The 144179-nt window shown below is 37.7% G+C and overlaps 8 protein-coding genes across 11 annotated transcripts; 5 read left to right on the top strand and 3 right to left on the bottom strand.

The window, feature by feature from the left end:
- Window positions 1-10444: 10444 nt before the first annotated feature.
- Window positions 10445-17559, bottom strand: LOC121329860 (dihydropteridine reductase-like). The gene is made up of 7 exons (XM_041275816.1): window positions 17369-17559; window positions 16691-16783; window positions 16055-16151; window positions 15747-15887; window positions 13876-13984; window positions 13544-13627; window positions 10445-12154 (listed from the first exon to the last, which is right to left on the bottom strand). The coding sequence occupies exons 1-7, from the start codon at window positions 17459-17461 to the stop codon at window positions 12049-12051; spliced, it is 723 nt and encodes a 240-aa protein (XP_041131750.1). The 5' UTR covers window positions 17462-17559; the 3' UTR covers window positions 10445-12048.
- Window positions 17560-21059: 3500 nt separating this feature from the next.
- On the top strand, window positions 21060-24181 carry clrn2 (clarin 2). The gene is made up of 3 exons (XM_041271589.1): window positions 21060-21428; window positions 22182-22361; window positions 23781-24181. The coding sequence occupies exons 1-3, from the start codon at window positions 21176-21178 to the stop codon at window positions 24047-24049; spliced, it is 702 nt and encodes a 233-aa protein (XP_041127523.1). The 5' UTR covers window positions 21060-21175; the 3' UTR covers window positions 24050-24181.
- Window positions 24182-28762: 4581 nt separating this feature from the next.
- Window positions 28763-35858, top strand: lap3 (leucine aminopeptidase 3). 2 transcript variants are annotated; one of them, XM_041275790.1, is made up of 13 exons: window positions 28763-28987; window positions 30373-30488; window positions 30919-30973; window positions 31360-31465; window positions 32428-32587; window positions 32817-32981; window positions 33299-33457; window positions 33737-33861; window positions 34187-34275; window positions 34585-34687; window positions 35032-35111; window positions 35238-35350; window positions 35583-35858. In XM_041275790.1, exons 1-13 carry the CDS (start codon window positions 28889-28891, stop codon window positions 35767-35769), a joined length of 1557 nt encoding a protein of 518 aa, XP_041131724.1. In that variant the 5' UTR covers window positions 28763-28888; the 3' UTR covers window positions 35770-35858. The 2 variants fall into 2 exon arrangements, with proteins under 2 accessions (XP_041131724.1, XP_041131735.1); XM_041275801.1 differs by lacking the exon at window positions 35238-35350.
- Window positions 35859-37423: 1565 nt separating this feature from the next.
- On the top strand, window positions 37424-41080 carry med28 (mediator complex subunit 28). The gene is made up of 4 exons (XM_041271579.1): window positions 37424-37612; window positions 38051-38117; window positions 38220-38332; window positions 40786-41080. Exons 1-4 carry the CDS (start codon window positions 37451-37453, stop codon window positions 40981-40983), a joined length of 540 nt encoding a protein of 179 aa, XP_041127513.1. The 5' UTR covers window positions 37424-37450; the 3' UTR covers window positions 40984-41080.
- Window positions 41081-45702: 4622 nt separating this feature from the next.
- Window positions 45703-62981, top strand: LOC121329819. 2 transcript variants are annotated; one of them, XM_041275696.1, is made up of 19 exons: window positions 45703-45824; window positions 47142-47364; window positions 48009-48164; window positions 48493-48672; window positions 48942-49133; window positions 49561-49749; window positions 50630-50747; window positions 50990-52912; window positions 53020-53194; window positions 53952-54067; window positions 54187-54375; window positions 55449-55534; window positions 55880-55942; window positions 56130-56221; window positions 57168-57247; window positions 57598-57686; window positions 59971-60113; window positions 60647-60749; window positions 61169-62981. In XM_041275696.1, the coding sequence occupies exons 2-19, from the start codon at window positions 47177-47179 to the stop codon at window positions 61371-61373; spliced, it is 4287 nt and encodes a 1428-aa protein (XP_041131630.1). In that variant the 5' UTR covers window positions 45703-45824; window positions 47142-47176; the 3' UTR covers window positions 61374-62981. The 2 variants fall into 2 exon arrangements, with proteins under 2 accessions (XP_041131630.1, XP_041131639.1); XM_041275705.1 differs by lacking the exon at window positions 49561-49749.
- An 85-nt stretch (window positions 62982-63066) lies between these two features.
- On the bottom strand, window positions 63067-90635 carry LOC121329830 (protein FAM184B-like). 2 transcript variants are annotated; one of them, XM_041275718.1, is made up of 18 exons: window positions 90359-90635; window positions 79960-80772; window positions 77140-77275; window positions 76248-76399; window positions 74416-74622; window positions 74125-74235; window positions 72845-72973; window positions 72540-72661; window positions 72204-72354; window positions 71633-71836; window positions 71141-71294; window positions 68125-68258; window positions 67512-67696; window positions 66653-66799; window positions 65575-65692; window positions 64671-64775; window positions 64189-64388; window positions 63067-63438 (listed from the first exon to the last, which is right to left on the bottom strand). In XM_041275718.1, the coding sequence occupies exons 1-18, from the start codon at window positions 90500-90502 to the stop codon at window positions 63348-63350; spliced, it is 3303 nt and encodes a 1100-aa protein (XP_041131652.1). In that variant the 5' UTR covers window positions 90503-90635; the 3' UTR covers window positions 63067-63347. The 2 variants fall into 2 exon arrangements, with proteins under 2 accessions (XP_041131652.1, XP_041131660.1); XM_041275726.1 differs by lacking the exons at window positions 63067-63438; window positions 64189-64388; window positions 64671-64775 and having other exon boundaries at window positions 65599-65692; window positions 66583-66799.
- A 1227-nt stretch (window positions 90636-91862) lies between these two features.
- On the top strand, window positions 91863-124582 carry LOC121329855 (condensin complex subunit 3-like). Its single transcript, XM_041275775.1, has 22 exons — window positions 91863-91917; window positions 93920-94038; window positions 97218-97433; window positions 97667-97895; window positions 101400-101545; window positions 103014-103098; window positions 103447-103639; window positions 103821-103970; window positions 104117-104257; window positions 105360-105483; window positions 106923-107012; window positions 107123-107302; window positions 107606-107716; window positions 108009-108128; window positions 108247-108465; window positions 115863-116044; window positions 116335-116509; window positions 116733-116903; window positions 117171-117300; window positions 118805-118858; window positions 119267-119348; window positions 120151-124582. The coding sequence occupies exons 2-22, from the start codon at window positions 93928-93930 to the stop codon at window positions 120275-120277; spliced, it is 3036 nt and encodes a 1011-aa protein (XP_041131709.1). The 5' UTR covers window positions 91863-91917; window positions 93920-93927; the 3' UTR covers window positions 120278-124582.
- A 5780-nt stretch (window positions 124583-130362) lies between these two features.
- LOC121329812 lies at window positions 130363-140368 on the bottom strand. Its single transcript, XM_041275685.1, has 2 exons — window positions 135593-140368; window positions 130363-131193 (listed from the first exon to the last, which is right to left on the bottom strand). The coding sequence occupies exons 1-2, from the start codon at window positions 140361-140363 to the stop codon at window positions 131093-131095; spliced, it is 4872 nt and encodes a 1623-aa protein (XP_041131619.1). The 5' UTR covers window positions 140364-140368; the 3' UTR covers window positions 130363-131092.
- Window positions 140369-144179: the final 3811 nt, after the last annotated feature.

Raw genomic sequence — 144179 nt, 5'->3', positions numbered from 1 at the left:
TAATAAATGGACTGAGCGCAGCTATAGCGCTTCAGTTTCACTCCCCGTAGAACCTGTGTTTGGTGTCATTTCCCAGGTCTGACGTCACCCCTGCAACCCTCACTGCCACATATGGCTGTCCTACATGGGATAAACCACAGCCTCCACTAGTCAGACCAGGGAAGGACTGCATTTTTTTTTTGTTTTTTTAAGTTTTTTTTTTTAACAAAAGAACAAAAATAAAAAAAAGAATGGGAATGCACTGCAGAAGGTAGGAGCAACGACAGCAGCAGCATGAGCATCCAGCGCCCAGCAGGGGTCGCTGGGACAAATACTTCCACCTGGTAGAGGCCTCGAGTTGGTGCCATGTCTGCGAGGAGAGGGACCATTCCATCCTCAGAAGGCGGGACGACTGGAGGGCAGCTGGAGGCCTACCTCAGCTCTATCGAGTCTGAGAACCTATGCCCTTCCTGCAGTGAACAAGGCCACTTTGTGGTCAGCTGACCTCCAGAAGAGGGAGCACTGCGCCCGTGTGGGAGGAGCTACGACCACCTGCACCTTCCTATGGCTGAAGGAGGATTGCCTGCCACTCCTATCTTCACCGCCATGGGAGGGCTGCCTGTTGCTCCCGCCTCCATCACCAGGGGGAGAAGTGAAGGTCCCGCTCCTGCTGCCGCTTGCTTGGCCAAGGGCTCCCCTCCCACCATCACTTCCCGAGGTTCCGCTGCTGCCTGTGGAGGGACCGCTCTTGCCCTGTCCCGCACCACCTGGGGTTGCCTGTCCCGCATCGCCTAGGGCTACCGAGCCACCATCGCCATTACCCAGGGAGGCCAGCTCACCACCACCCAGGGATGCCTGTTCACCACTGCCCAGAAAGGCCGGCTTACCACTGCCCGGGAATGCCTCCACCACACCGCCCGGGGAGGCTTCCATGACATCGCCCAAGGTGGTGTTAAATCCAGTAGCAGCCTTTGTGCTGCTGGAAAGTCTGGGGCCGGAGCCCCAGAAAAGGAAGCCACCAGCTACAGAGCACGAGGGAGGAGTGGAGCTCCCGCTGCTGCCTTCATGGCCAGGGACTCCCCTCCTGAGTTCACCACCGGAGGGTCTGGAGCTGTCTCTGTCAGAGGGTCCGGAGCTGTCATGGGTTTGGGGTCCGGAACTTTCGTTGCTTGGGATCGCTGGCTCTGCCTCGCCCGGGGTCGCCGGCTCTGCACGCCCGGGGTCACCGGCTCTGCCTTGGGACGTCTGCATGCCACTGCTGGGAATGCCACCCGAGTACCATTATCCAGGTTGCCATTTGTGGGCCTTTGGAAGCCTCTGTTCTCACCCCAGAATGTGGACTTTTGGGATTTTAAGGGGGGAGGTAGCCATTGAGGCCATCTGTGCTGAGCACAAGGGGGGGGGGGGGGGCAAGTGTGAAGGGGTGCCCTCCCCTTGTGGATATTTATTTATGTGTGGATTTATTTGTATTAAGAACATAAGAAAGTTTACAAACGAGAGGAGGCCATTCGGCCCATCTTGCTCGTTTGGTTGTTAATAGCTTATTGATCCCAGAATTTCATCAATTGTTGTTGTTTTTGTTATAATTATTATTGTATTATTGCAATTGGATTGATTTGCAATTTGATTGGTTTACACACAGATTTTATCCATCTAGTTAGTATAATATGCAGCTAGCCTATTTTTGCACGAGCACCCCTTGCTGGTGTCTTTTCAGGTTCCCAGTACCGTATCGCTCCAACCGAGCCTGCTGGGTTCGTCCTGGTAAGTAGTCCACCACCACCGCACAATACTATGCCACTGTCTCTCTCCTTCCTCCTCCCAGGTGGCAGCCCCATCCTACAAATCTCAGGAGGGCAAGATGAAGAGGGAACACACAAAACAAGAAGCCACACACACAAAAAGAAAATACAGGAGCTACCGCAATAGCGTTGCGCGGCCTCCAAATAGTTTCGCTTTTAGTTCGCTTGTAACCAAATCAATAAAAATTCTGTTAAAAACAACCCTTTTTCATAAAACCATCAGTCTTCCTTCTTTATATAATAATAGTTATGGGCCAGGTAGAGTCAAATAAGGTGCAGTATACAGACTAGGAGGGAGGTAATACAGCCAAAAATAAGAAACCAAAAAACAAAGAAACAATTGTGGCAAAAGACAAACAAAACACAGTCCCAATCCAACCACAAAGAAAATAAAGTCACAAAACAAATGGCTGTATTACCTGTGCTCCGATAAAGTCTAGAAATCCAAAAGAATGATCCAAAAGATTACAAAGCTCCCGTTCATATTCCACACCGCCATTCTTAGATTCTTCTTCTTCTTCCAAATACCATTTACTCCGCAAACCGTCCTTCCAAAACTCTCCCCGATGCTTCCCCTTTCTGGTTCTCTAGCCACCCCCTTTATACAACCCCTTCCCCATGCTCACCCAATCACCGATCATGCAGTATGTTTAAGGCGGGACCTACTCAACAGTGCTGGTGAAAGTGCAGTGGCGTAACACAGATAGTGCAGTCAAAAATAAAAGCAAAGGTTTCAGTGCAGCAGATTCAACAAAACAGTCCACAGTGCACACAGTGAGAAACAAGAAATTAATAAAACACTAACACCGCGGTTCATCACCTGTGACACACACTGTATTTGCAGTGATTATTGAAATTTAAAAAAAATCTAAAGAAAACTTTTACACATCAGTCTCAATGTGAATACCATCATTGGGCTCTTCCTTGCTCTTTTTCTGTTGAAACGGGATTGGCTGAGAGTAACAATAATAACTCTCTAGAGGTTTGACTATTAATGCATTAAAATGATAACAATTATGTTTCAATAAATATTGTGCTATAATCACTATCATCTCTTATCATATGTTGCTTGTCAATCTCAATAGCTTCCACATGCCAGGCTATGATCTCAGACTTAGCCCAGACAGTGGCCTTACACAGGTCTACCTTAAACACTGGATTTGTCTTCCAACTTGCATTATAAACTTGTCTTCTGAAGCTGACTTGGCATATAAGTACAAGACAGGAAATATTACAATAAATCACTTGGCTGCACAACTAGAATAAAATCGGTTTGCTCCTATACCCAGACAAAAGAAAACACCAGGCATTGCTGCAGTTTTTTTTTCTTTCAAAAATGAAACTAGAAAAGCACATCAAACAAAATAGATTAAAAAAATTACTGGTCAGGAGGACTAAAGATCAATGCTGCTACCACTGTTCCCACTGTCAATTCCAATCGCCTTGTTTCACCCACCTTTTTACATGAAGCTCAATGAGATAAAGCCTATCACACCTTCCACTCCTACATCAAAAGTCTAAGGTAGTGCTCCCCATGGGCCACCTTATACTATCAGCATCTCGGCACTGCCAGGATTCGAAGCCGCAAGCTCCTGACCCTGCTTTCACAGTGTAGGCTTTACTCAGGCAGCCATGGGCAAACTGCCAACTAAACCCTTTCATTATTGTGTCCCTTTAATGAATTTAAGATTTTCATAGCCATGAACGAGTGATTTATATTGGAAAATGTTCAGAAATGTATTAGGTAATTTACATTTACTGGGAGCTTTCATCACCATCTTTTGGCATACGTTGCAGTTCATCCTACTCTTGTCTGCGGGATTCAGGGATTCCCTGGCTGTTAGATGCAAGATCAGTATGCAAATGAGGGAGATTATTTGAACATGGTAATTAAGGGTTAGGAGTACATTAGGATCTGAAAATGAAAATAACTGCGGTTTACAGGTAGATATGGAGCCAACAGATGCATGTGGAGACTTCAAAAAGATTTGTGATCTGTGACACTGGTGAGATGGAATGACTAATAAATAAAGAGCCAGCATTGCATGGAGGGTTGTGAGGGTGGCTTCCTATAATGTAATATATGCCAGAGTGCCATTACATCTACTGAAATACACTTTCCAGCACCAAATAACTGTTGATAAATGTGTTAAAGTGCTCAGTTGTAGTCACTGTTTTATAGACGCTATCATTTAATTTTCATTAGAAGTACTACTATGCAGATAAACTGCATTTCATAGGCATTTGATAGGGCAAAACACATATTGCTCCATCATTAAACAGTACCAGGCAATACCAGGTCTCCTTTTTATGACACAGCAAGCCTCAGCCAACAAGTTATATTTATCAGCGGAGAATAGTTTTCCTATACTGCGTGCACAAAACAACATCCACATTTATTTGTTTTTGATTTTATGCAGTTGGGTGTTTGAGATGTTATTTTCTAAAATCAGAAGCCTTTGCTTGGGAAAGGCTCTTATAACTAGGTGTGGTCCTTCAGGTCAGGATTGAGATGGATTGATTGAACTCTGTGGGGAAACACATGGAAAAGCTGCCGGCACCTAACCTGGTTGAAGCCAGTGTTTTTACTCCCTTACCTGTAAGAATGAATACATTTGCACCCACTATAGCGGAGTATTTACCAGCTGAGCAGGAGCAGTTGCTTAACAGCTCCCTCCTTCACTGCAGAATGCGGTTTGGTTTTTCCTTATTGTTATGTCAGGCTAATAAATCCTTATTTTTGTTTTTCATTAGATAGAAAACAATGAAACATGCGTGCTTTTTCCACTTTATTTAACTAGGTGGTCACATTGAGATTAAAACCTCTTTTACGAGTGAGACTATCTAAGAAGGTAGCAGCAAGTCAATCGTACAACAAGAACAAATACACAATAAAATACAATTAAGACATAGGCGAATCACATTTAAAACAATAATCAAAATATACAAAAGTAGTCAACTATCTAAAACAATTACAACTCTCAGTAAAAAAATCATCCAGTTTACTCTTAAATTGCAATAAAGATATCAGGGTCTGCAGCTTTAGTTTGGACTGGAACTCATTCCAGGACCATGGGGCATAATAAGCAAAGGATCCTTTACCAGCCTCAGAACACACATTTGGGATTTTAAAATGCAAAAAAAAAAAGAATGAGATCTGATGTTATGGTTATTATGGGAAGCTATAATGTATTCATTAAAATAAGAGGGTAATTTACATTGAGGAGCCTTATATACCAGAATATACCTGAGTAAAGCCAAAGCAAATCGTATAATATACAATGATGAGTATTAAATCTTGTATTTGAAATGTACCTCAATACTGCATGATGTAGCGAGTCCAACCTAAAGCTGATGGTGATGCAAACCTATAGACTGCATCACCATAATCAATTTGCAGCAAAAAACATACAAGCAATAAGCCTCTTTTTTGTTTCCAAGGAAAAACAAGATTTCAGTCTGTACAAAAAAACCAACATAAATTTCAGTTTTTTTGCAAGATGTTCAATATGAGCCTTAAAATAGTCTAGATTCCTATCCAACCAGATACCAACCCCCCCCCCACACACACACTCCGTGTTGCATTATGAGTCAGATACCTCAGCCATTGACATTCCAAAAGCCAACCACAATGCGAAAAAGTCTATTACAGGTTTCCATCTTGTTTCTACAATCATATTCAACCGCTTTCTAATTTTGTCATTAAGAATGCACACATGGGCACATGTTGATGCAGAAATGCTGCAGCTCAAAGCCACCTCAATCTCTGTGGTGTGCTTTAATTAGTTTGAAATGTAATTACATATTTCCAGTGATGATGGACTGATTACAGTGTGGTATGCAGTCCAAGGTGCACTGAGAAGTCTTGGGCTACAGCTTCAATACAGTCACCGTAAACCAACTGCAGCTAGTAACATGAGGTAAACATTACAGGGAGGATTACAAACAGGATTAGCGTCATTTTTCATGGTTTAAGGCCGTAATTGTCTGGCTAAGAAACCATCTCAGTTCTGGCTTTGCTGTATGGTTCAGCTCACTGAAATTAACGCCAGATTTATAATGGCTGGGGACTAAAGCAGTTAATCTCTGATGTTTTATCACAAAGGTCCTGCAATCAAATCTGACATCCCAGGGCCCTTGCATTAACAACTCCCTGATAACACAGACCAGCATCCTTAACCAGGAACTGCATAATAACAGTTCACAGCAACACAGTTAATCTAAACAGAAGCTGATAAGGCAGTTTCAATTTTGAAAGACTTCAATACAAAATCAAATAAATCGAAACTTGATAATTAATTAAGTCCAATCTAATAACATTTTTGAGTTGTTTAAATTATAAAAGAGTTGCCAAAAATCCTGAACAATTTCAAAATATGATAGTGGTTCTGACAACAGATGTAAAAGATGTAAAAATTAGATGTAAAAAACCTGATCACATCACCCTCCTTCTTGCCTAGCCGCACTGGCTACCTGTAAAGTTCAGGATTATTTTCAAAACTCTCCTGCTCACCTGCAATGCCCTTCATCACACAGGTCCAGAGTACCTCTTCAACCTGCTGACCCGCTATGTCCCTGCCTGCAAGCTGAGGTCCTCCGACTCTGGCCTGCTTGTTATCCCCAAGCAAAAGTGCACCACACTTGGAGAACGCTCGTTTAGCTTCATGGCTCCGACTCTTTGGAACTCTCTCCCAGCTTTAGTGCATGATGCTCCCACCGTCACTTGCTTTAAATCAACTCTCAAGACCCATCTGTTCTCTCTTGCTTTCCATGCTCTTTAAGCCTGAAATCTGCTATTAGCTGCTGTGTTGCTGCTACTATTTCATGTATTATGTTACTATCATGTATTATGCACTTTGCACTGTATTAAATGTACTATTTCATGTATTATGCTACTATCCACTGTATTTAATGTACTATTTCATGTATTATGCTCTTTCCTTTTGTATTTAATGTATTGTGCTTTTTTTCTGTATCATGTATTATGCATTTCTCTGAATTTAAAGTATTATGGATTTTCTAGTTGTTACTGCATCTTGTAAAGCGCTTTGTGATGGTGGTCCACTATGAAAGGCGCTATATAAAATAAAGATTGACTGTAAGATTGAACAACCGTAGAAAACAGCGTCTAGGCCATCAGAAAATAGAACACAAAATTAGACGTGTTGAACCCCCAAAGTAATAAAAGGCAAAACCAAAAACCCCTGCCGAAAGCTAGGCTTTGCTGAGCAATTTTGAGGAAGGCTGCTTGGGAGCTTATTGTATAAGGTTGCAATTTCAACCGCTCTGAAATCAGCGAGCAACATTAAAGAAGCATGTCAAGAAAGGGTTTGAAAAACTGAAGCCTGCATATCATTGCTAACAAACATCATCAAAGCTGAATATACTGTAATCAGGAGATGCTTTAGGGTTCTAGATTTAAAAAAGACAGACATGAGAAAGACACAGATGAGCACCTGTTCATCCTGACCTATTGATCTTGGGTCAATAAACAAAACTTATATTTGAACAATTTGATTGAAACAAATAAATCAAATAAATGTCAAACGTGTAATATTGATTCATTTTAGGTCTCAAAGGCTATGAAAAAATAATTCTAATGAAAAAGTACTGTAGTGTGTGTCTATTACCTCCTTTTGAGGCAAAGGCACCCCCTAGTGCCAAATTTTTGGTGCTACAACACACACTCGCCTTTGTGTCATCTCAGAGAAGCTGTAAACACTAATTGAAATCTTGTGTGAGACACAGCCACGTACTGCAGTGACGTTAATGACCTCATTTAGTCAGTGCATTTTACTAGGTGACAATGAACAGATTATTTTGCAGTGAGCTTTCTGTCTTACTTAAAAAATTACAAGAAATAAATCAATGTGTAAAGAAAGAAATACAAGCTTGTTCAAGAGTACTGTAAAAAAAACAAGCACAAGTTAAATCTCATTTCCAATTCCATCTCATAGCCATGTTATAAGTACAGTCAGCGTGGTTATTTGTGGTTATCAGGAGTGTTGAACGTACATTATTGGCTTCGCCACAAACCCAAGGCATGGTATATGAGGCAAAAGAAAAGTATAGTAAAACATAAAAAAACAACATAACTAAACATAGGAAACTGTTTAATTATTGTGAAAGTTACAATGCTAGTTTCAGCTGACTGCTACTTTCACTAATACAGCTGCCTATGAGTCTGTGGGGTCCAGCAATAACCCCAGAAAACAGAGCTGTCATTCGAACAGTAGGTTCCTCTTCTAACAACACATAATTAGTAGAGATCGAACAGACAGATTACAAGATGCATGTCGCACACATTACTTTGTAAATAGCTAACAGATAGATATAAAATTCTTCTGTCTTCCTTCAGCAATGAAATGCTAGTCCATTCTACCTGGGTTGTCACTATAGGTGGCAGCAAGTATGAAAATGGGATTTTCATGTTATAATATTCTTTCAATATTTCAAAATAATTGGTACCAAAGTACAGTAAAAAAAAAAATCTCTCTCACGGGCAAAATACTTATATTCAGTCTTAGAGTGGAAGCAGCACTTAACTTCTATTAAAATCATATTTGTCACATAATAATTATCAAAACTATCAAGCATTACAATCATAGAACATTTTGAACCTACTTCTATCCAATCACAAGACTGTTATCTCCTCATATATGCAATGCGCCCAGCAGTTACTGCTTAAGCTTACACTTGTGTTTCTTCTCTGCTATAGGCATTTTTTTTTATTTGAACAGCATTCTAAATGCTGAAAATATACCAAAATCACAAACTAAATCACAGAAACAGTTGTCACAAAACATCTTTAAACCTTCAATTTAGAAATACTCAAATAAACTAACAAGTAATACATTATAAGGATAAACATTTGACTACATTTAAAAAAAAAAAAAAAACAACAGTTCAATTGGCCTGCTATCTAGGAAAGGAAATGGAAATTAAAAAGCAAGCACATTAGGCCATAAAAACTTGTAGCACTTTTATTTGATAGTCATCTAGTATTTACTCTGAGTCTTGGTCCAAAATGGAATTACACAGGGAAGGGAAATAATGCTTAAATACAGAGTCTTGTAATGGGGTTGGGGGGGGAGCTTTATCGCAATTACCAACTGGTAGTAAATCAAGGTCTCTGTCTGCCTATTCTGAAGTGGCTTTCAGTAAATGCGTCACGTTTACTAAGCACCCCAGCCCCCTACTTTTGTGAACAAAAGCAAGAGTCTAGGTTCAAAGACATTAAACATATTGCAACCCTAATGAAGTCAGAAGTCTCTTCTGCACAGGACCATGCTCCTGAAGCAAATTATTATTATTATTAGTTTATTTATCAGACACCTTTATCCAAGGCAAGTTACAGAGGCTAGGGCGTGTGAACTATGCATCAGCTGCAGGGTCACTTACGTCTCACGTGAAAGACGGAGCACAAGGAGGTTACGTGACTTGCTCAGGGTCGCACCGTGAGTCAGCGAGTGAGCTGGGATTTGAATGGGGGACCTCTTGGTTACAAGACTGTTTCTTTAACCACTGGACCACACAATCTCCTGTATGGCTTTGAAAAGGTTGCTGTCTCCACAGATGATGATCACAGTCTTATTGTTAAATTAATTAAGATATTTCAGTCTTCTTGTTTTGAGGATGTAAAATTAAATAACACACTGTTGGAAGTTTATTACAAATGGTTCTAAGAAAATGAATAGCTAAGGCTTTTCTCATACATTTGCACGGTGCAAATGTACTCTTGGGAACTCCTCTCCCTGTTTAAAGGTAATAGGGTCATGCATGATGCCACATGTCCTCTGTACTGCATTTACAGCAAATGTGTAATGCTAAAGTGGGCTCTTATCACCTGTAAGTGAACTTGTAGCATTGCAGCAGGAAAACAAACAGAGCCCAGCCAGTGCAACAACTCAGACCCAAGCACAGTCATGTGGAGACATGCAATCCACTGTACTGAGAAGATTCTGAGGTTTGACTCTGGCTCATGGGGATTGCTGAATGAGTTGTAGGGCACACGGGGTCATCCTGGGAAAGCGTGACAGTTTAAGACAAGCAGGAGAATTATCCCGATTCACCAAATTGCCTTTGATCAGACAATAGCATTTTAGCTCATTTCTACCTTTTACCAGTTGAAGTCAGTGTGGTTCTGGCACATATTAGCCAATTCCTATATTAAAGATTCAGTTTGTATCATTATATTTCTCACTGTCATGCTTAATGGCAGGAGCCTGTTAATTGCTAGTGTTTTGTGAAACTGCTCCCTGGAGAGTAAAATATTTTTGTACATTTCTGGGGCATTGAAGCTTTGTTTAACCTGTGCTGACAGTCAACAGCGTTTCAGTGACTCCTGACCATAACCTTGTTCATTGGCTCTAGTAGGCAGCGCTTCTGCCTTGGCTGTTAACTGTGATTTGAATGTTCTTACTTGAGGGACATAATTTCATAAATCACACTAAGCAAATGTTGTTTTGTGTGATTTATACAGACAGCCCAATGCTTTAAGCATAACCGCGAGGGCAGTAGAAGCTGTCATTTCTAGTTTCATGCAGCTTATGTTGTGTTTTTATTCCATGCTTTTCATAAATACATTTTCCCCCAAAACATAAACAATCACAGAACCATAAACAATTAAATCTGGATACTAGCATCAAAAACACTGAAACATATTGCAATGTATACTTTATTTGATAGTTCAGTAATAGGAAGGAACAAGCCTTACCAAATGGCCAAATAGTTACAATGCTTTGAGAGTACCATACTAAACAGTAGGCACAACAATGAACTATTGACTGGAAATGCATTGGTAAAATGTTCAGATTTTGGATTAAACTGGTAATCCCTTTAAGCACTACGGTACCAAGTGAGAACCATTGTGTTATAGTATCAAAACAATAAGGGTCTGGTGTACAATAGTAACCATAGGTGTTATTAACACATGTAAACACACCACCCCTGTGCTTTAATGCTTTAACAAGCCTGTACTGACAAATCAAACCTCAAGTAACCCCAGTCAGAAGTTTAACATTCGCTTTTATTTTATTTATTTTCCTTCCTCCACAAAACCACAGTGGAACATTCTCTTTTCTGAAAACTCACATCGTCTGCATTATGTTGAACTTTTGCATGAGTGGCCACTTCATCTTCAAGGGCTCTCCAATGTAATTATGTCATCCTTTCAAAAATTCCCAGTAGTCGTCGAAAGTTTAACTTTAAAAGGAAGCAGAAAGAGCCAATACCAGCAATCGAATTCAGGAGAGTGCATTTGACTGCTGCAAATTGGATAAACCAGGCCCCCTTGTGTGATTTTGGAAAACTGCAGTGGAATAAATTCAAAGATATACAGTGTAAGTAAATGAAATATGCTCAACATTCAGTAGATTGTCCTTTGAGAGTAATCAACTAATATTAGGTAGTTCTTGATCAACCTTCTCTGTCGACACCAATCACTAAAGAAAAAGTCAACCTGTTTTAACGAATTACTCTTCATTTTACTGGCATTGCAATCAGCACGTGGTTTATTTGATTTATCATACAGGGGTCATCTTTTCTGTCACATCTCAGACTTATTTTTCCAGCTTAAGAACATTGCAGGACCTCTGTTAACTGAAATTATTTGCTACAATTATTTTAAAATAAACCCAACAATGCTTACTGTAGCTTTCTTTTTACTATACTGGAAGGTGCTGTTTGTATACATTGTGCACACGTTTAGGTGGATGCAAGTCCTAATTATACAAAAAAGAATCTGATAACTTTGTATTTGTATTTTTATTGCACACAAATTCTGTTTTATTAATATCCATACAATAGTTTTATACTATTATGCTTCGACACTGCCAAATGAAAAACTGATGGCACGAACCAAGTTACAAAAATACATTTGTAATAAAGTAGGAATGTACCCTAGTCAAGTGTATTAGACATACAGTACGCACACTCCATGCATCACTGTAAAGACAGAATAAGGCCCATCCACTGTATGCTACAGTGCACATTCAAGACATATGAGACTTTCTGGTTCCCTATGTGTAACACCTACACAAATCAACTACATCTCATTGTAATGAGATAAATAACAGCATATCTAAATACTGCCACTGTAGAACATTACAATCTATCCATTATGTTTAGCCAAAAAATACACCGACCCGAGAGTCACATGAACTGTAAGAGATGTTGCTTTCCACAACCTTGTCATACGAGGGGCCTTGACTTGACCTGAACAGTGTCAGTGTCTAGATAGGGCCATGTATGCTAAACCGCAGTGGTTTTATAATTTAACTGGAAAGGTCTCAGTGTTTCCTCCTGTGGTAACCATCTCCATTAGGCTTCCCGAAGCTGGTCTGTTTACTCCAATGGTCCAGTTGTAAAAGGTTCTGGAACACAAATATATGCTTCATTGTAGTTCAATAATTACTTAACAGTGTTAATAATCCTATCTTCATTAACATACGTTTACTGAACATTACCTCACTACCAGTTCAGCCAATAAAAACCTTTAAGATTGCCTGATTTGTGGCCTCTTATTTTTACTTGGGGCAGTGAACCCTCAGGAGGACCTGAAGGCTGGAGTGGATCTTCACACCCTTGACACCTTTGGTGGTGCCACCTCTCAGGTTCAAACAGCATGTTCAAGTCTCAGCCTTCGATGGGATAACTCATTTTCTTACTTCATGTTTTTTCTGTCCTTTTACCTTTATCATATTTGTAATATTTCTAAGTGGTTCTACGGTGTGTAATGGGAGCCCCATCTAGTGCTCTGCCAGTCCGTATCAGGTTGTTTTGCTGACATTACGCTGCTGTGCTCTAGATGTGCTGTGCACACTTTGGCTGATCCAGCCTGCATTACATAGTACAAGTCTAGGGCACCCCCTGATCTTATAGTCAAAACACCTGAACTGAATGATTGAAAACATCACATAGGCAAGGTAAAAAAAATTAAAATACAAATAAAATTGAATCTCCTTATAGTACTCTTTAAATCTATTTACTGTTGATTTTAAATCAGATAGTTTTTAGACAGTTAACTCTGAAATACAGTATTACTCTTTGATAAAAGGGACTCCAGGATCTGTGCTGTTACAGTGGACTGTAAGTGGACTGTGGGTTTTATATGAATTGTAATCATTTTGCAAACTCTTTAAACAGCAGGTGTCGTCACAGGACACCAACAGGCGCCCTCCAATAAAATCAATGTTCAACGGTGAAGGTGGGAGATACCTGTGGGATGTGGCCTGCCCTGTACATTAATGTTTGTAAACTGTGTTTCGCTGCTCCGAGTTGTTTTTGGAATCCTGTTACCTTTCCGAGTCCTGTAGGATTTGACCTGCAGTATTTCTTTGTTCAAGATTCTGCATGCAATTGCATTCTGCACTGTCCTTTGGATTTGCTTTGTTCCTGAATTAAAATGTTTTGATTGAAGATTACGTGAAAAAGACTTTAAGAAGTAAAATGAACCTTATAGAGCAAATAACAAAATCCATTAGTCTTTTAAGCAATTGCACAAAAGTGAGGAGCTGATTTTATATATATTTTTTTTTTATATATGCACGTAACACTGTTCACTAAATTGCATATACTGTTTATTTTGCTGTACGCTCTTCATAATAAAACACAAAGTATTAAACCCTGTGATGAATCAATATTCTTAATCTGTTGATGAGATTAAGCTTTTTTTATTAGAAGGTGGCCTTTTCTGAGGTAGATGAAAGGCAGACGCAAAACCTGCAGGTGTTATCAGATCGATTAATCTGCTGTGCACTTACTCAGCAACAAAGTCCAGCGGGGTCCAGGAACCAAAGTCTGCGTCAGGCATTGATTTCCTGTTCATTGGCGTATCCAAGGTAACGCTGAGAAAGACAGGCAGAGATATTTCTATACAAATTGTTTGCACAGCTTTACTAGGTATATTGAGAGGCTGAGTTATGACGACATTTTGAAAAGAGGTCTGTCTCAATTTAAAGAGTAAACTACAATTTCAAGTTTAACTCCCTTAGTGATGACCTGATCTTATGAAAATATATATTACTCTTTTCATTCCTATTAACATTTCTTGCAGTTTTCAAAGCTTTCATTTACTACTACTTTGTCAACTTACGGAAGAATAGCAACGGCAGCTGAGCCGGGAGGCAATCCACTGTTCTCTCCAGCAAGACTCTGACAGAGCTGATGAACTGCTGCCTTGGCCATGCCATAGCCAATCATCCCTAGAAAGCAAAACAAAAAACACAGAACTGATATTACCAAGCCTGGTGGTTTTACATCAGGATTTATCTTAAAAGTGCATGGCGGTCAACCTCAAAATGGACAACTGAGGATTGAGCTTTGTTGTTTTAGGGTTTCCTAAAAAAGATTGTATAATGCCAAATTCAGGCAGCAGAAAAAATAAAATGTTGAATTCACATTGATGCTTAATTCAGGCATACGTTGATCTAGTTACACTTCAGACTCTGAGACGACACTCACACGCAGGTACATTTCCAATGAGATTGCCTTTAACGTGTTGAAGGTCCCGGAACTGTTCTGAAGTCAGTGTGTAACACAGTGCAATCAATAAGCGAGTAAAAGAAAAAAAAAAAAATCCTTTCAGCATTCATTCGAGGTGCCACTTTAATGCACTGTTTGCCTAGGTAGCACAGACGGTTTCTACAAAGGGTCATGTTATTGAATCAGTTGATCAAATTTTCTGATGCAATTACTCACTGGTATATTAGTACTCCAAACAATGTGACAGATACAGACATGTCGTGAACAGATACGATGCAATATGTTAGTACCTTAAATCAACATATTGCACCACACACACAAAACTATTTATATATATTTGGATCACATTGAAATGGTTCATAAGGTATTAGCTGGTAAACAAAAATATATTAAACTCTGATAGGATATTACAACAAATAGTCCTGTTCTCAGTCATATCAGAATCCTCATTATTAAAGTGTTACAGAACACCCTCCAAAGTTTACAAGAAACACCAACATTTAAATGAATAACTGAGCAGAAGGCAATTTTAAAAGCAATTGCTTACAAATTATGAAAAAAATAATAACATTCTAATGCAAACTGTTTCCATATGCCTTTTCTACTGTATGCACGTGAGAAATATCCCCGCTAGGAGTCTCAGATCAAAGCTAGGCAGAATTAATCCAAAACACATCCCAAACGGGTGAACCGGTCTTCTGAAAGGCCCTAACTGTGCACATGTGGGAGGTGAAATGTGCAGAGTCATCCCTTATGCTGTTTATGCCTCAGACAGTAAAAAACAATCCTCCTGCGGAGAGGAGAATTTGGAGTTTTTTCAGGTACGATACTATGCTTTAGTCTTGTTCAGGTAAAAAAAATGAATGTAATTGTTAAACAAAAATCTGTTTCTGTGAAGAAAAAAAAGCAACAGGCTTATTTATCCTTGCATGTTTAATAAAACCAGCAACCCACACCTTAACCCTGATCAGAGTTTCTGCAATAGGGTTGAAAAATTTGAAAAGGAGTTCCAGTATATATCTCTGCATACGCAATCCCCTCAGCACTGGCCATCTCACTATTATTATTACTTGTTTATTTAGCAGACGCGTTTATCCAAGGCAACCAAGAGACTTTACAGATTCTTCTTATATACCTGGCTTTCCAAAGTAGCCTATTAATTTAAATGGTAATCTCTTGACCTGTTAAAAATCTGAAGCCCATTATTCTAGATGCACTATTTGATTTTGCTGGAGTTCTGCAAAAGGACACAAACAAATCACTGTTTGCTTTGGCTTTTACACCATGTAGAGCTATAACCCAGAGGTGGTTCAACTTGTTTTTTTCAACATAACTGGAAAGAATGTCACCTAGTGGACCATGCGAAGATGGTAGATTTTGATACCTACTCTTTAGCTGTATCTAGATTAAATCTGTCATAAAGTAATTAAACTGGATATTACCAACATCAGCGAAGAGAAACTAAACATTTAAACATCCTACCTGGTGTTCCAGCTAAGGAAGCCTTTGCACCAGCTAGCGTCAGTAAGCCTCCATCCTTCAGATGTTTAGTGGCTAAGTGACTGGAAATCATTGAAGTCCAAACACTCTGCTTCCACATAAGGTCACTGTTTTTGTACAGGGCTTGAAGAAAGAAAGAAAGAAAGAAAGAACAAACCTGTTACTCCTTTAACAATGCTGAAACACATTGGTGGGTTGCAATACAAAACAACTGAGATGTTTCTACTCTGATGTCCACACCATGTACAGTATATTTCCCATTTGTGTATGCATAATCCAAGAACACCTACATTTAGCTTTTGCACTGCCACCTGCCCATCCACCTGCCACGCACAGGATCGCATCCACTTTATTCTCCCCAAGTAGCTGGGACACATCAGCGGTTACCTGTAACAAGAGAAACCCAGGATATCTTAAACTGACCTCTATTCACTCACAATCAGTTCTGCTCAGCATGTGTATAGCGTTGGAATAAAATAGGCTTGCATAGGCTTTACAAAGGCCAGTGTTTTGTCTGCACAAGGGCCTATCTTCTATATAAAATTGCATATAAGGCATGTTGAGTTATTGAACACTGCTGTGAAATATTCAATTGTGCAAAAGACGTCTAATAATAATAAAATAGATATCTGAGTTGTTTCTGTAGGCAGAGTAAACAGGGTTGAGTGTCTCACTATGTGCTGTGTGTGTGACAGCTACGAATAATAATAATAATAATATGCCGTTTGTTGCTTTTCTCCACTGATAGACGACCACTAACATCACTATTTGGGCAATGAATTACAATGTAACTCCAACAAGAACATAATAATAAAAATGTAACAAGCAGATGGTACATTACATATTTCAACAAAATAGTGTTGGTAGCTGCACAATTAACCACCGAAGCGCTATCAGCAAAATACAAGCAGGTGTCGCTGTCTTACCTGATCCGCTTGTTCGGTGAATGCTTCCGACATTTTAACAAGCACGTTAACATTTGCTTGTTCATTGGCGACCATGTCAATGCAAGCCACCCACTGGAAAAGATGTGTTATTTGTCAGTGAGGCACTGAATAAAACAACACCAACACTGGAGTTATGAGAACAACAAACTCATAAAACAAAATCTCATCAACTTGTGGAACGCTTTGAACTTTGATCGTAATGTGGCAATCTCTCTGTTCCCACTTACTTGCTATTTATGAAGCCAATATATATATTTATGTTTTTTTTTGTTTTTTGTTTTTTTTTTTAACTCCAGGGCCCACTAAAAGTACTCGAAAATATTCGATTGGTGCTTGTATACCATGAATACTTTTTTTATTTTTTTGCTTTGTTAACTGAATATACTAATACTGTACGTTTTAATTAATTAAATTAACAATAACAACAACTGTAATATTCAGGAGACACTGTAACAAGTCTATGCTAGTCTAATATGGAATCGCCTGATGAAAACATAAAAACGTAACACTATACTGGAACACTAACAAAAAAAAAACGAGAAAGACAGACGCTACGCAGTACTGTCATGTCTAACATCTACATGTAGTGGGGCAGTGAACTACTGAACAACAACTTCTTACTGTCTTTCCAAATGTGTGTTTTGGCAATTTACTCACCCAGCTTTTAGACTTAAAGTACTCTACACATTTGGCCCCTAAAGCGCCTTTTCCTCCATAAATAATTATTCTGTGTGCTTCAGCAGCTGCCATTCTCAAACTTCGATCTTCTTTGCTGTTATACTCTATTCTGTGTGAACCACAGATGTGAGCAGGTCCCACAACACTAGCACTGTATCTGTCAGAGTATGCTTTATTTGAGGGTCCTCCCACATGCTGAATGAAAAAAACCTTCGGGCACAGATCACTTGCCTGTAAGCACAGCACCATCTAGTAGTACGGAGGACTGTGGCTACGTTTTTTGTTTCCTACAGAACACACAATAATGCAAACGTATGTATTTGGTCTCAATGAAGAATTGCACTGGGGAAAGAAGGTAGTTGTGAGGATACGGTAAAACAAATAAATGCGTATGCATGATAGAATTGGGCATGTCTGGGTTTTTTTGGTTGATTTTTTTGTTACTTCATCCCACTTTTCTCTATGACCAAGTATTATTTTATTTCTTCTTGAGGAGGCGTAGGAAGGTGGTCAGGGACTGAGCAGTCCTGATATCCGTGGGTAGGTCGTTCCAACACTGAGGGTCAGGGGTGGAGAAGGAGCGGGGTAAAGCTAATCTGCCAGTGGTGGAGGAGCAGGGGGGGGTGAGAGGGGGTATAGGAGGAAATAATAGTCTGGAGATAGGAAGGAGAAGAGTTTTGAATTGGATGCGAGCGGTGATAGGGAGCCAGTGGAGGGAGCGGAGCAGCAGAGTAGCATGGGAGAAATGAAGAAGGTAAAAAACAAGGCGAGCAGCAGAGTTTTCGATTACCTGGAGTGGGCGGATAGTGGAAGCAGGTAGGCCAGCCAGGAGGGAGTTGCAGTAGCCAAGACAGGAACGTACCAAGGCCTGAACTAGAAGCTGTGTGGAGCAGTCGATGGGGAATGGGAGAATTCTACGTATGTTGCTGAGGAAGAAGTGACAGGAGCATGCCAGGGTAGAGATGTGTTGAGAGTAGGAGAGGGAGGGGTCAAGGGTGACACCAAGGTTCTTGGTGGATGAGGAGGGAGAGGGTGGTGGATTCAAGTGGAATAGAGATAGAGAGACCAGCATTGGGGAGGACGAGGGGGGAAGAAAAGGAGGTCTGATTGGAGAGATTGAGTTTAAGACAATGCAAGTGCATACAGGAGGAGATGGCCAAAAGACAGGTAGATACGGGAGGAGGTGTGGGAGTCAGAGGGGGAAAGGAGAGGAAGATCTGGGCATCATCAGCACAGATATGATACAAGAAGCCATGGGAGGAGATGAGGGGACCCAGGAGCGGGTGTAGAGAGAATACAGGAGGGGTCCCAGGACGGAGCCTTGGGGGACACCTGTAGAAAGAGGGCAAGAGGCAGAGGGTGAGCCATGCCAGGACACCCGGTACGTGCGATCTGAGAGATAGGAGGACAACCAGACAAGAGCAGTGCCGGAGAGTCCCAGGTCAACGAGGGAGAATAGGAGCATAGAGTGGTCGACTCTATCAAAGGCAGCAGAGAGGTTGAGGAGAATTAGGACAGAGGACAGGGAGGCGGCACCGGCAGAGAGTAGAGAGTAACGGAGAGAAAAGCAGTTTCTGTGGAGTGTGCCAGGCGAAAATGTGTATCTACAGCCAGGTTTCAGGTTTCATGTTTTAAGTTAGTGCTCATACCTATTCACGACCTGTGGCTTCAGATATTCAGTCAATGATTCTAAATGCTTTTTCACTAGTTAAAGACTTAATTAACATTCATGACATAATCTCCAAAGACCACAGCTATGTTTTCTTACCATTAGTCCAAAATAAGAGTTAACTGTACAACATTTATGAAAGACATAATAATTACTGACATCCATTCAGTGTATGTTTTTAATGTTTAGCATAGCTATCAGAAAGGCACATTGTTGAATATATCGGACATTTTGCACCTCATGCACTGTTGAAGGCTTGATTGGCGCAACGCTTTTGTTTGTTATGTTTCTGCCATTAGTATTATTATTTTTATTTAATTAAAAAAATTATTCTATAAAGAGTGCTGGCTCCCTTCTACTTTTTTAAGTTATTTCTTGAGTTTCAGTACCCACAGAGAAGTCATTAAGGCTTGAGTTGAGTGTTTTTCTTTGCAAACTGTTTATCTTGTGTGACTATTCCTTTATATTATGAACCACTGTGCAAATTATAAACATACTGCAGCATTGAGTGGAAATTAAGCAGACTCACACAGGTTTTGCAGGGTCTAAAATTCAGCAGTTTATTAAGCCAGGGCTCTACACTTGACAGGTATAGCGTGATGCTTTACCAGCCAGTAGCACAACTACAGCTGAGCAGCGTAGTGCTACTCAGACTGTGAAAAAAATAATACAAGAAAAGAAAAGAAAGTCCAAAGCACACTGTTTTGGTCGTGTACTACAGGCAATTAAGTGCAGTCTCTGGCTTTCCTTGGCAGTTTCTCTCCAATCTTTCTCTCTGTTCTTCTTACTCCAGCAGCAGCCTGTCCCTCTGTGCAGCCCATTCCTCTCAGCAGCAGCTTGTTCCTCTCAGCAGCAGCCTATTCCTCTCAGCAGCCCGTTCCTCACAGCAGCAGCCTATTGCTCTCAGCAGCAGCCCATTCCTCTCAGCAGCCGTCCATTCCTTTCAGGAGCAGCTTGTTCGGCTCAGCAGCCTGTTTCTCTCAGCAGCAGTCCTTTCCTCTCAGCAGCAGCCTGTTCCTCTCAGCAGCTCCTTCCTCTAAGCAGCCCGTTCCTCTCAGCAGCAGCCCATTCCTCTCAGCAGCAGCCCGTTCCTCTCAGCAGCCTGTTCCTCTCAGCAGCAGCCTGTTCCTCTCAACATCAGCAGCAGACCACTGCTTATCTCTGCATCCAGGCCACACCCCCAGTGCACCAGCCACCAATCCCAAGCATGCATGGGTTCTTGCTCTCAATCCCTTGATTGTTGCAACATCTTGTCCCCTGATTTGTAACAACAATGTTGCAACCGGATCCCTCTCGCGCAGCAAGCCAAGCCTCCGATTGGTGACGATTCTCCCGTTTCTGATATCCCTGAACACCTGCTGTTCAGAAACATTTACAAGGTCTGCAATCAAAAGAATCTTAATGTTAACAATATGCAATGTTTGGTGGCATTTGAAAAAAAAAACTTCCCTCGTCAGTGTTTCCTTTGTTTCAGTCTTGCAATGCTACAGTTCCAGTTAATGTTAAAGATCATAAATTGTATTTGGCACTTTGACCTACCATTTTGTTCTTTCATGGCTTACGCTTTGTGGTTTAGAAGAATTGCTTACTGTTGTGAATGAGCTGACATTTAGAAAGCGCAGTTGCTATGAAATCTAATACTGGGCAGCAACCTTAGAAGTGACAGATAGCTTCATTACAGTAAGGCCCATATCAAACACCACTAGAAATTAAATTCCCTGTATTTCCCTTAATTGCAACATGGGTACAACTGCAAACTGGCTGCTGATTCAGATGAGAGGGAAATTCATAAGCATCATACAGCTTTGAGGAGGAGAAACAATTAAACCAATGAATGAAACATTAGCACAGCACCAAAGATAGAATTACTTGCTTGTGGTAAGAGAGGTCAGTGCACCACTGGATAACTAATTAGGTTGTGTTTCCTATTGTTTTGAGTTTCTGAATTATTTCGTTTTTTTACTCTTTGATGCTGTTTCTTCTACACAAGATTGAAATAATGGAAGATTTGGCAGCAATAAAGAAAATGCCTGTACAAACCAGGGCAGGGAGGAGATTTCAGGAGAGCATCTGGTTACAGTAAACAAACATCGGGACAGCCTTTTGTAAGCAATACGATGCCTGGACTCTTGAAAAAGACTTTGTTCTCCTTGGCTTCCATATTGAACACAGCATCAGTTGTGCTTCTTGTTGTAGCTCTCGCCACCCAGAAGTGGGTGACTGGGAAGATCCTGTGTAAGACTGGAGCTGACCTTGTCAACGCATCAGACCCAGAACTGGTCAAATTTATTGGAGACATTTACTATGGGATGTTTCAGGGAGGTAAAAACCGGCAGTGCGGTCTAGGTAATCGACGCTCACAAATCTACAGTAAGTAAGGCTGCATTTTGCTTTGTGTTTTCTCTAATTGCTATCTTGTTATGTTAAACATTCTACTTACTACACACTTCCACACTAGTCTCGATTTTTGATGTTTATAGTCTCCAAAGGCAGTCTGCTACTACCGCCAAACTGCCTGCAGCAATATTATCTTAGGTCCACTTTTTATAATTTATAGAAGAAAAGCTTTTAAAAAGATTTTTAAAAGGAATATACAAGGTGAAATCCTGCAGAAATATAACTTTTATACTGGCATCTACTGATTACTGAGTGCAAAAAGAAAGAAGAAAACTATAAGGTGAAGAGATTTGTGGGCGGGGGGTCCTTGGGACCTTTTATTTAGATCTTTAATTGTTTCAAGTTGGCATCTGACCTGAAACTTTGGATGCATAATCCAGTTTTGAAATATATTTTATAGAAATCGCAGGACAGAATGTATTGCCTTTGGTTGTAACCAGAGACTGTACGTGTTGTACAATCCAGTTGATACAAAGATTTGGTGAGAGCTGTGGTCCATGCAAACCCTGCACTTCAGTATTTTACAAAGATGTTTATAACAGTGAACTAAGAACATTTAACATGTGTGGTTCCACATGGGAACCAATTAAAATATTTAAAATAAAATGTATGTGTATATCTCTGGCATTCAAACAAGGCCTACTGACAATGCTTGAATGCTCAAGCGAATGATAATGTCTGTAATACCAAAATTCCTTTAAAGCTAAAAACACTTTTTTTCTCCAGTTTTTCCTCATCTGGTGAAAAAGCTGAATGCTGCCCTTCACGTGATAATCATCCTCTTCCTCTTCATCGCAATAGCTTTTGCCCTGGTCAGTCTCGTATTCTGTATATACAATGCAAGGAAGATTCCATACCAGTCTATTAAGGGACCAGCAGGAATATACTTGTGGAACTTCATTGCAGGTAACCCCCCTTTTGTTTGTTTACAATAGTAATTAATAAACTGGGCTCACACCAAAAACTCAGCTGAAAAATGTGTCATTTCTTTCCGACTGCTCACAGAATCAGTAATGCGATTTTCTTGCTTGCTTTTATTTTTTATTTTTTTAATGTATTCATTTTGCAGACGCCTTTATCCAAGGCGACTTACAGGTGTTACAGGGCAGTACAGGGTTACAGTGCAAGATTAATATTTAAATACAGTATAGTTTACAGTAAGTGCAAATAATACTACTAAAATAAAATATGAAATAGGATGAAACAAGTTAGGATTATAGCAAGTTGTATCTACGTTGTGCAATAGTGCAATGATAGTATAGTGCATCAGCTGAGGATCCAGTAACGTGGTGCGTAGATCAGGCAAGTCCAGTGCACAGTAGGAGGGGTAGATCAAAGTGCAGTCTAAACAGGTGGGTATTGAGGAGGTGGCAAAAGCCAGTCCTGAAGTTCTCCGGTTGCTGGTTCTACCATAGAGCAGGATGGAGAGTGGAGGGAAGGCATGACCAGTCAGCCCGTAGAAGAGGAGCGGAGAGGGCGAGAGGGGGTGTAGGAAGACACAAGGGATTAGAGGTAGGAGGGAGCAGTGGGGTGAAGAGAGTGGTAGAACATGGGTCTTGAATTGAATGTGAGCAGAGATAGGTAGTGGAGGATGTGAAGCAGAGGGGTAGCATGAGAGTAGCGTGGTTGGGAGAATACAAGACGAGCAGCAGAATTTTGAATGAGCTGAAGGGGGCCAATGGCCGAAGCAGGAAGACCAGCAATAGTCCAATCTGGAGAGTTCAAGAGCTAAGAGCAAGAGTTGAGTGGAATAAGTAATTGGAAAAGGACAGATTTGGTATATGGTGCTTAAAAAGAAGCAGCAAGTGTGTGTCAGGGAAGAGATGTGTTGAGAGAAGGAGAGGGAGGGGTCAAGACTAACACCTAGGTTTTTAGCAGAAGGAGATAAAGAAAGAGTGATAGAATCAAGGACACCTGTTCAAAACATTACTTTCTTATATTTCCCGATATCAGAGACTAAAGTAAGTTGTAATGTTTGTGGGTGGTACTAGATTCTTTTTTGTATCTAATAGACGTTCAGGCAAAATAATAAAGTTTTTTTTTTATGATTCAAGCAGTGGCTGATCTATATAGCCCCTCCCTCAACACCTGTCCTTTTAAGACATGGTTAAGAGTGGTAGTAGCAGGAGCGTGCTTGCTTGAGTCTGAGTGAGAAGCAGGGAGGAAGGTTGAGTGCCTGAAGCTGAATCTATTTCTACGGCAAGTGTTAAAAAGGGTTGTTTTGTGCCAACTAGGTGGCAGTGGTGTGTTAGCTAGAGCGCGTCACATGATAAAGCCTCCCGTATTCTAGAATGAGGATGCTTTCTTATTCTCCTCTAACTGCAGGTCTGTTTGGAGTCTTTGGAATCGTCAGCTTTATCACCGCTCTGAAGCTTCACCGCCTGACTGAAAGAGTGGCCAATTTTCCTGAAAATGTGTTCCAGTTTGTTACCTTGGAAGAACATTATGGCTTCTCTTTCTGGCTGTGCGTGGCAAGCACTGCAACTCATGGGGCAAACTTTTTAGTCGTGGCTATCACTGGGATCCATTTCCCCAAAGTAAAGACTAAAAAACCTGAAGAACCAACTGTTACAGCTGATGACCTCCTGTACTGAGCAACATTGTGAAATATGCAAAAGATAATGAATGCAGTCGGAGCATTTCAACAGAAATCCCAGCTGATGTTTTTACTTGATTATTTTATGCACTGTGAAGGAAGTAGGACTGTTTAATCAAGGAATGAAAAGGACACCAAATGAGAAGCAACTGAAAAAAATGAATGTAAATAAATTTAAGTAAAATTATAATTTACATATAGAGTTTCTTCTTTGTTTTATTTCTTGTGTGAACATATATAAGTCATACTGCTAAGACTGTAATTCCAGAACCATAAGGGAAGGAATCATATTTATTTTAATTTTTTTTTAGAGCCAGCAAAATGAAGTGAAATTGATATTAAATTTACATCACTGCCAGAACCAGAAATGCATGATATATTTAATATAAATGCCAAACACTGGAGAAATGGATGGAAAACACATTTCTTACCCCTGTTTTTTAACTTTTGCTCCAATTTTCATTGCTTCCTATATCATTGTACACTTTGAATAGTCTTTGGACTTTCACCATGAACACCCCCTCCCGCACAATTGGGCAACATTGGCCAGCACCAAGCAAACAGGCACAACTGTAAAAGCGACTTGGCTTGTGTTTTTTATGCAAGTTCGGTCCGCTTTTATTGTGCCTGAAAAACACAAGCCAGGTTAATACAAACAATTGGGGCAACCTTGACCCCTTCAGCTTTTACAGTTGTGCCTATTTGCTTGGTGCTGGGCAAGGTTGCCCCAATGGTTTCTTGAAACTTGGCTTGTTTTGGCTTGTGTTTTTGATAAATGGCTGGGCACTTTTGATAACTTGGTGTTTTTTCACATTTCCAATGTGTTTTTGTTTCAGACATCACTTCATTTTTTACTTAATGGATAATAACACACATACATTACGGGAATAACAAAATTGTTCAACCTATATTGAGGCAATGTATTGCCGTTTGGCTAGGGTAAATGTAAATAGTAGCCCAGTCTGTTGAAAGGGTTAAGATGTGAGTCTGTGTAGTGTAGCAGTTATGTAGTTGGAGAGAAAGTATGACTAGTTAGGGTTTATATGTATATGTATGCAAGTTAAAGTTATGTGTGCAAAAATATGTATGTTCAATGAAAGTCTCATTTATATACATTTTTTCATCTAAAGAAAAGTGTTTGTTACACAAATAAGTTTTTGTTTTTTTTTTAAAGTTTGCAATATAAACCCTGTGTGGGAATTGAACCCAAGACATGCTTCCAATGCAGCTTGCAATGCAGATGCCCTAACTTTTATTCACAAAGTTTGTCCTTCCATTTTATAACATTTGCAAATAGTATAACAGTAAAGTTACAGTGTTTAACAAGTAACGAGACAAACAAGATTTTGTAAATAATGATTATGCATTGAAAGCTTTCATGTGATTTTGCAAACCATCATAATAAGCTTGATCCGTTCATTTAGTATATTGTAACGTTTTCATGTTTAGGAAGTAGTACTCAGGGAGGTGGTGTTGAATTCTCAAAATGTTTGTTTTATTTGAAACTTATTTCTTGTCAGGGGCCGGAATTCACAGCACCAAAATAATAACCCTACATTTTAGTTTTGGTACTTTCACTGCATATTCTCTCCGGTCACAGCTCACACAATTTCTCATTCAAGTTCAGCGCTGGACTATCTCCAGTCCCCAGGCTTATGCATCCCCTTATATAACCAGGATCCGCAGACTCCCCTGCCTGCCCAGACCACCCCCCAAGTGGAGTTGAATGCATCTGTCATCACCACTTGATGGTTGTAAATCACTCCCATCCTTACACCTTCGCTCAGGTGAGGGGCTTGCCTCCACCAGCGTAGCGCTTTCCAACACAGACGAGACACTGTCAGCCAACAGTGTCTGTCATGCTTGGTGTGTAGCCAAAAGGCATCGAACCATGCTTAAAGTGAGCTTATGTGATGTAAACTCAGCTGGATGGCTGACAAAGCAGCGGCCATCAGACCCAGTATTTTTTGGCACAACACCAATTGTACTGTGGACCCTTACTGAAACAGGTCTAGACAGTTGCGAATGGCAACTACTCTGTCATCCAACAGGTAGGCTCGCATCATGAGGGAATCCAGTCAGAGACCCAAGTAAACCGTACTCTGCACTGGTATTAACTGGCTTTTCACGTCATTGAGGGTGAGACCCAGCCTCGACAGATGCTCCATCACAATTGCTATGTAAGCCACTGCTCCTTCCTGGGACTGGAAACAAATTAACAAGTCATCGAGGTAGTTCATCACCCTGATCCCTTGCAACCACAAGGGAGCTAGGATGGCATCCATGCACTTTGAAAATGTGCGGGGGGTTAAGGAGAGGCCGAATGGCAGCACAGAAAACTCAAAGATGCTTCTCTGAAAAGCGAAGTGGAGATATTTCCTCTGCGCTGGATGGATAGGAATGTGAAAATACTTTCCAGATAGACTGGAGGATGTGGCAATGTGTGACCATCTGGAACCTCCTCTTCCTCAAGAACTCACTGAGGTACCTCGAGTATAACCCCTCTCTTTGAGAGGTGTGTTCTACGAGATGGATGGCTTGTTTTTGAAGTTGTGTCTACTTTTTGTTTGAGGCCCAAGACCTGGAGGGGGTCGCTCACGGATGTGACTGTGATCCCTCGAAAGGGAGGAGATCCGGAGTGGAATTGCAGTGTGTAGTCGGTGTGTACGGTGGCGAGCACCCAGCAGTCTGAGGTGCAATTGTGCCAGTATTGCAGGTGGTGTTGGGCAAATGAGTGGGTCTGAGGCCGCAAGCCTTCAGGGCCCCTGCTGGGGCTGCTGAGGCTGGGGCAGAGGCTTCCTTGAAGGCTACTGTGGGTGGCTCCTTTGGAACTGTCTCCCTGGGCGCTGGTGCGCTGGGGCCCTACATACGGCATTTCCCCGTCCTTGCTGACTGCTCCTTGCCGTGGAGGCCTGGAGACGATGCCTCAGGTCACCCCATGGCATTGTAGGGATTGAAATCGTCCGGTTACCGTAGTAATTGCCGGACGCCATTGCCTCTCTCTTCCCCAAGTCCGAGAACAACGGAAAAGGCTGGGGGTCAAAGTCTGCACTGGTATGAATACAGACCTGCACTGTTCGAAGACTACCTTCCAGGAGACCTGGAGGAAGTTGGCGGCTCGTTCCATAAGCACCCAAACCGAGCTCGAGGGCGCTGGAACCTCAGGCTCTGAGGCAAGCTGAGCTGGGGACCGTTACTTGGGTCAGGTCTGGGTCTTGAGTCTCTCCACATAGGAAGGACTCCTCATCCCAGGAAGCCACTATGGAAAGTGTGTCCTGTTTCACCTTGCTCATCACCACGTCCTGCTCTGAAATATCTGGAGCGACCATCGGTGAAGCCGGGGTCTGCACTGGGGCAGGGACGTCACTCCACGGAGGGTCCTATCGGCAGCTTTGATATAAAATGCTCAGCAAATACCTGACAAGCAGGCATATCCCAAAAGAATTGTTGGTGATCATCTTCAGATTGAAAGGGAACTACAAATTAAATGTGAAACACAAGTTATGCATAATACACTAGTTTAGCTCCAAAGTAGTTCTAACTTCCCACTATATTAAAAAAAAAAAAAAAATACTGTTTCTAGTATTTTCCTCAAGAATTGTGCCTACAAATCGGCTGACAAAAATTATATGAAGCATTTAAACATATTTTACGTACAGCTATTGTGGTGTTTTCAACACATCCCCCAATTTTAGAAGATTACGAAATATATTTATATTGTATTGTTATTAGTATTGAGTTCCACAAACTCCGACAATCTCTGACAACCACACCTTGACTTTTTCTAATTTTATGGCCATATGACCCGTACATTATTTTGAGTATAAACTGTGCGACAATGCCATGGCTTTGTCGGTTTTTGCTGACATACAAATCAAGCGTCAGTGAGCTAGAGGCAATGCCAGTAAAGGCCAAGACAATCAATCCCATGGTTCAATGCGTTAATCGCTACAGGCGCCATTATTGGAGCCCACACAGAGATGGAGTGTAACACAAAGCATTGGGCAGACAGAAACAGGCTTTTTCTACAGTTCTAATTTTATAAGATCATTTAAGAACCCAGCTATGATTATGTGACAGTTTGTAATTCTGTCATCTTATGTATTTCTTTTACGTTAGAACTTGATTGTTATGCAATATGTAGTTTTTTTTTTCTATCTGTTATTGTATATTTTTGTGTGGTTCTTGTTTATATCGTGCTGAAGGTTTGTTTGGCTCTTTAAATACAGTACGTAAAATAAAATGATAACAATTTTACTTTCATTCCTATGGAGTTGTCGATGTCTCTGTACAATACATACATTTTACTTCGCCACATTATGCAAATGCATTGATACATATATGATATATATATATATATATATCTATATATATATATATATATATATATATATATATAATGCTATCTAATTTATACATGTTACAATCCGTTGTAACGAATGCTCAAGCGAATATAACGAACGGTGTCTGCGAAAAAACTATGAATAAGAAATTTTTAGCTAATTACTTCTTGCATTGTCTTATAGATACTACACACGTATAGAACTAAATTTGCATTGACTATCGAGAGTCACAGCAGTGTTACGCCAGCATTCCCGGGCTCCAGGCACTCGTCCCTGTTTAGCTCCGCCCATCTATGACATCTTTGTCCCATTTTTTTTTTTTTTTTTTTTTTTTTTTTTTTTTTACTATCATTGGCTAGAGGTCGGAAGCCACGATTGCGACATGTTAGAATGAAAGTTGCAGCTAGCGTACATGTGACTGGGTTGCCTTATTGGAAGCTTAATTGACTGGTTTTTGTTTTAATCAGACAGGTCATTTGGAATAAAAATAAAATATGTTGCGTCCTTTTAGAAAAATTATTTTAACGGGAGTCAGCAAAAACAACTGCAGGCTTTTTTCGCTGTCACAAAACTACTGGAATACAAACAACAAGGTAAGCGAAAGGATTCAATTAAGTACAAAACACAGCACATCATAAACTGTGTACTGCTAGAAACTAGTACCGAAGAACCTCAGGGACATGTGAGGAAAAAACAAACAAACAAAAACAAAAGAATTCAGCGGGCGGTCAGAGAAATTATATATATATATATATATATCTAGATATATATATTATATATATATATATATATATATATATATATGATTATTTGGTCGGTCGAAACTACGTGTTTACACAAACCTGGAGGAGAAAGGAGTTATATAATGTTTTCACCTTGAAGACTAACTGGATTTTTAAATAACTATCCCCGTATAGTTTATTCAGTGCTGATATTGACATAGAATAAGGGTTGCTACCTGGCTTTATAAACTCGGGACAGGTCAGAGTTTTTTAAACTTCCCTCTACAAATTAACCGATTTTAATCAACAATTAAAGTGGGTGTGAATTGCGTGACTGGCTTGTTTAACTGGGGTGTTGATTGTCATCATATTCGCACTCATTGATTTGAAACACCCGGTAGGTCTTAATGTTGTCAAACTCCACTCCTCGAGGGCAGCAGGGTCTTCTGTTTTTCATTCCACCTTAAGCTCTCAGTTAACTTAATTGAGCTCATTATTTGTTCAAGACATATGTAATATTTTTCAAGGTCTTTTACAGTTGATGGTTTTAAAAATGCACTTGATTCAAGGTACACTACCGATGAAACATTTTGAGGCCTTTATAGACGTGTTACATTTGTCCAGTTAATCAAATAATTAGACCAATTAAGTAATTGAGAGCTCGGGTGTAACAAAAGCCAGACGACACTGCGGCTTTCTAGGAACTGAGTATGACACCCCTATCTTAAGGAGGTAAGCCTAGTTATAACGTACAGACAGGTAGTTTGTCTACGCTTTTAACATACGACCAGTTTGAACCACAGCAGAAAATAAAGCCACATTTAAACTGAGGTTCTACAAATGGGTACAACTTAGTAGTTAAGTACTTCCAAACGAAGCTAACGTTGGAGGGGAAAAGTATTAAAACTGATGATATAACTTGCAGAAATATATTCATGTCTCTTTGTTAATAATGTTTAGCGTTGATTTACTTGCAAATTAAGGTAATAGATACATATCTATGTGTATATCTCCGTTTATTCTTAATGTTTAGTTTGTCTACAAACAAATTATTGGCCCTGCTGGGTTTTCAGAGTAAATTATTTGGGTGCCAAATTTTGTTTGTTATGCCTTTAAACAACACATAATACACTTTGCATCTGTAAATGCACAAGGAGTGGGTCCCCAATTTGAAAATGTTTTAAGAAAGTGGCATGGAAGGTAAAGATAACCCTTCCATGTTAAACAACTGGTCTCATGTTTGTTTCTTCCCACAGGGCCTTGTCCTTGGTGTTTATGAAAAAGAAAAGGAAGATGGCAGTCTGCAGTTCACAGAAGCAGGGGAGACCTTTGACAGATCTGTGTCAGGAAAGCTTAGAGAACTTCTCTCTATGTAAGTATGAATTGTAATAAGACAAAATGTATTAACAACCAAAACTTGTGTTCCCCTTTGTAGCCACTGAACTTGTAAGAGTTTTTTGGTTGGATGAAAAATAAAATCATTGATGCAAAACAAGTGGTATCAAAATAACAACCTAAATATTGAATGGTCTGTTATGTAAAAAAAACCCAAAAATTCAAATACAGAGTATGTTATAAGAAAACAAGTGGAACACTTCTGCAAGGCACTGTGTGTAAGGATAGAACTGTCAAGAGTTTTACACTGAAGGGGTTTCTATATGTATTGTGCATTATCTTGCTAAATACTTTACAATATTCAATTTTTTTAAAACCTAAAATGAAAGGGAATTGATTTGGTACAGATAAAGAGCCTCATAATGTTAAGGATATTTATGATAATATATTTTTATATTTATCCTTAGATCTGGACCAGCCCTGAAAAAGGGTAAAAGCCGACTCTTTTATGGTGTACACAAGGTAAACACTAATCTAAGTATCCCTGTCTCTTAGTAAACCTTTTGCCTCTGCTGTGTCATTTCTCACAGGCTTTTACAGTGCTATGTAACTTTGACCTTGGTCCTGCCATATTGTGGTCACCAAACATCTAGTTGTTACACGGTGGACATGACATGTTTTGACATTGACTTTAAGTCTGGAACATAGTCTATTTTGTGCATATGTTTTAGCCTTCAATTATATCTCTAAAACCAGTTGGTAAAACACTTATTTGTAAGATTTTAACCTCCAGTGCCATACTTTCTCGTATCTGATATCATTTGAATTACAGACTTCATATTTGCAGTGATATTAACACTTCCAAACTATAGAAACCAGTTTAGAAGTGTCTCCTTAATTCTCCTTAGGAGTTTCCAAGTGTGGTGGTCGTTGGCCTCGGAAAAACTTCAGCCGGTGTTTGCAATCAGGAGAACTGGGATACTGGCAGAGAGAATATCCGAGCAGCAGTGTCTGGTAACATTCAGTCTCTTTGTGCGAATGTCATAGCGCGGCAGTGTCTGGTAACGTTCAGTCTCTCTGTGCGAATGTCGTAGCGCGGCAGTCTCTCTGTGCGAATGTCGTAGCGCGGCAGTGTCTGGTAGCGTTCAGTCTCTCTGTGCGAATGTCGTAGCGCGGCAGTGTCTGGTAACGTTCAGTCTCTCTGTGCGAATGTCGTAGCGCGGCAGTGTCTGGTAGCGTTCAGTCTCTCTGTGCGAATGTCGTAGCGCGGCAGTGTCTGGTAGCGTTCAGTCTCTCTGTGCGAATGTCGTAGCGCGGCAGTGTCTGGTAGCGTTCAGTCTCTCTGTGCGAATGTCGTAGCGCGGCAGGCAGATGTTGGAAAAGTGGCCTTTAATTTATTTTCTAAATTACGTTTTACTCGGGTGGGAAAGTTTCCCTTTTCTGGCGGGACATCAGCAATCTTCTTTCTAGTTTTATACATTTTTTTAATTGTTTTATTCTTCTCAAAGTTAGCTTTTTGCCTTTGTACAGCCTTCTAAATGGCCTTTGTAGTATTGGCTATTTGGAACAAGGCACTTGCCAACTGTAGATTGACTGACTTTTTTCCGTTTAAGTGCTGCTTGACTCTTAACATCTTATAGCAGTGCTGTTTCGATCCAGAGCAGGAAATATAGTGGAGTAGTTTTTACATACTGTTTATATAGAAAATAGCTTTTTCAGTTTTGTTGAAACTTGATAGCATTCTTTAGAACAAGCTATCAGAATCTGGGAATATACTAAGCCTGTCTATGTAGGTTCTGTAACATATGTTACACATGTTTTTACATGTATTTGGAACTTCTTTTCCTATTGTGATGAAACTTTAACAATATTTAGCACAATGTAGTGATATATACATACATACATATTAGTAGCTCTTTGCTTCATTTCCCAATGCGACGAGGAGCGTATGTTGGTAACATACGTTATGGATTTAGTTGGATGCAGGCAACTCCAGGATCTGGAGATTCCTGAGGTGGAGGTGGATCCTTGTGGAGACCCCCAGTCTGCTGCAGAGGGGGCTGTTCTGGGACTCTTCGAATATGACGAGCTGAAGCAGAAGAAGAAAACCGTGGTCAAAACGCAGCTACATGGAAGGTATTGGGACTTGTTTTAGTATGCCACAAAATAACGTAAAAGGCAAATGTGTGAACCATTTGAGCCATTCCTATTGGTCCTCTATGAAAGTCTTGTCAGAACTACTGTTTTGTCCGTTTTGATAAACTTAAATGTTTTCTTATGTAAAGTATAGTACTATGAAGTAACTTTTTTTTTTTCACAATACATTGAGATACTGCATCTAAAATATGTTTGCACTGGATTGTAGCGCTGACAGAGAAGCCTGGGGGAAAGGGTTACTTTACGCTGAAGGACAAAATCTGGCCCGACATTTGATGGAGGGACCAGCCAACTACATCACGCCAACATGCTTTGCAGAGACAATACAGAAAAGACTTCAATCCGTGTCTGACAAGGTCACTGTGCACATCAGGTATTGAACGCCTGTGTTCTGTACCAGCCATTGCTTTTCTATCTCATGGTGAGGGTGCAGGCTTTTCAGTGTTGAGCCTGGTAAAGGTCTCTACACCACAACCCAATTTGCGCCATCCAAAGTGCGAAGGGAAACTGAAAACAAAGCAGTAGTAAACCACAAAGGCACGCTTTTGAGTTGACATTAAACGTTGTAACTGCCTCTCACAAAGTGGTGCAAATTGTTGTATAGCCCCATGATTTTAACTGTTTAAAGCACCGTCTTTCTGTTTTTTGTATGGCCATAAACTGTTTATGTAATTCTATCTGCGATTAAAGGCCCAAGTCCTGGATCGAAGACCATCAAATGAGTGCCTTTCTGAGTGTGTCAAAAGGCTCGGATGAACCCCCTGTGTTCCTGGAAATCCAGTACAATGGGAGTGCCCACGCAAGTCTACCACCCCTCGTCCTGGTGGGAAAGGGAGTAACCTTTGATAGGTAACAATTTGATGCCCTTCCAGATTGTACGCTTTCCACCAAGTGTTTCTATATGAAATGTATTTTGCAACATAATTTAAAGAGGAAAGCGAATATCCGCAACGTAAATGAAAGAACAATTAAATATTCCCAATATATAACAACTGATATTACATTCCGGGGAACGGCAAATATCTTTCAAATCTTGTTCGCAGAAATATTGCCTTTACCCCTCAAATAACAACGCATTGTGTTTTAAATCAACATTTCCTTGCAGTGTTTGTCTTTGATTTGTTGTAGTGGTGGAATTTCACTGAAGCCCTCTTCGGGTATGGATGCCATGAGAGCTGACATGGGAGGTGCAGCCACTGTGTGTGCAGCGATCGTCACAGCGGCAGCTTTAAAACTCCCACTTAACATTGTAGGTAAGAACACGCTGACGCTTCAGAAGTATCTCCAGGACAGATTAGACAAGTTGACTTGCAACAAAATAATACACAAGTCAACAACTGAATTAACATGAGCATTATAGAAACAATAGATTAGATTTTGATGTCAAATGATGGCACAGATGTATTTTATATTAGTTTTTATTCTCCAAGAGCAAAATTAGAACACTTTTCATTTGTTTTTTGTGTATTTACTACTGAAAGCTGGGGCTGTGAAATAATAGGACCGATTGTTTTCTACAGAATTAAATGAACATTGTAAATATGCTCATTGCCATGTGCTTATATTCTTTGATTTTAGGTTTGGCTCCTTTATGTGAAAACATGCCCAATGGCTGTGCAAACAAGCCTGGTGACGTAGTGAGGGCAAAGAATGGAAAAACAATCCAGGTAATACGGATTTATGTTTCTATAATAAGTGATCGATCTCTGAAATCAGATTTCTGATCACCTCTGTGTGGTCACAGCTGTTTGTTTTTTTTTCTAGTTTCTTTTTGATATGAAATGGCAACTTTCTTCATAATGAGAAATAGATTTAGTTCCTTGTTTTGGACTGATAACGAACTAGGCTACTCTGTTTTATATTGGCTATTGCAATGTGTAACAGGTGTTCAGTATATGCAAATAATCCAGCTTCTACAGAAAATATGTATTGCTTGCATTCCCATTTTAAATGCATTTCTCGGTTTAATTTTGCAGATTGACAACACTGATGCAGAAGGCCGCTTGATATTGGCAGACGCTCTCTGCTATGCACATAGCTTCAACCCCAAAGCCATTGTGAATGCTGCAACTTTAACAGGTATTTGTTTATTTTCAAATGCAGTTAATGCTTATTTCTATTCCAAGTTGATATACTGATACAGAATTGAGTATGCTGAGATAAACCCTGTCATATAGGTGCAGATTCCACTCAGTGAAAATGAAACTGTAATATGAAAGGGCCTGTCATTTTAAAGTAAGACATTCATTTTAATACTGATACTATGTGGTGATTCAATCTACTGGCAGTAACTGCTTAGTTCAAATTTCAATGAAGTTGAATACAATTCCCAGATTCCAGCTGTTGTCTGTGTGTTTTGTATTTACCTGCACATTAATAACACAGCACAGATTGAATGAAGTTTGTATGCTTCTGGTTTGTAGGTGCCATGGATGTTGCCTTGGGATCTGCTGCAGCTGGTGTCTTTACTAATTCAGATTGGCTATGGAATCACCTTAACCAGGTACAGTTTGATTTATTTTTAGGAGTACTTTAATTTTTTTTAAAATAACATTTTCTGATTTTTTTTTTTTTTTTTTTTAAATGTGTGTATAATAATATTTGTAATTGAGCAATGGGTTGCATTTAGGCCAGTGTTGTGACTGGAGATAGAGTGTGGAGGATGCCTCTTTACCAGCATTACACCCGGCAAGTCACAGAGTCCCAGCTGGCAGACCTCAACAATGTTGGAAAATACAGCAGGTATGCAGAGCAAACTCGAAATGGATCCATTTTTACTGGTAAACAATGCACCAATATGTAGGTATGTCAGGATGAACAACAACAAAACAATGCACTCCATAAAATAGAAAATGGCTTGCTTTCAAATTCACTTTCTTTTATATGTTGGATTTTCATATGCTAACATCCAAACTGAATATATTTGTTGCCATTGTTTTAGTAATCTTTCAGTTGCTTTTGTTGCCGTCGGCAGATCTGGAGGTGCTTGCACTGCTGCTGCTTTCCTGAAGGAGTTTGTGACGGCGCCGCACTGGGCACACCTCGATATAGCCGGAGTCATGTCCAACAAAGATGAAGTTCCCTATCTGCGCAAAGGCATGTCTGGAAGGCCCACAAGAACACTGGTGGAATTTGCAGCTCGTTTGAGTAAAGATGTGTAAAAATACTGTAAATGTTTTTTTGTTTTTTTTTCTAATTTTACTTTGATCAAAATTACAAAGAATCTTGGAATAAAAAATAGATACTGTAATGAAATGTATTTTTATTCTTATTTTGCTATTCTGTACATACAAATCAATGTCAAACACAAGCATTGATGGAAAAAAATTCTCTCAATACAGTATTGTATAATGTATCTTTTTACAAGTGGCAGTTTCTACTTTATAAAACAAACTTTCCATAACAAATAGTTCTATTAAGAGAATTGGAAGAAAAACCATGGTGTACAGTAAAAAGACAAATATACAGAAGGATGAGCTGCATGCATTAGCCACATATCTATTGGTTATTGGTGGTTTAGAAATCTCAGCACTGTCTGAAACCAGTCACAAGATTACATTTCTTTGCAAGATTTATCATCAAACATATGTAAGATCATACTGTACCTACTAAGCACTTCTCCAATCGTAATGCATGCACATCTATAAATCCAGTTCAACAAAAGCACAATTCTAACCTTTAGCAAGATTTGCTGAGCTAAATGCTAATGGCTTGCTCCTTTAATACAGTGCTAGTGGTTCAAAATGTACATGGAGATACACCAAACAAAAAATACTGAAAGGGTGCGTTAGTTTAAGGTAGGTATAAATAGTGCCACCTACTGCATTTACAATGTCATAAGAACTTTATAAACACACTGCCCTGGTTCTAGTCTGGAGAGATTCCTCCCGTTGAATAGCAGTTTGAGCCACTTTATGCACTACTGTGAAAATCACTGACTTTTTTCACCATGTCAGCTAAAGCTTGCTCAGCAGTAATAATGCAAATGCATGTATATTGCGCATTTTACACAAGTATTGCAAAGCACTGTACAGTACATTAGCAGAAAAAATGAACCAATCATAATACATTTGTATATCATGTTACACATACAACTGCCATAATCGGACAATTTAAATAACAGTATACACATACAAAGGCGGTCATTTAAAAGTTACATTAAAACCCACTAAAATAATAAAGCCATTTTATGAAAGTGCGTTTTTAGTCTTAACATAAAAATTGTAATTTTCCCAGCTTCCCTGACAAACGAAGCAGAGCATTCCATAATTTAGGAGCTCTACAAGAAAAAGCCCAACCTCCACGCATCCTGTGATCTCAGAGTGCAGGTTAGGGATACGATGTCAGTAACGCCTGCAAATAACTAGGTGCTAATCCATTCAGGGCTTTGTAAATTAACAGCAAAATCTTACAAGCAATGCTATACTGTACAGTGAGCCCATGTAAAGAGGCCAAAACGGGGGTAATATGTTCACTTTTCCTGGTATTCTGAACAAGTCGCAAGCGGGAAACCACACATTTTGGTACAACAGAAAAAAGTGCATTACAATAATCAATTCTAGATGAAACAAAGGCATGCATTAGTCTCTCGTGTGTGTGTGTGTGTATATATATATATATATATATATATATATATATATATATATATATATATATATATATATAAAATCTCAAAATGGGATGCTATAATGATTTTCTTCTGGCCCATTTGCACGTGCCAACCTGCTGAATTGGTTAATATATTTCACTCAGTGATTGAACACTAAATCTCACGTCACTGTAGTTCTATGTTCGGCTTCACGGCGCATGCTCGCTCAGACGCATCATTTTGCTGTAGCAAAGATGGCTTCCTCGATGAGCGGGATGTTTCCAGGTCAGCAGCCACCAGGCCCCCCTCCTACCGGTGCTCCGGGTGTACCGGGACAGTCTGGGCTTCTTCCTGCACCCGCCGGGCCAAGGAACCCGAACAGTACCCTGGTGGATGATCTGGAAGCTTCGTTTGAGGTACATCGAAACAAGGGAAAAACCCGAACCTGACCATTCCCGAGTCGGTGTACACAAAACACATCTGACTGTACTACTGTTTAAAGCGGTGAAGCAGTGTAACTTTAACTTCGGGGTTTGTGGATTTTATCTGGTGCTTTGTCCTTGAATTACAATATAGCTGAACCCTGCCAGATCTTTTTATCCACGTGGTTTCAGCACTGTTGCAATAATGACAACGTTGTAGTTTTCTTTTTCTTCCAAAGATGCGTCTTGCTGCAGAGTAATTCCAAAATTTGCGTATAATGTATATTATTTTAGGCAGAATGTACCTGAGGATCGCCCAAGTGTGAAATTAAGAGGAAAACTAAAATTTTATATTCACCAGTTTTCCAGGATTTTGCAATTTTGCGTTTGTAATGTTACTATATGTTAACGGGCAGTATTTCTTGTTTGTAGGCATGTTTTGCGTCCCTTGTGAGTCAAGACTATGTAAATGGTACTGATCAAGAAGAAATTCGAACAGGTATGAAAAAACAGCAACATGCATTACAAACTACACACATTTAAACTGGATGCATTGCTCATATTTGATATGTAAATTACCTTCCTTTTTTTTTTTTTAAAGGAGTTGACCAGTGTATTCAGAAATTCTTGGATGTTGCCAGGCAGACTGAGTGCTTTTTTCTGCAGAAGCGATTACAGTTGTCTGTACAGAAACCAGAGCAGGTTATTAAAGAGGTAAGATTACAGTTTTAATACCGTGGATAGTGCAGGGTGACGAGTGAATGCTTTATAGTGTTTTGTAAAACACCAAAGATCTACAGGAGAGAGGCTTCTTAAAGCTATCCCATAGAGGGATTCCTAAGGTAATAATGTACAGCACCTCTTAACAGCGTACATCGCATTGGGTTAAGAAGTCCTCCTGACTGAATATCTGTTATGAGAACACCACCATCAGTGGCCTGCCAAATAACTCATTTTGTTTTGGATCACTATAATCCAAAAAGCAGGAATTGCTCAACAAAAATGATAGTGAGGTACAAAGATAGAAACGGATACTCCTGAAATCTGCTAGTAAACCAAACTGTCTCATCCAGAATGCTTACTGTATCTGAAATGTGATGTGTTCAGATTTCTACTTTACATAATCTCAATAAATTGTTTATTTCTTATGTTATATAAAATGCACCAGAATTGAGTATAGTACCTTGAACAACAAAGAAAGGCTGATCCCTGTGCACTGTTTATGTTTCAGCTAAAAATACTACTTGGGGGGGGGGGGAATAGGAACACAATAATACAAATAATAAATAATAAAATGTAATGTTTTAACATACTGCAGTCAGACAGTAGATGGCACTGTATAATAACACTGCTACGTGACATTGACAAACAACTAATGGTAAAAAATGGAAAGAATTTATGTATGAAAAATACTGACTAGGTATGAAAAATGGTTATAGGTATCATATATATTATATATATATATATATATATATATATATATATATATATATATATATATACCAGTCAAAAGTTTGAGTACACCTGCATGAAACCAGGTTTTTCATGATTATCTATGCTTTTAACTGTATAAACTTGTTTATAAACACTTAGTATTTCATTATATGATATGTGTACTTGTATAATCTGATAATCATAAGTGAATTGAATTCAAAAATTACATTTAAGTGAAAATGTAAATCTTGTCAATTTCAGTTAAATGGTCACCCAAATCAAGAAGATTTCAGTCTGAAGCTCAAGTCAGTTAAAAGTCTGAAATGTGTATAACACTGTGTTAGAACACTGGCCTAAGTATAAATGTGTCTTTGTTAGATGTTCTCTTAGTTAACTAGCATGTTACCTAATTTTAACCTTTTGTCACCAATTATTAACATGTGAGGGTCCATGATTACTATAAATATAGGTAGCATAGGCACAAGTTTGTCATTCCTGAATGTAAGGGAGCAGAAAATGGCAAAATACGCTCAGTTAAGCAAAAAAAAAAAAAGACAGTCGGTAATTACTTTAAGAAATGAAGGTCAGTCTTTAAGACCAATCGCAAGAACTTTGCAAGTGTCTGTAATTGCTGTGGCCAAGACCATCAAACGATTTGAAGAAACTGGCACTCATGAGGACCAGACAAGGTCAGGCAGGCCGAGGGTGACCTCAGAATCAGAGAACTGGTTCATTAGAGTCACAAGTCTGCAAAACTGGTGATTAACTGCCCCTGAAATACAAGCTCAGCTAAATGCTGCTAGAAGTACAGATGTTTCAACACCAGCTGTTCAGAGGAGATTGCGTGAAGCTGGCCTAACTGGAAGAATTGCTGCAAAGAAACCATTGTTAAGAGTGCAGAATAAGAGGATGAGACTTGCCTGGGCCAAAAAACACAGAAACTGGACGTCTGAGGAGTGGAAGTCAAGCTCAACCAGCATGACTATCATGACATACTTCAGAGGCATGCCATTCCATCAGGATTACGGCTAGTTGGGCAGTCCTTCATTCTTCAGCAAGATAATGACCCGAAACACACCTCAAAGTTGTGCAAGAACTATCTGGCGAAGAAGGAAAGTGAAGGACAACTCAATCTAATGACCTGGCCTGCCCAGTCTCCAGACCTCAGTCCCATAGAACTTGTATGGTATGAACTGGACAGAAACGTCAAAGCAAAGCTACCCACAAGTGCCCTGCCTCTCTGGGAATTGCTGCAGAAGAGATGGGAAGACATGTTGGGTGATTTCCTGCTTAAACTTGTTAACTGAATGCCTTGTGTTTGTGAGGCTGTTATTAAGGCAAAAATGGCTATTTTGAGGAATCCAAAATTTAGAGACAATTTTCAATTTTCTTGAACATTGCTTTGATACTCCTTATGTTTTGTTTTGTATATTGTAATGTGTTTTCGTTTATTATTTACAGAAACGTATACTACATAAAACTTTATAAATTATGAATAAAATCTAGTTTCCAGCAAGTTTACTCAAACTTTTGACTGGTACTGAGATATATAATTTCTGATTACAATATTAATCAGTCAAGTTACTTTATAATCCATTTAAACAGTAATCTAAAGGGCATAAAGTATACTTTTTTTTGCATATCCTTAGCAACAAAAAGGCTTGTTTATATATGCCCTGTGTTTTAATTTCTCGTTATGTGTTCTAACTGACTGTTCTATTTCTTTTATGTAGGATGTGTCAGAATTAAGAAATGAACTCCAGAGAAAGGAAGCCTTGATTCAGAAACACCTGAGCAAAATCCGTCACTGGCAGCAGGTGATGGAAGACATTAACGTGCAGCATAAAAAGCCAGCAGAAGTTCCTCAGGGCCCACTGGTGTACCTGGAGCAAGCTTCAGCTAACATTCCTGCTCCCATGAAGAAAAATTAAATTATAATGCAAACCACTACTTTCTTTACTCTTTCCACAATGTGTAAATATTTTGAATACTGTTTTGTAAGATTAGAATAAAGTTATTGCTATGAAATGTGGTGGTGTTGGTATTATTATTAAAATTATTATTATTATTATGATTTACCATTACTGGTATATGGAGAAAAAAAAAAAACAACTAAAATGGAGTCTGGTTTAATATTTCCAGATGCCCTAATTAATATAATTCCATGCATTTGTTTATCAAGCAGAGATTAGACTGCTTCTGTAAACTATAGGTTTTTCATTACAAAATTGAAATGTTTTTTTTTTTTTTTTTTTTTTTAACAAACCTAACATCTTAATTATTGTTGTTTTTTAGTTTACATTTTTTAACTTGTACAGAAATGTATTTATGCACGAAAGTAAATACTAAAGCTGAATTGCATAAGAATGTTTTCTTAAATCAAATTCACATCTAATCTAATTTTTCTAAAACACAACCAAAATGTATGAAGCTGCGTTAGAGGATAAACAACACTTCTATTTAATACACACACAAAAAACTAATGATTTCGTCTATAGGACCAAGTGTGTATTGTAGACTATAAAAGATGCAGATTGAATCAGAAATGCTAATTACATGTTTCAGGTATAGCCTACAAAAGCTTAATTTCTCAGTACATCCACACAAAGGCAATCATGGCCAGTAGTTGTGTGCAAAATTATACAATGGAGCAAAACACTTTATTTCAGAGAGTGTATATGTGAAAGGATTCCCCAGCAATTCTGCCTCGCACAACTGCATGGAATACGTTTGTAAGCAGATTTAATGCTGCAACAAAGAAAGTGATTTCTATAATTTCTAATTGTTCTATTGAAAATATAAATTCAAGTGGATATTCAGCTTTATTATAAAACAATGAATTATTACATAACATGCATAAAATGAAAAACAACATACAAAAACTAATTTCAAAAGTATTTGGGCACCCTTACATTAGTATTTTGTGTGCCCACTCTGCTTCCTTTACAGCTTGCAATCTTTTTTAGTATTTTTAATCCAGTTTCTGGTATCTTTCCGGAGATATTTTTGCCCATTCTTCAACACATTCAGCTTTGAGTTCTGCAATCGACTTGGTTTCCTTTTTGCAACAGCAGCCTTCAAGTCAATCCGCAACATCTCAATGGTATTCTAGTCTGGGGACTGAGATGGCCAATCCATAAGTGTAATCTTCCTTTTTTCAGAAATTCCTTTGTAGACTTCGCAGAATGTTTAGGGTTATTCTCCTGCTGGAATACAAACTTCTGACCATTAAGCCTTCTAGCTCTGGGTAACAAATGAGGGTGCAAAATGTATTGATATGTTGCAGCATTCATTGATCTGCAATATAAAGGTCATTAGTGCCTGAGGAAGAAAAACAAGCCCATACTATCACACAATCTCCACGATGTGTAACACTGGGCATAAGGAGCCTTATAATAACATTGCATACTTTTGTTTGCGCTCTTATCCATTCCTTCCTTTTCTTGTCATTCCAAGTATGCATTTTTCCATACACAATTGTGTTATTTGTAATTTTTGAGTCAAGTTAGCACTGGCAGCATGCATTGGTCGAAGACTTTCCTCTTGAGGCTTAAGGGTAGTTTCCCTTTCAGAACCATGCTTACTCTTCCAAAGGCACTCCAGCCCATTTTTGCTCTTCTGTTTTTTTCACACATTTGGTTTTCTATTGCCGAAACTAACTGTCCTAAGTATACGTAGTTATTGACTTCTTCAAGCTGGATGCCACTGACTTCAATTGCCTATAGAGTGGTATATATTGACTTGAGTCTTCTTCAGGTTAATTTTCAAACCCACTCTAATGCTAGCCTTGTGTAGTTCTTGTATTCTTGTTCGTAATTCCTCTGGGCACGTTGTAAATATGAGGATGTCGTCAGCAATTTGTAGGTGATTCAAGTAGGCTCCATTGATCTTCAGCCCCTTATTTTCCTAGTCCAGTGTTTTGAAAATGTCTTCTAGGGTGGTTGGGAGGAGCATTGGGGAAATTGCATCTCCTTGACAAACTCCTTTTTCAATCTTGATTTTGTCGCTGTTTCTATGGAGTCTTACTGTGGATGTTGCATTCTTGTTTATGGTGTTGATCAAGTCTCTGTATGTTTTCTCAATTCCTTCTTTTTTTCAGAGAGCTTAATACAGATCTTGTGTAAATAGTCAAAGGCTTTTTCATAGTCTATGAATCCCAAGCAAAGTGGTAGTTCATACTCATTGCTGGCTTGAATCACTTGCCGTACAACTTGAAGATGAGCCATTGTGCTAAATCCACCCCTGAATCCTGCTTGCTCATTTGATTGTGCCGATTCAGATTGATTTTGAAGTCTGTTGGTGAGTATCTTGGTAAAAATGTTGTAGATTATAGGAAGTAAGCTAATAGGTCTGTAGTTCTTGAGGTCTTCTTAATCTCATTTCTCATGTAAGAGTATCACTAAGGCGTTGCTCCAGTTGTTTGGCACTTTCTTTTGGTTAATACAATCTGAAAAATATGCAACAGTATTTTTGTAATTTCTTCACCTTCTTTCACGATATCAATCGTTATGCCGTCTTCTCCAGGTGCCTTTCCTGTCTTCTTATATTTGATAGCATGTTTCACTCCTTCCAGTAGAACATCTGGAACTTCTTCCTCTGGTTTAGTTTTTTCTGTCTCGTCTTCGTCAACCACTACATTGCTCTTTTCATCTTAATATAATTTTCTGTAAAAGTCTTTAACTCTCTTCAAAATTAATTTGCAGTTCTTGATGACAGTCCCATCCTCTTGTTTGATTGCTAAAATAGAATATCACCTAAATTAGATTATCTTTTGAATGTTACAAATGGAGGCCTTAAGAAATACATTTTTTCTGAATTAGGTAGAATCTGCAAGTGTTTCCGAACTATCTTAGAAAGATTAGGCAGGTTTAGAGTAAGTCATTATTAATGGGACTCTGTTGATCTTTTTATCTCTATTTTTATAGTCTAGTAGATCATCTCTTTTTAGTTTATCTGCTTTTCTTAACTGTCTCTATAATTCTTTCTTTGTATCCTCTTTTTTAAGATTTGTTTTTAATACATGTCTTTGTTTTACATAGTAACTTTCTTTAGGGCATATTCTTCGTATTCTTATATATAATAATGAACAAGAGACTGACAGCACAAAGAGCTAAGTATAGTTCACATCAAAACTTTATAGATACAGATAATGCTTTAAAAATGGCGAGGTTCAACTTGACTGGGAGAAAGAGAAAGCAGAGCACACAGTGTGCAAAGAAAAAGAAAAGTAAATAAATGGAGAAAGGTGAAAGTTTGAAAGGAATATACTTCGACGTTCAACGTCCTCCGACGTTGTACCTCTGAGGCAGCTGCATGGCGGGCCTACAGTGAAAAGAAGAGGACGGCTGACAGCACACGTTTCGGAAGACGCGTGTGACCATCTTCATCTCTCCCAAGTCAACGTGGGGGTGGCAGCGGTGGGTCGGGTTGAAATAAAAATAATTGGGTATTTCAAATTGGGGAAAATATCAGAAAAATATTTTGCGAAACCAAATGTAAAAAAAAACAAGCAAACAAACAAAAAAACTCTTGTAATCGCTTATCGCTCTCGACCTTTCTGCTCCCTGCTATCTCCAGGCTATTTTTTCTCCCTACACTCCCTCTCCCGCCACTGGCAGATTAGCTGTACCTCCTTCCCCGCCCGTTCCCCCGCTTTCAGGGCCCGTTCCTTCTCCTCCCTTGCCCCTCAGTGGTGGAACAACCTACCCACGGTTATCAGGACTGCGCAGTCCCTGACAGCCTTCCGTCGTCTCGACAAGACACACCTGTTCAGACAGCATCTGTAAACCTCACAACTCTCGACTATATGTCACCCTATTGTACCAGTACTTGCAACAGCTTGTATTAGTACTGAACTGCTACATGCCTTGCGGTATTCTACTACTGCTCTTAATTATAACTATTCACTGTATCTTGTACTTGATTTTACTCTTAGATATCCATATTCATGTTTTTGGTAACAGCTCTTATTTGAATTTGTTCTTATCCATTTATCATACTTACTATGTGCTTTTAATGGGCTTTACTCGTATAAGCCAATATTTTTACTATAAGTTAACTGTTCTTAGTCAAACTCACTCTTAAATGTAATTATTTACTGTATTCTTTATTTTGCACTTATTTTAATTTGATTTTATTTTCTAGTGATTTTGCTGTACCTTAACTGCTCTTATCTGTAATGTGATATTTTGTAAGGTGATATTCTATAATGTGATATTTTGTAACAATTGTAAGTCGCGTCTGCTAAGAAATAATAATAATAATAATAATAATAATAATAATAATAATAATAATAATAATATAATAATAATAATAAAGCACACCCTCCAAATGATACAAGTAAAAAATACAATATACTTTATACATTCACTGAGATCTGCATCCACACATGTAAAATTGTCAGTTTGGTACAGAAAGACTGACCATTTGGCTCTATGGGTTGTGATGCTATGTTGTGCTGAAAAATGTTGACAAGAAGTTTCATCACACAAAAACGGACAGACTTTGCTGCAATAACTTCCACTGTTTCCGTTTTTCAAATATTTGCTGATTTCTAACAACCAACCAAAAACGATGTGCAGCTAGTTTGACCAATCAGGAAGCACGTTGATTTCAAACAGCGGCGGGTCTAGGAAGTAGACGAAGCAACAAAGAGCGAGTGAGAGCGTTTATTTTCACCCAGTTGTTATGTTGTCGTTTTAATTGTTTAAATAAATAGTATGTATGACAATAACGATAGTAACGCTTGGATCACTGAATGGGATTGTTAAAGGTGGGTAAGGAAAAACTGATATTGTCGTTGTGTAGTAGTGGTAACATATTTGGGCCCAGTTACATCAATATTCTTTCAGTTTGTCAGTTCTGAAACAGCAAAATTTAATGAGTACGTATTATTTTTCTAAGTCCTGCTTATGCAAATCTCGGAAGTTCAATTACTTAAAAAAAAAAAAAAGTTTATTATTATTATTATTTTGGTTTAAACCGCGAACTTCTTCGTGTATTGTTACTGCGAGTAATAATATTATTGTAAACAGAATCCAGCGAAAGGTTTAAAATAGAAAAGGTACTGTAAACTACGATGTAGATGTTATGGTCTTAATTTAGGGTATCGCTCGGTCTCCGGGATTAGGTCTCTCAACGTTGCGTTCACATAGATGTTCTGTATTAAAATGCTGTGATGTTACCTGATTTTCAGAATGTTGCGTCAAGACCCCACCACAACCCTGCTCTCCTCGGTCGATGTTGGTACATTATTTACCTGAGATTCGTTTTACCAGCTTGCAACCCCGAGAATGTCGTGGATTTATCTGTTCTGTCCCAACAAGTCTGTTTCTTTTTAATCTGATGTGACGATTACCCATGGAATCCTAACATAAAATGTTCTTATATTTTGTATTTTTATTTAGCATGTGGCCACATTCTTAGATCACATGGTTTGAATTGTCATTTTAAGGTGATGACACCCAAATCTATATTCATTCTAAACCCAGCATTGCTGCTGCTGCCTCTGCTCTTACAGCTTGTATGTCTGATATAAAAAAATGGATGTCACATAATTTTTTACACCTAAACTGTGACAAAACTGAGGTAATGCTGCTAGGCACTTATTGCCAGCTAGGTAAAACTAATGCCTTAAATCTGTCTGTTGGTGTTTGTGTGATGTTTGATCTTGGGTTAACTTTTGAACCGCATGTACTGAATACTGTCAAGGCTTCTTTTTTCCACCTCAGAAATATAGCTAGGCTGCGATCTATGCTTTCGAAATCTGCGGCTGAAAAACTAGCCCATGCGTTTGTGTTCTCCAGGATTGTCTACTGTAATGCCTTGTTTGCTGGTGTCTGAAATTGCAGATTTGAGATTAGGGACTCTGCTACTTTGTGTTGTAAATCGAGTCTTAAGACTTACTTTTTTAGAAAGGCTTTCTTATGAGTGTATTTTTGTGTTTGGGTTCTGTGTTTTGATGAGTTGTTGTATTTTCTTTTGTTAAGCACTCTGAGACGAATACTTTTAAGGCACTATATAAAATAGTTTATTATTATATAATTGGTATGCCTGTTTTTATTTATTTATTAGTTATCTTTTCTTACAGTGCACTTAAACTGACGTGACGGTACAAACTGCAAAATGAACTCAATGATGAAGCCATTCAAGAGGAATCGTGTGCTGATGTTAAAGACATATGGCAAACAAATGCGGAAAGTTGATGCCTGGTTCTCCCCTGACACCAGAAAAACTGCTTTTTCCAGCTCCTCCTCTTCAGATCTGTCCATCGGTGCTGAAGAAAACTGTTATGTAAATCAAGGAAGAGAAAGGTGAGCTGATTTTAAACACAAACCGCTATTTAAAGCAATTTCTAAAGAATACACAAAGAAAGTGTCTATCATTAAATGTTAAACGTTATGTTGTAAACACCGTCAAATTATAATGAACTGAATGTCATATGTTTTATTTGTTGGTTTTCATACATTGCATGATCATTTTCATAGCTCTTAGTGTGTATATTTCTTTGTAATTACCTTTTGCGTATGTTTGTCCAACTACAGTTTCAAATGTATCGTGTCTGTGAACCTGCCAAATCACCGGCAAACACTTGTTGAAGTAGAAAATAAGCAAGGCAAACGATGGTTTCAGTAGGATAAAAATTGAACAATATTTTGTCACTTTTTTGTTTTACATTGAATTGCCAGATAGAGATACTAAACTGAAGTCTACTATATTTCATGGCTCTAGGTTATCCCTTTTTTAAAATAAAGATACGAAGCTGAAACGAGTAATGTAACCGTTATATGTCACTTTGCCTGAAATTAATTTGGTTGAAATCAGAGGACTGGTGGTCTTGGTCTTGGAAATTGCTTGGTTGACTTGGCATTGGATGCTGTTTTATTTCTTGCAGATTATTGCAGATTCTCAGATGGTTTTTGTGACACTAAATCTGTACTTTTAATTTTTACTTCAGGCAGAGAAAGCAGACTACTGCTAGGATGAAGAGAAATGCTAAAAAGAGAGCTCTAACATCTCTTAAAGACAGTGAAGAGGAGGAAGAGTACTCCATCTTCAGTGTTGGGAAAGAAAATAAAAGTGATGCCACTGCCAGAAAGGACACAGTCAGCACGTTGGTATTTTTACAATTATTTTCCCAAAATATGGGAGTCAACAAAAAACCAATTGATTGTCATGCAAGCACGGCTTAAGTCTTAGGCGGTGAGGAAGCAGTTAAATCTGTGCCTGTAAGTTCACTACTCCCCAGTGGAAGATGAGAGAAATTAAGTTGTGGTTCAAAAAAATATTGTAGAAGCAGACTTGAAACCCAGTGCATGCTAGTGAAATGCTAATAGTGCATGATACTAATCCACATGACCAACAAGATGCTTATTAGATACTTAATACATTTAGACTTCAACGAAGAATTACTCAATTCTGTATTGCTTCTCTGTGTTTAGAAAAGGAAAGCGACATGCTGCCTCCATGAGACCAAAAAGGAATGCAAAGCAGGCAGTGTTGAAACAGAATACCAACGAAAATGACTCTGTTGATGAAAAAGAGGAGGCAATGGAAAATGTCGCAGCCTGTAAAGAGAGTAATGGTTGTGTCGTCAAGACTAGAAGAAAAAACACCAGCAGGTTGGATTTGCTAATTTTGTTAAGTTCATATTTTCTGTGAAGAAAAGAGTGGTAATTTGTGAAATCTGTCTGTAACCTAAACTTGTACAACCACAAATAGATTATTTTTCAGGGGTTTAATTTCTGCAATATCTTGATTCTCTTTACATCGCCCAATGCTGCTTTTTATATTGAACCTTAATACAACCTTGAATTTAAGTTCACTTTTCAAAATGCCACAGAAATACAGATAACAATAAAAAAGTATGTTCCCTATTCTCTTTGTTTAGGCAAAGGAAAGAGAGTACAAACTCTGCAAGGCTACCACGAAATTCAAAGCAGAGAGCTCTATCAAGGATGAAACTGACCGATACCAGTGAATCAAATGATGTGGAGGTAGCTGATTGCCTTGAAGATTTCATTGCCAGTTCTAGAAAAGAAAGTATAGTTGATGCCAGGGATCGAAGAACCACAGTCAACAGGTTGGATTTCCTAATTTTACCAAAGAACAACCTAAAAAGGTCTGATGCAGATTACTACCGATTACACGGTCCGCTTTGAGTAAGACCTCATCCTCAAGAAATAATGTCTCCTGCTGACAATGTGCATCTGGGGGAGGTGGCTCTTGCGCTTGTCAGGCTTTACAGTTTTACATATATCTAGAGAACCACTTGTCTAATTGTAATTAAACTTGCTAAGGACATTCATTAGAAAAGGTTATTGAGTATCAATGTGGAGATATATGGAGGCACCTGTCTGTATGTCAAGCTTGGATGTAGGTGGGTCATGGTGAGCTCATTTTGTATTTAGAACCTTGGTGGGAGATGTATGTCAGAGACATTCTTGTTTTAATAAATGATCAAATACTGTTTACTGACCTGTAAATCATTTTGTATTTTCTCTGTTTAGTCAAAGTAAACTGAGTACATCCTCTGCAAGGCTGCAGAGGAGTGCAAAGCAGAGAGCTGTGTCAATTGTTAAATTGACCGGTACTAGTGAGTCTATTGTGGAGGTAGCTGGTGAACCGGAAGAATTCATCACCAGTTATGGGAAAGAAAATACAGATAACTCCAGTGATCGATGGCCCAGAGTCAGCAGGTTGGATTTGATCATTTCTTAAACAAGCAAAAAAAAATAGTCTTTAGTCTTTGTGTCGGAACATCCTTAAGAATGTCATAATTAAGGATATGATTTTGTCACAGTAAAAATCACACCACAAAATAGACATTTTCACAGAACGGTCGCAGTTATGGTTATCATTTTTAAATATATTTAATATATTAATTTTGTGCTAAATAAACAGGAATTTAATGTATTTAACATGTTTTGTTTAACCTTTCAAACAATTGTAACAGGAATATGCTTACCTTTTAACATGTATTCCTTGTCTGATGTAAAAAAAAAAAAAAACAAAGGTTCTGAACTCAATGATTTTGTTGAATTTGTCTGGTTGTAAATTTTAGTGCAAACATATCCTTTTTGTTAATGTCTATTTAAAAACAGTTGTGGTTCTGGTTGCTTAATATGAAAAGTTTGTTTCTCTTTTTAAACCTGCTCCCCTGCTTTCTTCAACTTTTTGGGGATTTTGCTCTTCTAGTTGCTTAGAACTTAATGTCGTCACTTTACTTATTTGTAGTTCTGTGTAAGTATTCACCTTTTTATCTGAGGTTTGTTAACTGCTTTAACTTGGCATTGCTGCTCGTTCAGAAGATTTGTACTGCTCTCTTCCTATTTTCATACTTGGTGGAAACAAACCGCAAACTTCATGGGTTCCGTGAAGGTCGGCCACCGTGATATAATTGTATCTTTAGTAATAATACATTTCACTTAAAATGCATGCAGGAATATACTATTGACATACATTAAAGTACTAGTTCATTGTTGGTAGGGTACATCTGATTTCAATCAGTTAAATAACATTTTTTGATTGTTTTCAAATGCACACATCATTTTATAACAATTGTATTGTCTTTTAAAGGTCTGCGGCATCATCGTTTGTGTGTCCAGTCCCTCTGGGGAAGTTTGTCACAGACCGCAGAAAAGCTCCCAATGAGAATATGAGGGTCAGGAAAACAAGACCAGTGAAGTGCCAGAGTGTAAGAATATATATTGATAATATTTTCTGCAGCAAAAGCACTAGCATCGTACTTAACAAAAAACAGGAAGAGAAAAGTAAACATACGTTACTAGAGTAGCAGTCTTTGTAGTTTAGCTACAAACTGGAAAAAGTCAACAGAATTTCTTATTATAGGGTAGATTATAGCAGTTTTAGTTTTACTATGCCCTGATTTTGAGACGCTCGAAACATCTAAATGCATCTTCTATTGTGTTTTTATAGGTCTGTTTTTTACAGAACACTTTAAATTCCTCTGAAGATTTTAAGAAAACCCCTGTTCCTTCATCGCGATTTATTGCAATGAGTAAGCGCACGAGATACAAACGCAAATCACTGTTGGAGAATACAAGTTCAGAGATATCCAGCCTTTTTTCAAATTGCAAAAAGAAAAAATGTCTTCCAAGTGAACACTCTTTCAGTAGCACAGCTGACGGCATGTTGAAAACAAGGGCTTACAAACAGCCACTTCTAGCCAGCACGCCCTCTGCAAGTTGCCTGCCCTGTTACAAGCCCTGCGATCCGTCCTTTAGTGAGATCTCTTTTAGCAATGATGAACCAGAGGAAGTTTGCAAAACCAGTATGGAAGAAGGCAAGGATGTACTTTCTCCAGAGGGGAGTGAATTAAATGTCCTGGTAGGACACGGTTCTGAATTTAAAAATTGCATTAAAGGTGCCTCTGTTAAAAATGGGATGCCCAGTTTGGAAATTTTGCAGCACGATGTTGAAAATCATGAGGTTGAATATAGCAGGGAACTGTTTTCACAAACTGATGAGGCTTCTATAGTTTCTCACCCAAACAGAACAAACAAGGAAATGCTCATCACAAAAACACGTATTTTGGATCAGTCCAGTAGTGTGAATGATTCTGTTGTTTTTGTGTCGTCGCAGGTAATTAAGGTATGCAGTGTCTCACAGCCTGTAGTTCTACTGAAACCTGTAGACATACCCAAGCACTTGCTGAACCTTAATTTGCAAAGTAATCCGGAGAAGCCTGAATGCTATGCTGCTAGTAGCAAGACGCAGGTACTCAAAGAAAAACATTGTAGCAGGTTGAACATTGACTCAGCCATGTGCAGACAGTTGTCTGCACAGCCTTGTGTTAAGCATAGTGACTACAAAATGTCAGCTAACACTCATTCCTCAGACTTCTCTGAGTCAAGAAGTGGACAGACTGTTTCATCAGAGACAGGTGACGTTAAAGTTCAGGAGGAAAAAGACTGCTTGGATGTTACTCCACAATATGTCCGAAATACTGTATCCTTGGATGGTAGGGATGTTTTTGCAGTTGTACAACAAAACAGAACTGAAGAAAGGATCTTGAATAAACTACCTAAAAGAAGCCCCTCTGTCTTGAGCATCACAGTGGACAATTCTCTGCTTACTGTTGTATCATCTGAGAAGAATAAACAGCCTGTAAAGTCATCATATGCATATTTAAAAGAAAGATGTATAGTCTCACAGCCTGTCGTTGTACTTCAACGTTCAAAGTTACCGATTGAAATTTACAAGCTCAGGGATATGAAACGACGCCGGAGTTTGGACTCTAAACAAGAGCTTGCATACTCCAGTCTTAAGATTGAGAAGACTGTTTTAACTGAGCACTGTAACTTGCCAGACACAACTCCGAATCATTCCAGTATAAATTTGCTTCCTCATGTAGAGACTGCTATTCATACCAGCCCTGTTGCTGATTGTATAGGCCCAGAGTTTGCCCAGAGAAAAGAACTTGAAATAGGAAGTAAAAGTGGGTTGAATGTGGATTTGACCTTATTCAGAAAGTTGTCTGCACAACATCCTATTGGACTGCTTAGTAGCTCTAAAAAGAAAAAAAATGATTTACCTAAGGCTGCTAAAACAGACACCTCGTCTGACTCCTCTGAGTCACGAAATAACCTGGCTGTCTCTCCAGCCAAAAAGAAAGTCCCGGGGAGAGTTAGAACCCACGGGATACCGAAGGAAAAACCAGTAACTGGGCGAAAAGCCTGCATCAGTGGCTTTAGCGCTAGCAGGTGGACCAAAAATGGAAAAGCGCAAAAGGAGCAACGTAGAAAGCACTTTGCAAATCAATCGTTGGCAACCAGAAATGCAGATAACTCGCTGGACGATTTCACTTGTAGGCCTCTTCATAACCCAAAATGGTCAATGGTAAGCAAGTGATTCATCAATGATGAATTTTTTTTTTAGTTATTAATTTTTTACACATTTTAACCTAGCAGCAGAACTAACTTTTTATTTTTTTTTGGAACCCATAGGGTAACATGGGCAGCTGGTTGTGTGATGCCAATGACCTGATGCCACCTGTGACCCCTTTGAGGAAAGACTGTTTCCAAAAGTCGTCATTTCTGCTCAGTTTTACCCCAGAAACTTTTAACACTCATAACTGGTCAAGACTCAAAGCATCACTTTCTGTTCACAAGAAGATGAAAGGTATTTCATATTGATCAAGTTCAGTATTGACAAGCAATTTAGGGAAAGCACGCTACCAAAAAAGAAAAGTAAATTCATTTTAAAAAATCAATAATGACATCCAATTGGCCATTTTAGTAAGTGTAATTGTTTGTGTTTGAACATTAGTATTTAAGTGAAGTATGTTTGCATGACACATAATCCATAGGCGCACGCGACCCCTTTATTGACAACAATATTATTATTTTTTCAAATTTTATTTAACAAAGTCAGAAACCAGTTAAATAAGCAGCAACAATATAACATTACCTGAGAGTCCACATGTGGCAATGTGGGGTAGGGTTTATTTATTTTTTTAACATACATGACATGAAAGCAGCTACTGTCATCTCCCTTTGTTAGAACACATTGCTTTTGTTTCTCCCCTTGATGTGAAAAGGGGACTGGTAAAACTCCAATTTCGAGCTGTCTACTCACTCAAGTTGCGAAGATGCAGCAGGAGGGCTGAATATGATGTTCAATGGCGCCCTGCAAGCATTTTTCAATTGACCCTTTAGGCTTGCCAAGTCTCTCTTGTTGACTTGACCTTTTAAAGCTTTAATCATTGAATACTAATGCCAGAATAGAATCACTTGATTCTTTTTTTAGCAATATTGCTTGCATATGAACATAATAAAAGCCAAACTGGAAGTTTTTTGGGCTGTGGTGGTGTTTATTAGCGACTAAATATAAGACTGGTGTATTAACTTGATTTTTTTTTTTTTTTTTTTTTCCCCAGCAATTTTAACGCCAAAGAAATTGAACCTTTCCAACCCAGTTTCTGAAAAAGATCTAGGAACTCCGTTTTCAAACAAATCTGTGAGGCTGCTTTGTGGTGCAGAAGGCTCATTCCTGGTAAGCTTGGGAAGGTGGTGGTCTGTCAGTATTTTACCAGGCATTTGCTGGGTAGATTGAAAGCTGAAGCATTGATGCCCTTTTTAAATAATGTTTTGTCTAAACCCTCTTGTTTTTAGAATACCCTGAATCTCTCGGATATCTCGGATGCAGAGAAGCTGTATCAGGAATGCAAACAGGATGGTCCTTTATCTTTTGAAGAATGTATACCCCCCCACAAAATGGAGTTGTGTAAAAAGATTGGTGAAGGAGCCTTTGGAGAAGTGTTTTGCACAACAAACAACAACAATGAATTTGTGGCTTTAAAGGTAAATGTTTTTAAACTAAATGTCACATGCTATGTAACCAAAACAGAATTGTATTTCTGTTTATGGTTTTTCTCCCACACTTCTCTAAACATCCGTTTATATATAGGCCTATTAACATTACATTTTTCAAATGACAGATGTTCCTTCACTTCAAAAGTTGATTGGCAACACAACATAATGGAGCTTATTTCTTGTTTTGAAGTGCTGAAGCCAATATATGTACATGTGACAGGGAACCAGTACGACCCAGGCTGCCTGTGCAGGAATTGGATCCAGAGACAGAAAGCTGCAGTTAGAAGTGCATATGCATACATTTTATTTAACAAAATAACACAAAACACAGGAACAAATTCAACATGGCATGAGGGCCAAAATAAAAGTTTTAAACAAAAGAATAACTGTGTAGGCTGGGCCTTAGCCTTCACTACCATGTTGATAAACAATACAAAAATCACAGCACAAACACACCTCCTAAACTCCAACAAACAAAGGATTTCTCAATCTTTTTATACATGTGGCCACTTCCCAGTTAGCATCAGTTACCTAATTTGGGAATGGCTAAACATGTGATTGCTGGCCGGGACGGATTTAACCCCATGCCTGCCAACCTTGCATTCCCACAGACACTACTTACAGCAGCAGTCCTGCCACAGTGCCTTTTAAAACTCACTTAAAGCCAATCCTAAGTAAAACCATTGGTAAAGACAGACTGTTTCACACCCAGGTGTGCCAGAATCTGAATAAAGCCAGATTGATATCCTTATAACCCAAATGATCTTTTTTTAAACTATCCGCTTTAAATGGTGTGGCTGCCTATGTAATAACCTCATAGTCCTCCAGCACACCATTGATTCTGGGCTACTAATCAAGTTCATATATTTTAACAATCAACATTCTAACAATACATGGCAGATGTATTTTATTTTTAAATTGATGTCCTTGTTTTTAAATTAAGTTTAAGTAGCCTTGAAACTAGTTTTGCATTAAGCCTTGGTGATGATGGTTCAAAGATGCAAACACACTTGACATTTGGAAGTGTGTAAACTACCATTATGCTCTCTATTTGTCTTCAGATCATTCCTATTGAAGGGGAGCAGACGGTTAATGGAGAAATGCAGAAGAAATTTGATGAAATTCTCCATGAAGTAATTATCTCAAAGTATGTTTTTGGAAATGGTTTTGCCCTCTGCATAAAATGTGCTTTAATAAGTTGTATAAAATATTTATATGTTGTATTTTAAATACATGCTATATCTCAAGTTTGGGAGGAAGAAAAGTATTGACAAATGACATCCATCATGCTGCATAATGCACTTCAGGAAATTTATAAAGTTTCTTTTAGTATTTCTTAACTTTAAAATATTCCATGGCAGGATATATATTTGTGCAAATGTCTAACAAACTGTCTGACCTAGGAAATAAAAAAAAAAATATATATATATATATATATATTTATTATTATTTTTATTAATAATCCTGGATTATGTAACCTCTATCCTTTTAGAGAATTGAGCAACTTGAGTAAAATGGAAGAAAACAAAACTGAAGGCTTCATTACTTTGCACGAGTAAGTGCACTCTGTTCTATTTTGTTTTACTCTTTTTAAATCATTACAGTAATCCTTTTTTTACATTTGGAAATGACAAGATATCATGTGCATGCTCATCATGCATAGTTTTATCCACTTTGAACTCTGGAGTTTGAGGAGTTGCCTGATTTGTGCATGTGTTTTTTTTTTTTTTTTTTTTGTTAAGTTTGCATTGTGCTAAAGGGTCGTATCCAAAACCTCTTCTGAAAGCCTGGGACAAATTTGACAAACAGAGAAACTCTGAAAATGATCGTCCAGGTAAGATTGATCAAATTTCTTTCAATTTCAATCAATTATCAATCTAGCATTGTCTAGCGGAAGACATTTCTGAGTCAACATAAACTCCTCCTAGGTGTTTTTCATAGATTCCTTCTTCAATTTCAGTATTTGTAATGCACATTTTTATTGCCTACATGCAGTACCTTACACTTTTATCTGTTAAATGTCTGCCCAGTTCTGAATACTGTCTAGATAATTTTAAATTACCTTTGCTGCTGCAATGGTCTTTGCCACTCCTCCTATTTTTGTGTCGTTTGCAAATTTAACAAGTTTGCTTACTATACCAGAATCTAAGTCATTAATGTAGGCAAAGGCAGTCAAATTAAAACAAGGTAAAGGCACTCATCCAAATAAAGCTGAAGCAGTAACAGACATAGACTGTCTCTACAGCACTGAGAAACTACGTTTGAAAAAATCCAACTGTTCTGCTGAACCTTGTTTTTTTTAATATTAGCACCACAAGGTTATCCATGTATTATAAAAAATAATAGATGGGCCTCTTCAGGGTTTCTGACAGTTTATAAATTACTCGACCTACGGTCTTGTAATTTATGACGTCACAGAAACCCTAGATGGGATTATTTTCCTGTAACTTGCTGAAGCCCATCTAATATGTGTGTGTGTGTGTGTGTGTATATATATATATATATACTATACACACACGTGTGTGTGTGTGTGCGTATATATATGTGTGTATGTATATATATATAATATACACACACACGTGTGTGTGTGTGTGTGTGTGTGTGTGTGTATATATATATATATATATATATATATATATATATATATATATATATATTATATAAATATACACACACACACACATACACATACATATATAAAGAATATTTAACAATCAAGCCTGTGATCCCACAAGTTGTGCTGCATTTGTAAATATGATTCCATGGTTATATTTTTTTAGATTTTTTTGAGGAAGACCAGCTGTTCCTGATTTTAGAATTTGAATTTGGAGGCAGTGACCTTGAAAATATGCAAAAAAAGGTAAGTAATGCCTAAATGTTTATTTTCCCCACTTTTCCAATTGTAATGAAACTTGCCACAACTCTTCCACAGGTTATTGAAAGTATCAGAATTTGGATGTATGTGTATGTGCCAATGTTTTCCATCTGTGTGTCAGACTTGTAGTTACTAGCTTACTTACTTACTTGCAGTACCTTCCTACCCAATTTAAATAATCCAAAGATTTATTTTGCAATTGCAGTGCACATGCTGACACTCTTTGCATGGGGAGGGCTTTGTGTTTGTCAATACATGGCCTACTCTGTAGCTTGCATGTTTTCTGTATGCAGTTTTATTCATGTGTCTTCTGTCATCTCCCCTCTTTGTAAAAGCTGCCTTCACTGGCTACGGCAAAGGGCATTTTGCATCAAGTTACTGCATCACTGGCTGTTGCGGAGCAGGCTTTATGTTTTGAACATAGGTAAGAATTACTCTTTCTACTCCAAAATTATGAAGTAGCTACATATACAATATAAAGATTGCAGAAAGTGTCTTTGGTACGTCTTGATACTGCTTTCATGTGTGTAGATTAAGTTGTTCCTGCATGTTAAAATGTAGATCTAATGTTCAGGGTATTGAATTTCCTTGTTGTATTCAACATGCACTCAACCCAAAGAAGCATGCATTTTGTTGCCTCAGTTTCAGGCATTTAAATGAGGATTTTTCCCCACTAATCTATAAACTATACTCCACACTGTTAAGGGAAAAAAGTTTTTATTGAGAAAAAAATTGCATCTTAAAAGTACAAAACTGAAAGAAAATAATTGGATAAGTCTCCACCCCCCTGAGTTAATACTTGGTGGAAGCACCTTTGGCAGCAATTACAGCTGTGAGTCTGTTGGGATTGGTCTCTACCAACTTTACACACATTTTTATAGACCAGATTTATTGTTGTCATATGCACACTTTGACCAGTCTTGGCCATAAAAGCCTGTAGCTCTTGCAACGTTGCCATTGGCCTCTTGGTAGCCTCTCTGATCAGTCTCCTTCTTGCTCGGTCATCCAGTATGGAGGGACGGCTTGATATGGGCAGGGTCTAGGTGGTGCCATACACCTTCCACTTCTTAATAATCGTCTTGACTGTGCTCCAAAGGATATTCAAGGCCTTTGATATATTTTTAATACCCATCCCCTGATCTGTGCCTTTCAACAACTTTGTCCCAGAGTTCTTTTTAAAGCACCTTGGTGCACATGGTTGAGTCTTTGCTTTGAAATGCATTACCCAGCAGAGGGAACCTACAGGAACTTCTGAATTTATCCTGAAATCATGTGAATCGCTACAATTTTAACATAGGTGGAGGCCACTTAACTTGGTGTGTGATTTTGAAGGCAAATTTAGGATTGCTATTACAAAGGGGGTGGACACTGATCCAACCAAGCTATTTCAGTTTTTATTTTTAACACATTTTCTACAAATTTCTAGAATAGTTTTATCACTTAGAAGTTGTGGGGTACGATGTGTAGATAAATGAAAAAAAAAAAATATATATATATATATATATATATATAATGTTAACAATGACGTGCAAAAATAAGGTCCGATATTACGTAGTTTCCACTGAGAAAGGGGGTGTAGACTTTCTGTAGGCATTGTAAATAGATATATAGATTATAGCTATTGTATTTATCTGTTTAACTATTTTGTATTTATGGATGGTTATTATAATGAACATAGTGATGTATTGGTAGGAGTGCATACCTGTTTCCTTTTTGATATAATCCAATTTATAAAATGTTAGTGTTTTATCTATGTCTTTAAAATAATGGACAATGGTTCACATAAAGCTCTGATAGCAAAACCTCCCTCTGAGGAAGACGTGATTGCCATCCGAGGACAGTAAGATCCTGTATCTGAACAATGGATTATACAAAATAAAATGTTGACTTGAGTGCTCTCACTTTCTTTTGAAATCTTTGTGGGTAAGCAACCTGTTTTGATGTGTCGTCCTTAGTGACACGCTTTGGATATACTGTAGATGCCGCTTATTAACAACCTCTCAGTTCCCAGCAAAAAGTTGTCAAATTCCGAAAGTTGCCAATAAGCGCAAAGCTCCTGTTTTCAAGTGTATTTATATGAAATGATGTATACTGTAGTTTTACAAATATGGCACTGAAATGCATGTGTTTTAAGTTTTGTTTTAAATTTGTGTTAAATTAACATGAGAAACACAAAATACCCAAACATAGAACTGTTTACTTCACATGTGTGTAAAACCAAAAAAAAAAAAGGGGAGTAGTCTTAAATAGCACTACACAACAATTTGCTACAGTTATCCTTACAATGAGTAAAGCAAACATAAAAATGTGTTGTACTTACAATCAATTCTAAAGAACACAATTTTAAAATAAATTGTTCAACATGGTCTGTGTTTTACAGCGCACCACCTCCTGCTGTAAATCCACCTCAATTTTGCATGCAGCTTCGTAGCCAGTTTCAAAGCCACGATTCTGCTTCGTCAATAAGTTGTCAATAAGCGGTGTACAGTTGCTAATATCAGAATTCCATTAACGTTAAAGTCTATGGGACAGGATTGGTTCCAGGGAAAATGTTAATTACCTAAAGTTGTCTTTGTCAGGGTTGCTGGCATCTGCTGTATATATTAAAAAAAAAAAAAAAAAAAAAAAAAACAATGTTGGTTTTTGCCAGCCACCAACATAGTGGGGATGTTTTAATAACCAATTTTTTTATTATTATTTTTTTAAAGAGATTTACATTGGGGCAACCTCCTGGTGAAGAAGACCAGTGTTAAGGAAAGGAAATATACACTTAATGGGACCACTTACAGTGTCATGACTAATGGTGTTCATGTAAACATCATAGACTACTCACTCTCCAGGCTGGAAATTGGTTGGTAACAAATGAAAAATACAGAAACTATAGAGCTGAAGAATAATGAGTTTCAATTTAGAAACCAAGTAACACAGTGTATTTATTGGTAAATGGATATACCCAAAGAACAAAAATGCTCAACATAAAACTAATTACCTCTATGAAGATGTGTTTGTTTGAATTGGCTAGAGAAAGTAAACATTTCCTCACTTTTTTTAAATTACATTTTTTGGTTTTCTGTGATTTTTTTTTTTTTTTTTTTTTTTAATTTTATTGGCCAATTACTTCTATCTGGCAGTTCTATCTGGCTGAAAATATATACTGTACACCTGAAATTAATCACAAGTCAGAGTGTAGCAGAGGAGACAAGAAAACAAATCACATTTTTATAAGCATAATTCAAACAGAACAGTAACCCATTGATAATAGGAGAAGAAAGGTGTATGACTTCCTTGGTGAGCTTTTGAAACTGATATAGGGGTATTGTCGTGGTGTAAGAAACATTCCTTCCATCATCTCAAGTGATATTAAGCCTTATTCCCTTTGCTTAGATGGTCTGACTGTTTCCTGTGACATTTCAACTGATGAGGGGCTCTTTATGGGGCAGGGAGACTACCAGTTTGAGATTTATCGAAAAATGAGAGAAGAAAACAAGTAAGCCTTTTAATGATCTGTTTTGTTTCTAAATCTGACTTGCAGCTTCCCTGTTCAAAGAAATTCATAAAAACACAATACGCAAGTCTGATTAGCTGTTGAGAACATTGACTATTAATAACATGAGAAGGTTGATACTAATTTGTTATACTGTGTGAGAGTCCCCTTTGTTCCAAGTCATTTGTTTGATTTTGTTATATTTGCTGTTACTTCCTTTTGTGTAAGTTTTTTTACATATCTGTTACAATAACTAGCCACACATTGAATCTGCTGAAGATTTCTTTGGGCTGGTCAGACAGACAGAAACCACCAGCATCTTGTTCAATTCAAGATACTACCCTGGATTAAGTTATCTATTTGATCATGTGGGTGTCCTACAATCTAACATCTTTTTCTGTGGATTTCTTATTTTTTTTTAGAAACAGTTGGAGTGAGTACAACCCTCATACCAATGTGCTGTGGCTTCATTACCTGACAGACAAATTATTAAAGATGCGCTACAAAACCAACCCACGGTCTCTCGCTTTGAAAAAAACAAAGAAAAATATTGAGCAGTTCTTCAGAGAACTCCTACAATATGAATCTGCAACTCAAGTCCTACAGTCTTGCAGTTTGTTCCAGTGAGAAAGAGACCTTCCCTTTTTAACATTTTAAAGAAAAGCATGTACTATGGAATGTTACTCTCAAGATTTAATTATGTGTTCCAGTTTGCTCTGAGCATAGAATTGTTTATTTAAAAAAAAAAAAAAAAAAGTTCATCTTTTTTTGTTAGCTATTTTTGAGAACATACCAATGCAGTTTTTTTCCTCCTAAAGTGTTCATTTGTATTTAAAGTAATGTAGTTGTTTTTATTGTTTGTACAATTTGTCTTTTTCATCTGAATTAAATTGTAAATACTGACTTGCAATGTTTTACTGAATTATACCTCTGTCTTGGTACTAAGTTAAGGTCTTGTTGAATCTCAGTTAGACCTTTTCATATTGATGTAAATTCAGCATTCAAAACACTTGAGACAATTAATTGGTTTATTTCAGATATATTTTAAAACTTCTCTGTACAATTGAAATCCCTAGAATGTGTTTTCCATGTTTTTCTATCTATCTAAATAAGAACACTTAAATTATGCATTTAAAATATTTAATACTTTAGATTAAAAAGCTGCAAACAAACTGACTAGGATTACTGTAGTGGTGACGTCAGACCCGGAAGAAGACAGAACCCAAAACACGTAATGGCGGTGAACCTACGGCTCTCAGTACTTTTATTAACTGTCAGCTAGTTCAATAATCAGTAGCTGATCAGTAAAGTATACTCATGAGGTTTTTAAAAATAAAAACAATAGCCTGGCAGACGGCATCTCGCTCGTCAGGCCAAACTACATAATAATAATAATAATATCGGACAGCTTTCGCTGTTGCATTAACACATAAATCAAAACAATAATAAACAAAGGGGCAGGACACTCCATCACAAACCTTATAACCCTTACTGAGTTTACAATTGAAGTTGTGGAGAACTTACCTGAGACAATTTAAGGAGCCGACCACACACTCCAGAATAAGCCCATACGGCTTCCTCAATTAAAATGTTATCCCAGTAGCATCCTGTCAAGCATTGTCATCTACTGTAACTTAGCACTGAATTTGTATGTGTTTTAAAATTAATATTGCGATATGCAAGGTGTAAGCTAGTACATGTTTATTTTTTTATAGTGAGTACCTTATATAGTATGATACAATACATGTGAACAAAATTGTTTATAGATGATGGTCACTATTTTTGCTCCAAAAAAGCACTTAATACCCCAGTTACCATGTTTTGCTTGTCAAGTCTAAGCAACAGATGTTACCAAGCCTGGACTTGTATGGCACCTGACCAGTAGGGGCTGCTGAAGTCCGATGAGATGGACTGTGCCAGATGTTTAATTTCCAGCACAATGACAATGTAATTACACATGACTGTTACTCGAGTAGCATTTGAACCAGCGAGTGCCTGATTATATGTCTCACCATGCAGTCCTGCATAGCAGTGCCTTTACTGGGTTATAAATTTAATTAATTCTAAGTGGAATCTCACCCCTTAATTTCCTTTAGGATTTTAATAAACATCAGTTTGAATTATGAACGTTACAAATTGCCCCTCTTCACAATACAGACTATCAAATATGTCATGCAAAGGAAACTAATGTATAAATGATGTCTGAAATAAATGAAATGCTTTCCATAGTAAAAAGAGTGTCTCCCATTTGTGCGTAAGGTAATTTTACAAGAAATCAGGTTTATGTTACTCCTGGGAAAAAAAAAAAAAATGTATGCTAGTATTTGTATTTCAAATTCATAATAGTTTTAAAACCTGGAGAAAATCACTGCATTTATTGCTTAAAAAATGCAGCATATTATGATGCTATTTCTGAATTTTCCCACTGAAGTTTATGAATGCTTTGAAAATAGTGTCTTTTATTTCATTCCAGCCAAAGCATATATTATATAGAAATACAATATTTCTTCATGAAACACTATATATTGTTTTTATAAAACATTTCTGTGATATTTCTCCTCATTCCCATGTGGCTGTGTGCAAGTACAGCATTATTCATTCTTAGAAAGAAAAGTATTTGGTAAACCACTCCTGACGCTGGGGGTCCAGAAGTTCTGCTCCTTGGTCTTGGCATGTCTCTCCCACTGGGCTCCTGAAAGACATGCACAAAGTGTATTAAATCAACTACTTAACGGGCTTCATAGTCTAGCAAGTTACTTACAACTCTTCTTTCAAACTCCAAACAGAGGTTCTGGCACCTCAACACCTCTGCAGATAAATCTGCTATTCAAGATTTTACAAAACATAGAGACTGGATATTTTATGTTTGTGGAAAACCACAATCCCCTCGTGTTGCTATTGTTTCCTCCAGGGGAAAACACATTGTAGCCCTCAACCATTGGGTAATATAATCCTCTGTCAGGGGACAATAGTTTCCCACTATAGGGCATTTTTTTTGTCTTGTTCTTATGTATACTGAATAAAGGACTTTTCTTCAGTGTGACAAAAATAATACAGGACTGAGTGTTATATCTTCTGCTGAAGTCTGTCCATATAAGTTTAATAACAATTGAATAAGCAGTTATATAGGTCAAAATATGTGACACGGGTAATTGTTTACTTCAAATTAAGTGTAAGTGAAATAATATTTCATACAAAGTGAATGCAATTCAATTTGCAGTATTTTTTGTTATGTTTTAAATGTTTGGCTATATTGATCAAGGACAAGGGCATACAATTCCCCAAGCGTGCATAGTTTACAGGAATTGTAAGTTTGTCAAACAAAACATTCAGCAGCAGGCACTTTAAAAAACGAAAGATTCACATAAGCAGCCTCACAGAATGGCTAATAATAATCCAGTACGTCCTATCTTTGATGATGTTACAGTCAGTCGCACAGTACCTTGTGGGTTTCAGCTCTGGAACGCGTGCTGAGGAACTGAATGGTCTGCACGCACTCCGGCCATGGTCAGAACTGGGAGCCTGTATTGCCTGGGGAGACCTTTTCACTGGATCTGGTTCACTTCCCTGGATGCTTTTCTCGTAGGAGCTAAGGTTTGGAACGCTGATTACACGAGGGGGCGTTTCTTCTGTTTTCTTTTTCTGTAGCACAGATTAAAAGCATTCACTTGAATTCAGTAACTGCAGTAGACACGGCTGACCTTTGTTATAAAATAACAGCACTGGAAATGTTTGCACAATGCAAAATCAACATTTATTACTGTTGAAAAGAATTTGCATGTACTACAGTATTATCTGACAAAGTGGATAAGCACCACATTAAAGGTGTACTGTAGGTCCCCCAGTATTTAAAACTATTAGATTACATTTCAAGCCCAAGTAGAAAAACTATTCCCTAAAAAAACTATATGTAAGGTATTTCACCTTGAGTGTTGGAGTTAAACTTCCTGGCTGTGGTCGGTTTTCATATCCTCTCATGACGACGTTATCACTGTGCACGTGAGGTGGCTGTTGACATCTGCGCTCTTCCTGCACAGGAAGTGAAATGAAATTGTTACTTGTGACTCGTTCTTAGAAAACCAAGCCAAATTGGGTTGAAGAGATTGACTTGCCAGTCCAGACCATCTTATTGAAATATTTTACTATCAGTTGTAAAACTCTGCACACACCCAGTGATACAGAACAACATGACGAAGCAGGAGTCGGTTGGAGGAAGACTCAGGATGAGTATAACATTACCCCCGTTGGTCTTTCTACAGATTACATCATGATGTCGGCCCTCCCCCCGACTCCTCCCCAGAACATTTCTTCTCGCAACTCCAGCATTTCGGTCTGTACTCATCACACATCCACTGGGCAGTATGCCAACTTTGGCAGGACGGTGCACATCCAGTGGTTAAAGAAAAGGGCTTGGTACCAGGAGGTTCCCGGTTCAAATCCTGGCTCAGCCACTGACTCCCTGTGTGACCCTGAGCAAGTCACTTAACCTCCTTGTGCTCCATCCTTTGGATGAGAAGTAAAACTGAGGTCCTATTGTAAGTGGCTCTGCAGCAGCTATTGTTGATGCATAGTTCACACCCTAGTCTGTACGTCACTTTGGATAAAAGCATCATCATAATGACTAATTATTATTATTAATAATAATAATAAAAGCGGCACTGTATCCGATTTCTATTACAGTAACCATATTTCACAAAGTATGTTTGCAGAAATGGCTTAATTAATATTTAATATCACTTTACTGAGGGATTCCCCCAATTGGGCTACTGTTACTGAACTTAATGTTGGTCAAAATACATTTAAGTTAAAAAATGAAATAGTTGCTTACTACAAGTCGTTTGATAAGCTGGTCTCTCTCGCTGAGCTTCTCCTGGAGTTTCCCTATCACGTGTAAATCCTCCAGTCTAGATTCTCCTCTTTTGGACTTTTCTTCTTTATCCTTTAGTCTGTATAGAGTAATGTGATCAAATTTAAAAAAGGAACGTTGGAACTCACTTCGAAATCTTTTGTAGTCATTTTTGTATTACTTTAGTATAAATACATGTTAATTTGGATTCATATGTTGTTTTTTTCTGACTGAAATTTCAAAATATCACTGTCCTGGTCACAAAAGCAAAGTTTGTGGGGAATAATAGCCATTTTCTATACTTTTGAGGCATAAGCAATTAGGAAATAACACTTATACCCAGGAACCAAAAAAAAATAGTAATAATTTGTTACACGGTGATATCAAAGCTGTAATCAATTGTTCTCAAGAGGCAAATTTAGAACCAAGAGGAGTGGCATAACTGGCAAAAATGTTGCACTTTTTTTACTATCAATTTGCCCCTTCGCTGAAACACCATTCTCACAATGGCAATTGAATTACACAGGGAATAATCAAAGTAAGCCACATACAGCCAAGCTAAACTCTGGGAGGTTGTTTATAAGTGAGTAGCCTGAATTAAGTTAGGTTGAAAAGTGATTAGAAAAAGAGCTAATGATCTACTAGTGAGTAAGTTCACCTTTAACCCGCTCATTATGAAGTGATACTGAACGAGTTCACAACCTATGATAATACTGTAGTACTGTGGAAAAACCCCAGCTTCCGATAGCACACTGCAGTACCAACAATAGAGATTACAGTACTGTAGCGACACACTGCTTCACCACTGTTCATGGTATTTTGCAAAGGTGCAGGCTGCAGTTTAATTATGTTATTGCTAAGAATTTAAATTGTTTAATAAGCAAAAAGAAAGTACTTTAAAATGACAATTAAAAGATGCAACAATTTTTTTTTTTTTTTTAATAATGTGTGCAATGTGAATTTTTATAGAGGACATTCATTTTCCATCACCTTGTATTTATGTGCATGCACAATGTCTGAATTCCTTTGTAATTTGATTAGGTATACTGTTAGCCCATACTCTGTTTCCAAGGAAACTATTCTTGCTTGGAGACGGGCCTGGGTACTGCTGAAGTCAGACACAATGGTTTGCATTTCCTTCCTCTGCTCCTGTTTCAAGGACTCCAGCTCTATGTGATGCTTTGTGACGGGGTCGTCCTCAATGGACCTGGGATAGAATGAAACAGCCATTCAATTTTATATTATGGCAACATGTACCAAAGAAAAAGTATATATGAGGCCGGGGTCTCGAACAGGGGCGTCCAATCACTGTCCTGAATGAACTGCTTTAGGGTCTTGCTGGAGGTTTTGGCTTCCCCGAGTATATAACTAATACCTTTGGCCACTATTTTCCAAGAAGAGCATTTTGCTCACGTAACAGCTGCCTTTCTACAGGGGCACTGGGTTATAGCCATTTATTTGTCTGGTGCAGGGGTCATCTTTGCACTTCGTCTCAAGGTCTTTGTTTTAACCGTGTCCTCGATTAACAAATTAAACCAGTGACGAGTTCCTAAGTCACTAAGCCATTGAATTACAGTATGCCTGTAAAATCTGTAATGGCTTACTGTGAGTTTTCGACGGAAGCGATCAGGCAAATTAGGCAGGAAATCAGACAGTCGTAGAAATAATAATGCTACTAAACAATAATAAAAGAAAACGAATGACACTATTAAATATTTATACCAAAAGGAAACAAATACGAAAATAAAGACAACACTGTTGATATATTTGGGGGAAAATATGCACACTTATACCACAGAATATGGAATGAATGAGAACAAGTAGGTTAACACAAACTTAAACACTATTTTCACAGACTATTGCACAGAACCGCCTTTCTTAGATAGTTTGCATGTAATGGGCTATAGTCAAATATATACCTTCTCTGTTGCTCCTCAGTGTTTTGGAGCTGAAAGACCTCCTGTTTCCTGAACTGCACCTCAGAGCTGAGTGAAGCCAGCTGATCTTTCAAGTGTGCGTTCTCACTCTTCAGGCAGCACACGACACTCTGATATTCCTCGAGTTGGTTCCTTAAGGACTGAAACGGGTTCTGTCGAGCTCCTTCCTGAGTCGTGGACAAAACAAACGTATTGCAATACGTTACTGTTCTTGTGCAGTATGCTGTTATTAACTAATAATTGAGCACAATTGCATTTCAAATGTAATATTTTATCAAGCTAACAAATATTTTCTAAACCACGGGAGATGATTCTAAAAAGACTCCTTGAAGCAGAATACTAACTTACTTTAGAGATGCAGACCCAGTGGTTATAAACCTGGTAAATATTGAAGTAGACACATAAATTAATAGAAAAACCAAATACAGGATATTACGCAGGTAACAAACTAAATATTATAGCCAATTATTTAGCACACTGGTTAACAGATTTGCTGGGGATCTGTGCGGTTACTTTGTCATACCCAGCCTCTGCCATGCACACCAAGCATTCATGAGGTTTTGACATTGCATCTGGTTGCTGACTGCCCACTGACCTGCTGCTGCTGCATGTCTAACTGTCTCCGAGTGCTGAGCTCAGTCTGCAAGTCTTCAATCTGCTTCATGTGTCTCTGAGCCACCTGTCGGCACCAGCCTGCATGCTGCTGTGTCAGCTCCACTTTCTGACTTTCTAGAATCAAAAAAATAAAACGACCTCACAAAGGGACAGTTCAACCAACACATACACATAATATAGTGGTAGCCAAAACCAGCTAGTCACCTGTCGTGGCAATACTGTTGCAGTGCGATAACATAAAAATTTTGCAGCTTTGCGAGCATGTTTTCTCGGCTTGCATTAAATCAGCTGCACTTAATTAGTCCTGGCTCCAGGTGGCAAAAGACAGCAGAAAGTGCTGGGGACTTTTGAGTGCTCAACTGCACGTGGTTTGTATATGCAGTTATTCATTTGTATTTCCAAATATTTACATTTATTGAGCATTTTTTTCCATGTGATTGCAGTGTTTCGTTATATCCACAAACATGAATTAATTGTCTTACACACTGCCATTTGCAATATAGAGATTACTTATGATTTAGAAGGGAACTATGATTTGGAATGTGGTTACATTAACTTTAGTGCTGCTGTGAAAGAATAGATTTATATGAAACATTAAAATAGAAAACACAGGCAATATACCTCATACTTCATAATTTATAGGATTTTAATTTAGTCCAAAGTGTTTTCAATTTGAATATGCACTTATTATTTTACTGCCAATCTTAGGAATACATTTGTATATGTTTCAAACCTGACACAAAAAAGGTGCAATTAAACATCTTAAATGATATGGAATAAATTACTTCACAAGGGTATGAAATATGGAGGTTATATTATTTAAGAAAATTCCCTTCCAAAAAAGGACCATGGTATTACCGTGGAAAATGTACCATGGTACTTTCATGGTAAATTGGACAGTACCATGCTACATTATACCATATTACATTATACCATGGTACTGGCATGGTACATTAGCATGGTACTAGCATGGTACCAGCATGGTAAATAATACCATGGTACTACCATAAAACCACCATGATTTGAAATCCTATCGACATGGTATATTATGACCAGATTTTTTATGGTTATATGCTGTTTATAGGCATGTACCATGGTAGTACTATGCTGTACCATCAATGTACCACGTAGTATCGACAAAATCGCTGAAAGCTGAAGCCACACCCGGAAAGTAATGCAGACCACCAGCGCCGATGCACACAGAAAAAGGTGTGGCAAAAATCGCATTAAAGGGCAAGAGCAGTCTGCACCTGCTTGCTCCATGTTTCCATCAACATCAGTGACAACCATCCTTTGCCCTAGCGTTAGAGATTGCCATATCATCAAAACCAAGCCCTATATGTCATATACTGTAGTTTTGCACATTATAAACTAATAATTGTTTAGTATATCTGTTTAAAGGATATATACTGAATTTAAAACAGAGTAGTTTTGTATATATATATATATATATATATATATATATATATATATATATATATATATATATATATATATATATATATATAATATACTAAATACTACACATTGCACTTACAGTGGTGCAAATCGTTTTGAAAACTGGTGCTAAACCGTTTTGAAAGTTGAGGCCAGAGATCCTACTAGTGCTTAATGAACAAACCCTGCCCTTATCAAGCCCCCTCTCCCCTGCATTTCTCTTTGTGCCAGTTATCGCCCTCTATCTTTGATAAATGCGGACGTTAAATTATATGCCAAGGTGCTCTCTCGTAGAAATATACATGACTAAATTTATCCATCATGCTCAAACAGGATTTACTTAGACTCGATTGGCGACAGATAATGTTTGCCGCCTCCTTCATGTTATACGTCCGGACATGAACATCGAAGCCCCATGTGCGGTCTTTTCACTAGACGCTGAAAAAGCTTTTGATCATCGGGAATGGATCTCTGGTCTGGCCTAGAATGCATAGGATTGGGGGCAGAGTTTATCAAAATGATAAAAATGTTATATGTGATTCCCTCGGCGATGGTGCTCACAGGTACCAAACGCTCTCCACAGTTTGCCATTTCCAGAGACACTCGTCAGGGCTGCCCTCTCTCCCCGCTGTTGTTCACTCTCTCAATGGAGCCGCTGGCACAAGCAGTTCGCCAATCTACTACTTTTATTCCTATCAGTATCAAGAATACACAGCATCGCATATGGCTGTAAGCTGATGCTGTGTTATTATTTATTAAAAACATCTCCCAATCAGTCCATCACTTACTTCCTCTATTTAATGATTACAGTCCTCTGTTGGGATATAAAATCAATTGGTCAAAATTTTCATACAGGTCGAGGCGGACTTAAACAAATGGATGCAGCTGCCTAACTCGCTCCAAGCCCGGGTATCCATAATAAAAATGAATGCACTCCCACGTATCAATTTTTCGGTTCAATGCTTTTACTCCCTCCTCCTGTCAAATACTGGGATAAATTGCAATTGACAATCTCTAAATTCGTATGGAGAGGAAAGCGGCCACATCTCAAATTTTATACATTGCATCGTGAGAAATCCTCAGGAGGATTGTCCCCACCAAATTTCAAATGTTATTTTTGGTCATTTGTGTTGCGACCGATCACAGTGTGGTTTGATGCTGACGCACCCATTTCATGGCGACAACTAAAAGAAAATTTAGTGTCTCCACAGAGACTTCAAGATTTGGTTTATTTTGGTATTTCCCTTAAACAATGCAAATGACATTTTGGTCCTGTAATCTCTTATTTGATCACAATATGGTGATTGGTAGAAAAACACACTAAACTTTGAACTAAATGGTATTATCACTCGCCTATTTTTCACAACACTGCACTCTTGTCAGGTGATGCCAGAATGTAATGTTGCTGGCATTATATGAGGTATCCTGGTGCTAGAATCTAGCCATAGTGCCAGATTTGCACCCCTGACTTGCCCTTCAGGTTTGCGCTGGAAATTAGATGCAAGTTAACCGGTTTTTGGTGCTCTGATATTAACATCTCAAATTCTTCAGTGAGTTACCCAGGAGAGATCTCTGCTGCTTTTCCATGCGTTGTCTCTCCGCCACTATCCCCTCGCTAGCCTTCTCTTCCAGAGTCTGTAGGGCCATTCTGTGGCTCTGCTGCTCCTCCCGGAGCCTCTCGTCCTGTTGCTTCTGCAGACGCTCCTCAGTCTCCTGCACAAACAGAGTTAGGCAGCATTACAACGCAACATTACCCACACTTCAGCAGCTTTTAACATCTTTCTTCTCCAAAACCTCCAGATTAGAAGGATTTTATACATTTTGTATTTTTCAATTCAGAGTTCCCAATAGAGCTCAGGTGTCAGGACTCCTCCTGCACACCCCACGGCCATGAACCACTCAGTGACCCAGTTAAAATATAAAGGACTTCATTATCTACAGTATCAGCTATTTGAAAAACAATCAGAATTAAAATGATGTCCCTTGATTCTTGCTTGCCAAGTGAATATGTACTTTTTTCTACTTTTAAAGAGGATGTTAGGAATGCCTACCTTCAGCTGCTGGTTTGTGTTCTCAACATGTTTTAGTGTCTGTTGATTCACTGCATTCAGCTGGGCTTTCAGGTTTCGGTTCAGTTTAATACTATCCTGGAGTTCCTGCTTCAGTATTTCCTTTTCTTTGGTGAACTGAGCTTCCAGCTTCTGCAAAGCATCTTGGGAAACCAGCTGACTTGATTCAAACTTCTTCTCAACATGCTTAATAAAAAAAAAAATTCCAGAACAGAAAGCCATGTTATATGAGGTCAAATAAAGGAAATGCACCATTTCATAAAACCCTCAGAAATATAGACAGATAGTTTGATAGAGGCAAAATACAGCAGTTATTAATAACAGATAATGGTTAGTATAGTCTTTTTAAGATGAATTTATGGGATCTACAAAAAAGGTTTTAAATATCTTTACAAAAATTTAAATTATTTCAACTACTATATATCGTTATTTCAATCAAATTTAAGGAAAGCACTTTTTTAAATAAGCTTTATCATGCCATAATAACCTGTTATGGACCTATCACTCCTCTTCCAGACACGCTCGCTATTGGGGCTACATTTTTATCTTGTACCTGTGATTGCAGCTCTTCAATTTCCTTTTGCCATTCCTCATTGATCCTCTGGATTTCGGTCTCTTTCTCTTTCTGCATTTGATTCAGAGCAGAGAGCTGTTTTTCTGCATGCTCTTTCTCCAAGCGCTCGCAAAGCCGGTCACACTCAAGCCTTAAAAGAGAGAGAGCTCATTTCACTCAGGAGGAGTGAGCTTCTTAATATGTACCAACAACTGGCCTACTTGTTATAGGGATCGCAGGATTATCAGGATACTGTTTTGTAAAATCGTAAATCTAAACATAACGCATCATTTGAAAAAACTTAGGTTCTCGTTTCCTAATTTTGCACGCACATACCTTATTTTTTCTTTATATTTTGCCTCGATCTGTTCTAAAATCTGGTCTCTGTTTTTTTGGTTTTCCATTTCCAAATCGGATATCCCTTTTTGATACTTTTCTTTCTGTTGCTCCAATTCCTCCTTTAATTAAAAGAGGCAAACTGGTGAAAGATGATCCAAAACACATGACCAATCATAACAGTTACATTAATGATTAAAAAAAAAAGAACTTTCGTTATTTTCTTTTTAGTACTCCTGCAGACAATGTAACAGAAAAGCAGATCAATTCCTTTCCTGGTTTAGCAATATTAAAAATGGCTTTACCTTTAACTCAGAGACAGTGAGGTGTGACTCCTCCAGTTCTTCTCTCAGTCTCACACTAGACTTGCTAAAGGAAGCCTTTTGTTCACAGCTGTTCTCTTTCTGTTGCATTAGACTCTCCAGCCTGGAAACCTGGACAGCCATGTGAAAGGTTATATGTATATACTGCAATAATATCTGGGTTTTTTTGGACGAGCTAGCAAAGTTATTTTTTGTTAATGTGCAGAAGAGAGTAAAACTAAAGTGGGACGCCCTGTTTGAGTGGAATCTGTGTTGAAGATTTCTGTGACTCTGGACCCTGCAGCACACTGTCACAACATGTTGCAAACATCGCTAGTCTATTTTCGCATGCACTTTACATAGGTCTAGTGGACCACTGGTCACATCACATGATACATATAGAAGCATTGCTGACTAAGGGAATGTCTAATTTTTCTTACATTTTTAGGACAGTCTGTGTAGCCAGGCCAGTCCAGTGCGTTACTGTAGACCATGAAATACAGACACTATTTTATCCAAATTTCGATCTGAAAATTAGATGTTTCAGATTGTCAAGGTTTTACTTTCTTGGTGACACACACAAAAAAATAAATCTGTATATTCTTTACACACATCAATCATATGCAGTATATGGGCCAGGTTAAAAAACAATATTTCTATAGAACTGATAGATCTCCAATATAATTGTTTGTAGAATATAACATCAATTGGTAGCATTATTAATGAGAAAACCCATAATAACTGAAAGGTAGTCAAACACAAAAGCAATTGAATAACTGTTTTTTTAACAGCAACAACATGTATAGACTGCTCTTGATAGCCTCTCTCACTATTCATACAGAATGGGCCATGGTGACATCATTGGTTAAAACAAGCTTGACAGGCTTGCTGGTCAGTATTACACAAGAACAAAGCTGTTTGCAGCATTGAATGGTTAACACGCGCGGCTGTCAAGAGATCCCACTGTGCTATGCTTCTGACAGGCTGAGTGTTAGTAATCATCTACATCCTGGTCAGCTGTGGAGAAGTTTATTTGTGACAGCATGCAGATTGATTATTTTTTTTTAGAAATTGTTTTTTACTGAGGTGTCTATAACTACATGTGTACTTCATTTATATGTATGAGGACAAGACTGATTTTAAATAGGAAGAAATGACCTTACATCGTACCTACTCTATACTTTTTTGACAAATCTAATTAAACTATTTAATACTGGTAATATTAAGACAATTTTGTTAGGAGTTATTTCTGTCGGATAACGACAGAAATTCCGAGGCATTACCTCACTGATGGATTCCTGGAGTTTGCTGGAAAGGACTCCTTTCTCTTTCTCCAGCTCTTTTCTCTCATTCTCCATTTTTTTTCTGAACTCTTCCACTTGGGTTTGGAGATCCTGCAAAAGAGTGAGAGTCATCCATTTGTGTTAAAACCACATGCTTTAAATGACCTTTCTGTTAAAGGGCAGAAGAAATATCATGAAGTCGGACAACATGAAGCAACAGAATGGTAGACACAGACACACTGTAAAAGTGCTAGGACTGGGAGTTACTACATCGAAAGGAAGCAATCCCACCTTTTGTATCTTCCGTCTCTCGGATTCCATGGAAGTCTGCAGTGACTTGAGCTCCACTGCATGTTTCCTCATAACCTCCTCCAAGGCCTTCATCAGCTGCTCTTTCAATCGTGTCTTCTCCTCATCAGATTGACGCTTCCATTTCCGGAGCTCTTCTTTGTGTGTTTGCTGGAGGTCCTGCTTCTGAACAACAAGAGCTTGCACATGCTGCAAACCAATGCCAGATGAGTGCAATGCATGGAGAATTATACCGACTCCCAATTGTTAGTATAAATATGAATGGCAGGACATGATTGTAATAGATTTTCAGGAATATTTTATCAAACAAGTTCTCAACAAGAAAGCTGAAATCACAGCTATACCTGTTTTACTTGCTGGCCGTGCTTGTTGTGAAATCACTATAGCTGTTTCACTTGCTGGGCGTGCTCATTGTGAAATCACTACACCTGTTTCACTTGCTGGGCATGCTCATTGTGAAATCACTATACCTGTTTCACTGGCTGGGTGTGCTTGTTGTGAAATCACTATAGCTGTTTCACTTGTTGGGCATGCTTGTTGTGAAATCACTATACCTGTTTCACTTGCTGGGCGTGCTCATTGTGAAATCACTATACCTGTTTCACTGGCTGGGTGTGCTCATTGTGAAATCACTATAGCTGTTTCACTTGCTGGGCGTGCTCATTGTGAAATCACTATACCTGTTTCACTGGCTGGGCGTGCTAATTGTGAAATCACTATACCTGTTTCACTGGCTGGACTTGCTCGTTGTGAAATCACTACAGCTGTTTCACTTGCTGGGCGTGTTCATTGTGAAATCACTATACCTGTTTCACTGGCTGGACGTGCTCATTGTGAAATCACTATAGCTGTTTCACTTGCTGGGCGTGCTCATTGTGAAATCACTATACCTGTTTCACTTGCTGGGCGTGCTCATTGTGAAATCACTATACCTGTTTCACTTGCTGGGCGTGCTCATTGTGAAATCACTATACCTGTTTCACTTGCTGGGCGTGCTCATTGTGAAATCACTATACCTGTTTCACTTGCTGGGCGTGCTCATTGTGAAATCACTATAGCTGTTTCACTTGCTGGGCGTGCTCATTGTGAAATCACTATACCTGTTTCACTTGCTGGCCGTGCTCATTGAGAAATCACTATACCTGTTTCACTTGCTGGGCATGCTCATTGTGAAATCACTATAACTGTTTCACTTGCTGGGCGTGCTCATTGTGAAATCACTATAGCTGTTTCACTTGCTGGGTGTGTTCACTGTGAAAACACTATAGCTGTTTCACTTGCTGGGCGTGCTCATTGTGAAATCACTATACCTGTTTCACTTGCTGGGCGTGCTCATTGTGAAATCACTATACCTGTTTCACTTGCTGGGCGTGCTCATTGTGAAATCACTATACCTGTTTCACTTGCTGGGCGTGCTCATTGTGAAATCACTATACCTGTTTCACTTGCTGGGCGTGCTCATTGTGAAATCACTATAGCTGTTTCACTTGCTGGGCGTGCTCATTGTGAAATCACTATACCTGTTTCACTTGCTGGGCGTGCTCATTGTGAAATCACTATAGCTGTTTCACTTGCTGGGCGTGCTCATTGTGAAATCACTATACCTGTTTCACTTGCTGGGCGTGCTCATTGTGAAATCACTATACCTGTTTCACTTGCTGGGCGTGCTCATTGTGAAATCACTATACCTGTTTCACTTGCTGGGCGTGCTCATTGTGAAATCACTATAGCTGTTTCACTTGCTGGGCGTGCTCATTGTGAAATCACTATACCTGTTTCACTTGCTGGGCGTGCTCATTGTGAAATCACTATACCTGTTTCACTTGCTGGACATGCTCGTTGTTCTTTCCATTGCTCTTCTGCTCCAGCTCCCTAATACACTTCTGCAGCTGCAACACCTGACATCTTAACTCTTCCACCTCAGCAGTCGCCTTGTTCTGAGACGAACAGTGAGTCATGAGCTCCTCTGTTTCGGTTTATAAAAAGGTGAGAGTTATATCTGCACTTGCCTCACAACATGTACAGTATATACACAGTACACAAAACTTCACATGTACAGAACTGGATTAAAGATATAGTACGGCTGTCATAAACACAGACGGTAGATTTAGTAGTAATATAAAGATATAGTAAGAATGTATTTTTTGTTTCTGCAATATTAATTACAGTATATGATATGAAAGTATATTCTGGTATATTCTTTACACATATCCACTACTGAAGCTGTCCATACATTTGCCAACAGGTGGAGATACAGGGTATCCCTATGGAAGTCAAACACTGTGATATTTAAGTGCTTGGCAACATATACAGTGCCTCTAGAAAGTCTACAACCCCTTGAACTTTTTTTCACATTTTGTTGTGTCAGTGCCCTGTGCTCTTTAAAAAGCAGTACAATTCCGCCCTGCGCTCTTCATATAAGCAGCTCAATTCAGTCCTGTGCTCTTCACATAAGCAGCTCAATTCTGTCCTGTGCTCTTCACATAAGCAGCTCAATTCTGTCCTGTGCTCTTCTTCCTCCCATCAAGCAACTGTACATTTAGGCCAGTAAAATCTTATAAATTTAAGTAATATTACAGCTTGAATACTTGAATAACTAGTTGTTTTCTTTAGTCCTTACATGTTTCACAATGTCCTGTTTCCTCACACTACTTGCGCATCTCATTGTTTGTTTAGTGTATCCAGGTTGGTAGGGTTTCGATTCACCTGATTTATTCAGTATCTCACCCTCCTGCAGGATGAGCCGCTCTTTAGCCACTGACAGCTCCTCCTCTGATTTCCTCATGCTGGCGACGGCCTCAGAAACCTTGCAACGTGCTTCCTGAAGCTGCGTTTCCAATTCCTGATGAACAACAAGTCAGGGGTTAGCATTGACAATCCTTATATTTACATCATCTTTGTTCATTTTGATGTACCAATTTGGTACCACCAAAGCAGAGAAGTTAAACAAAGGAGTAAAACACTAGGCTATTAATTATCATAACCCTGGTTCCCTGAAATAGAAATGTAACCAATACCAAATGGTTACCGAAAATCTTCCCAGCCTGCTTCTCCTGTCTTCAACTGTCTGTGCAGAGCAACCTTCACCTGCACAGTCCATTCTATATTATGTAGTTACTAGACAGAACAAAGTACAGTATTTAGTTACAATGTAATGTAGTTATTTTTATTCCCTTGTTGTAATGCTTTTATAAGTGCCGCTCTTTATCTTAGGAATTCTTATTCTGCTTTACTGGGTACTGTATTACTTCCTGTGTGACTCTCCCTGACATGGTTTATCTGAATGAGGTCCTTTACCACAAGAAAAGCAAAAAGGAAATAACAAGACAAAAATAAAACAAGAGAAACAAATATCTTCAGCATCATGTTTTGAGGAACATTGATAGTGTTTCTGATAAGACTAGGTTCACTTTGAAGTACAAAATGTAACCATTACCAAATGGGATATATCTCTTATAGCCTGAATTACCTGAGCACTTCTATCAACGATGCTCCTTTAAGAGCCCTGTATGTCTCCGCCCCCAGGAGATAAACACAAGTGACGCATAAGGCTCAGCGCCATTTTTCTTTCAGCCTGGCCTGAGGAAGAAGTGGTATTTTCTCTTCTGGCCTGCCACATTGGCGTGAATGCAGTAGCCTTGAAGGTTAATGGTTACATTTTTATTTCAGGGAACCATGGTTATGATAATAACCTAACGTTCCCTTTCAAGTACGAAATGTAACCATTACCGTGTCTGCTATCCTCAACCGCTGTATAGACAGGGCTTGACCATGGGACAGCCCCATAGCAGACAAAAAAATGTTGGGACTGCCTCCAACTTTTCATCCTGTCAATGTAGTACGCCCGAACAAACTGGGATACTGGTACCAATTCTGGTAGCAATAAAGGTGAATGGTACCTACTTTGGTACTGACCGGGTCATTGGTACAGGCTCTGGTACTGACTGGAGAGGGGGTGTGGTGAGACGCTGGCTTTGTGAGAGACTTAATCAGTACCTAGGCTAAGATAGAATTACACGCTTAAAATTTGAGAAAATATTTTAAAATATGAAATGAGAGAAAAAAAGTGAATATATCAACTTCTCCGTAGTTATCACTTAGAAAGCCAGAGCTCATTCCTCCTCAGGCAAGGCTGAAAGAAAAATGGCGCTGAGCCTTATACATCACTCGTGTTTATCTCCTGGAGGCAGAGACAAGGTCTGACGCATACAGGGCTCTTAAAGGAGCAGCTTTGATAGAAGTGCTCAGATAATCCGAGCTAAAAGAGACATATCCCATTTGGTAATATTTGTTTCTCTTGTTTTTTTTTTGTCTTGTACCCGGTAAAGCAGAATAAGAATTGCTAAGATAAAGGGCAGCACTTATAAAAACAGTACAAGAAGTGAATAAAAATAGCTATATTACATTGTAACTAAATACTCTACTGTTTCTGTCTAGTAACTACATAATATAGAATGGAATTTGCAGGTGAAGGTTGCTCTGCACACAGTTGAAGACAGCAGAAGCAGGCTGTGAAGATTTTCTAGTGTTCTGTTTGGACTTTCTCCAATAGCCACTGTGTGGAGGGTAGCAGCTGCAGCAAAGTTAATAGGCAAGGCATGTATTTCTGGCTTTACTATAGGTGCTAATTTGATATAGGGTATTGTACAAGTCAGCAATACCAGCTACATTTCTGCTATGTGTCAGAGGGATCAGGCCTGTGACCATGATCTGTATATATTTATTAAATCAATGGCAATTTCTTTTTCAAGCAGCCCATTGCAAATGTATATGAAAAGACAGCAATTTGTCTGAAAAGTAGAGGATCTCTATATGCCTTTTCCCCTAGGGTTGACATACTGTATCGACCCCCTTAATAACATTACTAAACACATTACCAATACAGAGGAAAGAGGGATTGCAAAATGTCAGGTTAAAAATTTGAAAGCAGTAGTATAAATATTTGCTCCTATTTACATCCTAAAAATAAACCCCATCATCTGGTTTGCTACCATTCAACAAATGCTCACTCTGTCTGTGACCCTGTCATTAATCACTCACTCTCACCAGCTGTAAAACATGTCTGAACAGAAACCCAGTGGCAATGAGATGCTGCATCTGAGATATGCCCTTCTGCGGAAGTTATTAGTCAAACAACACTTTTAATGGTGGCTTTTGGAAGTCTGAATCAACCTGTCATTTGAACTGTAACATGTAGAAATGGTTCTGATTCCTCTTAGCTGTTTACCAATCAGACAATTTTTAAAAATAAACTGTACACAGACTCCATTCGTATTGCGTAAACATCAGGATCTAATCAGTACAACAGGCAGCACAAATATAAATGTAAAGTCATAGGCGTATATATGAGTTTATATATATAGGCCTGGCAGTATCTATTATGCTTTGACTTTTACAACAGATGTGAGTATTCTTAAGAGAGATACAGACCCCCACAATTTTCATTATAAAAAAAGGAAGAGCAAAGATCTAACTGAAAACATGAAAATAAATAGCATACAAGTAACCACTGTAAGTTCATTCTACCTTTATCCTCTCCTGTAGTTTGACGGCATGTCTCTTGCAGTCATTTAACCTCTGACCTTTAGCATCCAGTTCCCCCTCAGTTTTCTTTAGCTTTTGTTGTAGGGATTTCCTCTGCTCCAGCTCTTGCTGCTGCCACTGTTTCAGTGTGTCAGTCACTGACTGCTGCAGAGTCCTCTTCAGGGCCTCCTGCTGTTCCTTGTGGGCTGCCTTCAGGCCGCAGATATTCTGGTTGCACTCCTCTGTCAGCTTGAGCTTCTCCACCCTGAGCTCCTCCACCTCCTCCCACAGAGCCTGCGTCTTGGAGTTGCACATTTCCTCCATCCGGCCCCTCTCGTCCACGCTGCTCCTCCGCAGCACCTGGCACTCGTCCTGCAGGCTCAAGGACTCCTGGCTCATTCTCTCCAGCTCAGCCACGGCCTTCTCCTTGTCCTGTTCCAGCTGCTCCTTCAGCTGGTCGAAGTTCTGGAGCTTGTTCTCAAAGTCCTTTTTCATGTCCAGCATCTCCTTGGACAGGGACATGATACGCTCTGCATGCTCCGTCTTAGTCCTCAGTTCCCGCTCCTCTGTCTGACGCCGGTACGCGTCGAAGTCGGCGAGCGCCTCTTCCTTACGCAGCTTGTGCTGCTCCAGAGCCTCATCCAGGGCCTGCAGCCGCTGTCTCAGGTCCATCTCCTCCCCAACTCGGCTCTTGTACTGCTGGATCTTCCCCTGCGTTTCCTCCACGATGCGCTGGATCTCCTCCTCGTGGGCATCCCGCAGGGCCTGCAGTGTTGATTCGTGCTCATCGCATTTGGTATTCAGGGAGTAAATCACCTGAAAAGAAGAAGAAGTAATTGAGTTTTTTTACTGCTATTAAAATTCTTTCTTTTTTTTTTTTTTTACCTAAGTCAACTTTCACTTAGTAGGGAGCAACAGGAGCTTTGCCAGCTTTTCCATTTTTGATACAGCATCGATGCAAAGTGTCAGTCATGCTACAGGTTTAGGGATATTAAGTTCTGGATGGTGTTTCCAAAATGTCTAACTAGATCCAAACAGTATTTAGTTAAACAAACATCAGTTGCAGATAAATTATTTTTTTTACAATTATATTGCCGTTCATGTGCCTGTGAAAGTAATCCAGATTTAAAATTCATATTTAGGATTCAGCTAGAACAAAATCCTGAACAAGAATACTGTTTTTTGATATACTGTAAGTCTCTGTAAATAAATCCAAAATCAATCATGTCTGTATTACTGATATTCTTCTGACATATAATCTAAGTGATTTCCTGATTTTATGGCCTGATTTATGTGTCACCTGGGTTTTATGCATTATGCATAATTTCCTGGTAATACACTTAAAATAATAATCACACTCTGCTGCCCTGAAGGATGCCAAAGCACTAATTCAACTAAATTCAGGTCTGTTTCGACCCTACTGAAGCTGGTGTCTCGTGAAAAAGGGACATCAGCCTTCAAGTTTGTTTATATTTGTTTATGATATACAGTAGGTATTGTGGTGATGCTGTAGTGAAAGACACTGTGGTAAATGAGTGGTTATTATTTTGCAACATAAAGCGAAAACTGTAAATGTCTCCTAGTTACCTAACAATGTTTAAAATGAAACAAATAGTCTCAAGCAATTCATTTTGCACATAAGCAAAAGCAATGAATTACAAGGAATGCTTGACACATGCATTTGTAAAAAGTTTACTTTTGTAATCAGGCGTGCATTTAAAGCAGCCAGAAACCATGGCATGGCTCAGAATGCACAGACTGATGCCCCATTACCTACCAGCTGTAGCGGAACGAGTCTAGTTTTAAATGAACAGCTTTTGTGACAGGGCAATTTGGGAGGTCTATTTATATACAGCGAAAGACAGACAATGAGACTCACACCAACTGGCCAGAATATTACAGAACAGTCTGCAATGTATGCAAATGTATGTGGTGATGAGATGTGTCAAAGTTGCATGTAACTGTTAAGCTACCATACTGAGAAAGCATAAGGATCTAATGGCCTCATGTGGGGCATGACAATGGGTGCCCAGCAAACAATTTATCTCTCAATGCTGTGGTTCTATTGAGGGTTTTTATGTGATGTCATCACAGCACGGCGGGCAAAACAACCTTGGCGGCTAATGCAGAAACAGTATCTTCCACACCAAAATCTAATGCATTTGCAACCACAGAGCACACTTGCTGTAATGATAAGTGGGTGCCAGATACTGTACTTGGAATCTGTGACCCCTACAGTGCACCACCGCTGAGCAAGAGTAAGAGTTTGTTTACAAATAGAGTACTAATATAATATATATTATTTCTATGTTGTTTGTATAGAAACGTTTACCATCTTTCATTAAATATAGAACTGCAATTAAAACAATGTATATTACATATTTCGTATAGAGTAGAGTATCATAACTTTGTATGGGGATAAAAAAAAAGTTAAACTCGCTGGTTCGTAGCGTACAGCTGTGAGTTTGTGTTTGGTAGTTTCAATGGATCGCTTTGTGGTGCAAGTTACAAAAGATGGGGGAGAGCCTTCATTACTGATTTGGATTAAAATATCACAGTTGTTTCAAAGAAGGCGAAGCTGGCGCCAAAGTGTAAGAGGGGAGATGGAATTTGCCATTATAGAACTGAACGACAAGAATTTCTGTTCAGTGTGCAACGCAAGTTTGAGTATGGCTCATGCAGGTAACCTGAAGCGCCATATGACCACGTGTCATTCTAATTTTGCAAATACATTTCCACTTGGATCTGCTGAACGGGCTGTTAAAATAAGCATTCCTGCATCAAGATGGCTTCCCATGTACCCGCATGGACCACTCAGAACTACATTTCCCATCATCCTCTAGCTCACAGGTAAATTCATCTCAGTTACATATCTGAGCAGGAGGATGATGGGAAATGTAGTTCTGAGAGGTCCATGTGGGTACAGCCATCTTGAGGCAGGGGATTCAATTTAAAAGTTTAAAAATATGGTCAAAATTAAAATAAAAATAAAAAAATAATTAAAACAACACACATGCCTTAGCAACACATGGGAACATGTAACACAATAAAATAAAAAGGTCTTGTGTACCCTTTACGATTGCTTGGTTGCTAGCAAAACAGCTTCCAGGACTTCCTTTTCCTCAGATAAAAAAACTGCTTAATTTCAATTTTTTTCTATTAAGTATTTTTATTTTTGTCCTTTCTTAAAGCTGAAAAAGCTGATATGTGTGCATTCTGTTTTTTTTTTTCATTAACGTATCCCATTGGCTTATAGACAGATAATCCCAATTGGTCAAAAGGGTTTTACTTTATTATACTCTTGTTCACTTTATTGCTGGTGGATAGCAGAGTCCATTGATCTCAATACTTTTAGCAACCACTGATCCAGATAGTCTCCTGGCTGTTGCTGGAATAGTAGTACACACGGGCCATTATGGATCGAGCCCCCAACCCATGGTAACAAGCAACAGATGTCCTCTCAAACAATGAACCAGGAGCACTCAATACAATGAGCCAGGAGTACGCTATTCAATGAGCCTGGAGTACTCAATACAATGAACCAGGAGTACTCAATACAATGAGCCAGGAGTACGCAATTCAATGAGCCAGGAGTACGCAATTCAATGAGCCAGGAGTACGCAATTCAATGAGCCTGGAGTACTCAATACAGTGAGCCTGGAGTACTCAATACAGTGAGCCTGGAGTACTCAATACAATGAGCCTGGAGTACTCAATACAATGAGCCAGGAGTACTCAAAACAATGAGCCAGGAGTACTCAATACAATGAGCCTGGAGTACTCAATACAATGAGCCAGGAGTACACAATACAATGAGCCTGGAGTACACAATACAGTGAGTCAGGAGTACTCAATACAGTGAGTCAGGAGTACTCAATACAGTGAGCCTGGAGTACACAATACAATGAGTCAGGAGTACTCAATACAGTGAGTCAGGAGTACTCAATACAGTGAGTCAGGAGTACTCAATACAGTGAGCCAGGAGTACTCAATACAGTGAGTCAGGAGTACTCAATACAGTGAGCCAGGAGTACTCAATACAGCGAGTCAGGAGTACACAATACAATGAGCCTGGAGTACTCAATACAGTGAGTCAGGAGTACTTAATACAGTGAGTCAGGAGTACGCAACACAATGTAGGGGATTCTGAGTACTGCTGTGTTTGCTCATTAACAACCCCATCGATGCTCTGCATTGTCAATGTAGAGCTAATACTATAGGTCTGGAAAATCACAGCTACATTTACAGGTCTAAATACTATGTTGCTTGGAGAAGCTTGAGTTTGATGCATAAACCCTGTCGTCACTTGTGAGAATCAGGGCTATACCTTGGCTACACCTGCCTAAGAAAATGCATAACATCAGTCATTTTAGTCAGGTACAAAACACTACCCATAATATCTTAGTACTGTTTTAAAGTCTGCACCGTTTCTAAAGTGATTGATAAAATGACCTATATTGTGATTGAAGTTTGTTTCTGAATACTGTACATATTTTAAATGTTTAAAGTTCACATGTTCTTGCAGATATTTTTTGCTTATCTTTACTATGGTAAGTGTAAGTTTCTGGTCATAAGCTATTGGAATGCAGACCACCAGACTTTAGCAGCATATAAATACCCTTCCCAAAAGTGGAACTGTCAACAATGACGTCAATATACTTTACTGTAGGAGACACATTAAAAAAATTAAATTTATATATATATATATATATATATATATTGTATTCTTTCATTCATGCTATTTTGAGCTAGACATGAATTCACATACTGTACACCCTACACTGTAAATAGGGTTGCAAATATATAAAGTTTAATTCCCCAAGCATCACTTACAAGCTGACACCCAGAACTGCTAAAACTGCAGTATGAGAGGCCCATTTTCAGAGATAGCAAACGTGGCAGAAATGTAACAGTTGCAGTCGTGGATCATGTTCACGTCAGAGTGCCATATAGTGACAGGTTTCGGACACAAGGAATAAAAACAGCAGTGGCTGTTGCACTTTACCAGGACGTCACATACTATTACAGGCTTTAAAAGCAACAACTCAATCATCTCACATGGCCACGTCACTTTAGATGTCGCCTTTCTGTCTGTGAGTAACTGCCAATGCAGCGACCCTGTCTTCGCGGCCCCCTAACAACAGAGCCAAAATAGCAGTGCATCTAGTTGAAATGTAGCTGTCATTTCTTGTAAGACAGCCAAGCCTCACAACTCAGCACACTGTATGGTCAGCATTATTACCGTAAGATACTTTCTGTATTTCACACATCATTTATGGTTGTAGACACATCTTCACAAAAGAACACAGCAGTCACTAAAACTTAATGTAACATTATTGTTAATGAAGTCTTTTTAAAATACCGTACTTCAATTGCTAAATAATTACTCTTATAATCCACAAATTATTTTTAATTATATTGTACATTATGTGTGTTGTAAACATGGGGATAGATTCTCAAAGCTATTTACTCCAAATCGTTATTAGAACAATCTGTTTTCTTCTGATTTTTGCAACTTGGATTCTGACTCAGAAGCTTAGCAGAGTTGGGAAGGTCTTACAGAAGTTCTAGGTGTTTAAGGTTAGGTCCCAAAAATGGCTTAAGCCCCAGCTTTCAGGCAAATACGGTTCAAAAGGATTCAAATGGTGACATACCCACAGATATCAGGACTGCTCAGTCCCTGACCACCTTCTGGCGCCTCCTCAAGACACACCTGTTCAGACAGCATCTGTAAACCTCACAACTCTCCACTATACTGGATTATATGGCATCTAAATGTATCAGTACTTGATATTGCACTTGCACTGAACTGCTCCGCACTTTCCTGTATTCTACTACTGCTCTCAATCACAGTTATACTTTCTGTATCTTGCACTTGATTTTACTCTTCAAAGCAATCGTATTCGCATGTTTTTTGTAATTGCTCTTATTTGAAATTGTTCTTATTCATTGTAACTTACTACTTAATGGAATGTACTCTTACAACCAAATATTTGCAAGTTTAACTGCTATTAGTCGTAATCACTCTCAAGCATAATTATTTACTGTAACTTTTTGATTTCTCTCATTTGAATTTGCTCTTACAACTGATTTTATTGTATTCTATACCTGCTATTATCTGTAATGTCATTGTAACAACTGTAAGTCATCCTGGATAAGGAGGTCCGCTAAAAAAAAAATAAATAAATAAATAAATAAATAAATAAATAATAATAATAATAATAATAATAATAATAATAATAATACATAACATTTCTTACACAGTTAAGCTGTGATATACAGGTGGGGAATGGGCCTGGGTATATGTGGACTTTGTTAAAATGAAAATATGAGCACAATAAATAATTTGTAAGTTCCGACTAAAACTGATACAGTAAATACATGTGGGTTAAAACAGGGTTTTTAAAAACATTATAAACTTCAGTGTGATTTGAAATAATAACAAAATAAATGTTCTAAACAGTTGTTTAAACCACTGTACCTCATCTTTGTAAGATTTCAAATTCCCCTTGACTCAGCGACTCTCAGAAAAAGATAAGGTTTGTATATATCTGGGATCAGTTTTGCAGTAAAAACATACAGTATAATATCCATTACACAGATCTTGTATGTTACTTCAGTCAGGCGTGTATTAAGAACTTGAGAATGCCCTGTGCATTAATAATTCAATATTCATGCTATAATTAACCTTCATTCTCATTATTCTGTGAACAAACTTTTGGAAACAGGTCAAATATTTTATTTCTAACTGCAGTTTCACATAATGGCATGTGGAAATGGCCATTTGTGTAACAGCCATAACAAAAAAAACAAAAAAGAATTATACAGAAAATTATACTTTATACAGGGAAGTGTGATGTTTCTTGCTGCTTCAAACACACCAGACACCTCAGTGTTTTATTTTAGTGGGCAGCAGCTGATTTGCATCACAGACAAGGTATTCTGTTTACAGAGCAGCAAGGCGCTAAATAATTCAAGTCTGTAAAGGTGTAACTACTTAAGAAGCAACTTCTTCATAATGCGTGTACCATATTTAAAATTAGCTTTTCTTTGCAAACAATGTTCAGCAGAACGACGTGCTTTTAACCTTATTTCTTTGAACGTCACTGGAGAATGCAAACAGTGTTACCCTAGATATGGACTTAATTCTAGAACTCAAAATCATGTCAAAGTGTGTACAGGGAGGATCAGGGGGTTTGTGTTTCCATGTGGATTGTAGACTTGGGCTTGTGAGAGTTGCAGCACAAACCTGAAATAAAAGTTATGTAATGAAAACAACCCAGCCAGCTCTATGTGAGTGGTACAGTATCTCCCAGACAAGTTCATCACTTTAAGATGCTGGGTCCCACTCCTTTATATCTTGGCAGCCAAATACACGCTAAGACAGTTGTGCTTACCTGCTTTAATTAAATTTATAACCTTCTAAGATCCAAAGTTTCACAGCTTCCTAATACAATACATACAGGCACAGCTTAGCAGAAACCACGTACACTTGTTTTTAAGCCCATTTCTTATACTGTTGATGGAGGGTAAATGCTTTGTGAAACGCCAGCAATCTACTGTGCCTCTCAACTTTTTTTTTTCTTTTCTGAAATATATTTTCTCAACAACAAAGATGACAGCTTCACAGCAAAGGAATTCCACACATCAACACGAGTTAACTGTACTGTTCTCACTGGCTGGGTCGGTTCAAGCAACTACCTCAGTCCAGTTCTCCCACAACCTGTACGCCAGACCGTACAATACAGAGGCTCTGCTCTCCTGTGATCATTCAGCTCAAAATGTGTTGCCTGCAGGGTTACTGCCTGCTTAATACAATACATTTATTTTATTTACTGTCAGTGAAGGTGTTAACTGTTCATTGAGACAAACTGTACGGTGGTTTGGAGACTGTGCACAACTAATTAGGGTTTCTTAAAGAGTTATTTCACCTATGACCTAAGCTGTATTTGAACTCAGGCCAGAGGTGAAAGGTGAATACATTAGCCAACTGTGCCACCAAACCCTCTTTTATGATTTGATTCTAAGAATTGCTATGGGATGCTACTCCTTCTTTTACACCATGACCATTTACAGTTTTCCGTTACTTCCGTTCCCTTAAGGCTCAAGTTTCCAGTTAAATGAATTTCAGCAGTGGCACCACGGTTCTTACCACGTTTATATTAGAAACAGATATTTTTATTGACAGACAACATACAGTAAGTCTGGGTAGAACACTGCATGTCTCCATGGCTTATAAAATCCTGCATGGTATTGCTGATCTGGAATTTTGCACAGGATGAGACACTGCGGTGTTCAAAAAATAAACATCTGTTGTTGTCATGGTGTGTAACAGATTAAAGGAGTCCTGTTACACGAATATATACTTGCAGCTTATATTTCACCAAACTCTTACCAGCATTACAAGGCTCTTACATTTTCTATCTACTGCACAGTAGTGTGCAAATTGTTTTTGTAGTTTGGATTTGTTGTGCATATGAAATGAAGCCACTATAACTGAAACTCTGGGAAAATTGTCCAAACAGGCAAATTACTGATTGTCTAATTTAATTGATGACTTTAATTTAAGAGGAAAGGAACACATAGCAACACATGGTAAAAAGAATGAGACTTTTTAGATTCCTGATTCTGTCTTGAGATTCTCCAGTTCAGTAAAACACTATGATTGCGCATAACCAAATCAGGGACGGGCGACAATACAAAACATAATCTTAAAACATAGATGCTTTGATTAATGGTGCATATGGAGATATTGCAAATACATATCAAATGGTTATTCTAGCCTTTGGAAAAGAAGGTAGACCAAAATGAGTTATTTACACCAGGTTTGTTTTTCACAAATCATGCACAAAAGGGCCTTCTCTGGCCACAACATCACATTTCATTTTGAATTTACCAACTTTCGTTGATGAAAACTAATCCATGTCTGGGAGGCTACTAGACATCCTCTGCTGGTGTCCAACTCTGAGGACACCTGGTTTTTAATCCCATGATAATCGATTTGTGTTTTCTTCCCACTACTAAACATGCTCCCCCTGCTGGGGATGCATACCCTGTCAGGGATTAGCGGAGGCAAGCTATCTATGTGTATGTCTCATCTAGGCATAGACTGCACAAGGAACTGGGACTTGTCTGGAGGGACATAAACTAACATCTACTGCAGAGAGGTACTAGGATCATGAATTAGAATGCAGCTAAGTAAATCCCAACATGCTCAATTAGATTGAGATTCAGGGATGGTGGTGGCTTTGCAATATGCCTGACGTCTCTGTCATACTCCTCAAACCATTCATGCCCAATTCTGGCATGGCGGATGGGCACAGTATGGTCTTATCAGTAGCCATTGCCACCAGGGTACAAGTTCAGCATTGTTGGGTGCATTTGAGTAATCAAGGGACCTAGGCTATAGTAGTACCCCACACAAGAACACATCTAAAACTGATACTAATACCAAACACAGCGAAACAATGGAGACTAAAAATATAGTTCAGTGCACAGATGGGTAAGTTATGAAATAGTGTCAATTCTAAACATCTATAGTTCAGCTATGTAATAAGTGTCAATTCTAAACATACACCAACGGTTTCTTTTTTAGGGCAAACCTGAACATGACACATACCGAAGCTTTAGGATATTTGACTGTCCATATTTGCATGTGTTTTTACTTACATAATTGTTGAGTTAATTACATAAAGTTACAGCCTAATTACAGGCTAATAAAACAAAACAAACCTGTAAGTATGTTGTGTAGCATGCTTTCAATAGAAAACAGATTTTACAAACCCAAAGTATCATCATAAACAAAAATTTATTAAAACATTATGCATAGACTTTTTTTTTTCCTAATCTGAAAAAGAGCTCACAACATTAATGCAGTAATTGCACCTGGAAAGAAAATATGCAGCCCCAAACGACCACTAGGCTTCACTACAGGAAGCCTTCCCTTGGACAGATGCAAACTTAAACAGTGCACAGCTTGTTGCCTCTAAATAGAAAAAAAAGCATGTTGTTATGTGTTTTGAGATTTTGCCCAAGGACTATGTTCCCAAAGGAATACAGTTGCATCTGCTGTTGAATATCCGCTGCCCCAAATCAATTAACTGCGTGACATCACAACGGTGCTTTTAAACCTCATACAGTGCACACAAAACGAACTTCAGGCTGCATCAGTAAGATGCCCTTTAACGGCCTTTGCATGAATACTTTGTCTCGACGTTATTTAGGCTAAATCAATGGCTTTTTTATTTCTTTAAACACAGGTTATTAAGAGTGAAGCCAAATTGTACAAACCAATTTAAATTCCAGTGCCAGAGGAATTATCATGATGTCATTTGAGTAAACCAGTCAGGTTAAGTAGTTTTAAAAATGCACATTTACGATTTTGCAGCTTGTTTAACCCTACCTTTGTCAGTTGTGCAACCTTTTTGCACATTTTCATATGCATCTGATAGTCGTATAATTCCTGCTCAATGTTAGGGTAATCTGCAGGAATGCCGTTGCAGGTTCCTCCGGGCTGCGATATTTTACTGGAGTCAGAAGAAGCCATTGCCTTTACTTAAAAACACGTTCCTTGCATAGAAACAAACGAATCCAATGTGCAAAAACGACATGCGAAGGTTTTCAAGCTCTTTCAGCAGATGTCCATTGTCCAATATCTCTCGCAGGCAGCGCTGTGACAGTGTGAGTGAAGGAGAACATGTGCAAGTGAAGGTTTTTTTTTTTCCCAGGAGTTTCTCACATTGGCTGCCAGTCGTGTAGTCGGCAACACATTCCAGAGGGAGCGACACCGATCTGTCAGTGAGGTTAACTATTCACCTTTTTTTTAACTAGACGTCTGTGATCTTTAGTATTATTATCAGCTATAATTTAAGCCTGATTTTTAGAAGGCCCATTTTTAGAGTTTTTTTGCTACCTAATTATACGTCTCGATTTTCAGCAGGGGCAGGTTAATTTCTCCTACTCGCAAAGACTGTCTACAGTACAGTTGATGTGGAATATAATGCAATGTGTAATGCGGGCACCTGTATAAACACAGCATTTTCCAGGGGATGTTGGGCACTATAACCCTCATTGAAGAAGAGCACCTGCAGCAATGCGTTTATCTGGATTGTTCAGGCAGAAGGAGCCGATGCATCTCTGCCTGCAGCAACTGGCATTTGCAAAAAACGTGCAAGGGTGCAACTTGTGCCATTCAAGCAGATAATAAGGCACACATTACCTGTGTGAAATGCAAAAAGCACCTGAGCAAACATCACCTGTCTGCCTTCTGTACGTCATGTTCAATGCGATCAGTTCTGCCCTGCATTTACAAAGGAACCCGAGAGCACATAGCATTCATCCGGGACAGTAATGTTCATTATATAACTCATCCTGGACAGGAATTATGTTTTGTTTTATCACAAGTATCTACCACAATGTATGTCCTATTTTTGTGTATATTCACATTCACTGGGATTTCGGGCATGTAGAAAGAAATGCTATTGAAAATTAATGTCCCCTATAGTTAGTACTGCATGAAAAGGTGTTATTTTTTTATTCTCCATATATTAAGATACAATACAATGTTGGTTTCTGTGTAGTAAAATGGTCATACGATATAACGTTATGATGCAATTAAATATATGTTTCAGTTTATTATAGTGAGAGTTTAGATTGATTTTTAGTATTTAACATCAAAGAGTAAAAGTTATGGAAAGAAAATTCAATTCAATTCAAGGCTGTTTCAGTTTGTTTGAAATTGCACCGGGTCAATATGATCCAAAACATTCCAGACCTAATTTTATTAGGAGGGTAAAGACCAGAGCTTAAAAACATGAGACGCGCATGCCCTGAATTTATCCAACCAATGAGAATCTTGGGCCAACCCTCTCCCTTTCCCCAAAAGGAAATATTTCGTCTCGCGAGAAGAAACTACTTTTGGAGATTAATTTGAAAATTGGCGGTTTGAGGAAGAAGAAACAAGTAAGGCGGATTTGTATTGTGGTTATTTTACCTTTTAATATCATCATTTTATTTTATTAAAGCGAGTTGTTTTTTATATATACAGTTTTGGTCGCTAGGTATAGCTAAAGCTGTATGTGTTGTTTTCTTGTGAAAAGTAAACCTCCAGTCATTATCGTGGCATTGAGTTAATGTGTATTTGTGTCTGCATCATTCATTTAATCGGTAGTCTAGTTTAGCAGCAACGTATTTCATAAGTCCGTTGTTAAAATCGATCACGTGATCCTCTTAATTCCGATTATGAATTCATGTTTACAATTAGTTTTTTTTTTTTTGCGGTGCCACACATCTGCTCCAAAAACAAACCGTTACGCCTTGTAAAAACTAATGGAACGTTTTCAAATGTTTTCTAATATCTGTAACCTTTGTTCGTAATCCAACGACAAAGTCTGTATTGTGCTTTCATAGTGTAAAATCAAAACGCTCACTGCACAGCACGGGCTATTGAACAAAGCAAAAAAAAAAAAAAAAAAAATACTATTTTTACTTCATGAGCAAACGCCACCAGAAGGAAAAGCCTATACTGTATTCAAAAACACATTTTAAAGGCAAATGAAATAGGCTTAATGTAGAGATCCAGGTGGTTTAGATAGCCATCTGCCCTCCGTTGTACGCAGCAAAATGTTTATCTAATGTTGTTTGGCTAACCAAAGTATTCACACACAGGAAGTGCCTGTTTAATGGTCAAAATACAACCCCTTTTAAAGTGTACGTGACGTATTTATATTATGGCATTGGGACTACTGTAAAGCAAAAACAGATATACACAGCCTAGTCTTTCATAAAGCCCGCGGTACTAAATGTCCAATTCTGTATGACTATTGTAACTAAACACAGCAGATTTAATTGGAAGATTTTAGGATGTGCCATGGATATCGGCATAATGGTTCACGGTTACGGTACACTTAACTCGCACACTCCAAAAACAAAACATTTTGATAAAGTGAGAAATACAGAAACTATGAATTTATGAAATACACGTGAAAACATTACTGCGTGTTAATTTTAGTTAAGGGTATGGAGCGTCGGATGCAAAAGCCACTGGATGTCGTTAGAGGGTGTTTTAAGGGTTAGATTTAGGGATTAAGTTTAGGGTTTAGGTCTAAAATTGCATGTGTGGCGCGGACTGAAGTTGCCTGTGGACAAATGGTGTTAGTAATTGTAAACGAGGTAAGATGAATGAAGGAGTAACATGGCGTTTAGTTCTGTTTGAAGTTTTTGGATAATTGTATGTATTATAACTGTACAGCTGCATTTTCCTTTACTATATTTTTGTAAATAACTAGAAATTATTTTCCGCGTTTATTTAAATGTAATATGATAAAGGTCATGGATGCGAAATTTGGTAGAATTTTATTTTTGGTGTGCGTTAAGTTCTTTTGCACCCTCTAGCGGCGTTAGTGGCTCCTACATCACCTATATAAAATTCATGACTTTCGTATTTTCCTCCCCTTTTATTGTTGTTGAAATGACCTATTAAAGCTTAATGACAAAACCATTGGCATCATTTTCTATTTGAGTGTGTGAGTTAAAATGCAAAACTACCTTTCAGTTAAACAGCATGTTCATATAAATTGGGATTGAATCGCTAGAGTTCAGGTAAATATATTCTGCTAAGTGGGATGCACAACTTAAGGGTATTCTTCATCACGTTTTGCAGGTTATTTGTTAAATAACATATGTATACCTCAGTAGTGGTATTGGGTTAATTAAGTAATTAGGGGTATGATTTTAGCAAATATCTGGGCTAGAAAGGCCTTTGCTGTGCATCTCTGAGCTCAGCGACCAGCAGATAAGTGCAGTACACTGTACACTCCCCCTCTTAAGAATATGTGGAAGGCTCAGAGAGCTTTGAGCTTAAATAGGAACATTTGATACAAAATTAACAGAAGATTTTTTAAAAAAGCTTTGAAAATGTAGCCATATAAGGTTAGGTGGCATAATTTACTATTCTCTTCCCCAGACACAAAGATGGTGGCTGAACACAAAGTTAAGGAGATTAAAGAAGCCTTTGAAAAGGCTCAGAAGACTCATAACAACAAGGCTAAACTGATTTCTGCTTTAAAGCAGATATATACCAAGGTAAGGGTTTTACATGCTTTGTACTCTAACAGTGAATGTAGCACTTTGAATATCTTAATTACTGTATCAATACATCCATAGTGCATTTGGAACATTATCAATTCATGTTAAAATAAAATTGTTTAAAATAATATTTAATTTATTTAATGCAGATTTGCCAGAATATTGGAGAATTACCTTAGTGGACTATTTTGTCCCTGTATAAGCTTCAAGTTTGTGGGTGGCTATTTTTCATTTGATAGAAGCCGGGATCTGGACTATGGGGCTGGTGTAGTGTTAGAAAGTGGTACGTGGTCATATTTTGGTACTTTTGCGATCAATGGGTGTTTTTCCTATTGTCAAAAGGAGGTACATTTACCATTAATTATAAATTATTTTTTGTAAACTTAAACTGGAAACAGACAATCAATTTCTTTAAAACAATTTGCGAGACATCACAAAGTTGCACAAGTAAAAAACTAGATAAATAAAAAATTACAAGACCTAATGTATTGCATATGATAAATATTTGCATACTATTTTCTTAATGGTGGAAAAATATGGTGAATTACATTAAAACGAAGTAAAAGACTGAAATGATAAATTCAATAAAAAAAAGATGTAAGACTGAAAACCGCATAACGTACCAGATCTGAATGGGCGCTTTCTTAGCGCAAGTTGTGAGCACAGTACCACATTAACCTGTACCTGAAAATAACACTACACCAGCAATAAATTACTTTTACCTCTGACTACAGCATCTACTTTGACTTCAGTTTGGGTACAATTATATACAACTAAAATGGTAAATAAGGTGGTATTAAATTATTCTGTCATTTTTTTTTATTGCTATCACAGTCCTGCTGTCATACCGGTAAGCCTGACTTCTATTATATGCAAACTTATGGAAACTATAATAAGATCCAAAATGAAAAATTACCTATATGGTAACAGGGTCCTGGGAGACAGTCAACATGGTTTTAGGAAAGGGAGATCGTGTCTAACTTGCTTGATTTTTTTGAGGATGCAACATCGATAATGGATAATTGCAAAGCATATGACATGGTTTATTTAGATTTCCAGAAAGCTTTTGACAAAGTCCCGCACAAAAGATTAATTCTCAAACTGAATGCAGTAGGGATTCAAGGAAACGCATGTACATGGATTAGGGAGTGGTTAACATGTAGAAAACAGAAAGTACTGATTAGAGGAAAAACCTCAGAATGGAGTGTGGTAACCAGCGGTGTACCACAGGGATCAGTATTAGGTCCTCTGCTATTCCTAATCTACATTAATGATTTAGATTCTGGTATAGTAAGCAAACTTGCTAAATTTGCAGATGACACAAAAGTAGGAGGAGTGGCAAACACTGTTGCAGCAGCAAAGGTCATTCAAAATGATCTACAAGATTCAGAACTGGGCAGACACATGGCAAATGACATTTAATAGAGAAGTGTAAGGTACTGCATGCAGGAAATAAAAATGTACATTATAAATATCATATGGGAGATACTGAAATTGGAGAAGGAATCTATGAAAAAGACTTGGGAGTTTTTGTTGACTCAGAAATGTCTTCATCTAGACAATGTGGGGAAGCTATAAAAAAGGCTAACAAGATGCTCGGATACATTGTGAAAAGTGTTGAATTTAAATCAAGGGAAGTAATGTTAAAACTGTACAATGCACTAGTAAGACCTCATCTTGAATATTGTGTGCAGTTCTGGTCACCTCGCTATAAAAAAGATATTGCTGCTCTAGAAAGAGTGCAAAGAAGAGCGACCAGAATTATTCCGGGCTTAAAAGGCATGTCATATGCAGACAGGCTAAAAGAATTGAATCTGTTCAGTCTTGAACAAAGAAGACTACGTGGTGACCTAATTCAAACATTCAAAATTCTAAAAGGTATTGACAGTGTCGACCCAAGGGACTTTTTCAGCCTGAAAAAAGAAACAAGGACCAGGGGTCACAAATGGAGTTTAGACAAAGGGGCATTCAGAACAGAAAATAGGAGGCACTTTTTTACACAGAGAATTGTGAGGGTCTGGAATCAACTCCCCAGTAATGTTGTTGAAGCTGACACCCTGGGATCCTTCAAGAAGCTGCTTGATGAGATTTTGGGATCAATAAGCTACTAACAACCAAACGAGCAAGATGGGCCGAATGGCCTCCTCTCGTTTGTAAACTTTCTTATGTTCTTATCAGTCTGATATTTCTGTCTGTTTGACAGTAGGCAATTTTCAATTTGAGACTTTAGTGCCTAGTTTTACACTGAATTTGCCGGGTGAATTCATTGCAGTTGCTTGCAAACAGTGATGCCGTGCGCTGGGAACGAGTGGAAATTAGAAGCAAAGCACAGAATAAATCACACCGCGACTTTCTCCCATGAATAATGAAGCGCAAAAACTTTCATATATAATGTGTAATTTTTTTTTTTTTTCAGTAAACTCAACATTAAGGTGACCAATGTCCTGTTGTTTTCAGTGCAAACAAATAAATTGTATTCCAGAGATTCAGGGAGTTCAGCAAAATCAAATTACATATTTTTCAAGAATGCAGTTTTAGAAATGTATTTCTATAGTGCTTAAAGAACTTGAACACAGTTTAATGTAGTAAAGAGCAATGCTTGTTAAAAGCCACATAATTACTTGTTTGTTTACCATGCTGACATGTATTCCTTATAAAATGTAATACAAGAGGAGAAAAAAAACTGGGTCTGCGATGGCAGCAGTTGGATTTATGTTGGTTGTAAACACACCCCTAACTCGCTTCCAATTTCTTATTCTTACTGTGATTGGCTGCAAAGACAACAGGGCTAACCAGTGATTGGATAATGTTTTTGTTGTGCATCGTTTCCTAGTAACTAATGTTAATTGTGTAATGAAAAATAAAAAAGGACTCATCGTTAATATTTCTGAGTCACGGAGTGCGAATGTTCATGTCTGAGTCACAAGTTCGAGTCCGAGGAGTCTCTTGCGGCCATGACTCCAGTCTGTCACAAAAAATGTGACTTGAGCCCTTCAAATCTGGTGTTTTAGCAATTTTATTTTTGTAGTACAGTGTACTTACCTAACTGTTAGGGCAATTGACTTCTATAATTAAAAAAATTTAAAAAATTTAAAAATGCATTTAAATATTTCAGCAGTGAAATGTTGCTTTTTGTAATCCACTTCTGTAATCTGTTATCTGTCTTTGTTTTCTAGCTGGAAGATAAAACGATCTTTCATGAGGAGTTTGTTTATTATCTGAAGTTCCCTATGATTGTGTATAAGCGGGAGCCAGCTGTGGAGAGTGTGATAGATTTTGCAGCGAAGTTTGCCACTAGTTTTGAGGAACCTGTTGAGAATGAGGAGGCTACTGAAGAGGATGATGAGGAGGAAGACCCCTTCCTGAATTTCTTGTTTCATTTTCTGCTTAAGGCATGAAAGATAAGACATATTTAGCTAGTTTCAATATGCCTGAATGTTGCTGTCTTTGCATTCTCTTTTTTTGGTATAGTTGTGTATTTACATTTATTTTCCTTTAAACTTAGGCTAGTGACAATACATGGTCCTTAATTACACACACACACACATTATACATTTAATATAGTTAAACTGTTATTAAAGTTAGCTGGGCTTAAATATGTAGTGTTTTGTTTTTGTGTTTTCAGTCTCACGATGCAAACAGCCATGCTGTCAGGTTTCGTGTGTGTCAGCTTATTAATAAGTTGTTGGGAAGCATGTCTGAAAATGCCCAGATTGATGATGACCTCTTTGATCGTATTCATGAAGCCATGCTGGTCAGAGTGAAAGATAAATTTCCAAATGTGAGAATCCAAGCCGTTTTGGCAATGGCTAGGCTTCAGGATCCACAGGATGGGGACTGTCCTACTGTTAATGGTATGTAAAAAATCATTCAATGTTTAGATTTTCTTTGGCATGAAAGTAATCTGAAGTACAGTTTTAACTTGTGAAGAGTTGCTATGAGCCGTGGCTCAACTAATGAATCAATTAATGGGAAAGGCTTTGAAAAATGTACTTGTGTAAGCACGATTTCAGTGCATGCTGACAGATGAATCAATACAGACTTTGATTTCATTTCTCCAAATGAAAGCCTTTTAGCTTGATCACCTAACATATGCATGCCATAAACTTTGTGTTTGGCAGGAGGACAGAGGTTCTAATTAGAAACAGTCAGCGGACTGCACTGCTTGTAAAAATTAAAAAAAAAAAAAAAAAGCATCCAAACGGAAAATTTGACATGTTTTAATAAATAAATAAATAAATAAAGAAAACAATTTGTACAGACAAATGATCAGAATCGTGTTCTGAAAGACGTAGCCCAAGGAGTACCCGTCACCTGTGTACAAAAAACTAAAATATGACCTGTGATAGATATAGGGAGATGAAGCAATCATGTTTTCAAACATACCCAAAAGAACATTGTCACAGACAGCAAGCCAGAAACACGCAGCTTCAAAAGATCACAGCTAAGTTCTTGTTTTTTTCTTCATTGTTTGCTATCTCTTTAAAATGTGCTGAAATATTTTGTAAATAGTAAGAGTGGACTCGAAACAGGAACAATTTAATAAAATATATACATTTATTTTAAAAAGGATTAGTCTCGCTATGATTAAGGCCCTGTGTGAATCGCGATTTCACTGGGACTAAGTTTGGCATTTCTTAAATGGGAATGTGAGTTATAGTGCACTTTTAAATCAGCTGTACAGTGTCTTGAAAAAGTATTCAGCCCCCATCCCTTTTTTCACATTTAAGAGTTTCACAGCCTGGGAATTAGATTGTGTGACTCACAAATAAAAATTCCCATTCTTCAGAGTCGCGCCCCCCCCCCCCCCCCCCAAAAAAAAAAAGAAAATAGTAAACAATAAAATAAATTTAAAAACTGAAATGTCATAATTGAAGTATTCATCCCCCTGGGTCAATACTTGGTTGAACCACCTCTGGCAGCTATTGCAGCCAGTAGTCTTTTCGATAAGTCTCTTAACTTTACATACTATGATGGAGCAATATTTGCCCATTCCTCCTTGCAAAATTGCTCAAGCTGTGTCAAGTTAGTTGGGGAACTGATGTACAGCAATTTTAAGGTCTTGCCACAGATTTTCGATGGGATTAAGGTCAGGACCAGGGATCGGCAAGGTGTCCCACCAGTGTCCGTGGTAAAAAGTTTGAGGTCTGTGGTAATTTATTTAAAAAAAAAAAAAAAAAAAAAAAAAAAAAAAGTACGATTTACAATCTCTCTTGAAAAAAGACAGGATTTATCTATGTACGTATTGCAATTGCGATGCGAACAGGCTAGATTTGGCCTCTGCTTCTCCCCGTAAACTGACAATTTTACTGACACTGAGCCCTGACACCTGTTGCTGCGAACGAGGCTTCAGCCACATGAACTCAATTAAAACATCCACTAGGAATCTCCTTGAACTGTCGTGTTGATGCATGTCTACGTATTGCAACTGCAACAACAAGCACAAAGGACTTTGATGTAGCTGCGGCGGCAAGGTACATTCAAAAACACTAAGTGAGTTGAATTTTTTATTATTATTATTATTATGCCTAGATAACTATTGTAGCTATGTACAGTTGAGCTGCTCTTCATTGATATTCGTGTGCTTAGCTCCTCTATATATATATATATATATATATATATATATATATATATATATATATATATATATATATATATATATATATATATAGGAGAAAGTGCTTTAAATTGGACTGTGCTCTGCTGTTTGTTATACACCCCTCAATGCCTGTCACAGAGTCCAGTAATTTTGTTAAGTGTCCATCGCGCAACTTGGTGGTGCCAACCCCTGGTTAGGACTCTGACTGGGGCACTCAAGGACATCTATTTTCTTAATTTTAAGCCACTCCAGTGTTGCTCTGGCAGTGGGCTTTGGATTATTGTCCTGCTGAAAGACAAACTTCTTCCGCAGTTTGAGTTTTTTGGCAGAGGGGTGCAGGTTTGCAGCCACACGTACCACTTAGCGATCAGGCTAAAAAGTTCTACTTTAGTCTCATCAGACCATAAGACATTTTGCCACAACTGCAGTATCTTCTAGGTGATGTTTTGCAAACTCTTTGCGGTCAAGAAATGGGTTATTTTTTCAGCCTGGGCTTCTTCCTTGCCACTCTCCTATAAAGGACCTTTTTGTGGAATGCCTTGGAGATTGTGTATACATGAACATTATTGTCCATCGCAGCCACTGACATCTGTAACTCATTTAGAGTCACAGTTGGCCTCACAGTAGCTTCCCTAAGAAGTGCCCTTCTTGTCCAACAGCTAAGTTTTTAGAGAGGCGGCCTGATCTAGGCAGTGTGGTGGTAGTTTAGTATTTTTCCCACTTCTGTACGATTGACTGCGCCGAGCTTCGAGGGATGTTCAATGCCTTTGAAATGGTTTTGTACCCTTCCCCAGATTTGTGCTTCTCTATAATCACATCCCTGACTTGCTTAGAATGCTCTCTTGTCTTCATTTTGATTCTTTCTTTTGAAAGTCTCTACCATACTGTGTGACCATACAGAGAGAGTGATATTTATCCTCACAGATTAATTTAAAGCAGGTGATCCACTAATTTATACAGGTGGAGTCCATCAACAAATTGTGTGACTTGAGGTAATATTGCACCTGAGCAAATTTAGGCTTGCAATTACAAAGGGTGTGAATACTTTTTAAATCTGAATTTCCATTTTTCATTTTTTGTAAATTGTTGAAAACTTTTGGAATTTTGATTTGACATGGTGCTCAAGCGTTATAGATCTGTTGGGGAAAAAAATCCTAATATAATCTATTTCAAATTCTGAATCTGAGACTCTTAAATGTGGAAAAAAAGGGATGGGGGCTGAATACTTTTTCAAGGCACTGTGTATTGTGAAGGTAGGGTCTGGCATTTAAATATCTACATGTTTTCAAATAAAATTGTGTTTTTGCCTTTCTGAACCAGTATGTTTATGGTATTGCTAAGTGACTTAACATTTTTTAGCCACACTGGAAAAATCTTGTTACTTTAGCCACAGTGACTAACTAAATGAAAGTCTTAGAAGGAACGTAGTGACTGCTTCTTGATTTTATATCGTGACTCTGCTGTGCTCTACCTTTTGAATTTTAAGCATGCCTAAAATCTGATCTACATAATGGTAAAAATACCCCCACCCCTTTTGCCTTAACAACTTGTTTACACATGCTGCGTGTTGACTCGGCAGAATCATCTATTTATAATAGATGGTAAATAAAATTAAACAAACATGGCCTCTTTTGAGCACATGGTCTAAAGAAAATTAGCACTTTATTTAATGACCATGTTTAAAAAAAAAAAAAAAAAAAAAAAAAAAAAGTGTTTATTAAAATCTTCTCTCCCCCCCGCCCCCCAATTTGCTTTTAAGCCTACTTGCTTTTGCTCGAAAATGACTCGAATCCAGAGGTGAGACGAGCTGTGTTGTCATGCATTGCTCCATCTGCCAAGACTCTTCCCAAAATTTTGGGGCGCACCAGAGATGTAAAGGAAAATGTTAGGAAACTGGCTTATCAGGTTAGTAATTGTTCTATTGGATGCTACAATATCTTAAAAACATACATAATGTAATAGGTTTCAGGACACACATCTTTTGTAAGTAAATAGGAGGGGTGGCAGTCTTAATAATAATTTATTATAGAGAATATTGTTTTGGATTTTTTACATAAATACTGTTTCACCCAATGGATTAAATTAAGAATTAGACTTGGTACCTTTTTTATGAGCTATACCTCATTTTTGTTTGTAGAATGATGGCTTTAATTTAAGCTTGATTCATAATTAAAATAATAGCTTAGGGAATTGGTTTGAGTGTATCTGTATAACTGGTTTACCGGGTATTTGAAGGATCAATGCTGGATAATTGCGTATAATTTAATTGAGGAATGGGTCATTTTGTATGTTAATTACACTGAGAACAGTTTTAGAATCTAAGTGAAAATTGATGAACAAATATCTGTTATAACCAGGTGTGGTAAATCACTTAATTGTAATTATCTGTTAAACTGTGTGTATTTAAATCGAGGTATTGAAGCTGTGTAGACACACTGAAGGTTTTTTTTAGCAGAAACATGTTTGTGACTTTCCATATGGATTAGAATTTGAATCTTGTTTAAAAAAAAAAAAAAAAAAAAAAAATGAAGCTGTGAGATTGAATAAATAGTGAATTACTTTTTGGAATTTGTTTTTCTTATGAGTGCAGACCTTCGTCACATTGCTTTGAATCAAGCAAATGTGTTGCCAGGTATTCAGTGATTTTATTCAATGAGCTGAGTGGTAGATATATACTTTTTTTTTTATATTAGAACTGGCACTGTAACAATAGGGCAGTAGTATCTGTAGTAATTCTAGGTACCCACTTTATTCGAGCCCAGTTTGCTTATATATGCATTGCAGTTCTATGATTGTAGATATTATAGTACATTCAAATGCATAATTTTTATCAATTTTGAATTACAACAGACTGCCAGCAATGTAATGTGGCCGCAAACTTGCTATTCATAGTTTTTTTTTAATTCTGTTTAATATATATTCTCAGGCTTGGCATGGCTGTACAAAATTAGAGCCATCTGTACAATGAAATACAGTACATGCATCTACTGTATGAACACAAGTGTGAAATACGTATGGAGACACAGTAAAAATTCTGAAATGTTGACAGTGGTACTACTTGCTGGCATTCTTTCTGATTGCAGGCAATATAGCATCTCCAGCAAGTGATTGTTATTAGAGCTTCAGAAGATTCTGATGAGCTATTGACACAAGCTGGTGCAGTGGCAGAAGCTGTGTGAAGAAAAAACGTTAAGTTACTGTGCTGAGTAATTGAAGCATCAGGGACATACTAGGATAACTTGAGAGAGACATATATTTTTGATTAAAATGTACAACACTTATTGATTTTGTTTTTAATGAACATTGTTAAGGTAATAGTAAACTGGAATTTTTATCTGTCCTGAATTTATTTATTTTTTTAAATTTTGTACAGGTTCTTGCAGAAAAGGTCCATATAAGAGCTCTATCTATTGCACAGAGAGTACAACTTCTACAACAAGGGCTGAATGACAGATCTGGTAAGATTTTATATAAAAAATGCCAAATATTTTGCTTGATCAGAAAACCCCAAAAACAATCAAAAGCAAAGTTTTATATAGAGATTTTATATCTAAAGATAAGGCAAAAAAAAGTGATCCTTATCTAGAAATTGCCACGTTTAAACAAGACAGTTGGGTTTTGATGTTAATAGAGGAGGATGTTTTATAGACATTGCATTGTTTTTATGTATACATACTGATGGATATATCCCCACCTATTTTAAATGACTTCAAAAATGAATACATCTGCATTGTTCTTAAATGCTTAATGTTCTTTCACTATTCTGTTTGATAACATTTGCTTTAATATTTTTTTCTTGATTTTAGCGGCTGTAAAGGAAGTTGTGCAGAAGAAGCTTCTGCAGGCTTGGCTTCGACTGTTGGAGGGCAATGTTTTGGACCTTCTTCACAGACTGGATGTTGAAAACTGTCCAGAAGTGGCCATGGCTGCACTAAATGCCACGTTTGCTTTGTCACCGCTTAATGAACTTGCTCAAAACTGTAGCAACATAGACAACCGGTATCTAGCAGCTTTTTATTTATTTCTTTTTAATCCTATTTAATATGATAAAATGTTTATTAAATTAAATCAGTTTTGTAATTAAAGCCTAAATGATTTGCTGTAATAAACTGAAATGTGTATTGGTATGGTTTATAGTTCAGTAATAACCACATTACTGTTTTTTTTTTTTTTTTTAAAGAAAGCTGATCCCCTTGGAGAATCTAACCTGTGAAAATTCCTTGTACTGGAGAGCTCTCTGTGAGTATGTCAAGTCAAAAGGGGATGAAGGTGAAGAAGTGCTGGAGCAGATCTTGCCAGAAGCAGCCATATATGCAGAATATCTTTACGGGTAATTATTTTTAAAATGCTCTTATCTGAAGAGTGATTTTTACCAGGTATACCACCTCCAATTTTGCAGAACAATTACGATCCTGGCTGAAGGTTCTTGAATTTCTAAAAGCATAACTAAGAAGTTGCGTTAATTTCTTTTGTTAGGTACCTGAAGAGTATCCCAGTGATGACTGAAGAACAGAAGGCAGATTTTACTCAGGTGGAGAGTGTAATGACAAAGGAATTTATAAGCCAGCAGCTGATTCTTCTTGTGGGTTGCTTGGATACTGCAGAAGAGGGTGGGAGGTGAGATTGAGATTGAGATGAATTTGGTGTGTGTGTGTGTGTTTTTTTTCTGTTTACATTTTGCCCAAACAAGAACATGTTGTGATCCATACTTAAATATTGTTTAAGAAACAAGTTGAAATACTGCTGGTGATGATAACACTGTTTAAGCACTAGAACCCACAGAGGGCTTTGTCATCTGGTAAAGTCCACCTTAAATTTGAAAGTATAATTGTGAACCAACCCCCCCCCCCCCCCCCCACACACACACACACACACACACAACCAACAAAATTAATAGGAAAGATGCCCTTTTTTGTTGGCCTGTGAAAATTACACAGTAATAATTGTGTGTGTGTGTGTGTGTGTGTATATATATATATAAAATACAAGGGAGTTTAACAACAGAAAAGAATATGCGTCTGTCCGTATCAGATGTTTCTTTAATATTGTAATAATAAATGTTGTATTTTAACAGAATAATTTTGTCTGAATTATGGCTGTTCATTACTGTTAACATTGTATGTCCAAAAGCAAAACATCTGAATTAATCTCACAAATCCTGACCTATTTTAACTATCATACTAAATTCTGCGTCTTTTTATGTAATATTGCTTTATAATCCAAACACAACATGCTTTGAAACAAAATAAGGTAATCGGTAGATCAACAAAAAAAAAGCTATTGCCTTAAGTTTTAAATCAAGAAAACATGAATACAATAGGTCTACTTCTGATTTGGCTTGTCCAACACAAATGTAAAGGCATAAAGTATGTATCCTAGCAACGTGCTAATCTACTGTACTAGCACTAAAAGAATTGCATACTCACACGCTTAAGGTTTTAATGCAGACTGGCAACACGAGACTTCAAACTGGGTTCTAATTTGCATCGATTCACCAATGTGTAACTAAAGCTTGGGAAATTAAGGACAGATGATCAGTTATCAATTAATTGTTGCACCCCTAATACGGATGCATCTGTGTAAAAGGTATATAGTGATGAGGCTTCAGTATTGGCATGACTTCATGGTAGATGCCAATATAATATTCAGTATATTTGTTTAATATCAACAGTTAAATGCTTTGTAAAACTAAACTGGTATTTTATTCTGGCTAATTTAGGAAGAGAGTACTGGCTGTTCTCCAAGAAATGCTTGTTTTGCCCAATACTCCAACTTCTCTTGTGTCCTTGCTAATTGAAAAACTGGTTACTGTCCTAAAGGAGGATGATAAAAGGATACAAATGGTAAGTCCAAATAAAATAGTGGCATTAATAGTAAACTGAATCATTGTTTAAAGCAATGCAATTTTGAAACATATATAGATGTTGACAGATATTTTCATATGAAAGCAGTAAATTTAACTTGGTGGAGCTTTGCTTCACAATATCCGTGGGAAAAAAACAAAGTCTTGTTATATTGTTTTGCTATTCCCGGTTGGCTAGAAAATGAAGGAAGTGCTTGAAACTTCAGCCGCTGTGTACGAATGCTGACTCGCAACAGCTCAAAGTATAAAGTACGGTGTCGTGCTGGATTTTGTATCTTGAGATGTGGTTTGATGTTTTAAAAGTACATCTCGTTTGTAATACTGAAAGTTCACATTTAAAAATACATTTAATAACCGCGTAATTGCACTGAGAAAATACAGTGAAACGCTGATGCATGCGTATATCTCAAAGTAATGCCAATACTGCTTAATGCAAATAGCGTTTGGTACCTAAATGTCAATCAATGGACTGAAATGGTTAAATAATACTTTAGTGTGTGATGTATATACAACATTGCATTCAGCCACCTGCAATGCAGATCTCCCACTAATGTATTTAACATGTCCTAGTTTTTTGCGTGACCCTCTCAAACAAACCTGTTTTTAAAGGGCGTTTTCCTCTTTCCTTTTTATATAGTATAGTAGCCCTCTCGGACACAGGTTTTTAACAGGAGTAAAGTTTCCTTTTGACAGAACCCCTCCCCCATAATTATACAACCTTTTATTACTCGCTGGCACTGTCAATAGCTTGTTTTCAGATTAAATGAAGCAAAGTGTTAATACAATCTCATGTGTCTATGTTTTATTGTAAAGGAAGAAACCTTTGATTACACCATGTAACAATTTTTTTTTTTTTTTTTTTTTTGTTCCTGGGTAGTAAGTGTTATTTCCTAATTGCTTATGCCTCAAAAGTATAGAACATGGCTGCTATTCCCCACAAACTTTGCTTTTGTGACCAGGACAGTGATATTTCAAAATATTACTATTTCCAATGGGAAAACGGGCAGATGTGTGTCTCTTTGTTCACATAGTCAGTAAAAAAACAGCGTATGAATCCAAATTAACATGTATTTATACTAAAGTAATACAAAAATCACTACAAAAGTGAGTAGTTTTTCTCGAAAAACTACTCCCTTCTAAATCTTTTGTAGTGATTTTTGTATTACTTTAGTATAAATACATATTAATTTGGATTCATATGTTTTTTACTGACTTTATGTGAATGAAAAGACACACATTTTCCTGTTTTCCCATTGGAAATAGTGATATTTTGAAATATCACTGTCCTGGTCACAAAAGCAAAGTTTGTGGGGAATAGCCATTTTCTATACTTTTGAGGTTTAAGCAATTAGGAAATAACACTTACTACAGGGACAAAAATTGTGTTACATAGTGTTATAATTGAATGTTTCTCAATAGGTAGCTGAAATAATCTCAGAGGTGCGTGAGCCTATTGCTGCTGTTAATGTTCCTGTTGATGAAAATGTCAGTCGAAAGAGACAAATCAAGGTAAGAATAACCTTTTGTTTTTCATATTTAAATGTTTCTGAATATGTACTGTTTTTTAGGGTGCTTTTTGTTCTTACACTGTCATATCTATTTTTTATATCACTGTTTAGCTTGCTGAAGTCAAAGTCAAACTGATGGAAACCAGACAGATGCTGGAAGATTGTATTGCAGTTCAGGACTTCAGTCAAGCTTCAGAGCTGAAAGATAAGATTACAGAGTTTGAAAGTCTCAAAAATCAGTTGATGAAAGAAGCGGAAGAGCCAGAAATGAAAGAGGTCCGCATGGAAAAGGTTTGTAGAAATCGCTCCACATGAATCCAATAGAGGACTAACTGGAGGGGAAAACAAAGTCCATAAAGCATTGGCAAAAAGTTAATTAAAGAATGAAATACTTTTTTTAAAGCCAAATCTGGAGAGACACTATCAGATTAGTTTTTGGCCTCTTTTCATAACTGTTCAAACCGTATGAGGTCACCTGTGTACATGCTAATTTGTTGAGGCCCTTCAAAATTGTACGCATGTTTTTAGGACTAACACTCTTCTATTAGTCGATTGTTATACAGTGTAAGTAACACTTATTTTCTATTTCTCAAGAATGATCCTGACACACTTCTGAAATGCCTTACCATGTGCTCAGAGCTCCTTAAGCAGATGTCAATTGACAAGGGGATCGGTCCAACTATGAACGGTATCATGGAGTCTTTGGTATGCCTTGTATATACATTCTCCTGGGCTTTGAGGGATATGGAAAATGCAGTTGTAGTAAAACCTGATTATCTGTTTTTATAATGTGATTACATTTTACCTGTGGAGCAGTTTGGCCAATAGGTTCAAATTTAGTGTTTTTAAAAGAACTAGTGTGTATAGGTTTTATGAAATTTAAGTGAAAAAATACTCATGGATACCAGGTTTTAACAAAGAGAAAAATTGCTGTAATAACAACCTTAAGCATATTTAGCATTTGACTTGAAATTAAAACTTTTTTTCCCCCCATTAGATCCTCCCAGGCATTGCAAATGCCCATCCATCAGTGCGTAATATGGCTGTAGAGTGTCTAGGTTTATGCACTCTACAGAACAAGGAGTTGGCAAAAAGGCACCTTGTATTGCTGTTGCAGGTAACAATCGTTCTGCCTTTTCTTGCTGGCTAGGCCACTGTCACACATTTTTACTATCTGTGTCTCGCATGTCTGTGCTGGTTTCTGCTAAATTCATTTTTTTTTTTTTTGTACATAGATTGCTCAACTTGATGACACCAAGATTAGAATCAGTGCTCTTAAAGCGGTACTTGATCAACTTCTGCTTAATGGAATGGAGATAATGAAAAGCAAGTCCCAGAGCCTTCAGAGTGATTCAGATCCGCAGCAAGATGGGCAAGAGACAAAGGAACCAGAAGAGGAGGAAAATACAATCAATGACATCCTTTCTTTACTGCTGGGTTTCCTGGACAGTGAGGTATATAATATAATTATGCTTGTCAATAGAAAAGGTTGAATAGAATAAGGGTGTGGTAATTCTGTGTGTAAATAAGCAAATCATTTTAGGGATGACAAAGGGTGTCCGGGTTACCCAGTTATCGATATCGCCCAAATTCATTTTCAGTATTCAATTCCTCTTCTAATCCCTTTTTTCTAAAATCGAACGTCTGTTTTCTGACTATGATTCCTCAAAACACAATGCTCTGTCAGTTGCACCATTGTGTATCAATCTGTTTGTACCACTGAAGCACAGAGAAATTATTAATTATAATGCAGAGCTCCAGACAGATTAAAAAAAGCTTAGACATGCAAGAACAAAAAAAAAAAAAGAAAATACTGACAACTTTTTCAGGGGTTAGGCACAAATGCTGCATCTTCCTTTTAAAAGCATGTGTCAATATTTACGAATGCGGCATGATGTCTGTGTATGTTTTATATATATATATATATATATATATATATATATATATATATATATATATATATATATATATATATATATATAAAAAATGTGTGTGTAATAAAAAAAAAATTACCATGAACTCAAAGTATTTGGACAATGACACATTTTTTGTTTTGGCTCTGTATTCCAGCACTTTGGATTTGAAATGATACAATGACGATGGGGTTAAAGTGCAAACTGTCAGCTTTTAATTTGAGAGTAATCAAGAACAGAACAACTAGGTTACAGTTTGCTAAAAAAGCCTGCAGAGTTCTGGAACAAAGTCTTATGGACAGTTGAGACGAAGATTAACCTGTACCAGAGTGATGGAAGGTGTGGAGGAAAAAAAAACTGCTCATGATCTGTGAAACATGGTGGAGGTAGTGTTATGGCCTGGGCATGTATGGTTGCTACTGGAACTGGCTCACTTGTCTTCATTGGGTATGTGACTGCTGACGGCAGCAGCAGGATGAATTCTGAAGTGTACAGAAACATCTTGTCTGCTCAGATACAACCAAATGCCTCAAAACTCATTGGACAGCACGTCATCATGCAGCAGGACAATGACCCCAAACACACTGCCATAGCAACCAAGGAGTTCCAAAAAGTGGAACATTCTTTACTGCCCAAGTCAATCCTCTGATCTGAATCCAATTGAGCGTGCATTTCATGTACTGAAGACAAGACTGAAGGCCAAAAAGAAACAAGCCCCTGAAACAAGCAGGAACTGAAGATGGCTGCAGTACAGGCCTGACAGAGCATCACCAGGGAAGATACCCAGCATCTGTTGCTGTCAATGGGTCGCAGACTTCAGGCAGTCATTGCACGCAAAGGATATGCGACCAAGTACTAAACATGACTACTTTATTGTACATAATGTTAATCTGTCCAAATACTTTTGGTACCCTAAAATGGGGGGACTATGTACAAAACGTGCTGTATCATTTCAAATCCAAAGTCCTGGAATACAGAGCCAAAATAACAAAAAATGTGTCGCCAAATACTTTGAGTTCACTATATATGTGTGTGTGTGTGTGTCCTATATATATATATATATATATATATATATATATATATATATATATATATATATATATATATATATATATATATAGAGACTCTGATATACACACACAACATTGTTTTTCAAAAGAAAAAAAAGAATAGTATTTTAAGTGATTTGGATAAAATTCACTAGATATGATTGAAAAATGACAAACTGTTTTTAGTGCAGGTGCAGTGACTTATTGTGGTGATTTAGTTGACAACATGAAGATGCTGCAAAATGATCTGTCAGTCTTAGGCAGGTATTGTGACTTTTGGTCTCCCAGTTCGTGGCCTGTCATTGACAGTGTGCATGGTTGAACTGTCTCACCAAGTTTGAAATTGCTGGTTGTGAGCACTCAAGAGATCGAGCCACAGTACGCTGCCCTAGTCCAGCCTCCAACATGCCGACTGCATTAAGGTGCTGCTCTCTTGACAGATGTGGCTTTAAAAAAAAAAATAAAAAAAATAAAAAAAATTGCTTTTATTCAAGCTTGCAATTCAGCAGCTGAAATCACTCCATATCCAGTGTCCAATCAACTGTCTCACTAATGCACTTAAATCACCTAATAAGCTTCAGTCAGTCACTCAAGCATGTCATGGCCAAGGGAGAATGAACGAGTGATTTAAAAAAAAAAAAAATGGCGTGTTTTAATAGTGATAAGTTTCTTTTTGATGCTCTGTATGTGTGTGTATATATTCAAACAATGAAAGTAGTGTCTCTATGGCAATGCAAGCTTTCAGATTTTTCAGCCAAACTATTTAAAATTGCTTACCAAACTAAATTTAGATTTTGCTTCAAAGAGGTTTAAATACTTGACCTGCGCTGATTTTATATTCATCAATCACTATTGATTTTAAAAAAGGACATAGTTGTAAAACAGATCAGGTATATTCACACCAGCAGAATAGATGAACCCCAGTTTCTTGCAATAGTTATGATGGTGACCAAACATGGGAGTAATGTTGTGTAAAAAAAAAAAAAAAAAAAAAAAAGTAGCTTAGTGAACAGTTTAGGAAATGTAGAACAAGAACAGCAACAAATTTAAAAGATGGACATGACCTGTTATCTTCAAAATTCAGTTAATTTTACAGGGTTAGAAACTCCAGTTTGCCTGAGGTGAATTAAATCTGATGAGGACTAGTTGATGTCTGTGTCTCTAGTCCTTTGGGCGAGTACTTAAAACAAATGCACACGTATACTCTCGCATTCAGTCTTGTGCTAGAAAATGCAGGGATGTCCATTTTCTAACGGGTGTAGCAATGGTGAATAAGCATTCACAAATAGGAACTGAAACCTCCCTTCATCTCCTCTGCAATGCCAACCCCACTTAATGACGTTTTACATTTGTGCTTTCCCTCTGCTCGAGATGAGAAGTTTATCGTTTTGAATTTACTGAAACACGTTGCCTCTTTTGAAGTAAGTGTAAAGTCATTTTACAAAAATGTGCTGATTTATATTGGGTTACGACCTTGACTGAAGATGTTATTGGCAAAGGGGGCCGGTTGTACTAACAAGGTCAAACCGGTCACATTTGAAAACTAATAAACAAACAATTACCATAATGAACATTATTGTAGTATGTTGCTTTAAAACATAATAACACGTAACACGCTTGAAGCTTGGGACTCGCTGTCTAGCTTGGTGTTTACATTATCGTCTGTGCATTTTAAGTGATTGGAAGCTGAAATTACTGTTTTTAAGAACACACTTTTCTTACTAATACTGGTGAGCGATAATCAGTTTGTTTGAAAACAAGGCTTTAATCGCTGATAATACTAGGGGCATAGGCGGCTATTTTGTGAGCGCTCTGGGGCTCAAGCACCAATGGGGGTGAAAATAAGGTCCAGCGTAGTGAAAATAAATCGCCGGTTCGGTCAAGCTATAGCGTGGATGCTTCACAAGCAGAACTGTTTTTGCAGCAGTTTTCTCCCGTCTGCTAATTTAAAAAAAAAAAAAGCCCCACCTAGCTAACAATTTCATCCTGAGAGCTACAGTGAAACATACTGTCTTTAAATTGGGACTTTAATGAAGACTTCATGTGTATGAGTATTAATTATTATAGATAATTCATAGCCAGCCAACATTTTTGTAGATAGCAACACATGTAATAGACAATAAAATAAACATTGGTGTCAATTTCAGATGGAGATTTATGGTTGGCAAGGTGACACAGCTGAGAATTTTTTCCTCTGTTATCCCGTCTGGTGCGGTCAGTGTCAGTTTGTCGCTCAGTAACGAGGTGCAAACAGGTGATTGATCGATCTGTATGAGTATTTACGAAGGTGATTTTGTTTAAAAAAAATATAAAATAAATAATTTAATCTGAATTTATAATGCGTTTTTGTTTTTATCAAAATAAAATCTAAGCCTATTTTTAGGGAACCCAACTGTTGCAGATTCCAAATTAGACACTTCATATAAGGACTAGCAAGTTTCAAAAGGTACTAGTCCTTTGGACTAGTAGCACAATATTGTTAGTTTCTAACCCTAAAGGCACGTCAACTTTCTTGCAGAGGGCAGCAGGTTTTCCTCAAGGACTTCTCTGTAATTTTGCTCCATTAATTTTCCCTTTTATCCTGACAAGTGCCCCAGTCTCTGCCGGTGAGAAACATCCCCATAACATGATACTGCCACCATCATGCTTCACAGTATGGATGGTGTTCTTTGGGTGATGCGCTGTGTTAGGTTTGCGCCAAACAACACTTTGCATTTGGGCCAAAAAGTTCCATTTTAGTTTTGTCAGACCACAAAACTTTTTGCCAAATGGCTTCAGAATTTTTTTTTTGCCTACTTCAAACAGGATTCAAGGTGGGCTTAATGAAGTAATGGCTTCCTTCTTGCCACCCTACCATACAGGCCAGATTTGTGGAGTGCTTGGGATTGTTGTCACATGCAGGCCATAAAAGCCTGTAGCTCTTGCAATGTTGCCTTTGGTCTCTTGGTAGCCTCTCTGATCAGTCACCTTCTTGCTTGGTCATCCAGTTTGGAGGGATGACCTGATCTAGGCAGGGTCTTGGTGGTGCCATACACTTTCCACTTAATAATCGTCTTGACCGTGCTCCAAGGGATATTCAAGGCCTTTTATATTCTTTTAAACCCATCCCCTGATCTGTGCCTTTCAACAACTTTGTCCTGGAGTACTTTTGGAAGCGCCTTGGTGCTCATGGTTGACTCTCTGCTGTGAAATGTACTACCCAGCAGAGGGAACCTGCAGGAACTGCTGAATTTATCCTGAAATATGTGAATCACTACAATTTAACACCAGTGGAGGCCACTTAACTTGTTCTGTGATTTTGAAGGTGATTGGTTACACCTGCGCTAGTTTCGGTTTGCTATTACAAGGGGAGTTGACACTTATCCAACCAAGCTATTTCAGTTTTTATTTAATTTTCTACAAATTTCTAGAATATTTTTTCCACTTGGAAGTTGTGGGGTAGGATGTGTAGATTAAATGAAAAAACAAAAAAACCCAAACTATATTAATGCACTTTAATTCCAAGCTATAAGGCAACAAAAGGTGAACATTTTGAAAGGGGTTGTAGACTTTCTATAGATGTGTGTGTGTGTGTGTGTGTGTGTATTTATCTATGTATATGTGTGTAATATATATATATATATATATATATATATATATATATATACACACACACACACACACACACACAGTACCAGTCAAATGGAGTACACCTGCTTGAAACCAGGTTTTTCATGATTATCTATGCTTTTAACTGTATAAACTTGTCTATAAACACTTAATATTTAATTATATGATATGTGTACTTATATAAGGTGATAATCATAAGTGAATTGCATTCAAAAATTTAGTTTTTAAATGAAAATTTAGAGCTTGTCAATTTCGATGAAATGGTCACCCAAAGCAGGGGGATTTCAGTCTGATGCCCAAGTCAGTTAAAAGTCTGAAATGTGTATAACACTGTGTTAGAACACTGGCCTAAGTATAAACGTGTCTTTGTTAGATGTTCTCTTAGTTAACTAGCATGTTACCTAATTAACCTTTTGTCACCAATTATTGTTAACAGGTGAGGGTCCATGATTACTATGAATATAGGTAGCATAGGCACAAGTTTGTCATTCCTGAATGTAAGGGAGCAGAAAATGGCAAAATACGCTCAGTTAAGCAAAGAAAAAAGACAGTCTATAGTTACTTTAAGAAATGAAGGTCGATCTTTAAGACCAGTCGCAAGAACTTTGCAAGTGTCTAACTGCTGTGGCCAGGACTATCAAACGATTTGAAGAAACTGGCACTCATGAGGACCGAACAAGGTCAGGCAGGCTAAGTGTGACCTCAGAATCTGAGAACAAGTTCATTCGAGTCACAAGTCTGTGAAACTGGTGATTAACTACCCCAGAAATACAAGCTCAGCTAAATGCTACTAGAAGTACAGATGTTTCAACATCAGCTGTTCAGAGGAGATTGCGTGAAGCTGGCCTAACTGGAAGAATTGCTGCAAAGAAACCATTGTTAAGAGGGCAGAATAAGAGGAAGAGACTTACCTGGGCCAAAAAACACAAACTGGACGTTTTTGAGGAGTGGAAGTCGGTCTTATGGCCCGAGGAGTCAAAATTTGAAATATTTGGGTCCAACCACAGAGTAATTCTAAGACTCAAAGAGGGTGAGCGCATGAGTTCTGCATGTGTGGTTCCCACTGTCAAGCATGGAGGAGGCAGTGTCATGGTCTGGGGTTGCTTTGCTGGTGACAGAGTTGGTGATCTTTACCAAGTCCATGGCAAGCTCAACCAGCATGGCTATCATAGCATACTTCAGAGGCATGCCATTCCATCAGGATTACAGCTGGTTGAGCAGTCCTTCATTCTTCAGCAAGATAGTGACCCGAAACACACCTCAAAGTTGTGCAAGAACTATCTGGCGAAGAAGGAAAGTGAAGGACAACTCAATCTAATGACCTAGCCTGCCCAGTCTCCAGACCTCAATCCCATAGAATTTGTATGGGACGAACTGGACAGAAGAGTCCAAGCAAAGCTACCCACAAGTGCCCTACACTGTGGGAATTGCTGCATAAAACATGTCAGGTGATTTTCTGCTGAAACTTGTTAACCGAATGCCTCGTGTTTGTGAGGCTGTTATTAAGGCAAAGGGTGGCTATTTTGAGGAATCCAAGATTTAGGGACAATTTTCAATTTTCTTGAACATTGCTTTGATACTCCTTATGTTTTGTATGTATTGCAACATGTGTTTTCATTTAAGTACTTACAGAAACATATACAACGTAAAACATTGTCAGTTATGAAAAAAATCTAGTTTCCACCAAGTGTACTCAAACTTTTGACTGGTGTGTGTGAGATATATATATATATATATATATATATACTTTTGACTGGTGTGTGTGAGATATATATATATATATATGTATTATATATATATATATATATATATATATATATTCATATATATATATCAATATATATATATATATATATATATATATCTTATAATATATATATATATATATATATATATCTATATATATATACATACTCTATTTGACTATATATATATATAGATATATATACATATATATGTATGTATATATATATAGATATATATATATATATATATATATATATATTATATATATATATATATTATATATATATATAATATATATATGTATGTATTAATAAATATATATAAAAAAAGAGTGGCCCACTATGCTGCCGAACAGGTTATAAGGCGGTATGGTCATGGCTCCCATTTGCCCCATATGCTGTATTCTCGTTTATAAGGCGGAATACAAACAGTCTCTGAACTATAGCTCCCGACTACAGTGTTTAGATGGATAGGTAGATATAGATTTTCTATTATTTCAGTGTTTCCTTTGCATGTAAATCTTTTTTTTCCTAGATACCTGAGCTCAGGACTGAAACTGTTGAAGGTTTGGCTAAACTCATGTTCTCTGGAAGACTCGTCAGTGCAAAGTTGCTTTCTCGTCTCGTTTTGTTGTGGTACAATCCTGTTACTGAAGATGACACGCGCCTTCGACATTGCCTGGGTGTGTTCTTTCCATTGTTTGCTTACGCAAGCAGGTATGCTATAACCTACAGTACAATGTCTAATATCTAATTGCTGAACACATCTTGGGAGTCTAAGAAATTATTCTAAATGTGTAGAATGTATGCTTCAAATTTACATTATCTATTGTTTATAATGCCCCATTAACTGAGTGGAAATGCTAGGTTCATATGCCTGTATTGATGGTGAGTAGAGCTTTATGAGCTTTAAATGGGCCTGCATTGGATACATAACTTGGGCTAACATTGGCAAACTCGCCAATTTTTTGTAATGTGTGAAATTAAGTCAATTTTATATTCAACAGATCCAATCAAGAATGCTTTGAAGAAAGTTTTCTGCCAACTATGCACACATTGTTCAACGCCCCTGGATCCTCACCTTTAGCTGAGGTTGATATAGCAAATGTAGCCGAATTATTTATAGATTTGACTAGACCCAGTGCATTAATTCATCAAGGCAAGAAAACAGATGATTACAAAGTAGGTGCTTTTTTACTTTTTTTTTTTTTAATGTATGTTACATCCTTATGCTAACTTTTTTTCTAGTGTGTAAGTTTTTCACTGCTTAATGCAATAGGGATCTCCTAAATTGTTCCAAACAATTCCAATAGGTGCTGACTTACTTTCTTGCAGATTTTAATTTGTATTGCTAGAACTGGTTAGTGAAAGAAACCATGTTCATCTCAAACTGTCTTTGCTACAGGAACTTACTGTGCATAACAGCTTGGCTGTCAGGATATGTAATGAGATATTAAACGACCCAGCTGTTCCAGATGTCAGAATCTATGCAAGGTGTTTGAGCAATCTTGAACTTGCTACAGGAGAGTCATCGTGTAATAAGGATTTACTGATGCTTTTGGATGAAGTCTGTATGGTAAATACATTTAACTAACTCTGAATGGTGTGATTGTTACATATGTAATAGTCTGTTCATGAAATGCTTGTATTCAGATTATGATCCTAAAACCTACTGACAGCTAGTGAGGTTTAATATCAGATCTTCTAATGCCAAAATTGTTTTAAGTTAATCTATTTAAATGCTGGTAAATATGTAAGATTGTAGTGTGTTTTTTTGCTTGCCAATATGAACTCAGACTACCCGTTTCAGAAATTACATTGATGGCTTTTGTTTGTTTTACAGGAGGTAAAGGATAAAGTATGTTTAAGGGCCCTTGAAAAACTTATTAATCAGCTGAAGGGAGAATCTAAGGATAATGGTACCAAGGATGCTAATACAACAGTAAATCAAGGTCCTGCTGAAAATGGGCAAGGTATTTTAATATTTGATATTTCAGGGAATAATACAATGACAACAATAATTCTGTTTTAATTTGTGAACATCTAAGCTTCTCCATTAGTGATTTGCTAATGTTTCACCGTATTAAAATTAGATAAATGAGTTCATTCTCGCTTAATATGAAATTCAAGGGACCAGCAAAAGTGTCATATGAATCTAAAGCCAAATGTATACTGTCAATCTTTATTGAAGTTACAGTACCACTGAAATCAAATTAATTGCAGAACAATGAAGATAATTATACATTTAAAGTACTGTGCGTTTTATTGAAAATCCGCCAAGAGAACTCTTAAAGCATTCATTGCAAATTAACTGCACTTGAAACCTGCATGTCCCATTCTGATCACGGGTGTTTTTAAACCACAAATAAAAGGTGTCCTCAACATCGGGGTACTGAACAAATCAGAAACATTGACCTGCATTCCGTTTTATTTATATATACATTTTGTTTTTGTTTTTTTAAATAGTTGACAAAGTGTTCGTGGGAATGTTGAAATCCTATAATCTTTTTTTCTTGTATGGTGGTGTATTATCCATCACTTTCAACCCCTCAATTTTTGTCTGCAAGAGTAGTGCATGTTATTCCATGAGCACTATGGCAACTCAAAATTAGGGCTGTCAATAGATTAAAATTTTTGATTGGTTAGTTATGGGCATTTGTTGATTTAATCTGTTCACCTTTTTAATAAAGGTGATCTTATAGCGTCTGTCCTGCATAGTAATGTTAAAAGCAATAGAATCTAAAAAACAGCCCAATGGGAACCTTTTTTTTTTTTTTTTTTTAAAAAGCATTTTTATTTTTGTTAATGTAACACGTTTTCATAGAACAGCCATTCTTTTGGCCACTGTCAGTCACATATCTGAAAACAAACAGCTGAGCTGTGTTTCCATCGTTGGTTTCTTAATCTACCATTACAGCTACGTACTGCATGTAGCAGAACCTGAGGCACCAAAGAGATTCAGCAGTTCAGAATCTAGCGATTGCTTAAATGCTGCCAGTCAGAAATCGGAGAAAGTAATTCCACATCATTACCTCTATTTGAGAAATTAAAATAGTCGTGCCCTCTGAATGCCAATGCTTGCTTGCCAAGGTAAACCGAATCAATCAAGCGTTTAAGAACCTCGTGATTTTTTCTTACTTGCTCATTGTGATCCTTCCATTATTTGAATTTTGGAAGTGGCGAGTATGTCCCTTCCCTTCCTGTGTCAGCTGGGGTATTTGTGGATGTTAATACATTTCTCAATATCCTTTAAAAGTGGGACTTTGAACAAGGACGTTTTGGTTTTATTCACATTTCTTCCCTGGGAGGATTCTCAAATAATTTGCACTAACAGGAAATTTGTGTTATTAGTAATTTACAAAAAGCAACTGCCAAATTTGACCAGGCGCTTGTAGAAAATTCATACTATCAAAAAATGTGTCTAATCAGTTAATTTTAAAGAGAATTCACTGTATTATTTATGTGCATTGTCCACAGAAAATATTGAAAATGATGATCAACTGACAAGTACAAAAAAGAGAACTAAAAGAGGTAGGTGGCTTTTTTAATTTATTTTTTTAAATGCAGGTTCAGTGCATTTAGTACTGAACGATTTACACTTGACATCAATTTGATTTGTCCATTTGACTGTGGTGAACTGAGTTGCGAATGGCACAACATGCATTGTAGATGGGATAAAACCAGTGGTTGTCAAACTGAGCTTTACCATGCATGAGTCATGTAATGTTACATTTTCAGAATCATTTTATTAGATTGCACTCTCCCTCTAGTTTGTAGATTGAATGTGTTATTTTTTTATTTATGCAACTCGCAAGCATTGTTTCAGTGAGATGATTGTTTGTTTGTTCTTTTATCTATATCAAATTACTCTTACATTTTCATCTGGACAGTTTAGATTGTTTGTGGGTTAGTTGCTCCCCTGATGATCTTGTATTTCAGGGCAGAAATCTGCATCCACAGCTACCAGGACTACAAGAAGCAGAACAACCCGTCGCAAAACAGTTGAGGTTTCTGATGAAAGGTAAGATTTATGGACGGTGTGTTATTTTTACATGGTGAATTTATTTTTCTTCGTCACTGGCTGTAAAGGCCAATTCCTTATGTTCCATAGATTCATCAAAGGAATGTGACCACATTAAATCACTTTTTATTTTTATTTTTTATTTTAATGACCTAGCAACTGATTACAACACACTTTTAGTTTTGCTTCTGAATTTGTTTTGAAGGTCATCTATTTTTTATATCGCTTGTTTTTTCCTGAGTGCATTTTTAAATGAAAATGTACGATTGACAGGCAAGTTCAAATGATGCACTGGCTTTGCCTTAGCCATGCACACAGTGGTTTGGATAGAAGTGCTATAATGGCAAAATTATACTTGCAACTAACATACTAATTTATTTGTAGTGTAAAATAGTAGAATGTATTAACTGTCTGGTCCTCTGACAGAAAAATAATAGTTCAGCTGCTAAAAGCACATTGGCAACTCATCTCCTGATATATTACCACCTTCATGTTCTGCTAGAACCATTTGTAGCGATACTCTTAGTATAGTAAATTATTTCAATATGTAAATGTGGGACTTGACAGGACTTTGCACGTGTTTAACCAGAAAATCAAAATGCACACATGGATAAATAACAAATCTTTAGGGTCATTTTACTGTTGAATAAATGGTCATAGTATTTCTAATGTGATAGTAACAATCTAAATGCAAACGATATGTTCTAGTGTGCAGAATAAATACAGCCTTGTCTCTTGGAATTTTGAAATATTTTAAATCCACTTCCTATGATACTATTTCTCTTTTGCTTGCTTTTTTTAGTGATGAGGAGGAGATTGTAGAGGCAGTTCCTGAAACCGTTACAAGGTCAACGAGGCGTGCAAAAGCAGCCGCAATGGAAAAAACCAAAATTAATCTCACAGATTTAATAAATAGAGAAGCCAGTTAGTCATAAGTCTCTTGTTCTACAGCATAACTGATCAACATGTTTAATGGATTGTTTTTATGTATTTTCCTTTTTTAAAAACATCTTCTGTATGACTGCAGATTAGATAAGTATGCGTATAGTGAAAGATATTCATTTACATCATTGCTTGTAAAAGTGTGCTTGTACAGCATAAAGGAAAGAATTAAACATTCAACAATAATCCTTTTTATTATTCATTTGGTGACACTAGATTTATTTAATACAATCTTTTTTTAAAGCTACGTATAAACTTTTTTTTTTTTTTTAATATAAAGAAAACATCACTTGTAGCACCTGGTCATAATAAACAAACTTCAAAGGGTTTTAACAGTAAATGCATCACAAACCACTTATGGTTTAAATTATACAGAATATATTTTTATATTTTTAAGGCTTGAATTTATACAGCATGAAATAAGCTTAGCATTTTATAAATAAAGTAATAGTAAAATAAATTACATGAATGAAGGATTTTTTTTGGATAGATATGCTCAATTTTATGGGAAATAGTCTATTTAAACATTTAATATTGTCAAATGGAGTAACTTTTTTTTTTTTTTTGCTTTGTATGCCAAATGTGACCAAGTCTGCTTTTAGTGTTACCTGGTTTTAATAAAGTAAAATGAAAGAACCCTACAAGCAAAACGTTTATAAATGCATAGTAAACAGGAAAGCTCCTATGACCAGCATATTTTGTCACAGTGCAACTAAACAATAAGCATCCCTGAATATTCTTTCTTTGCAAAGATATTTCAAAATCCATTGCTGGATGACTGTTAAAGAATAGTGGGTGCTTTCTACAAAAATGCAAATAGGAGAACCATTAACTTTCAAATCCTTGCAAAAGTACATGCTCAGAATTGTACATTGCTTTTGTCATTCCATTTAAAATTACATACTGCCTCGCCAGCATGTTTGTACAGCCTTTAAATCTGTACTTATGGGTTGTTGAAAATTAGCATGGTTGAGGAGAGATCCTAAAAGCGAAGTTATTTCTTCCATGTTGTGCCTCTACACAGGACAGATGGTAACAGCTAGGACTTCTACGAATTTGGTTGTGTGTTTTTTTTGGAGTGATATTGTCTTAACCTTGTGCAATTTGTATCGTAAAGATGATGATGCCTTTAGGTACTGCTGTGCAGGAATTTTCAAAACTACCCACATTGAACTTGCTTCTAGTTACCAATTCCACTGTGTAGTAAAATCTGGGCATTTGTTTAGAAACAACCATGTTAAAATAGTTTGTCTCAATATTTTGAAATAGTTTTGTAATACATATTTTGTCAAATGTTTTCAATATTTATCATTCAGCTGAGAAACTTCAGTAAACCAAATACTGTTTTGTAAAACAAGTGCAAAAGATCAGTGGATCCTTGAGTGGTGTCCTTTCACCACAGTATAACTGCTTCCAAGGACAGAAAGATATTTCTGCATCTTTTTTTTTTTTTTTGCCTGGTTCTGTTGTCACACAGAGTCTATCTCCTCTATCATTGTTTCACTGAATGTACTAGATCAGGGGTCTCTAACCCTGGTCCTGGAGAACCCCCAGTCCTGCAGGTTTTATGGGTGTCTTTCAGATCAGTGGCTAAAGATCTGAAACACATGTTAATCTTGATTTAAGCCAATAATGGGTTCAATTAAGGAACTAAGATCTCAGATTGAAACGAAAACCAGAAGACCCTGTAGCTGTCCAGGAGCAGGGTTGAAGATCCCTGTACTAGATACTACCGCTAGATGTGAGAAGTTTGGAGAAACTTGAGATATATTTAACACAGTGACTTCATTGTGCAATATAATTGAGCTGTGTCAATACATGAATATTACATCTTTCATCATTATCATATCCTGTCCAAAGCTTTGCTTCCCATTGTTTCAGGTGAAATTAGATGGATTAAAATGGTATCTTGTAAAAACACTTTGTTCTTGATTAAAAATCTGTTTGTTTGACTACCATGTAAACAAGGATTTTGTACTAAACAATTATATAGATAAAATAGTAAGTAAGATATTTTAATCCATATCATTGTCATAACATACTTTCAAGCAAAAAAGATTACCTTGACTGCTTCATCAGGTTGCTTCAGTGGATTAAGCAAAAAAATCCTTCATTGAGTGAATCAAACTACTAAATTCAGACCCAACCACAAAAAAATGTCCTTCTATTCATAGTGATGCAGCTGAATCCTGTTACACAATGTCATGTTTAACAATCAGCAGGATTTCTTCTACATGGTAAGATAATAAAATAAAGCGTGGCGTTCAATATACTGGGGGGATAGGGTTAAGTTTCACTTCATGTATCTAAGGCACTTAAATATATTAGCACTATTTACAAAGATAGCAAAAATAAATCAATTCAGCAGTTAAAGAAGTTAATTTACACATGGAGGAACAGGGTTAGGGTTACAACATCTTAAATGTGAAGCAGAAGTAGCAATGGCCACTAGGTGTACCTTTAGGTAAACACCTAACAGTTAATTAAAATACAAGTTATTAATGCTACATCAATTACATGTTTATGCAAATAAGTGAAATACAATTGTTTGAACCAGAAGAAATAATTTCTTGAGCACCTAGGGTGTGCTACTTGAGGATAGTGCAAAAAATGGTATCCTTAGTGTGTACAGTTGAAATATATATTACCCAGAGTGCATTATTACTTTGAGCATATTTATATCTTCTGATTAAGTTTATTTTTTATTTTGTAATACAAATATCATTGACCAATGTGTGGCCTTTTTGTTCATTAGCACACGCTTGTATAAAAATATGTGCAGGTCTGATGAATAGGTATATAATAACTATTACACACAATGTTTCATGACAAATGGAAAATGCATCAGGGAAATAATAAATAAACAAAAATCTTTGTTACACTTTGTTCCAATCATTTTAAATTCTTCAACAAAGTAGCTTATTGTGATAATGCTGTGACATTTTTCAGCAAATTACATATTTAAGGCACATTTCATAATCTTGTGGTTTTCATCACTTCTTAAGGAGATGAGTTATCCCATTATATTTATTTGGCGTTTTCTACAAGAAAAACAAAAAGGAAATTCCTTAATAGAAATAGAGAGAAAGGTCAAAACACAATTTGTACTGCGGCAGCGGCTCAAGCACCTGACAGCACACAGGGATCAGCTTTAACCTCTTAAGCACCATCGTCCGCTTATATGTACAATGCCTTTGGCGTTTTGTTTTGGGTTTTTTTTTTTTTTCACCCCCAAGAAACAAGTTTCAGGTTAACTGCAAGGACTGAACATACCCACATCTTTTCAGGAAAATACTGTTTTTGTAGTCAGAATAATATTGTAATCCACAGATAAGTGTATGTCACTGTACTTTTTTGAAGATAGTATGCATACTCGTGGACCAATGCATTTCCCAGGACCAATGTAAGGAATTTCTTGGCGTATCGGATTAACTATACAACTCACTAAAATGACAATGGAAAACCTAACCTAGGAATATGTGGGAGTTGTTTGTGATTACTGAATTATGTGGAAATTATGATGAAACATGTTTGAGCTTTTAGAGCACAATTATGCCCACTTTCATCAAATTAGGACATCATAAAAATGGACCTGTATTTAAATATTATTATACTTTACCTGCATACTATCTGAGGAATGTTATAGATAATGAGGATCAAAAATGATCTGGGCATTAATAAGTGGAGGCTTTATTTTTTTTTTTTACTCACTCTTTGATGCTCCCCGATAACCCACAGCATATTACAAATGACTCTAATCACAAAGGATCAGGTCAAATGAAGATCTGTTCAATTACTCAAGCAATTACTTCAGCCTACCAACAAGGGAGTTCCCTTTCAAGTACGAAATGTAACCGTTACCGAATGGGTATTTACCTCATAAAGACCTGAATCCTGAATATTGTAAACCAAAGCTGCTCACTGAGCCTGTGACACATTTTTGACAGGCATCAAAAGGACTGTGCTCATGGATCTCTGCACCATTTTTTTAAATTTTTTTTTGAAGACTGACCTGATTGGAGAGACTTGCTCAGATAAGTACTTTGTTGCTTCTATCTGTATATATTTTGCATTCTTTGTAAAACAGGGACCAAAGTTACTGGACCTGTACCAGTACCATCCCGGTGCTAAAGTCACCGAACCGACACCATCCCTGTACCAATCCGGTGCTAAAGTCACCAAACCAGCACCGAACCATCCCGGTACCAACCAGGCGCTGAAGACACCAAACTGGTACCATCCCTGTACCGACCCGATTCCAGCTTCCTACCAACCAGTGCCGAGATCACCAGTCAGTTACCAAACCTGCCCCATTCAGGTCTTTACCAGCCCAGTCGATGTTGAGATTATTATATATATATATATATATATATATATATATATATATATATATATATATACACACATACATACATACATAGGCTTCCAAAGGTTTTCAGACCCCTGACCAATTCTCTTATATTACTGAATTACAAATGGTACATTGAAATTTCCTTCTGTTCGCTATTTTATTTTTAAACACTGAAACTCAAAATCAATTATTGTAAGGTGACATTGGTTTTATGTTGGGAAATATTTATAAGAAAACTGAAATATCTTGCTTGCATAAGTATTCAACCCCCACACATTAATATTTGGTAGAGCCACCTTTCGCTGCAATAACAGCTTTAAGTCTTTTGTGGTAAGGATGTACCAGCTTTGCACACAGTGTCGGAGTAATTTTGGCCCATTCTTCTTGGCAGATTTGCTCCAGGTTGTTCAGGTTGGTTGGACGACGCTTGTGGACCGCAATTTTCAAATGGCACAGATTCTCAATGGGATTGAGATCAAGACTTTGACTGGGCCACTGTAGAACATTCACCTTTTTGTTCTTGAGCCAATCCACTGTTGCTTTGACCTTGTGCTTGGGAACATTGTCCTGCTGAAAAGGTGAATTTCCTCCCAAGCTTCAGTTTTTTAGCGGACTAATGCAGATTCTCTTGCAGTATTTTCCTGTATTTTGCTCCATCCATTCTTCCTTAAATTGTAACAAGATGCCCAGTCCCTGCTGATGAGAAGCATCCCCACAGCATGATGCTACCACCACCATACTTCACTGTAGGGATGGTGTGTCTTGAGGCATGGGCAGTGTTAGGTTTGCACCTCACATAGCACTTTGAGTTTTGGCCAAAAAGCTCTATCTTGGTCTCATCTGACCACAAAACCTTTTCCCACATCGCAGCTGGGTCACTCTCATGCTTTCTGGCAAACTCCAGACGTGCTTTCAGATGGTACTTTTTGAGTAACGGCTTCTTTCTTGCCACCCTCCCATACAGGCCAGTGTTATGCAGAGCTCTTGATATGGTTGACTGGTGCACCATTACTCCACTCCCAGCCACTGAACTCTGTAGCTCCTTCAAAGTGATTGTTGGCCTCTCTGTGGCTTCTCTCCTTCTTGTTTGAGCGCTGAGTTTTGAGGGACGGCCTTTTCTTGGCAGTGCCTGGGTGGTGTGATGCAGCTTCCACTTCCTGATTATTGATCTAACTGTGCTCACTGGGATATCCAAACACTTGGATATTATTTTGTACCCTTTCCCTAATCTATGCATTTGTATTACTTTATCTCTAACTTCTGTAGAATGCTCTTTGGTCTTCATTTTCCTTCAGATTCACAGCCTTACCAATGATCCTTCAACAGTGGGGTTTTTATCCAGAAAATGTGACAGCAACTTTAATGGTTCACAGGTGGAGGCCACTGGTAAGGTAATTGTGTCCTCGTTAGGGCAATTTCTTTCATCGGTGCAAACTGGGAGCTTCCACAACACAGGAGTTGAATACTTATGCAAGCAAGATATTTCATTTTTTTATTTTTCTTAAAAATATTTCCCAACATAAAACCAATGTCACCTTACAATAATTGATTCTGAGTTTCAGTGTTTAAAAATAAAATATCAAACAGAACGAAATTTCAATGTACCATTTGTAATTCAGTAATATGAGAGAATTGGTCTGGGGTCTGAATACTTTTGCAAGCCACTGTGTGTGTGTGTGTGTGTGTGTGTGTATATATATATATATATATATATATATATATATATATATATATATATATTATATATATATATATATATATATTGCAGCAGCAGCCTTAAAGGAAAAAAAGTGGGACCTACTTACTGCAATGTCTGTAATGAGACATACTCTTGTTCACTCTAGAAACATTACCATATTTCCTATGTTGAAAATATTTTGGTTCTTTGCTTTTTTATAGTTTAATTTGGGATGTGCAGATTTTAAATACCACACTCTTGATGAAAAGCTGCTTATGACAATTATGTTTTAAAATAGAATGGACTCACTGCTTGTACAGAAAATTGCCTTGTTGGTAGGCTCAAATTAACTTGAGTATTTGAACTGATCTTCACCTAACCTATACCCCTGCCTATATCCCAAGAACCTCATATTATCAGTGTTAATAGTAAGTTTCATGACGACTGGATAAGTGGTTTTCCGGATATATTCTAAAATGTACGGACCCCCCCTGTACGTATGACAAATAATGTTAACACCAGTCAGTGGTTATCCAGATATTTGGAAAAATGTAAGTAATTGGTAAGTGGTTTTCCAAAAATACAGTAAGGAGAAAGCTGTGGAGTGTAACATATGATAAAGTATCCAACACTGCATACTCCTGCTGACTTGTTAAGGCCTATACAGTGCAGTAAAAAAAATATTTGTCCCGTCTGATTTTCTGCATTTTTGCACATTTTTCACATTGAATTTGGTCAGATCTTTTTGTGGGTTGTAGTCGTATATAGACGGAGTCTGAGAGAAAATTACACCAAAGTTTGGTGCTTCTTTGATTTGTTTGCAATCTTCAGGTATGAAAAAGATATTGCCGCCCTAGTTAACTCAACGCAATTAAAGGGAGAGTTAGGGACAGGTGTTTGAATACTTTGGTTAAGAATCAGGCCTGATTTGGGCCAACCCTGCCCAATATAAATCTGACTAACTTTAGCTCTCAGAGTGAACTTGTCAGCACAAAAGTTCTAGAGACACATCACGACACGATCAAACGAAATTCCTAAAGACCTCCGGAAAAAAGTTGTTGATGCCTAGTCTAGAAAGGGTTACAAAGCCATATTGTCCAAATGGAGAAAGTCTAGGACAGTAGTGAGTCTTCCCAGGAATGGCCATTCAGAGTTCTGGAACAATGTTCTATGGACAGATGAGTCAAAAGTGGAACTTTTTTTACCAACACGGGCCATGTTATGTCTGGCAAAAACCAAACACTGCATTCCACAGTATGGTGGTGGTAGTGTCATGATTTGGGGATGCTTTGCTGCATCAGGACCTGGACGACTTGCCATCATTGAAGGAACCGTGAATTCTGCTCTGTATCAGAGAATTCTACAGGAGAATGTCAGGCCACCCGTCCATGAGCTGAAGCTGAAGCGCAGCTGGGTCATTCAGCAAGACAATGATCCGAAACACACAAGCAAGTCTACATCAGAATGGTTTAAGAACAAGAAATTTAACGTTTTGGAATGGCCTAGTCAAAGTCCAGACCTAAATCCCATTGAGATTTTGTAGCAGGACCTGAAACAAGCAGTTTATGCTCGAAAACCCGCAAACGTCACTGAGATGAAGCAGTTCTGCATGAAGGAGTGAGCCAAAATTCCCCCACGGCACTGTGAGAGACTGACCAATAATTATAGGAAGCGTTTGGTTGCAGTTATTGCTGCTAAGGTGGCGCAACCAGTAATTGAGTCTAAGGGGGCGATTACTTTTTCACATGGGGGCATTGGGTGTTGCATAACTTTCTTTAATAAATAAATGAAATAAGTGTCAAAATTTGGTGTTATCTGCTCACTCAGGGTCCCTTTTATCTAATATTAGATTTTGGTTGAAGATCTGATAACATTCAGTGTCAAAAATATGCAAAAATGCAGAAAATCAGACAGGGGGCAAATACAGTGCCGTGAAAAAGTATTTGCCCCCTGTCTGATTTTCTGCATTTTTGCATATTTTTGACACTGAATGACACTGCAAACCATCTGCATCCTGCTTAGTATCTATTCTGAAGCACTATGTACACCGGCCCTGAAATGCAAAACACAAACAATAAAAACACTGCATGCAACAATTAAAAAACAAAACAATGGCAGCATACAGTAGTTGTAAGTGATGACATGCAAACTACAGGTTTAAAATTAGATGGCAAGAACTAGTCATTTACAGAACTACGCAGCTCTTCGGTTTCAACAACCACATGATATACATAACTTGCACAGGGACTAGCTGTTTCATTATGACACCATTTCGGTTTTCAATGTAGAACTTCCGCAAAACCTTTTTGTCATTGTTAGCATTTTTTTGGCATGTGTTCTGTGTTTGCATGCTCTCACATTTTTTTTTTTTAATTTTTGTTTGTCAATTTTATTTTAATTGTTGCATGCAGTGTTTTTATTGCTTGTGTTTTGCAATTCAGGGTCAGCTAAGGCATTGCAGTACACACACAACTGCATAGGTCATACTGCTGATATATAACTGCAAATGTATGAACAACAACTGTTGTCAAATTACATTGAAAGTATGAGAATGGTAATCTAAAGTGAAAAAGTATGCACCAAGGTTTTCCTTATTATGCTTCATGCGGAATGAAATCCCCTGGGAAGGGGTGTACGTATGTCATTTCAAATCTTTCCATCAATCTGGAGAACCCCTTTATCAAATTGTCATTAAACTTTTTAACATTATTTAGTATAAAGTAGGGCTGCCAATTAATCGCAGTTAACTTCTACGATTAACGCGTTCATTTTTTTGGAGATTTAATTTTTTTTAACGTACGTTAAATCGCATTGCTGTGTCTTGAGCCTTTCGGCACACCGTACTTCAATCCTGGCTGCAGCAGCATTGGATTGAGTGTCTGAGTGCAGATATGGTTTAAATAGAAAGTTACTCACTGAACCACGTAATGGAGCAAAGCATGAAAAATGAATGGAAGGGTTATTTATTTTATAAAAATGTTCTGGCAGCTCGCTGAACAGAAAGACACTTACTTGTATACTGTTAAAGTGAGTTCCAGTTCACACACAGTATCACACACAGCATCACGCACAGCATCACGCACAGCATCACACACAGTATCACACACAGCATCACGCACAGTATCACACACAGCATCACGCACAGTATTACACACAGCATCACGCACAGTATCACACACAGCATCACGCACAGTATCACACACAGCATCACGCACAGTATACACAGCATCACGCACAGTATCACACACAGCATCACGCACAGTATCACACACAGCATCACGCACAGTATCACACACAGCATCACGCACAGTATCACACACAGCATCACGCACAGTATCACACACAGGACACACAGCATCACGCACAGTATCACACACAGCATCACGCACAGTATCACACACAGCATCACGCACAGTATCACACACAGCATCACGCACAGTATCACACACAGCATCACGCACAGTATCACACACAGCATCACGCACAGTATCACACACAGCATCACGCACAGTATCACACACAGCATCACGCACAGTATCACACACAGCATCACGCACAGTATCACACACAGCATCACGCACAGTATCACACACAGCATCACGCACAGTATTACACACACAGTATTTATTTTTTTTTCACAAGTAGGATAACACTTAATTTCCTAGAAGCACAGCTAACTGTAGTTTGCAGTCTTTGTATATGACTTTTTTTTATGTTTTCTTCACAATTAACACTTAATTTCCTAGAAGTGCTTACACGTCACATTTAAAAATAGATATTTATTCTGTTTTCTCCTCTCTGTATGCTCTGATCAAGCTTGAACCGCACATTTTATTGTGTTGGTTGTACATGTATTTGTAATTTCTAAATTATGGCCCTAGTATAAATTTTGATGACCACCTCAATGGGTACATTTAAATAAATACATAAATGAATACACTTTAAACAACTTTATTTCCAGTTAAGGATAATAACAATAATAGCATCAGTAATTAAACAAATTTACATTGATTTATTGGTGGATGTAGTAATTGTATCAATTTAATATGCGATTAAAACTGAGATTACCCAAAATTCTTTTTTTTTAATCGCTTGACAGCCCTATTATAATATATACTGGAATCTGGAAAAAGCTTGGATGTTTTGAACTTCGGTGTTGGTCCAATAAATTCAACAGTGTTTCTGCTTTCAAAGCAATTTAAGCAGAAGTCAAAAGGTTGACAGTTTACCAGCCACAAAACTAACAATAATAAAACCAAATTGTAACATGTAAAAATACAAAAAAATAAAAATATACAAATAAAAAAAAAAACATAATAGTACAATTACTTGTCAAACGTTTAAACAAATAAGACTATATAGTATTTCTACATGAGCAGAGAACTAACTAGTCCAAATGTAGTAACAGACACAGCAAATAAAATAAAAAGTTACATACCAAATATACAGTTCCCATTTTACAATAAAGGCCAAAATTTCAACTCAGTCATTTTTATTGTATTGTTTTAGTCAAGCTAGTGCTATACACTAAATCACTGCAATAGTAAAACAGCAGAGCAGCTATCTTTAGAGTACTGTGGCATTCTAGCAGAATCTCTGAATTTGTGTTACCGCTATGAAATGTAACCAATCCGCACTGTGCCAGAAGCATTAGACTTGAAACAAATGCCTGATACTAATACAAGGGTGTTTGCTGGGCTATGGGGAGAGACATTTAAACTACATGACACAAAAACAAAGAGTTGCTATCTTTCTAAATATGCCTCCGCACGATCAGTCCAAAGACAGCACATTAATTGGGGTCATAGAGAACACTGCAGCTCTATTTCCACTTCTTTCACGCCAGGGCTGTCGCAGAGGGGGGGTTAAAGGCCCTACAAAAATAGAAGTTTATATTTTTAAAATTAAAAAAAAAAGAATACAACATTCTGTTATATATAATACAGACAAATTTGATGTGAAGTATTTAACCTTTGATGTCTAATCAGATTTTCTACTATGAAGCCATTAGAAGAATACAACAATAAAAAAAAAAAAAAACTTCGAAAAACAACAAGTACATTTACAACGAATGTAGGAAGATTTTAAAACATTTAAAATGCTTAATTGGTAAAATTATAAGAAATTAGAAACACCCACCAAGCAATTCTAACTGCATTATGTTTTGTGGAACCAGCAGTATTGCCATTAATGAGCAAAAGCTTCACTTGATGCCAAAACCATTTGCAAAATTTCCTTTTTTTTTATTTTTTATTTACCATTTTCAGATAGATATAAAAGCTACTTGAATTCTGTATCTATTTATTTATAAGCTTTGCAGCACGATAATGGGAGCCTATTTCAGGGTACAGTTTAATTCCTACCATTAAATTTCTGTCTGGTTGTACTTGGAATTTGTCTCTAAGATTAAGTATTTGATTCAGACACATTTTTTGTTGCTTTTGTGTGAGATTTACTAACTACAGTAATAATTTATATTGTTGTATAGTTATAGTCAGCTACCGGAACAGACATCAAAACTTCTAACTATTTTAAAAGTTACAAAGTGCTGCCTCTGTTTCCTCTTTGCTGTTTTTTTTCCGTGCATCATTTGCCTTTGTGTTAGTATTAAATGCAGTTTCTCATTTGCCTTTGTGTTAGTATTAAATGCAGTTTCTCATTTGCCTTTATGTTAGTATCAAATGCAGTACCTCATTTGCCGTGGTGTTAGTATTAAATGCAGGATCTAATTTGCCATTGTGTTAGTATTAAATGCAGTTGATCCTGCCCTGATACACATTCACATGCCTGTACTTCAGTAGGGAATAGATACTGTTTCCTTGTGATTTTCAAATAACAAAATGAATGATAAGATTAAAATGAAAAAAAGTTAAGACAACCTGTATTTTCATTGTAATGAGTATCACGCAAATAATTAAAATTCATTATACCCACCTCATCTTTGAGACCCACCAGTTGTAATTCCTGTTGCCCACCCAAAAACAACTTCTCATATTCCACTGGATGCCAGTCTGGACTTTGAGATGACAACTGACTTTCTTAGATGCCTTTTTTGGGCACTTGGCAGGGTGGTCATTTGGTTTGAGAATGTAATTAGCTCTGCAGAAATTCTCATTAGAATCACCTAGAGCAGCGATCCCAACCTGTGGTCCGTGAGTAAACCCCAGGAGGTCCGCAAACAACCCCCAAAATTCAGTTACGCAGTTCTAAGCAACAAAATAAACAGCTTGTGATCAAGTAAACACAATCATACTCAAGTGTCCTTCTGGGACTGTGATTGGGGAAACATGATAAAAAAAAGCACTTTGTTTCTTTGACGTCGTTTGCAGTACAGCTTAACGCATCTCAAGGGATAGGGGAGGGATTGAACTTTACAGCCTGCTTGTTTGTTTTTTCATGTTACATAACTGAGATGGGCATTTCATTTTTAAAGGATGGAGACGTTTTCAGCAGCACAGAGAAAAAAACATGACACAGTAACTTGCTTACAGCTAAGAAAAAAACGTACATTTTTACAACATTTATAAATATCAAGAAACAAGTACTATTTCATGAACTACATTTGTCAGTTAGGCTTTTTTTCCCTAATTGCTGATAATAATGGAACGAATGAACTATTTTATTTATAAATATTTATTTAGAGAAAATAAAAAACGAGAGTAGTGTCTATTACTGCTTATAAAGACCCTGGGAATAAACATGCATTATGTCATTGCAATTACTTAAGTGAAACATTGTCTTGTAATTTGCCCAAACATCAATATTTTTCAACAAAACTTTCAGGAAGTATTAATTTGTAAGGTCCCTCTGGTCACAGAATAACATGTTTCTATACATGTATCTCTAAGCAGTATACATAAAAACAATAAAAACATACTTAACGTTTAAATATCATGTTTAAAAAAAAAAGTTAAAAGTTTATATTTTTTTTGAAATTTTACAGCCAAAAAAAAATGGTCCTGGGTGTGCTTGTAAATTTATAGTACAGCTCCTTTTGATGCAATACCAAGCATTGCCTTCAAATCTGCCATTAACTGAAACAGCTTTCGTATGTGAAACAAATACTAACTAAATAACTGTTACACTTTTTTTAGCCCGGAATTTTACTATATATATATATATATATATATATATATATATATATATATAGACACACACACACAGTGGCTCTCAAAAGTATTAACCCCCCTTGGACTTTTCCACATTTTATTGTGTTACAACATGGAATCAAAATGGATTTAATTAGGAGTTTTTGCCACTGATCAACAGAAAAAAAGTCCATAATATCAAAGTGAAAAATAAAATCTACAAATTGTTCTAAATTAATTACAAATATAAAACAGAAAATAATTGATTATTATTACAGTTATTACATTACACTTTTTTTATGTTGATCAGTGGCAAAAACTCCTAATTAAATCCATTTTGATTCCATGTTGTTTCACAATAAAATGTGGAAAAGTCCAAAGGGGGGTGAATACTTTTGAGAGCCACTGTATATATAGAAGTCACGCAAATGCACATCTTTTTAATCCATGCTCACTTGACTGCTTATGCTAACTGTTAAGGGAAGAACCCCCCCCCCCCCCCCCCCCCAAAAAAACGTAATATGGCTGTCCCAGCATTTTCGCTCCATACAAAAGTAGCGCACTGCATTGAATACTACTAACTCTTTAGGAATGACTAATTTAAAACAAGCAAACAAGTATAGTCTGTTCGGACTGAGTCATATTTAACCAAAATTATATAAATCCTATTGACTGTGGGCCACCAATCCCATTTCAATTACACATCACAGCCCACCAGAAGTGGTAAGTAACATCCTGTACACTCTCAAATAATTTTCTAATTTTTCAAATTGTTTCCCACCTACGTCATCTTCATACTACAAGCACAGTTGGAGACTCAGCGAGTGCAGTACGTTGCGTTAGAAATGGATGGATTCATTTGCTACACGAGGTAACGGTTGCGGGGACCAGCACTGGTATTTACATTTACTGGATCAGAGAATGACCCAAGCCTCTGCATTATTTGTCAGGAGGTTTTGTCAAACAAAACTCTTAATCCTGCAAAACTGAGACACCATTTGTCTACAAAGCACTCAAAATGTGAAAGAAATAACTTAAATAAAAGAACCAGGAACTTTGCCATCAGCAACTTCCAATGCATGAAATGACAACAATCCTTAAATAACTAGTAGTGAAGATTCAAGCCCAAGAATCTCATTAAGTTAGTTATGTTATATAAATACTTTACTTTCTATATGTACTTACACATACACACACCAATTAGTTTCAAAATGCTGTTGTGAAAATATGTGTGGCAAGTGGACCGTGAGAAAAATCCATCACCAATGTGGTCCCTATATTGAAAAAAGATGGGAACCACTGACCTAGAGGAAACTGTAAAGCCAGGTTCCCACAGACTCAACATACACTGTTCTAACAGCCCAGATCAAAGGTTGGTGAGAATCATCCAACTAGTATAGACAAAAGAGCAGGAATATTATGGATGCAAAGACATTTGTACTGAATTTTAAATTTTTATGTGATACAATTTGTAATAACAGCTTATCTCTACTTGGATTCCTTAGTTTTAATGACTTTATCATAGCCTTTTCCAGCTTTACCCATTCCTTGCTTTTTTGTTGTAATTTTCTTACTAAGATCTGTTATGTTTTATCTGAGAGTTAGATGTGGTTCCAGTATTTCATATTTATAAACATGCAGTTGTTTGGAAAAAAAAAATCTTAATGAAAATAAAAAGAAATGTCAATAAATGTATTTAAAAAAAAGTGACTTGTTAAAAAAAAAAAAAAAGGGAATTTAAATATGAAACTGCCCGAGTCCCTGATATATGGTTTATCTACCGGAATACTGGTGCTACAGCTACAGGTGGTTATCAGTCTGTTTTAGTGACCCCCGTGTCGTATAAGAGGGCAAAAAGATTCAATCAATTTAAATAATTTAAACCTACTGCAGTTTAACAAGACCCATTTCATCAAACTCAAGTGTGGTAGTTTATGGCAATTTTTGACTGTACAATATACATTGGGGCTCTACTTCAGCCTTTAACTTTAAGGTCAAGAATTTCTGTTCATTTAACAAAACTAGAACAAGTAATATAAATGTAGTCACTATCCTTGTCTCATTGTGCTCTATGAACATGGAATTTTCTCTTTAAAATAAATAGGGAGGTCGATAAACCAGTGTCGTAATGGCACAAACGCCAGAGCCTGCTCCCTCCCCATAAACAACAATGCACTGATCTTACCTAACAACCAATGAGAGTTCCTTCCCGATGGCCACCCAGTCAAAGATGGTCTTCTCTTTTTTGCAGCTTCTTCAAGACTGAGACCAGTTCTTTTTCTTGTTAGAATAGTTATCCTTCCAGTTTTAAAGTTTCCATCTGATTTTTTGTCGCATAATGACTCATCATTATTTGTTTGCTGACAAATTATGTTCTTTCTTGTAGAATGCCTTGTTCCTTCAGATGCAACCTTTTTAATGCTGCTGTCATTTTCTGACTTGCTTGCTTGCTCTTCTCTTTCTTTACTGACAGGAACCACGCTGTTACTTGCAGAGAGAACATTGTACAGTCTCACTGTGCAAAAATTACGTTCTTCAATTTCACAATCTGTCTTGCTGCTTTCTGCTTGAACAGATTTATCTAAAACTGTGTATTGTGACTGAAGGTTGTTGCTTTCAGTATGGATCTTTTTTTCTAGAGGGCTGATTTTTGTCAGAAAAACCCTACATTCCTTCAAGGTTTCTGGGCTCCTATCTGTAGAGATTTTCTCTTCAAGGTCAGGCTCTTCTGTTGTGCTCTGCTGTTGCTGCTGGTTAATCAATTCCCCAGTGGTGTTTGGCAAGTTCAGTGCATGACTCTGGATTCCTATAAAGGAAGATGGCATTGTATCTGGAAACAGGGTTTCATGGTTTTCCATTTGGATTTCTGTAGAAGTTTTAACAAGGGGCAGAGCTAGGGTGTTTTGCCTTCTCGCTAGTTTCTTATAGATTTGCGCTCCGTACATGAATTTGGACTTTCTTCTCCAAGGATTTTTTTCATTTCTATGCATTATGTTTTCTCCCAATTGTTTGGTTTGCTTGTTCAAGATCATTGATGAAATGGTGCCATGTTTGCCTAATACCAGCCTCCTCCTTACATGTAATCTCCTCTTTCTCATTCTGTCTTCTATCTGAAAATGTCTTGTAGGGGATGTTTGTACAAATTTTTTGACGTGTTTGCTTAAACGCTCTGCTGGCGGATTGGGGCAGATACCAGTTCTGTTTACTGCTCTGGTGTCATTGTAATGGAGAACTTTGGAAGGATTGTGAGCATTTGTCTTTCTTACTATGGTCAAGGACTGTGTTTCTGTGGTTTGCATGAACCAAGCACAAAGGTTATTCATATCACAGTGTTTCTGAAATAACATTTTAACAGCTGACACTTGGTTTTCTTGAAGTTCACTTCTCGGCACTGCCCATGTCCTGTCTTGGACTGCGCATTCCCTTTCCCTTTGTTCATTTCCCAGTTCTCCAACATCAACGGAGTGCCAGCTGTTAGTTATTTGCTGAAATCTTCTGTGCAGCTCCTCTTGTAAACTATCCTTTGAAGTTGAGATAGGCCACCACCTGAGAGCTGCATTTGATGCAAAAATTGAATCTTCTGACAATTCACATATATGGCTAAAATCCACCTGTTCACGCAGAGGATTTTTACTTTCAGTCTCTAAAAATGTAACTTCTGAGGTATCATTGCTTGGTACTTCAAGGCTTGCCAGGCGATGTCTCGTAGTTTCACTATCAGCTTTGTTTAACAGCAGTTTTCGAGATTTGCGTAGCAAGGCATTACTATGAGAGAATGCTCTAGAAGTTGCCACAGAGTGCAGGAAGTGTAGTGAAGGTTTCCTGACTCTGTTGGAATGCCTTAAAGGCAGTACAGGTCTTTTTTTGTTTCTTACTTTTTTGTCTTCATTCTCTGACTGGCTTACACTACTGTCATTTGAAGGTTGTTTAACCATTTGCTCTTTTGTGGCACGTTCATGGTCATCCATTTCTGGTTTGGTTGGCTCAGATTCCTCATCAAGCACTTCTGACAATTCCCTGCAAATACAAATTTTCCTTTGCTTTGGGGAAACTGTGTTAACAGTTACCGAGATGCCTGAAATTCTCACCTTTGCAGGTCGCCCTGGCTTTCTCATAGCAGCCATACCCTTTCGATTTTGACAAATAATGTTGCTGCTAGGGTGAGGCACACCCTCCTTGTCTTTTACAGGCCTTACAAAGTCAAAGTGATTGTCTTCCACTTGCTTTTTACTAGCTTGCTTGGAGTGACCACTTCTGTAGGGTTCTTCTAAATCTGCCTCTGAATCTTCTTTTTCTCTTTGGTTTTCACAGGAGCCATTTTGAAAATCTGTATCTTTACTAATATTATCATCACCTTCAGACACGAGGCGCTTTATTCTTCTAGATCGCCCATAGACCACAGTGACTTTGATAGTCTTGTTACTGGATTCATCTTCTTTGGCCAGTGAACAATCAGCACTGCTATCTACAGCACTACTCTTACTAGAAATAGATTCAGAGCAATCAGTCTTATGTTTTGGTGGTCTACCAATTGGTCTCTTCACCCGTTTTTCAATTTGTGGCCCGAGTTTTTTGGGTCGGCCAGGTTTTCTTTTTAGAAAAGAGTCATTCATCTCTATGTGAGTATCTGGAGGATTTTCTTTCTCTTTCTGATCATTACACTCAGAGTTATTTTCATTACTAGGCAGTGCTCTCTCTGCTTCAGTAGTATACACATCTTTACTGGTGCCAACCCTATCATTACCAGCTTCACAGGTTTGTGAGTACATGGCCTCTTCATCATTCCTTGTTTCTTGCTGTACATTTGCTTCATCCTCATTAATTACACTTTCAAAGCAAGGGAGAAGTGAACCACATTGCGTACTGGTATTCGAATGCGAAGTTAATGTGTATTTCACCCCATCAGTACTTTTTGTTTGAGAAACATACATCAGTCTTATTGGACTAGTATAGTTAGTCGCAGAATTATTTTCAAATGAATCCGACACATTCTGGAGGAGATCAGTTTTGCTGATGGGTGTGCTAGAATTGGTGACGAATGAACAATTCTCAGAACTTTCAGTACTATTAGAATGTGACTGTGAGTTTTCTTTAACACGGGCGACAGAAGACCTCAAACATATTGAAGAACTGGAAACTAAATGCTTTTTCCGTTTCTGTGCATACTGTTTTTTGCCATTGTTTTCATTATATGTAATACTTGAAGATTTTAAAGCACTAGCCTCTTCTGGCTCCCTAGCTTTATTTCTCCGTGTTGATCTGTTACAAAGATTCAAAGGCATATTCTCTGGGAGAGCTGGATTGTTGAAATCTGGAGTCACATTTGCAGCTTCACAACTTTTAATCTGATCCTTCCACAGGGCAGAAATTCCATTACGAGGTACATTTGTGGCTGCACTATTACTCACACAATCTTTAGAAGATTTTTTAACTTTGGGAGATTTTTGAATGAAAAGGCTTTCGGAAAAGCAGGCAGCAAGGTACATCTTTCTTGGCTCTGTAACATACATGGAAAATCGTTCAGGAGGAACAATATTTCTTTGAGCTCTTCCTGAATCGCCAACATCCTCAGGTTTGGACACGCCCTTTGCTTCTACATTTATTTGCTTTTCTTCATCTGCAGTTACATCACTATTTTTATGTGGTGTTTTCAAGGTTAGGTCAGTGCTTTTTGATATCTTTGGATGACTTTCTGTGGTTGAATAATTTGATTCACAAAGTGAAATTTGTATTGGATCATCCTGAAGACCTAATGAAGGCAGCTCACAGGTTTGGGCTTGGTAGGATGGAACTTGATGAGCATTAGCAGGTTGCCCATTTTTAACAGAAACATCTTCAGGATCACAAACTAAAGGCATTGCTTCCATGCATGGTGTAACTGAGTTTTTTTTGTCAGGTTTTTTCCCACTTCTTTCCACTGCTGGATTTCTCCTAAAGAAAGACTGGTCAAAACTAGCAATTTCTCTTTTAATCTGTACCGTTTGACGGCGTGAGGAGGAAGAGTCGGGAGAGTGACTTATTGCGATTAGAGTTTCTTGCCTTCTGCGGAAACGAGTTTGAATGGTTTTATTTTCCACACTTTTCTCATGCTGACTAAGAAGCTCCTTTAAATTATAATCATTCTTACCATTGTTTTTGTGCAGAACAGCTGTTATAATGTCTCCTAAATGAATATTTTCGTTTTTTTCTACATTTTCATTAGCAGCTACATTTGCTAGACTTGATTCTTTTTCCAGTGGTTTCAGCTTTTCATTTATTCGCTCCAATAGATCATGAATCAAAGATCCACTTTCAGTTTGTTCTAACTCCTCCTCAGCATATTCTGAATGTGCATCACCCGCCTCATTAGCTGGTTGTATTTTAGTACAGTTTGTCTCTTTATTTGACTCTTTCTCAACATCACCTTCCTCTTCATGCGACAAAAGGGATTGAGACAGATTACTGCTTATTTCACTTCTGTTGTGAACTAACACTGGACAACCTGTGCTTTCTCCGTATTTATCAATATTGTCAATTGTTATGGGCGATAATGGAGGTGGAGATGGGCTGCCGGTTCTATCACAATCATTACTGGCTTCCAATGGATTACATATTTTCAGAGGTTTAACTTGAGGGCTTGTTGCAGTGGCGGCAGCACATGCACAACTATGATAATTTTGGTAGGAACTAGGGCATCTATAATGGCTGTAAGCATCACAACTTCTGCGACTGACCATTTTGTTAATGCATCCGATAGCTGTACTTTGGCATGATAAGCAATGTATCTTCTTTAGGCACAGGCAGAAATTTAGTTTACAAGGCTGAACACAACACCTGTCTGTCATTCTGTGTTCTTTGAAACTTTGTATTTCCTGATGTACCTTATTTTCAAAATTGAAAAAATCAGTGTCTGAATAAGAAAAAGGTCTATTATAGTCCTTATTTTGAATAGCTGAAACACTGCAATCCTCATGCATATATTTCAACATACTGAGAAGCAGCTGCTTATGGTACAGACACAAGGACGATGTGACCATTTCAAGAGCTGTTCTTCTTAGATCCAACTTTTCATCTGTGCTTTCCAGATGTGGCAATGGGTCTACATCAACAGGCACCTTGGAGCTACAAAAACAGCAGGTTATTTACAATACACCTATTAAACAAATACATCTGAATGGTTATTAAATTATAAATAGCATTCACCTCAGTAAAGTACTTCTAAGGCTAGCGAGCATTATACTGTAGTTTTTACACACAACAGGCTATTGGATTCTATTGCTGAAGCAAATAAGATTTGATTGAAGATTCAGTTAATCACTCACTGCAGCTAAAAATAAGTATTATAATAATCTGAGTGCAGACACAAATCAAAAATCACCCCTATCCTCAAATTTAATTTATATCTTGCATAAATAACTTAAAATACCCCAAACAGATATGACACAAGTGCACAATGAAGCAGGGCAGTATTAAGCACTTTCAAGGATTGACAATTTGACAATTCGTAATAAAAGTGGTGTAAAATATTAATAAAAATCAACAGTGCTGTGTGACTGGGAGTGCGAGGCTTTCAAATTTTACAGAAAATTATTATTTTATATTGATTAAGGGCCACATTCACAAGCAATTTACCCCCAAAACATGTTTAAAGATTTTTTTTAAACTGGCTGAGCCCAATGATGGATTCAGTTGTTCAACAAAAGCAGCATTTCCCGTCTAATTTGTTTCTGTAACTGTTGTCAGCAGAAATACATTTAACAAATGGGAGGTTGCTACATAAGGGTTCCAAAACTGCTGCAAGCAATAATGAAATGTGACAAACTTCACCAATTACATTTAGGTTACTGAATATTGTACAGTATGAAATAGTGTGCATTGTGCAAAAACTACATTTCCAACAAGATTAAAATATTTGCAAAGCAAACAAATTAAAAATGGAAGACTGTAAGCAAAGTACACCCTAGAGCAGTGGTCCTCAAATTCGTGCCCGCAGCAGCTGTTCTGGCAGGTCGTAGCGTGGGAAAATAAATAAAGCTTTAAAACATGTTTTCCAACAAAAGCATCACAGCAATCTGTTGACAGTGTGGCTCACTTATGCTGTGCTTGTACATACTCAATATTTTTATTTTTTTTCCTGAAGAGCCTCTGCGATACGATCAACCAATTGAATATCTGCATTTTCTCTACAGTAGCCCAATCATAAATTAGCTGGGTGGGAGATAAACTGTGTCCGTTTCAGTTGCAGGTACTGACAGTAAGTATAACCAATAGGAGAGTTATACATCTGCCAAGTTTTACGCAGCTGTCCAATCATAAGCAAGCAGAGGCCGTTCACGGTATTCTGCTTGAAAATAGAAGGCAAGTGAGTAGCCAATGATAAAGTGAAAGATCTGACAGCTGTCCAATCATTCGTGAGCAGAGGCGGGGTGTTAATATGCCGGGTAAGCACTAAATTTCACCGTCTCGTTATAATAATTATACATTTCAGTATTTAGTATTATCCACATATTTTTTTAATTTCACCAGAGAAGGGAAACACTATTGTAGACTTAGTTACAAATCCACTTTCTCTGAATAATTGTACTGGAGATGAGCGATCTTTAAAACAGAGTAGTGTTGACACATTTCCCAAATTGAAACAAAGTGAGACGCTATCTATCCTCTTATTTTATTGATGGTTATCTGTTTAAACATTTGTATTCAAGAATACAAAAGTATTCAAGAACAGTTTATAAAATCCGGGGTGCCTCATCCTAGGATACAGGTAATCAGAAGTCTCCTCCAGTGAGAAATCCCATCGAAGGAGAAATGAAGACAGCAACTCCTGTTACAATTAAGTCCACAGCACAAAGGAATTCTCAATAAAAGCATTAGTCTTTATTTAAACATTAAAAACCACAACAATGGCTTACACGTTTCGACCCATAGGTCTTCAATATCAATAGATATCTATGTCAAACCTACGGGTCGAAACGCGAAAGCCATTGTTGTGGTTTTTAATATGTTTAAATAACGACTATTGCTTTTATTGAGAATTCCTTTGTGCTGTGGACTTAATTGTAACAGGAGTTGCTATCTTCATTTCTCCTTTGATGGGATTTCTCATTGGAGGAGACTTCTAATTGTGTGTGTGTGTGTATATATATACACACACACACACACACACACACACACACACGCGACACACACACAGTACCAGTCAAAATTTTGAGTACACTTGCTGGAAACCAGGTTTATTTCATAATTGACAATGTTTTACGTCGTATGCGTTTCTGTAAATACTTGAAAATGAAAACACATCTTACAATATACAAAACAAAACATAAGGAGTATCAAAACAATGTTCAAGAAAATTGAAAATTGTCTAGAAATCTTGGATTCCTCAAAATAGCCACCCTTTGCCTTAATATCAGCCTCACAAACACGAGGCATTCGGTTAACAAGTTTCAGCAGTTCCCAGAGATGTAGGGCACTTGTAAGTAGCTTTGCTTTGACTCTTCTGTCTAGTTTGTCCCATACAAGTTCTATGGGATTGGGGTCTGGAGACTGGGCAGGCCAGGTCATTAGATTGTTGTCCTTCACTTTCCTTCTTCGCCAGATAGTTCTTGCACAACTTTGAGGTGTGTTTCGGGTCATTATCTTGCTGAAGAATGAAGGACTGCCCAACTAGCCGTAATCCTGATGGAATGGCATGCCTCTGAAGTATGCTATGATAGCCATGCTGGTTGAGCTTGCCATGGACTTGGTAAAGATCACCAACTCTGTTACCAGCAAAGCAACCCCAGACCATGACACTGCCTCCTCTATGCTTGACCGTGGGAACCACACATGCAGAACTCATGCGCTCACCCTCTCTGCGTCTTACAAATACTCGGCGGTTGGACCCAAATATTTCAAATTTTGACTCATAGGTCCATAAGACCGACTTCCACTCCTTGAACGTCCAGTTTCTGTGTTTTTTTTGGCCCAGGCAAGTCTCTTCCTCTTATTCTGCACTCTTAACAATGGTTTCTTTGCAGCAATTCTTCCAGTTAGGCCAGCTTCAAGCAATCCCCTCTGAACAGCTGATGTTGAAACATCCGTACTTCTAGTAGCAGATAGCTGAGCTTGTATTTCAGGGGCAGTTAATCACCAGTTTTGCAGACTTGTGACTCGAATGAACCAGTTCTCTGATTCTGAAGTCACCCTTGGCCTGCCTGACCTTGTTCGGTCCTCATGAGTGCCAGTTTCTTCAAATCGTTTGATGGTCTTGGCCACAGCAGTTACAGACACTTGCAAAGTTCTTGCGATTGGTCTTAAAGACTGACCTTCATTTCTTAAAGTAACTACAGACTGTCTTTTTTCTTTGCTTAACCGAGCGTATTTTGCCATTTTCTGCTCCCTTACATTCAGGAATGACAAACTTGTGCCTACGCTACCTATATTTATAGTAATCATGGACCCTCACTTGTTAACAATAATTGGTGACAAAAAGTTAATTAGGTAACATGCTTAATAACTCAGAGAACATCTAACAAAGACACGTTTATACTTAGGCCAGTGTTCTAACACTGTGTTATACACATTTCAGACTTTTAACTGACTTGGGCTTCAGACTGAAATCCCCCTTGCTTTGGGTGACCATTTCATTGAAATTGACAAGATTTACATTTTCATTTAAAAATTAAATTTTTGAATGCAATTCACTTATGATTATCACCTTATATAAGTACATGTATCATATAATGAAATATTAAGTGTTTACAGACAAGTTTATAAGGTTAAAAGCATAGATAATCATGAAAAACTTGGTT

This window comes from Polyodon spathula, chromosome 2 (assembly GCF_017654505.1).
Source record: "Polyodon spathula isolate WHYD16114869_AA chromosome 2, ASM1765450v1, whole genome shotgun sequence".
Lineage (NCBI taxonomy): Eukaryota > Metazoa > Chordata > Actinopteri > Acipenseriformes > Polyodontidae > Polyodon > Polyodon spathula.
This window is presented reverse-complemented; position numbering and strand designations above follow the sequence as displayed.

Excerpts from the sequence above, each read along its gene's own strand:
- LOC121329830 (XM_041275718.1), bottom strand. The coding sequence starts at position 90,502 with ATGGCTTCTTCTGACTCCAGTAAAATATCGCAGCCCGGAGGAACCTGC. Across the intron at positions 65,693-66,652 it reads ATAGTTTCCTTGGAAACAGA|ACTAAAGGATAAAGAAGAAA; the intron begins GTATGGGCTAAC and ends TACTCTATACAG. Across the intron at positions 64,389-64,670 it reads GTTTAACTCCAACACTCAAG|AAAAAGAAAACAGAAGAAAC; the intron begins GTGAAATACCTT and ends TCTGTGCTACAG.
- LOC121329860 (XM_041275816.1), bottom strand. The coding sequence starts at position 17,461 with ATGGCAGCTGCTGAAGCACACAGAATAATTATTTATGGAGGAAAAGGC. Across the intron at positions 15,888-16,054 it reads TGGCAGTGCAAAAGCTAAAT|CCCTGTACAAAAACAGTGAC; the intron begins GTAGGTGTTCTT and ends TCTTTCTTCAAG. Across the intron at positions 13,628-13,875 it reads GCTGCCGTTGCTATTCTTCC|CGTTACCTTGGATACGCCAA; the intron begins GTAAGTTGACAA and ends TGTCTTTCTCAG.
- lap3 (XM_041275790.1), top strand. The coding sequence starts at position 28,889 with ATGTTGCGTCCTTTTAGAAAAATTATTTTAACGGGAGTCAGCAAAAAC. Across the intron at positions 28,988-30,372 it reads ACTGGAATACAAACAACAAG|GGCCTTGTCCTTGGTGTTTA; the intron begins GTAAGCGAAAGG and ends TTCTTCCCACAG. Across the intron at positions 34,276-34,584 it reads AGAATGGAAAAACAATCCAG|ATTGACAACACTGATGCAGA; the intron begins GTAATACGGATT and ends TTAATTTTGCAG.
- LOC121329819 (XM_041275696.1), top strand. The coding sequence starts at position 47,177 with ATGAACTCAATGATGAAGCCATTCAAGAGGAATCGTGTGCTGATGTTA. Across the intron at positions 49,750-50,629 it reads CGATGGCCCAGAGTCAGCAG|GTCTGCGGCATCATCGTTTG; the intron begins GTTGGATTTGAT and ends TGTCTTTTAAAG. Across the intron at positions 56,222-57,167 it reads CTCTGAAAATGATCGTCCAG|ATTTTTTTGAGGAAGACCAG; the intron begins GTAAGATTGATC and ends ATATTTTTTTAG.
- clrn2 (XM_041271589.1), top strand. The coding sequence starts at position 21,176 with ATGCCTGGACTCTTGAAAAAGACTTTGTTCTCCTTGGCTTCCATATTG. Across the intron at positions 21,429-22,181 it reads TCGACGCTCACAAATCTACA|TTTTTCCTCATCTGGTGAAA; the intron begins GTAAGTAAGGCT and ends TTTTTTCTCCAG. Across the intron at positions 22,362-23,780 it reads CTTGTGGAACTTCATTGCAG|GTCTGTTTGGAGTCTTTGGA; the intron begins GTAACCCCCCTT and ends CTCTAACTGCAG.
- LOC121329855 (XM_041275775.1), top strand. The coding sequence starts at position 93,928 with ATGGTGGCTGAACACAAAGTTAAGGAGATTAAAGAAGCCTTTGAAAAG. Across the intron at positions 103,640-103,820 it reads TGTAGCAACATAGACAACCG|AAAGCTGATCCCCTTGGAGA; the intron begins GTATCTAGCAGC and ends TTTTTTTTAAAG. Across the intron at positions 103,971-104,116 it reads TATGCAGAATATCTTTACGG|GTACCTGAAGAGTATCCCAG; the intron begins GTAATTATTTTT and ends TTCTTTTGTTAG.
- med28 (XM_041271579.1), top strand. The coding sequence starts at position 37,451 with ATGGCTTCCTCGATGAGCGGGATGTTTCCAGGTCAGCAGCCACCAGGC. Across the intron at positions 37,613-38,050 it reads ATCTGGAAGCTTCGTTTGAG|GCATGTTTTGCGTCCCTTGT; the intron begins GTACATCGAAAC and ends TCTTGTTTGTAG. Across the intron at positions 38,118-38,219 it reads TCAAGAAGAAATTCGAACAG|GAGTTGACCAGTGTATTCAG; the intron begins GTATGAAAAAAC and ends TTTTTTTTAAAG.
- LOC121329812 (XM_041275685.1), bottom strand. The coding sequence starts at position 140,363 with ATGCATGAGGATTGCAGTGTTTCAGCTATTCAAAATAAGGACTATAAT. Across the intron at positions 131,194-135,592 it reads GAACTCTCATTGGTTGTTAG|GGCCTTTAACCCCCCCTCTG; the intron begins GTAAGATCAGTG and ends CTATTTTTGTAG.